This window comes from Panthera onca, chromosome B3 (genome assembly GCF_046562875.1).
Source record: "Panthera onca isolate mPanOnc1 chromosome B3, mPanOnc1 haplotype 2, whole genome shotgun sequence".
In the NCBI taxonomy this organism is placed as follows: domain Eukaryota; kingdom Metazoa; phylum Chordata; class Mammalia; order Carnivora; family Felidae; genus Panthera; species Panthera onca.
Window position 1 is genome coordinate 24,973,033 of NC_138344.1, and position 144,179 is coordinate 25,117,211.

The window sequence follows — 144,179 nt, forward strand, 5'->3', positions numbered from 1 at the left end:
CTCCCACTATTTTTTATTTTATTAAATCCAATGGATCTTATTAAACATGTTGCTTTTTTATATCTAAGTCTGATCGTGAAAGAGGCTTTTATGTGATTACCCATCACTATTATGTATAGAGACAGCAAGGATGTTCAATTTAATCAAATGACACAAGCATAACTAAGTGGGTGTAAGTGGCATACCATAGACAAGGAAAATTAAGTTGTGTTACTTTGTTGGAGCCACCAAGGAGGCGATACATAATGCAAGTAACCAGAAAAAAAAAAAACCCATCCTACTCACAAATGGAAAAACCAGTGGTGTCCGTATACATGACTGGCTGGATTGAACACACAAATGAAGAAAGTCAGACAAACTTCTAATCAGTTTTGAGACACTCAGTGGCAGTACCTTGTTTCCATTTTATTTTCTGGAATAAAGTTGGCTTGCCTGGAGAGAGAGCAAGCAGCAGTGAGCAATGGGATTCAGGGGTTTTTGGACTCCATGTCTGGGTTGAACATGACTACGTGTTACCTCCCGATGTCTGTTGCATAGAAAACTTAGTAGTGTGAGATGCTCAGTGAAAAATAAAATCCTGGGGTTGAATAAATGTGAGAGATGTTTCATGTTCCATTTTTCTCTTGCAGATTTCCAATGTTTGGTAATATGTTAAAGACTGAGAATTCCTCAGCAAAGGGACCTACTAAGGTATTCACAAAGCAGTTTGTTTTTTTATAAAAGTTTATTTGTTTATTTTGAGAGAGAGAGAGGGAGAGAGTGAACAGGGGAGAGGCAGAGAGAGAGAGAGGGAGAGAGAATCTCAAGCAGGCTCTGTGTTGTTAGTGCAGAGCCCAACTGGGGGGCTCCATACACGGCACAAACCCACCAACCCTGAATCATGACCTGAGCTGAAATAAAGAGTCGGTTGCTCAATTGACCAAGCCACCCAGGCACCTCCTCCAAAGCAGTTTATTTAGATCAGTTTCAAGTTCTATTTAGACCATTTCAAGTTTTATTTAGACCATTTATCAAGTTCTACTCAAAGTCTGGTAACTGTTATTTCCAAGTGAGGATATAAGCATAGAAATGGAATATATATATTTAGAAATTTTTATGGAAACGTGACACTATGTTTCCCAACAACCTTATGTGTATTCAGGGGATTGTCTCAGTGAGTAGGTATTGATCAGTTCAGGAGTTGGGGATAAGTTGCTTACAGTGTGAGCTTCAGACTAGCCATGTACATAGGGATCACATTACAGTGTGCGAACTTTAATGGTGATTTTTCAACTACAATGCATGCTTATGCATCTGAGAAAATGGAAACATTTTGTCCATAACATTTGTTTTTTTTTACTGTCATTGTAGTTTATTTTTTCAAGAAATAGAAAATATTTTTATTATGCTTTACATTTACAGTTTATTAACTAATCAACATCAACATGCAAAAATAAGTGCTAAATACAAACCTCTACCGTATGGTTTTTTGTAAACTACAGTAGATCATTTGATTTGAAAAGTCACAGGTGTTTACTTCAATTGAACTACAAGTTACTGTAAGGATCAGCATTAGATCTACAGTTAGGGAACCATAGGCAGGAAAGTTCTCTGCAGAACTTGGCCCAGTGGATTTCCATGTGAACACATTCTCAAGGAGGAGATAAGGTGGCACGAATGACCTGACATTGAACCTGGAACACCCAAAGCCAGGTCCCAAGGACGCAACTCTGCTGGATGCCTCTACAGGGCATGCTTGTTGGGCATGGCTGCGACCCTTCCTGGCATGTTGGTTGGTGATGGGAAGGAGGGGCCGACAGAAGGAGGACACAAGGGTCAGGGGTGCAGGAAATAACCGACTTTTGTTTCTGGAGTGGTGGAAGCTCCCGGGCAGGAAAGTCTCTCTCTGAAAGGGAAGGCATCAAGTAGCTCACGCGTGCTTCAGAATTCTACCAGTGGAAACATACCTCCAAGCACAGATGTGCTCTTGATCTGACTCCTCTCTTTCTAGGAGTAGTTACCATCGCTCACTGATCTTGGGTCACAAGAAACAGAAACACAGGTTGGCAGGCCAGGCTGGAGTACGAAGGCATGGGGCACACAGGTGTGTGTGGGGTGCCTACATGATGTACACTTTCTTGGATTGTGAGAAGTGCAACACTTCTTTGGTTCTTGGTGGACAGACAGCAAAGGGTTGTAGCTATAGCTGTTGGGCAGCCTCGGGGGCCGGTTGTTCTCCATCATTGAGATGTCTGAGGTCTGCAGAGCAGGTGGGAGTTGGTGCAGTGGGCCAAGGGCAGGGGCTATGCCTGCTTGTTCAGAAAGTGGCTGCACATGGGCCAGTAGGGGCTCTTGAAGCTGCTGTCCCCCTTGGAATATTGTGGTGTCCTTATGGCTGAGAGGTTGGTGTGATGGTGAACACAGAATTGTCCCCCAGCTGGTGCAGGTGGTAGTTGTACTGGAACTTCTGGCTCAGCATCAGCCACCTTGGCTGGGTCCAACCAGCTCTCTATGCCACTCTGGTGTGCTAATTCACTGAGATGTAGCCACAGCAAAACAGGTGCCCCGCCATTGTATGGTCCATGTGCTTTCTCTTCCTCATGCTGGCTGCCAGGGTCTGGTTGCTGCTATGCTCCTTAAGGTGCTAGATTCTGTGCTTGCACAGCTTGGTACTCTCCTCCTTCACTTGGATGGACTCCACCACCTGCCTTGGGGATGCTCAGTTTTTCCACTGTGCCATCCAGAAGGCTGACCACGGATTCCTCACCTGGGCAGCTGCTTAAGATCTTCTCCAGCTCAGCCACAACCATGGTGACATGGCTTGTGTCTCAGTCAGTGTTTTTTGGAGAAGTCTGAAGGCATTCATTTAGTGTTGCCTAAATGGGACACCTTGAAGGTCAGGTACTCCTTCCTGCATCTTCAGGGTCATGGAGACCTGAGCAGCTGATACCTATACTTACCTCTTGAATCTGCCAAAACATTAACCACAATCATTGTAATTTAAAATCAAGCTAGCGTTAACATAACTAAGTGAAATTCATATTACTTATTTTTAATCCTAATTTACTGAAAGTGGAACAAATTTTATTGGATTATTTCTTAAGAAAAGACACACATTGTGGGTGCCTGCGTGGCTCAGTCAGTTAAGCATCCAACTTTGGCTCAGGTCATGATCTCACGGTTTCAAGCCCCATGTCTGGCTCTATGCTGACAGCTCAAGAGTCTGGAGCCTGCTTCGGATTCTGTATCTCCCTCACTCTCTCTCTCTCTCTCTCTGCCCCTCCCTGACTCACACTCTTTCTCTCTCTCTCAAAAATAAACATTAAAGTTTTTTTTAAATAAAAAAAAGAAAAGACACACATTGTAAACCAACTGGTGACAATGGCAGTGATCTGAGAAAATGAAGACCAAATAGGTTTGCCCTCAAATTACTCAGAAGTACTATTTATCTTGTACTGAATTTGTGATTTTTTAAAAGTTTTTTTTTTTAAAAATTGAGGTGAAATTCACCTAACATAAAAGCAACCATTTTACAGAGTACAATTCACTTCATAATGTTGTGCAATCTGAATTTGCTTTTATGGCTGTGGTTGAAAGTGAGAGAGGAAACCCCTGGTGTCTTATTTGTAGAGATACACTGACTAGTGAAGCTAAGACACATTCAAAATGTAAGTGGTTTCTATCCCATTTATAATTGCACCAAGAACCATAAGATACCTAAGAATAAACCTAACCAGAGATGTAAAAGATCTGTATTATGAAAACTATAGGAAACTTATGGAAGAAATTGAAGAAGACACAAAGAAATGGAAAAACATTCCATGTTCATGGATTGGAAGAATAAATATTGTAAAAATGCCAATACTACCCAAAGCAATCTACATGAAATCCTAATAAAAATTGCACTGATATTCTTCTCAGAGATAGAACAAACAACCCTGAAATTTGTATGGAAACACAAAAGATCCCAAATAGCCAAAGTAATGTTGAAAAAGAAAACCAAAACAGGAGGCATCACAGTCCTAGAGTAGAGGACTTTAGCCTTTACTAAAAAGCTGTAATCACCAAGAAAGTATGGTTTTGGCACAAGGACAGACACATAGACCAGTGGAATAGAATAGAGAACCCAGAATTGGACCCACAAATGTATGGTCAACTAATCTTTGACAAAGCAGGAGAGAGTATCCAATGGAAAAAATTCACTCTCTTTAGCAAATGGTGCTGGGAGAATTGGACAGCAGCATGCAGAAGAATGAAACTAGACCACTTTATTACACCATACACAAAAATAAACTCAAAATGATGAAAAGCCTAAATGTGAGACAGGAAACCATCAAAAGCCTAGAGGAAAAAACAGGCAACAACCTCTTTGACCACAGCAGCAACAATTTCTTGCTCGACACATCTCTGAAGGCAAGGGAAATAAAAGTAAAAATGAACTATTGGGACCTCATCAAGATAAAAAGCTTCTGAACTGAAAAAGAAACCATCAAGAAAACCAAAAGGTAATGTACAGAATGGGAGAAGATATTTGCAAATGACATATTGGATAAAGGGTTAGTATCCAAAATCTATAAAGAACTCACCAAACTCCACACCCAAAAAACAAATAATACAGTGAGGAAATGGGCAGAAGACATGAATAGACATTTTTCCAAAGAAGATATCTAGATGGCCAACAGGCACAAGAAATGATGCTCAACATCACTCATCATCAGGGAAATACAAATCAAAACCACATTGTGATACCACCTCACACCAGTCAGAATGGCTAAAATTAACAACTTAGGAAACATCAGATGTTGACTAGCATGTGGAGAAACAGGGACCCTCTTTCAGTGTTGGTAGGAATGCAAACTTGTGCAGCCACTCTGGAAACCAGTGCGGAGGTTCCTCAAAAAAACTAAAAATAGAATTACCTGACAACTCAGCAATAGCATTACTAGGGATTTATCCAAAGGATACAGGAGTGCTGATTCATAGGTGCACATGTACCCCAATGTTTATAGCAGCACTTTCAACAAGAGCCAAATTATGGAAAGAGCCCAATGTCCATCAACAGATGAATGAATAAAGAAGATGTGGTTTATATAAACAATGGAATACTACTTGGCAATGAGAAAGAATGAAATCTTGCCATTTGCAGCAACATGGATGAAACTGGAGGGTATTATGCTAAGTGAAATAAGCCAGTCAGAGAAAGATAGATATCATATGTTTCACTCAATGTGTAATTTGAGAAACTTAACAGCAGACCATGGGGGAATGGAAGGGGAAAAATAGTTTCAAACATAGAGGGAGAGAAACCATAAGATGTTCTTAAATACAAAGAACAAACTGAGGGTTGATGGGCAGGAGGGAGGGGGAGAAGGGAAATGGGTGATGGGCATTGAGTAGGGCACTTGTTGGGATGAGCACTGGGTGTTGTATGTAAGTAATGAATCATGGAAATCTACTGAAGCCAAGAACACACTGTATACACTGTATGTTGGCTAACTTGACAATAAATTACATTGAAATTTTGAGGGGAAAAAATAAACAAAAAAATAAACAAAAAGAAAGAAAATGTGTAAATATGAAAAAAACACAACATTTAGGTGGTTTCACACAGGAAATGAAGAATTTGTCAAAAAACAAAAAAATTAGAGAAAATCTGGAATTTAAAGACAATAGTATCAGATGTTTAATATTACACATCTAAACATTAGTACTTTGCTGTCTTCTAATAAAGCTGAACTTTAGGAGGTTAGACTACAAGGTGATACTTGTGAAAAATAGTATTGATATAGTCCTTGGAAATGCTGGGTGAATATGAAGCAAGAAGTATACAGAAGTACCACCAATATGACAAGTACAGCTAGTGACATAGTTCTCTATTTTTCCTGATGAAAGCACAGATAATGTAAACATAATAGTAGCCCTTTTGGTAAATGTCCAACTGAATATGGTGGTGGTGTGAAGGAAGAAGTTAATCTTTCAGCTTTATTATTAATAAACACAACAAGCTCTGAATTGCATGAAGCCATGAAGGATAACCTACTTAACAAAGGTGGTTTAGAACTTTTTAGTTTTGCATAAGAGGTTGTTCAGATGTTGATGTGACAGTGACAGGTAACTATTCTGGACCAGGTACCAGAATAAGAAACTTGTGGCAGGATATAAGTCAATCCATGGTTTTTTTCACTGAGAAAGCTCTTTTCTCCCCCATAAAATGTCTGCATGTTCATCATTGTATTTAAAGATGGGGAGATTGATTAGAAATATAAATCCAGTTCTCTAGCCCTTCCATTATCCATGTCTTTTGCAGCTCTTCCCAGCAGAAAATTAAATCCATTTTCCCCTCTGTCTGGTTTTTACATGTGTTGGCTAATAAAATGCAGAAGAAGAAAAGGTAATTTTGACTCTATGCCTCACAGAGCCTTGGCTGAGTCTCTCTTGGACCCCTGACAATTCTGAGCTAGTCTAATGGGTGACAGGAGACAGAAGTCTCCATTACTTCCACTCTCCCAACAGCCTACCTGCTCCCAGACAAGTGACACTTCCTAGCACAACCACTCCCTCCCTGAACAGCCTGCTGATAGCAGCTGCCCAGAGAAGTGCAGCCAAGCTTCACTGAGTCTGGCCTGGGTACCAGAACTGACCAGATGACACAAAGACATAAGAGCAGTCATCAACAATTATTCTAAGTCCTAGCACTTTGGGATAATGTAGTAAAAATTGTGCATTATGTAAAGGTTGAGGTGTTAGCATTTGAGATGATTCATTTTATGATATACCATGAGAGCAGATCAGAAAAACCCTGGTATTGTATATCTGTGTGTGTGATGGTTATTCAAAAGAAAAGTTCTGCCAAGAATGTTTAAACTTCTGAACAAACTTTAGTGTTAAGATGAGAAGACAGTTTGGTTCCAACTTTTCTATCATATAAATGGTAAAACCAGATGTGCCCCCTTGTCTGTTATCTTCAGTATTTTCTGTGATCCTAATACTTCTCTTCAAGCAGGAAAGGCAACATGGATTTCAATGACAGATAAAACTGAAGGGCAGAAGTAAAAGTAAGAAATGTGGAAGAATTATGTCTACTGATTATATATAGTAGGTGTATCAGAGTTTGCAAAACAAACAAATACAAGATGTCCAGTAAATTTGAATTAATATTAATAAAAAATAAGTGAATTTTAGTGTATGTCTCAAATATTGCATAGGGCATACTTACACTAATATATATATATATATATATATATATATATATATATATATATATAATGTATAGTTATATATATAATATAGATATATATAGTTGATATACAAGTGTATATATGTGTGTGTGTGTGTGTGTGTGTGTGTGTGTGTGTGTGTAGTTGATCTGAAAGTTAAATTTAACTGGGCCTGTTGTATTTAATGTAGTAATCTTATTACATCATTTAAATTACATTTGTAATTCATCATTCATCATCTATGATTCTGGTTGTCCTTGCATTATTGTCATAACTTCCATGGACAGTACTGGCAAAAGCTAGGGGTGTCTATTTCAGGACAGTGATGTCTGCTGAGTGATACATTGTGCACATGCTCCTGTTGACTCAAATAGAAATTGGGGTCTAGAATGATGATGGGGGAAAAGAAGTGAGCAAGAAACAAGTGAAATTTGTTTCATGTAACAAAAGCTGGAATTTAACAGGGGTTCCATAAAGAAACACTATTTTTCATCAGGGAAAAATTGAAACACACACACACAGACACATATACAGGCACACAGACTTTAATAGGCATGTACATGTAATGCATAGACTTCTTTTTCTGGGCTTAAACATATAAAAAATTCTTGTGCTGAATGTAAGATCATCAGTTTTCATTCTCTATGTTGAGATTGCTCTGAAAAAAAATCTGAGTTCTTAAAAATAATATATACATTTCTGAGGCAAAGTACTCCATAAAAAAATCTTATCTTCAGCTTATATTTCAGTTAATGATTCTAGAAACTTGAATCTGAACCCCACTGACTAAAAGAGAGGCTGGGTACCCAGGAAAAATGACCCTATGTCACCATGGGAAGGATATGTGATAATGACATGCCTGGTCCTTCCCCAAAGAGACCCATCACCATTTACTCAGATAAAAAAAAAAAAACAAAACACTGGGGAATTGACATGTCTAGATCATACCTGCTCCCTGGAAGCCACTTGCACCCAGTGACTCGTCCATAGGTGAATACAAAGCCCCAGCTCTCTTGCCTCAAAGATGAGCTGGACTGAGGTATCATGGTGCACTCACTCCCTCTGCCCTTTCTTGCTTTCCTCCCTCTCACAGTGTGGTTCCTGAGAGCACTCCCAATGAACCTCCTACACACAGTTCTCAGAGTCTGTTTCCCAGGAAACCTAACCCTTAAGAGCACGTAATTCTATAATCATTAAATGATTCTCACTTGGACCAATCAAAAATAGGAGGTTTAGTTTTATTTTCTCAGCAACTGGTAATTGGAATGGAATTGTTTAAGGATTTTTTTTTTTTTGTCATGCTGTTGACTCAGAGGAGTCCTTGTGGGGTCTATCTCCATGATAAGCTGAAATCATCAAACACCCTGCCTTGCCTGCTGATTTCTTCACAATCAGTGTCTAACCATCCTTGAGATAGAGCCCTGGCTAATAGGAGCTGCAAACGCATCTGTAAACACTGGTTTACTTAATCTATAAAGGGATTTCTGGGGCAGGAATAAAAGGAGAAATAGTGAAAAAGTCTACCCCCTCTCTCCTTCCCAGATGGTGACAGACAGTTCTCTGCTGCTCAAATTTAACATTGGCCTACTCTGGATACTAACACACTGGATCCCCTTCTGTGGGCAGAAAGAATGGAGTGGGGCTGGCTCTTGGTGGGGGGACATGTTGGGGGTGAGATGGTGGTGCTAAATATCTTCTTCTGATATTTAAGCAATGTCCAACATTTAGCACTGCCTAGAGTTCCCAACTTCTTTGTGTGTTAAATTTCAATGGGACACTTAAAACTGGCTATAATGCAGATTTTCCAAACTCAACATATTCGTAAATAAACTCAATCCCTTTGCTCCTGATTGCCATCCTTGCTCACCTTGTATTCCCTGTATTGGTTGTTAGTAACTGTACTCATCCTGTCCCCCAAATTGGAAATCTGGAAATTATTATTGACCCTATCCTCTTCCTATCCTTCTGCCTACCTCCATGTAATCAGTGGTCCAGTTCTGCTGAGTCTCTCTCCTAAATATCTCTGAAATACATCCCCTCTAAGTTATCCTCAGAGCCATTGTGAATTTCAGGACCCCATTCTCTCACGCTCTGACTATTGAAAGAATCTCTTATTAGGTCAATTTACCTATAGTGACCCCCTTCTCACTCTTCTGTTACTCCTCCACTAGATCTGATCCTGTTTTCTCTTGGTTTGGCATTGAGAGGTGACATAGCCCTTCAAGACTGGCAACTTATTCAGGTGATTTTAAAATGTGATCTATGGAGTCTGGAATAAGTCTGCTTTCATCAGTTTTAGATCCTGACCTTGAATAAAGGTATTCTCAGCTTGGGAGGATTTGGAAACTATTGTGATGCAGTACTGACTATTTGTATTTCCTCCAAGTTGCTTCACAAGTATTTTCTCTTGTCCATGGATCTTCTCTGTTTGGAACAGTCTTCATTGTTTTTACAACTTGGTAGATCACTGATTATATTTCAAAATGAAGCTTGAAGGTCGCCTCATCTTGGAAGCCTCCCTAAACTGAGGGGCAGAACTCTTAAGAGGCCATTCAGTTTTATCTTTTACCATTTGGAATGGAGAAAAAGTTCCCACTTCCAACTCTGCAAATTCATGACTTTTTAGACTCTATTTTCTTTTATTCCTACTGCCATTTCATTTCTGCACTCATTTTATTTTTTCATAAAAATGTACTAACTGCAACCTGTCACAACTAGTGTAGACTAGTTCCATTTTCCAACCTCTTCCCCTTGAGCTATAAATTCATTAGGCTTATGATCTGACTCCTGAGTCATTACAAATAATGGCTTTACTAGGTATTTTGCTACTGTATTACATAGATTGTGATCCTTTTGGCCTTCAATAACAATTTCTCACTAGTATGCTGCCTGGCACCTAAGTTAATGTCACATATTCTAAATTTTTCATGATGCCCCCAATCCTGATACTAATTTTTGTGTGTGTGTGATAGATTAGATTTTGCTGTGGTAATAACTCCAAAATGTCTTGGTTTAAAGAAGTAGAGATTTTTTCTTCTTCATGGTACATGTCTACAATTGGTTGGGTTTCTACATTGTGGTCATTTTGGTCCCCAGACTGTCAGGAATGTGCCATCTGGAGTGTGGATGGTTTCTGTGGCAGGGAGCAAGAGCCCATTGTAAATCCCACATCAATCCTTAAAGCTTCTGCCCAGCAATGATACACATCACTTCTGCTCACACTTTGGTGGTCAAAGAATTCTGTGTGGCCACATCTCACTGCAAGGAGGTGGGAATAAAGTCCTATCTCTGGAATGGGGAATATTTGATGCACTGAACTCATGGCCACCATGTTTCAGTTCATTGATACTTGGAAATATGCAAGAATTTAGTAATTTTATACTTTTATTTCTTTTTAAAAAATATTTTATTTTTAAGTAATCTCTATGCCCAACATGGGACTCGAAATCATATCCCAAGGTCAAGAGTTGCATGCTGTACTCACTGAACCAGCTGGGCACCCCTTGTATATTTTCTTTTCATTTTTTTAATTTACTATTATTATTTTCTAAATGTTTATTTTTGAAGGAGAGAGAGAAAGAGAGCAAGTAGGGGAGGGGAGAGAGAGAGAGGGAGACACAGAATCTGAAGCTCCAGGCTCTGAACTGTCAGCACAGAGCCTGATGTGGAGTCTGAACCCACGAACTGTGAGATCATGACCTGAGCTGAAGTTGGTCACTCAACCAACTGAGCCACCCAGATGCCCCTATTTTCTTTTTAAAGATCTTTAATTGTTAGATTTTTCTTTGTTCACTTTAAATTATGATTTGGAACTCATTTATCCTGTGTCTAGTTTGTCTAGCTTTGTCATTAATCTTTTAGCAAACATGTTTACACATATTTTTCTATCAACGTTAAGAAGTATTGAGAACTCTCATACATCGCCAGAGGGAATGTTTAGGGAATGTTTAGAAAACATTTTGGCAATTTCTCAAAATGATAAACAGAGTTACCACATGACCCAGCAATTCCACTCCTAGGTATTTGACTAAGATTTGAATATATCTGTCCACAAAAAATGTGCATACCAATATTTACGGCAGCATTATTAATAATGCCCAAAAAGTGGAAACAGTCTGAATGTCCATGAAATGATGGAAGAATAAAAATGTGGTGTATCTATACAATGGAATATTACTCAGCTTTAGAAAGAAAGGAATGAAATACTGATATGTGCTACAATATGCTGAACTTCAAAGCATTAACCACAAATAATGAACATATTGAAATATATTGAACATAATGAAATAACCAGTCATGAGGGACCACATTTTTATATGATTCCATTTATAATAAATGTGTAGAGTAGGCAGGCTGCCTGGGTGGCTCAGTGGGTTAAGTGTCCAACTCTGGATTTTGGCTCAGGTGGTGATCTAAGAGTTTGTGGGATCAAGACCCATGTCTCACTCTTCACAGATGGTGTGGAGCCTGCTTGGGATTCTCTCTCTCCCTCCCTCTCTATCTGTAGGATTTGAAGTCTGCTCCATAGCCAATGATACCCACAAGTTTCAAGATATTGTTCATGAGAACATATCAAGAAACCAAAGCAAAAATGATAATTGTAGAATAATTTCTGTGACTATATTCCCTAAAGCCAGGATTCACTTGGGCAAATGCCAAACTTTAACCTTGTAGTTGTGTACACATATTACAAAAGAGAAAAAACATCATCCTCTGTGATTCTCAACAGAGTCGAAGGGAAATACGGATAGAAGATTTTGTTTTTTGAAAAATCATATTTCCACTTACTATTGCTTTCATTTGTTTCCAGTCATAGTATTCATTTAGATGTCCCAGATAAATTAAAGGAGGGTATGGGTTATTTCTGTTTGTCCAAAGAGCTCATGGGTCAAACTGAATTTAACAATTGCATTTGATCTATTGTGTGTGTACCTACAAGTGCATATAACATATAAATGTTCTGCACTCATGCTAGATCACAGCTCCCATAAACAAGGGGTCATGTCTTCTGTGTCTTTCACATGGAGTCCAGGAAAGCATAGTATATATTTATGACACAACCTTGGTTTCTTCAATTGTAAATGCTGGATAATGGCTATTTCTCTCACAATGACTGTCAATGTGGGTAAATTTAAGTAATAATATTCAAGACGATGTATACAAAAACTGAGTTTAGCCCTGATATTTTCAGTGGTGAATCTTCACTGAGAAGAAAACAAGTGAGGAGGAGAGATTGGGGATTTGGATGTAGGGGTTCCTGCTGTGAGCCATTCAGTGCATGGAGCTCCTGGGGGTGTGACAAGGCCTACAGGCTTATGGAGGAACAGAGGTCACTGAGCAAGTGAATAGCCAGGTCCATGATGAGCGGTAACATCTCCATATCCCTCACAGGTTAGCTGGCTGAGTAACATGAGCTCAGCCCTCTGCTGTGGTGACAGCCACATATATTATGGCCATGTGGTCCCTGAGTGCTGTGGGTCTTACTCCTTATCCTGGGATTCTCTGCACTTCCCCATCTTTAATTTTTTTTTAATTTACATTTATTTATTTTTGAGAGACAGAGATAGACAGAGTGCTAGCAGGGGAGGGGCAGAAAGAGAATGAGACACAGAATCAGAAGCACGGAGCTCGAACTCACAAACCTGAGATCATGACCTAAACCAAAGTCAGACACTTAACCGACTGAGCCACTCAGGCACCTCTGCACTGTCCCATCTTGAGGGAAGCTGTGGCTGGGCCCACAGTAGCCAATTCAGGTAAAAGCTCAGGATTATGAGGATAAAGGTGAATTTGGGCTCATGTTAAGAGCTTTCTTGCTGTTCAGTTCATTGACTATAGGACTGCCTGACAGATTTGTCAATTAAAATATAGCACACCTATTACTTATGAATTTCAGATAGATGACAAGTAGTGTTTTAGTATTAGTATATCCCAAATATTTCACATTTAGCTTGGAGTCCTGTATTTTATCTGGCAATGGTAAGTTGTGAGATATGTGAGATATTTCAATCTCACATATAGCACAGAATCATAGATTTAAGTGGAACCTTTAGGGTTTACTTATTCACTGCACTGCATTAGTTAAAACATATCTGAACTGCCCTAATCAAGATTAGATCCTACCTTTATTTTTTTTTTTATTATTTTTTAACGTTTATTTATTTTTGAGAAACAGAGAGAGACAGAACATGAGCAGGGGAGGGACAGAGAGAGAGAGAGAGACACAGAATCTGAAGCAGGCTCCAGGCTCTGAGCTGTTAGCACAGAGGCTGACACAGGACTTGAACCCATGAACCATAAGATCATGACCTGAGCTGAAGTCAGACACTTAACTGACTGAGCCACCCAGACACCCCTAGATCCTACCTCTCTTAAAGAACTCCTTTACTTCAAGGAAATTCTACAATCTATTCTAAATCTATTTTTGAGGCATCTTTAACCCATGTGTATGTGTGGTGAATGTGTGTGTGTGTGTTTGTGTGTGTGTGTGCAAGTATATGTGTGTGTATGTGTGTGCTCATGCACCTCTGTGCATATGCATCTGAGGGCATGAATATTAATATGTGTGTTCACATCCATGCAGCAGGTAGAAAGAAAGAGCGTCTGAGCTCCATCCTTCTGTAGAACAAAGAAGTGTGTACTTGAAGACCTGGATTAGGTCCTGTGTCAGACTTGTCTTCTGTCATTTGTGAGCACTGGAATTCTTAGTGAGTCATAGGGCCTGGCAGAATAGGACACTTTGTAACAGTCTCAGAAAATAGAAGATGATCTTAACAAAGACCTATTTATTCCACACTCTAGGCAAGATCTCTTTAAAAAAATGAAAGGCAGGATGAATAAAATATGCCAAATGATACTTTCAAAGGCAGGAGAATCGTGTTTCTTGTGCCTTAGCATATAATTTACAAAATTGAGATGTCAGTCACTATAAATGCATGTGATCACTTTTTTTTTGAGGTGTATAAACTTTCTAAAATGAGAAATGAAGGAAGCACTCAACAACTCATGTCAGGAGTCTGTTTATAAAGAAATTTTTTACATGTTGGAAGTATGGCTAGTAGCAAATTTGATGTTATTCCTACATATGGAGAAAGAAATGCATATTTTGACCTTTAAAGGAGAAAAAGGCACTTTGTGGCCTTATCCAATTTCACAGCAGACATCTATGTAAATTATGCAACTTGCTCTTGAGAACAGCAAGGTGGTCTCTCAATATTTTCTTTTTCTTGGTTTAGTTTCAAGATTAAGAAGTTGATGCAGCTGAATGGAATTAACTTTTTCGTTATTACCTTCTTCAAATTTTTATCCATGTAAATTGTTTTCCCCAAAGAATAGAAAAGAATGATATAAATCATTGGCGGGTTGCCATCAACTCTGCAGCTATTTCTAAAACTTTCAGTGCAGTATGAGGTATGCATGTTTATGGATGTGTGTGTCTCCTTCCCCACCATTTCTAGTTAAGTTGTATTTAAAATAAGTGAGGATCTTTCTTCCAATTCAAAGATAATGTTTCTGTGAAAGCAATTCCCCATTCTCCCTGCACAGAATCCAGCTTCAGTGATTGATCTCCTCCAGTGTAGCCCCTGGCTGGCATTCTGGAACCCCTTTCCTAAGCTGGACACCATGCTTCAAATGCCAGCAGAAGGGAAGAGGGTACTTGGTTGTGTTAAATAACAAAAATTCAACTGAGTAAATTTAAAGATCTAATTGTTTTTTTTTTTTTGTTAAATTTTTTTTAATGTTTATTTTTGAGACAGAGAGAGACAGAGCATGAATGGGGGAGGGGCAGAGAGAGAGGGAGACACAGAATGGGAAGCAGGCTCCAGGCTCTGAGCCATCAGCCCAGAGCCTGACGCGGGGCTCGAACTCACGAGCCCCGAGATCGTGACCTGAGCCGAAGTCAGACGCTCAACCGACTGAGCCACCCAGGTGCCCCAAAGATCTAATTGGTTTTATTCAACACTTTATGAATCAGGCAGCATCCTATCTAGTAATAGAAGGGAGCTTTCAAAGGCTATACAAATGGTAGGGGGATTACTAAAAATTTTTTTAATGTTTATTTACTTTTGAGAGAGACAGAGACAGAGTGTGAGCAGGGAAGGGGCAAAATGACAGAGAGACCCAGAATCTGAAGCACAGGCTCCTGGCTCTGAGCTGTCAGCACAGAGTTCAACGTGGGACTCGAGATCATGACCAGAGCGAGTTGGATGCTTAACCAACTGAGCCACTCAAGTGCCTCAATGGCAGTTTTTCTAAAGGCAGAAAGGAGGCTGGAAAAATAAATTATTAGAAGAGAATACATTGTCTCAGGCAAAGTCACCCTCCTAAGGAAAGTGGAAAGGGTCCACCAAGCAGATTATTTCACTAGTGCTACCCAGGTAATTCTATGTTGACTGGCTAAAAGTTATATTCTGGGAAGGTGAAACTGTAGTTTTGGTTCTGTATAAGTCTTGGTTTGCTGATGTGAGGCTTATCACAAGTGATACCATTTTTATCCTGTTTTCTGTTTTTTAACAGCTATCCCCTAATCCTCTTTATTTCAGTATTTAATAATCTTTTATTCTGCAAATATTTGTTCAAGACCAGACATCCCACTAAGCTCTGAGATATAATAGTGAGAGGATAAAACAAAGACCTGACTTTGCCCTCATAGAACTTACAGTCATGCAGAAATAGACATGAATCCAGTAATCACACAAACATTTTTTGTTCTTTAGCAGGTGAACCTCCCTCAAAGGTACATGATAGACACATTAGGGAGCACAGAGACAGCTTCCCTGAGAAAAGTATAATTAGCTGGGAGGCAATTTAGTTTGGCAAAGGCAGGTGGGGGTGGGAGAACAGTACAGACAGTTTCAAAGTGTATGCAAAGACCATCTAGTGGGAGAGAACAGTGCATTGTTCAAGAAATCAGAAGAAACAGCATAACCAGAGCAAAGAATGAAAGGAGCATGGGACAAGGTGAGGCTGGAGCCATTGGTTGGGGCCGTTATGCAGGATTCTGGGGCACATAAAGGATTTTGATTTGTGGTGAGGATTGGTTTATAACCTCAGTTTGTTTTTGAGAACCACATTAGGTAGATTGCTGTAGCCTTCTAGCTGCCTGTACATCTTGGTCACCTATGACATCAGAATAGATGGCCTAATATGGTTTGTCTTTGTGGTGATAATCCAACCTTCATAATTGCCTGAGTGGAGTCAAGAGAAAGCACAGGGAGACCAGTTAGAAAGATGTTTTCAGATAAAAGATAACAATGACTTCACTTTTCCAGCAAGCTTCCCATTTTTCCTGTAATTGAATTCTTCTCTGGTATCATTTCCCTTCAGCTCAAATAACCTCTTTAACAATTCTTGAAATAGTGGCAACTTTGCTGCACTTTGTTTAAAAATGTCTCCCTTTGTTTTAAAAACTTATTTTTGAAGTTTATTTGTTTATTTGAGGGAAACAGAGGCAGAGCAAGTGAGGGAGGGGCAGAGTGAGGGGAGAGAAGAGAGAGAATATCAAGCAGGCTTCATGCTGCCAGCACAGAGCCTGATGCAGGGCTCAAACTCACAAAACACAAGATCATGACCTGAACCAAAACCAAGAGTTGGATACTTAACTGACTGAGCCATCCAGGAATCCCTTAAAAAAACTTGTTTTTGAAGAGTATTTTCTCTAGACATAAAATTCTGGGTTGACAGTTTTTTCTTTTAGCACTTTAAAGATATCATTACATTGTCTTCTGGACCATATTGTTTCTGATAAGATGTCATTAGTGATTGTTACTGCTTATCCTTTGTAGGTAATGTGTCTTTGTTCTGTTTCTTATATTCTACATATGAGTGAATCATATGGTATTTGTCTTTTTATGACTTATTTCACTTAATATTGTACCCTCTAGGGGCACCTGGGTGGCTCAGTCAGTTAAGCATCTGACTTTGGCTCAGGTCATGATCTCACATTCGTGGGTTCAAGCCCCATATCAGTCTCTGTGCTGACAGCTCAAGAGCCTGGAGCCTGCTTCAGATTCTGTGCTCCCTCTCTTTCTGCCCCACCCCTTCTCACTCTCTCTCTCTCAAAAATAAATAAACATTAAAAAAATAAAAACAAAACATTGTACCCTCTAGATACATCTATGTTGTTGCAAATGGCAAGGTTTTTTTCTTTTTTTATGGCTGAATAATATCCCATTGTACATATATACCACATCTTCTTTATTCATCTATGCATGGACCTTAAATTGCTTTCATATCTTGTCTGTTATAAATAATGCCACAATATGGGGCGCCTGGGTGGCTCAGTCGGTTAAGTGTCCGACTTCGGCTCAGGTCATGATCTCATGGTTCGTGAGTTCGAGCCCCACGTCGGGCTCTGGGCTGATGGCTCAGAGCCTGGAGCCTGTTTCAGATTCTGTGTCTCCCTCTCTCTCTGACCCTCCCCCGTTCATGCTCTGTCTCTCTCTGTCTCAAAAATAAATAAACATTAAAAAAATAATAAATAAATAATGCCACAATAATCATAAGTACATATATTTTTTTAAAAAATTCATGTTTTTATTTTTTGGGGGGTGAGCACTAAGTAGTGGAATTATTGGTAATTCTATATATTACCAATTCTATAAATTACTGATTCCAGTAATGGAATTGTATGGTAATTCTATTTGTATTTTTATTTTTTAAATTATATTCTTTTTTATTTTAGAGAGAGAGAAAAAGAGCGTGAGCATGGAAAGGGGGCAGAAAGAGAGAGAGAGAATCCTAATCAGGCTTCATGCTCAGTGCAGAGCCTGGCATGGGGCTTGAGCTCACAACCCTCGGATCATGACCTAAGCTGAAATCAAGAATCAGATGCTCAACCGACTGAGCACCAGGTGACCCAGTAACTCTATTTTTAGTTTTTTGAGAAACTTCCACACTGTTTTCCAGAGTGGCTGCACCAATTTACTTTTCCCCCAACAGTGTACAAAGGTTCTTTTTTCTCTACATTTTTGCTAACACTTGTTATTCTTGTGTTTTAATTTTAGCCAGTCCGACAGGTATGAAGTGATATCTCATTGTGGTTTTGATTTGCCTTTCCCTGATGATTAGTGATATTGAGCATCTCTTCATGCACCATCTGCATGTCTTCCTTAGAAAAATGTCTATTCATGTCCACTCATTTTTTAGTTGAATTATTTGTGGTTTTGGGTGTGTTGAGTTATATAAGCTCTTTATATATTTTGGATATTAACCTCTTATTGGACACATCATTTGTAAATATCTTCTCCCTTTCAGTAAGTTGTCTTTTTTTTGTTATTGTTGATGGTTTATTTCCTTTTTATTTTGATGTAGTCTCAATAGTTAACTTTTGCTTTTGTTTCCTTTGCCTCAGAAGACATATCTAAAAAAATGTAACCAATGTCAGAGAAATTACTACCTGTGTTATTTTCTAGAATTTTTATGGTTTCAGGTCTCACATTTATGACTTTAATCCACTTTGAGTTTATTTTTGTGTATGGTGTAAGAAGGTGGTCCCGTTTCATTATTTTGAATGTAGCTGTCCAATTTTACCAACACCATTTGTTGAAGAGACTGTCTTTTTCTCATTGTATAGTCTTGCATCTTTATCATAGATTAATTGACCATAAAAACATGGGTTTATTTCTGGATTCTGTTCTATTTCACTGATCTATGTGTCTATGTTTGGACCAGTACTGTACTGTTTTGATTCAGTGCTTTTTTTTTCTGCATGCTTTAATTAGGATAACTTTTATTGACTTGTCTTCAAGTTCACTAAAATTTTCTTTTTAAATTTTTTTTTAAAAAATGTTTATTTTTGAGGGGGGGGGGCAGAGAGAGAGAGGGAGACAGAGAATCCCAATCAGGCTCTGTACTTACAGCACTGTGCTGTAAGTACAGAGCCTGATGCAGGGCTCAAACTCAGGAACTGTGAGATCATACATGACCTGAGCTGAAATTAAGGGTCAGATGCTTAACTGACTGAGCCACCCAGGCTCCCAAGTTCACTAAAATTTTCTTATGCAGTGTTCAATCTTCTTTTAAGCCCAGATGGTTAATTTTTATTTCAGACATTGAATTTTTCCATTCTAGAATTTCCAACTTTAGTTTTATAAATTTCCAATTTGTACTTTCTATTTCTTTGCTGAGATAGCCCATCTGTTTACTTATTCTGTCCACCTTTTCCTCTACATTCTTGAGCATATTTTTAACATGTGTCTGAAGATCTTTATTTGCAAAACTCAATATCCATCATCTTTGGGTCTATTTATATTGACTACTTCCCCACATTTCTGGTTTTGGATGATATTTTATTGCTTCTTTGTATGTCTAATCATTTTTTATTATATGCTGGATTTGTGTACCCTCTCTTGTGAGTCTGAATTATCCTGATTTACTTTAAAAAATATTGAGTTTTGTTCTGATAGGCAGTTAATTTAGTAGTAGTTAGGCAGCAGCCATTGAGGTTTGTTTTTGAGCTTTTTTGGGGTAGGTCAAGAGTATCACTTACTAGCAGGCCTGGAATAGCAGGACTAGATCAGTGTTTCTCAACAGCAGCACTATTGAATTGTAGACTAGATGATTCTTTGCTGAGGAAGGGTGAGGGATATCTTGTGTATTATAGGATGTTTAACAACCTCCCTAGCCTTTATGTAGTAGATACAAATAGCATCCTTACAGGTGTGACAACCAAAATAGCTCTCAACATTGCTAAATTTCCCCTGGGGAATAAAATTACTCCAAATTTAGAACCATTAGGCTAGAATAACACTACACCATTCTAGCCATTACTTCTTGGTAGATTTTTTGGAATCTCAGTGGAATGCTTGGGATATGTAGCAGGGTCTCACTACTCTGGATGTTTGGAACTTTGAAATCTCCATTCAGCTTACAACCCCCAGCAGTTGTTCTCTGAGAGGACTTATGGAACCTCATTATATGCATGAGTAGCTTAAAAATTGGTCAAAAAGTCAAGGGACTCTTTATGTAGATACATAGAGCTTTCTTTCTGTGATGCTTCCTTGTCTTCTGTATCCTGCTTTGCAAATTCCATCCTCCTTAGTGGCTTAGAACTCAGTTTTCCTTTTGAGTTCTCTTCTTGTTTTTGAAAAAAAAATTAATATAATCTATTGTCAAATTGGCTAACATACAGTGTGTACAGGGTGCTCTTGGTTTTGGGGGTAGATTCCTGTGGTTCATCACTTATTCTTGTTTTTGAAATTTGAAAAGTATTTCCAAGCAGAAATTTGAGATAAATACAGAGTTCACCATGTGGATTTCTTAAAGATTACAGCTCTATGTTGTCTGCTTTTCAGTGCCCCAAAACATTGAGAGATATTCTGTCATGGCAGTAACTTGGCTATATTTTCACTCTAATGCCATATTTTTCAATTGATTGTATATATATATATATATATATATATATATATATATGTATACGTATATATATTATAATTATTATTATATTTTTAATTAGTCTTCACACCCATCACGGAGCCCAACATGGGTGGGGCTTGAACTCATGACCCAGAGATCAAGACCTGAGCTGAGATCAAGAGTCAGACACTTAACCTACTGAGCCACCCAGGTGACCCTGATTATTAATTATTTAAATGGAAACAATTATTATCATACATGAAGAGGAAAAGATGTTAGTAGTACAAAGCAAAATAACACTAACCCAGCAATAAAATAATCCTATATTTCATATGTGTGGGGCACTTTCAATGAACAATTCTGATATTTAAACCTCTTTAGATTTCATTTGACTAAATCAGGAACTGGAATGCATGGTGCTATATTAGAATAATATGATTGTTATTTGTATGCCCTGGAATTAATATTTCTATTCAGTTGTTTATCAGATGCTTATCACTATAAGAAAACAGCTCACTGGATAATTCAGACTTCTTTAAATGAAGAAATTGCAGCCAAATGAAGGCAAATGATTTGTTCAGCACCACACAGATAGTGAATCTTAGAGTTATATCTTGAAGTCAAGTTTCTTTTTCATCTGTTCCTTTTCTAAGTTTACCATGCTCAAACTCTGGACCTAGAAGCTCTTCCTTTCTGTACTAACAAATACACTCTGGATATAAAAAGTGAGGGATGAGCCTGGTGTCTCCTCTTGTTACCTATCTATCATAACCACTAACTCAGGAAACAAATGGGTAAGCCCTGGCCTGCTGCCTTGGCCAACTGCTCTGTCCCAAGGAATCATGAGGAGACTGGAAAGATTGAAAGTGTAGCTCCTGTCTGGGTTTGCTGACACAGTTGCCAAACAAACTTGAATAACTAATTGCTAGAGAAACCAATAAATGAAGAGACAAGGGTTTGAAAGAGAAAGGGAGAAATTTATATTGGGTGCCAGGCAAGCAGGGGAGGTGGCAGGCTCAAGCCTTAACAACCAACCTCTCTGCCTACAAGATGAACACCTAGAGTATTATATGGAGAAGTCCAGGGGGTATCTGTAAGACAGTAGGCAGAGAGCATGTGATCACCAGTGGGGGGTCTGTAGTGTTTAGCACATGATCATATGCAAGGGATACGATGTGTAGGATGTGGTCTTTTAGGCATTCCTTGGCTACTAGGGCTTTCTGGTCTGGTCATTGGAATGTTCCAGTCATTGTAAAACATCTTCATCAATGTGCAATAACAAATAAGAACAATGGGTTTGAGTTAGAGCATGAGTTAGAACATGAGTTAAATGGTCTTATCTACTTCTGGTTTTAACTATTGGGATATATAGTTGAACAAAAGGGCTTGTTAACACTCTCTGTTCATTTTTAGTTTCTTTCAATAAACTTCCTGTAATAAACAGATAATTTGCTATAATGGAAAGAATTTTGGCTTGGAAGATAATGATATGGATTCTACTCTTAGTGAAATCATTGATGGTTCCATGATCTAACAAGTGATTGATTCACTGTTCTGAATTTGTTTCCTCACATTTAAATTATATCATTTCTTCTTTTTTTTAATGTTTATTTATTTTTGAAAGAGACAGAGACAGAGTGTGAGCGGGAGAGGAACAGAGATTGAGGGAGACACAGATTCCAGACACAGGTTCCAGGCTCTGAGTTGACAGCACAGAGCCTGACATAGGGCTTGAACTCATAAACTCACAAACCACGAGATTATGACCTGAGTGAAAGTTGGAGACTTAACCAACTGACCCATGCAGGCATGCCTAAATTATATCATTTCTAATGTTCCTACCAGTTATAACATTCAACAGAATATTGGAACATGGCATATGCTTACCTCTCTGAAGAAAGTAGTAAAAATGGAAAGGAATCAGCATTGTGTTTCTTATAGGGTTTGGGACCCAATTTCAATGTTGAGGGATGGGGAACCAAACAATTCCTAGACACCAGCAGGGTGATTGAGAATTCAATTCAATTCTGACAATATCTACCTAGATATCTGACAATATCTACCTATCTATCTATCTGACCCTTACCTCCCACTTCAGATACCAGTCAAAAGTCCCAGGTTCCAACAACATCTTCCTTTGGTTCCATTAATTTGCTAGAATGACTCACAGAACTCAGGGAAACACTTACTGTTATTAGTTCATTAGTTGATAGGGTAAAGGATACCAATTAACAGCTAGATGAAGTGATAGAAGATGAAGTCCTGAACAAAGGAGCTTCTGTCCTTGTGGAGGTTGGGTCCAGCTTTGGGGCACACAGAAGCATTCTGGTTCTTCAAATGTGGAAGTTCTTCAAAAAAAGGACCAAAAACCTGTCCTCTGGGGTTTTTATGGTTTTATGTAGTTATGATTAACTAAGTCATTGGCCATTGTGATTAAAATTCCAGATCCCCTTTCTTTCTTCTCCCTACAAGTGGAGGTAATGGGGGTTGTTGGGAATGAAAATTCCAACCCTCTAATCACCTGGTTGATCTCCCTGGCAATTGGCCTCAGTCTTAGGTGGGGTCTAAAAACCATCTCATTAACATAACAAAAGACATGTTACCACTCTCAACACTTAGGAAGTTCCTAGGGTTATGAGAGCTGTGAGCCAGGAACCATGGATGAAGAGCAAATATATTTGAGATATATATTTTAGTTATCTGAATGAGCAAATACATATTTCTTATAAATCACAATATCACAGTGTTTTATCCCTGTGAGTATGTGATTATGGGAGAATTGTCTGTTACTGGTGTTTGTGTGTGCATCTATGTGTATTTGGGGAGAATAAGCAGCATTGTGGAATTTTAAAGAGTAGTAAGAGATGTGTGTAATAAAGATGACAATATATAATGTTTGATGAGATTATTAGGATAGTAAATCAACATGACCACTGTGCTATTTTCCAATTTCAAATCTTTACAATTTACTAAAGTGTTTTTGTGTTAAAACTATGGCTTTCTGTATTTTCCTTCTTTTCAGGAAGGAAACACATTTTAAAAACTTTAAGTTCTTATGGAAGTGAACTGTGTAGTGGTATATAGGGTTTAAAAATACACTTAAAGCCCTTTTAGTCATCATCTTCTTTTTCTTTTTTTTCTTTTTGCTTTATGGGTTACTTTTGCCATAAAAATGGTAGATCATGTTGACAATAATTTATAAGTGCTATGAGTGAGGTCGGAGGGAAAAGCAGAAGCAGTGCAACTGGAATAGAACACTGGAAGATAAAATATAAAAGAAATGTTCCCTTGGTATCTTAGTATTTCATTTATGAGTTATTTCCCCAAGTACTTCACTAGATGCATCTCTCTGTAACTTTCATATGCAGCCCAGCAGTTAATATAAGCTTATCTTCTTCAGTGTATAGGGATAGATTTATTGAGCTGATAATATTTGCTCACTCTTTTTTTCAGTGATGATTTATTTAAATTCTCCAACTAATTTAAATTTAATAAGAAAGGGACTTTGCACATTGCTTTATTGAAACTAGATTCATCATCTCTAAAAACACTGCAGTATTCAAGATTAGTGCAAAAGTGGCAATGACTGTTACTGGATTTAATTAAAAACAACAAATCATTTGGTCAGTGGTAATGGATGCTCCACACAACCAATTGGATACATGGCTGTTTAAGGAGCCAATATTTTAATCTTAAAACATTTGATTAGACAAGATCATTGAGCTGATGGATATTTGATAAAACAATGGCTTTCCTTTGATGTGGAGACCATAAGGGCTGACTGGCCAGGGGAAAGTTCCAGTTGTTTCATGCGGCCCTTTAATTTGCAGTGTTAGAGAAAAAAAAATAAATAAATAAAGCCAGGATACATTTTCTGGATGAAGGTCAATAACATAGAGGGGATTTTCTGGGGAAGCCATTTACTGCTAATTATAGAATGTGCCTAAAGCTCTCTGTGGTGCTATGAGGTTTTTACTCAGCTCTTTCATTCAGGGCAAGCAATGGACTAAAAAGTGTTGAGATTTATGTGTAGCTATTCATAGCATGGTCATCATTCATCTCTTGCTTGGAATTTTCAGAAGGCATTCTTCTCTTTCCCTTTTCTCTCTCCTCCCAGTTGGCTTAGGAGCAGTTTATGACCTGATTATCTCAAGAATTAGCAGGAGAAGGGCATGGTGAATGAGGGTGCTTGCTCATCCACACAAAATGGCCATAAAGGGCACATTTTCTTTGAAATAAACAAATGAGATCTTTAGACTATTTGAATTAATAGGTGTTTCTATAAATCTGCAAGAAAAAATTATATAACATCCACAGAAATGTCTTAGAAATATGTGCATTATCTATCTCTATATATTAGACATGAAGGTAAACTGATTATTTTACTTACATTGGATCTTACAGAGATGTTTTGGTAATGAAGCTCAGACAAACCAGCCAATGCACATGGATAAGATCATTCTTTGCAGCAACCTTTGGCAAGGTCCATCTAGGTTATGTACTTCTGACAAGATGTCTTAGAAGAGTTGGTTTAGAGGAACATAGGCGATACTTGTCTCTGATATCCCAGACACCCTTTGTTGATGCCATCTTTCATGTTACCTCCTTACCTTCAAATGTCCTGTGACAGTCTGTTTTTTCCTGTTTCCATTTTTTATTTTTTATTTTTATTTATTTATTTTTTTAAAGTTTATTTATTTTGAGAGAGACAGAGAAACAAGTGGGAAGGGGTAGAAAGAGAGGGAGACAGAGAATTCCAAGCACTGACAGTGTGGAGCCTGATGTGGGGCTTGAACTCATGAAACCATGAGATCATGACCTGAACCAAAACCAAGAGTCAGACGCTTAACCAGCTGAGCCACCCAGGCAACCCCATCTGTTTTTTAATGTTTCTCTATTTATTTTAAGAGAGAAATAGAGAGAAGGAGAGGGAGAGAGAGAGAGAATTGCAAGCTGACTCCACACTGTCAGTGTGGAGCCTGATGCGGGGCTGCATCTTACAAACCTAAGATCATGACCTGAGCTGAAATCAGGAGTGAAGTACTCAACCAACTGAGCCACCCAGGCACACCTCTTATTTCCATATTTTTGACAAAAGCTTATTTATGAATATTTTTGCATCCATTGGCTTGTAACCTCTCTTAGGGATATTCACTTTATTTTTATTTTTATTTTTTTGGATATTCACTTTTAGACTGATATATAATTGTAGAATCAATGGTGCCATGTCTTTAAGATACTGCAGGCATTTTCCTTCAATTAGAGATATGGTAGGAGAGTAGGAGGAACAGAAATCAGTTTCTCATGAGCCAGAGAGTATATGTCTCCTCCCAGATCAAAGCTGATTTCAAAATCAAAATTCCTTTCTAAGACATAAACTGGAGGTGTTTGTACCTCAAGTGTTTTTCTTTATACAAAGATATATATCTTTGTGAATGAGCATCACTTACCTATAAAAGCTAATGACTGAAATGTATGATTTTTGCTGGCCTACCTATTTGCTCTATGAGAGTGACAATAGGCCACTTAATATTAGGACACAAATAGCAGTGTTAATCTGAAAGAAAAATGGGGGCTTGGCTTTTGCAGGAAGCTTTTTGTTAAGGGTGAGAGTTTATAAGAAAAGCACAGTTCTCTTTTTGCTCAGGCTGTATAATTAGAGGAAGGGAATTACAGCAGATTTCCTGAGCAAGACTAAAATTTATGATGGGGATTCAGAGGGCAGCATTTGAGATTCACAGGTTTCTAAATGTGCAGACTGCATTCAGCATCTCATATTGCTCAAAACCAGTATGTTTTATTATCTTTTGTACCTCATGGTCTGTAATTTTGTTTATACCTTTTGCCAAATGTGATATTACAAGAGTAGAACATCACATGCTCAATGTTTGGAAAGGCCAAAGAGTATGGAACATGAATATGAACTCTTGATAACACTAAAATGAAAGAAATACAGGGCATCAGAAAAATTGCCTTCATTGTGAAGGATGGGCCTTGGACAGTAAGCCGAGTTTTACTCATCTCCATCTGCCTCAGAAGGAATTGTTTCTTTTTAATCTGAGAAAGCTGGCAGTCTGGAGAGCTGCATGTAAAGTGGCTGTGAGTGGAAGAGCAGAGGCGAGCACAAAGCTCCTGGGCCTGGGTAAGGGTAGGAGAGGCTCTGGGCTGGAGGAGCCCCTGTTTGCTTTCACTGAGGGTATTTCAGGCTCTGAGAGGTTGTTAGGCTTGTTGACACTCATCAGAATCCTTCCTGTGTAAAAGCTAAGGTGCTTAGATAATAGGCTTCTCTGCTTGGTCCCCTACTTTTTCTTTCTTTCCAAAATTCGGGGAGGGTTTGCCCATCTTGGACAGAAGGCATTTCACACATTTCATTCAATTGGTGAGATGGGCAGCTGGCATGTGGGTATGAGAAAAGTCCTTAGAGGTCAAAAAGGTCACCTCAAAATACCAAAGGTAGTAAAAATTCAGTATGTTTGTGTAGTGGAGTGGGGGTCTCACCCTCCACCTCATATGCCTGCCTCTCAGCACTGTGCCAAGCAGTGCCCTTGGCATCTGCTCCAGTTCAACAGACCCGTAACTGGGAGCTCATGACTTCCCACAGTGATTGTAACAATATAGAGACAGATGCCACAGAGCATCTTAAGAACAAATAGATTCAAATATATATGAAAAAAGTGAAAAGACAGAAAATCTATGGAAGGACCAGGATTGACTGGATGCTATTTTAAAAGACATTTTGCAGATGACATGATATTATACATGGAAAACCTGATAGATTCCACCAAAAGTCTGCTAGAACTGATACATGAATTCATCAAAGTCGCAAAATCAATGTACAGAAATCAGTTGCATTCTTGTACACTAATAATGAAGTAACAGAAAGACAAAGAAACTGACCCCATTCAAAATTGCACCAAGAATCATAAAATACCTGGGAATAAGCCTAACCAAAGATGTAAAAGATCCATATGCTGAAAACCACAGAAAGCTTATGAAGGAAATTGAAGAAGATACAAAGAAATGGAAACACATTCCGTACTCATGGATTGGAAGAATAAATTTTGTTAAAATGTCAATCCCACCCAAAGCTATCTACACATTCAATGCAATCCCAATCAAAATTGCACCAGCATTCTTCTAGAAGCTAGAACAAGCAATCCTAAAATTTGTATGGAACCACAAAAGAACCTGAATAGTCAAAATAATATTGGAGAAGAAGACCAAAGAGGGAGGCACCACAATCCCAGACTTTAGCCTCTACTACAAAGCTGTGATTATCAAGACAGAATGGTATGGCACAAAAACAGACACATAGACCAATGGAATAGAATAGAGACTCCAGAATTGGACCCACAAAAGTTTGGGCAACTAATCTATGACAAAGCAGGAAAGAATGTCCAATGGAAAAAAGGCAGTCTTTTTAACAAATGGTGCTGGGAGAACTGGACAGCAACATGCAGAAGGATGAAACTAGACCACTGTCTTACACCATTCACAAAAACAAACTCAAAGTGGATGAAGAACCTGAATGTGAGACAGGAAACCATCAAAACCCTAGAGGAGAAAGCAGGAAAAAACCTCTGTGACCTCAGCTGCAGCAATTTCTTACATGACGCATCTCCAAAGGCAAGGAAATTAAGAGCAAAAATGAACTATTGGGACCTCATCAAGATAAAAAGCTTCTGCACTGCAAAGGAAACAATCAAAAAAACTAAAAGGCAACTGATGGAATGGGAAAAGATATTTGCAAATGACATATCAGACAAATGGCTAGTATCCAAAATCTATAAAGAACTCACCAAACTCCGGTCCTGAAAAACAAATAATCCAGTGAAGAAATGGGCAGAAAACATGAATAGACTCTTTTCTAAAGAAGACATCCAGATGGCTAACAGGCACATGAAAAGATGCTCAACATCACTCCTCATCAGGGAAATACAAATCAAAACCACACTGAGATATCACCTCACACCAGTCAGAGTGGCTAAAATGAACAAATCAGGAGACTATAGATGCTGGAGAGGATGTGGAGAAACAGGAATCCTCTTGCACTGTTGGTGGGAATGCAAACTGGTGCAGCCACTCTGGAAAGCAGTGTGGAGGTTCCTCAAAAAATTAAAAATTAAAAATAGAACTACCCTATGACCCAGCAATAGCACTGCTAGGAATTTACCCAAGGGATACAGGAGTACTGATGCATAGGGGCACCTGTACCCCAACGTTTAGAGCAGCACTCTCAACAATAGCCAAATTATGGAAAGAGCCTAAATGTCCATCAACTGATGAATGGATAAAGAAATTGTGGTTTATATGCACAATAGAATACTACTTGGCAATCAGAAAGAATGAAATATGGCCTTTTGTAGCAATGTGGATGGAACTGGAGAGTGTCATGCTAAGTGAAATAAGTCATACAGAGAAAGACAGATGCCATATGTTTTCACTCTTATGTGGATCCTGAGAAACTTAACAGAAGACCATGGGGGAGGGGAAGGAAAAAAAAAGTTCTAGAAGGAGGGAGCCAAACCATAAGAGACTCTTAAAAACAGAATAAACTGAGGGTTGATGGGGGTGGGAGGGAGGGGACGGTGGGTGATGGGCACTGAGGAGGGCGCCTGTTGGGATGAGCACTGGGTGTTGCATGGAAACCAATTTGACAATAAATTTCATATAAAAAATTTGACAATAAATTTCATATTAAAAAAAGAAAAGACATTTTGTTTTCTTTTGTAACATTTTCATTAATTTTTTTTCTTATTTCCTTTTCCTCTTCATCCTTCTCCTCCTGCCCTCTCTCTACTCTTTCCTTCCATAATTCCCCCATCTTCTGGAGATTAGAATCACAGGTGATTAACTAGGAAAACTTAGAGAGGCTAAGCACATGGACCAAGATTGAAAGTTTGTAAACGTCCAAATATTGAAATAAAATGTCATTTTCCTGGAGGTGTGGTGAGTTTGAGGACCCAGCCTGCTTGATGAGGAACAGCTTTCTCTTCCTCCCTCTTTCTCTCTTCCCCTCCTCCTCTCCCTCTATTACTCCCTTTGCACCTTTTGTTTATTTACTCAACAATCAGTTCTGGAGCATCTGTTATCTGTCATAGGTAAACACAATGTGCTGGAATACAAGAGAGGGTTTACAAACCCATTTCACCACAAGGGAAACTAAAGCATCTATGAGTTTAGTCAGTCAGTATTTTCTGACTATCTGCTATGTGAAAGTGCCATGTGGAGATTAAAAAAAAAAAAAGAAGAAAATGCAAGTGATAAAGATCCCTACAGTGACATCAAGCTCTCATGTTCCTTTTTAGCTCTAGGAGAAGATGCATGCAGATGTCAAGAGGTCATGGCAAAGTCTGAGACTGAAGACAGTATGGGTTAAGGTGGTTTCACAAGAATACTACCAGGGGAAGTAAACTAAAAATTGAGTTAATCTAAAACACATCATTCCCAGTGATTTGCAAATACGCTGAGCAATGTATTTACTTTTAATTGCCTTTCACTGTCCTGCATTCCCGAAGTCCTGTTGGACCCTAAAAATAGAAGCACTGAAATGCAAACAAGACCTTCTTCTAAACAACCCATTTGAAGCCACATAAAAATATTCTTTTAGGACATATCTAGCCTGATTTCTTTTCATGAATGAGATGAAGAATTCAAAGTTATTGTCTTCTAGAAAAATCTTCTTGGTGTATGCTGTATCAACAGAAATGACAGCTGTGGCATCTCAGGGTGGTGCTGGTGGTTGTGTTCAGCAGATTTGGTCATCTTGGGAAAGTCTCTTAACGGGAATAGTCTTAAAGGTAAAGATATCTGTCCCAATTAGTGACTGAACATTTGATACCATTTACCCAGATTTTTCTGCTTTCAATGCACAAAGATAAGTCAGTTGAATACTTTCCCTGTATAAGAGTATACTGTGAGAAGTCTCAGTCCTGTTTTGGTTTTTAAATAGCTCTGACAGAAAGATCCAAAGTAATTAAGCTTATCACTGAAAGTGTTAGTTTGTGACATGCAAAAATATGAGTCCATGTTTTGAAGAAATAAGGAAATACTTGATAAATACAACACAGAAACTAGAAATCTGTCCCATTATTTTTTAACCTCCAAAGCAGTAACTGATGGGCTAACTTATTCAAGCTCAAAAGAAGAGAAAGTAAAGAGAAGTGTTCTGAGAAAAACAAAATAAAACAAAACAAAATATTAGCTTCAGGTTTTTATTACAATTGTGATAAATCTGCTTTGTCAAGATTTGAGAACTTTGGGGAAATATTGGGTGCTAGTTCCAACATATAATTTAATCTATTTAAGTTTCCAAACTTAATTTCAGTTTATATTGGGGAGTTACTTATATCTTTGATACAAAGTTAGATTTGTCTGTGATTTCATTAATGTACAGATTTGAGATTTTTTTTAAACTGAAAATTAAAATAAAATGCAAAAGTATGGATGGGTGTGAGGGGAAAAATAGTTCCTTATTTAGGATCGATCAAGTTGAAATGTATTTAATTTCAAATGGCCCATAGCTCCCATGAAAAGCATATTCAAGATTCTATTACTTCATACCAAAACCAAAAATTCTGCATCAAAATGTATTGCCACAATAATGCTGTATAATAAATTACTACAAAAATCTTAGTAGTGCATAATAATATGTATCTGTACCTGCTGTGCCTGAGATTAACTTTTCATGTTGGCAAGGTGGTTTCACTGTCTTGGTTGGATTTATTAACAATTGAGGAGTCAGCCGATGATTCGTAAATCTAGGCTTGCCTTGGCTGGTCAACTGAAGTAACTAAGCTCATTCCTCATGACTCTGACACTTCATAAGACTAGGTTGGGTGTGTTTTTATGGAAATGCTATTGGCAAAAGAGAGTAAGTGGAAACATGCAAAGATTCTTGAGTACTAGGATCAAAACTGAGATATCACCACTTTCTTTCTATAGACTAAACACTTCAGCCCTTGCTTCCTTAGTAAGAGGAGCTGCAAAGTCACATGACAGAATGTGAATGAAAAGAGAAGTGAATAATTGCCATTAATGCAATTGATTGACACAGCCTGTTATTAAAGAGTTAGGGTCAGTTCTGTGATCTGAGGGTGGACTCCCTCCATTGTGAGGCACTGGAGGGAGCAAGATGGCAGTGGAGAAAAGGGACATCTTTTGTCAGGGCCCCAAGCTCATGGTGGGCTTAAAAAATGACATGGCATTTATTTGGTATTAGAACAGTCTCCTCATTGATTCATATCAATTTTGATATTGGGTAAAAAATAGATTACTCAGGGATAAAATTTTCCTCAATAGCTTTTGCGTTTCTAGAGGGAAAAAAGTCCACAATGGCAGTTGTTTGCTGCTTTATTTTGTTTCCACACATTTTAATTTTGGTATCATGGTTAGTGGTTTTAATACCTGACAGTGATATGGGCCCTTCAGTCCCTCTAAATGTGCCTGACTAAGGCAGACCTGTAGAGAACCAATGGATCCTACTGATACAGCCTGTGCTAAAGGGGAAGCATGTACAATGACAAGCATGATCATTGCTTGGCACAGATTTCTGCATTAGCAAAAATGAACCATGGGGGACAGGCATATTGGGAGCCAGGATAACTTGACTATTAAAGCCTCTTCTGGAGTCAGAATGCCTTCTTTGAAAGGCTCTAATACTTAACTAGCTGGGGTGATCTTGGCTAAGTTACTGAATCTCTTTGCCTCAGTTTCCTCATCTTTCAAATAAAAACAGCTTTTACCTTATAAGATTGGTTGGAAATTAATGCAGTAATAATAGTAAAGCATTCAACTTAAGCTTGGTACATAACAAGCAAGGCTTTCATTATTTAATTATTGGTTGTTCTTTAGGGAGGAGCCTGTGGGCTGTCTAAGCAGTGGGTATAAATGCAGAAGCACTGTACACAGTATAGGTGGGTGGAAGGCATGTCCTGATGAGAAGCAGAAGGCAGGGAAGATAAACTCTGCCAACCATTAGCGCCTCCCAGAGTTGTCCCTGTTTGTACATGACCACTGCTTCATAGCAAAATTGTGTCCTCTTCTTTTTCTAGTAATTATTTTAAATTGAAAACCAGACCTTCCCATAAATAAGAGTTCGAGCAATCATAGAAACTATATTAAATAAAGAACAAATAACCAATTTACAAGTATTCCTCAGACAGTAATTAGTTGCAACCATTTGCCATAATGTAAAATGTATTACTTTTCAAGAGAACCAAAATTAATTGTATTCCAAATTAGTTTCTATCTTAGGTTGTCAATTCACTTTTCTTCCTACAAATCTTTTGTGGCAAAAGACGTCTTAATGCTGTTAGGAAATAGCAGGAGCACCATTCCATTATTCTTACATTAATAATCATAATTTTTAATTACTTAGATTCTCTCCCTAAGGAAGAGACTGATTGTTCTCAAATTATGAATGCCTACAACAATAATTTCCCCCATGCACAAGTCTGTTACAGAGAAGCATTTTCCACTCAATTCTTGAATACAAATTTATCCCAAGGGCAATAGCAGAGATGAACTGTGATGAGAACCAAATAATTTTTAGAAAAGTGGGTTTAAAGGCTAAGCAAGATGGGATGGATTTTTGTTTTTCAAATTTTATAATGCTAGGTAAAGCAAGTGGGAAATGATTCCTTCTCACTTTTGCCACCATCAGGTACATTTGGGTGTGTGGAGAAATGCATTAACTGCATTAACCATGTTTGTAGCTTCTGTAAACTTTATGCTTTAACATTTGCTCTACCTGGATGCTGAACTTGCCTTGTTTGTTCTGACACATGATGACATGCCTGAATCTCCTGATATTGGCCTCCTGCCTCCCTCATCACCCCTCACTCTTATATTTGGGAAGATTCTTCTTCCTAAGAGTTCACTTTTCAAAAACATACCAACTGATTGGAATTCTACACCCCCACCACCTCCTCCTTGGGCTCTCACACTCCAGGCCACTATCCTCTGCCTTAACTTCCCCAGGACTAGGGACAAGCCCTATGCCCCACAGCTCACTGAAATTATTCAAACTAGCCAATTCTGCCTTGCCTGTTTCTTCACATGGGAATCACAATAAAATCTCTTGCATATTATTATTTGTCCCCCTTGCTCTCTCTGCCTCCTGACCAAACCCGGTATTTCTTTTTGTAACTCTCCATGGTGAGGTGTATTTCTTGGGATCTCGAGCTTAATAACTATCTTTTTATTTTAATTTTTAAATGTTTACTTATTAATTTTGAGACAGAGAGAGAGAGAGAGAGAGAGAGAGAGAGAGAGAGAGAATCCTAAGCAGGCTCAATGCTGTCACTGCAGAACTCAATGTGGGGCTTGAGCTCATGAACCATGAGATCATGACCTGATTGGAAATCAGGAGCTGGATACTTAACCCTGAGACACTCAGGTGCCCCAACAACTATCTTTTTAGTGTCAGTCATACCCTGATCTGCTGGACTTGCCATACTTAAATAATAAGACAACTAAGTTTAAAAAAAAAAAAAAAGAGTAAATTTTGTGAGTGCCCTGGAGCCTCGGGGAGAATGGGTTGGCAAGAGTGACCTGCTTTGTAGATTACCCACAGGCCACATTGTAAATTCTAGAAATTGTCCTAAAACATCAGAAGATGGAGCAAGTGACAAAATCTCTGTGTGTCCTGGGAAAGTGATAGTAGGGCCTAAGACTCCATATATACCAAGACACTTATTTGATTATATGTTTTCTGTCATCTAGGTTTATATTTTGTAGATATGTTTAAAATTATTTATGGACATTTGGTGTCACTTCTAACATGTAAAGAGCTTAGAAGTCATCACTCTCATTCTCACAAAAAGAAAAAAGCTGAAGAAACTGAAATCAAAGACTTTTCTTAGACCCATCAGAGGATTGAGACTGATGAGGTAGCATAAGTCATGTTGAGGGGAAAAGCACAAGCTAGCATTACCACCTCTCTCACCCCAGGTGGGATATGTGTGACATTCCTCAGGCACTCCTGGCTACCCAGGAACAAAGGAAAGGACAGAAAACAAATGGTTAAACTGATAGAATCTCCATCAGTTTATAAATATCTTGGTACAATTATAAGAAAAGGACAATCTTATCAAAAGCCTAATGTCCAGAAACTCTCCACTGTTTAATGTTAGTGCTTTCCTAGAGGGAAAAACAATCTTAGCTTGACAATAGCTAGGCTCCAGTAATCTGTTAGTTGTTAGCATATGGAAAATCCTTTTAAGAAACTTCCTTTTGACTTTACTTCCCCCAGTCCTGTGGTATATAAACAGTCAATTTTCACAACCCCAATATAGCTCTTTCTGCCCACAGGTTCTGTCCCCATGCTTTAATAAAATCATCTTATTGTCCCAAAGACATCTTTAAGAATTCTTTTTGGCCATCAGGTCTGAACTCCCCCATCATCCTAAAACCTCATCAAGATCATAGGGCAAACTGCCATCCCCCAAGCTGGAAAGATGGACAGATATAGAGCATTGCAACTGTGTTCATCTAACCTGGAGCCAAAGTCACTGGAGCAAATAACTGGTAGAAATTGACAAATTGCTGAAGGATGAGTGTAGACCAGGTTGAAAGCTAAAAACTTCTTGGGGACCCCCACAGTTTCATCAGTTTTACCCACAGGAGCTTCAGCAGATTTTCACAGAGAAAACCAGAGAAAAATGCCCTCATGCTTCAGGCAAGGGCAGGGAAAAAGTAGTCATTTGAAAGAAACACAGAGCATTTTCCATAACGAAGGAATGCTCTCAAGGGAAGCTACTTTGCCAGAGCCTTATCTTATCTGAGGGAAGGAGAATTAGGTAAGAAGCGACTGTCTGTGGTCCTGTCTCACCTAAAGGAATGGGGCAGGAGGGGGGTGGGGGATGAGATTAAGGAATGTTTCTGGAGGTCAGAGCCCAGGGACCAAGACCACTAAAAACAGGAAATTCAATCATGTATTGAAAAATGCCTCCCCTAACCAATACCTTACCATCACATCAACAGGGCTCCAGGATAACAGCAAATCACAACTAAGAGAGTGCAAGATAAAACTAAGAAAGAATTCTTGGGAAAACCAAGAACAAGATGGGAAGAAAAAGAAAAAAAGCACCAAGGAAACCAGGGGAAACTAAAATCTCTGGTATCACCAGCTACAACAAACCTTAAACAACCCAATTCCTAACTAAATTACCATGAAACTTCACAATGAAACCTGATTACTTCAGATCCCATTACCAGTCACATCATGTCAGCTTTCAACAACAGCAAAGGAAAAACTACAAGGTATGCTAACAGGCAAGAGTAAACACAGTCTGGGGTGTCTGGATGACTCAGTCCATTAAGCATCTGACTCTTGACTTTGGCTTAGGTCGTGATCTCATGGTTAAGAGATTGAGCCCTGCATTGGGCTCCACTCTCAGCTTGGGACTCTCTCTTTCTTTCTATTTCTGTCCCTCCCCCACTAGTGCTGAAGACACAAAGCATTCATGAAAACCAGACCATATACCATATATGACAGCAATTTGGGGATTATCAGATAGGGAATTTTAAATAAATATGATTAACATATTAAGGATGTAAACTGGAAAAGTAGATGGAGAAAGACATAATGGTAAAATCAATCAAAAGAAAGCTGGAGTATCTTTATTAATTTCAGACAAAGCAGACTTTAGAACGAGACAAAATAGCAAAGATAAAGAGGGGCATTGTATAATAGTAAAAAAATAAACTCTCCAAGAAGACATAACAATTTTTAACATATATCCACATAAAGACAGAGCGCCAAAGTACATGAAACAAAAACTAATAGAACTGCAAGGGAAAATAGACAAATCCCTTTTTATAGTTGGAGACACCAACTCCCTTCTATTAGCAATTGACAGAACTGGTGGGTAGAAAATCAGCAAGCATATAGTTGAAATAAATGAACAGCATCATAATTTAACTGGATTTAATTGATACTTATATAATATTTTATCAAAAAATAGAAGAATACATATTGTCTTTAAATTCATAAAAAATTTTCACTAACATAGACCACATTCCGGCTTGTAAAACACACCTTATCAAATTTCAAAGAATAAAAATCATACAAAGTATGCTTCCAACCCACAATAAAATTAAATTAAAATCAATAACAAAAGGATAGCTGGAAAATTCTAAAATTCTAATCTGGAGATTAAACAGCACATACCTATATGTGACATGGGTCAAAGAAGAAGCCTGGAAAGAATTTTCACCTTAAAAAAGTAAGAAAGCTGAGCAATGTAAACCTAAATCAAGTAGAAGAATAGAAATCATAAAAACAGGAAAACGAAGAGTAAGGAAAAGTCAACAAAAGTGAACAAAAGTAAATGCTGATTCTTTAAAAAGATCAATAAAATTTCTAAATCTCTAACACAATAACTAAGAAAAAAGTAGAGAAGACACAAATTGCTCATATCAGAAAAGGAGAGATGATCAATACTGATTCTATGGACATCTACCCAAGTGAATTTAGTTAATGAATCTTTGACAAAGGAGAAGAGATAATTAAATGGAGAATAGTCTTTTCAAAAAACTCTGCTGGGGGGCACCTGCGTGGCTCAGTTGTTTAAGCGTCTGACTCTTGATCTCAGGTCAGGTCTTGATCTCAGGGTCATGAGTTCAAGCCCTGAATTGGGCTCTGCGCTGGGCATGGAGCCTACTTAAAAAAAAAAAAAATGCTGCTGGAACAATTGGACATCCATATGCAAAAAATAATAATAATAATAATGAAGACAAAGACCTTATATCTTCTGCAAAAAGTAATTTAAATGGATCATAGACCTAACTATAAAAATGCAAAATTAGAAAAGTTCTTGAAAATAACATAAAATGTAGATGACCTTGGCTTTGGTGATGGATTTTTATTTATTTTTTTTAAATGTTTATTTATTTATTTATTTATTTATTTATTTAATATATGAAATTTACTGTCAAATTGGTTTCCATACAACACCCAGTGCTCATCCCAAAAGGTGCCCTCCTCAATACCCATCACCCACCCTACTCTCCCTCCCACCCCCCATCAACCCTCAGTTTGTTCTCAGTTTTTAACAGTCTCTTATGCTTTGGCTCTCTCCCACTCTAATCTCTTTTTTTTTTTTTTTTCCTTCCCCTCCCCCATGGGTTTCTGTTACGTTTCTCAGGATCCACATAAGAGTGAAACCATATGGTATCTGTCTTTCTCTGTATGGCTTATTTCACTTAGCATCACACTCTCCAGTTCCATCCACGTTGCTACAAAAGGCCATATTTCATTTTTTCTCATTGCCACGTAGTATTCCATTGTGTATATAAACCACAATTTTTTTATCCATTCATCAGTTGATGGACATTTAGGCTCTTTCCATAATTTGGCTATTGTTGAGAGTGCTGCTATAAACATTGGGGTACAAGCGCCCCTATGCATCAGTACTCCTGTATCCCTTGGATAAATTCCTAGCAGTGCTATTGCTGGGTCATAGGGTAGGTCTATTTTTAATTTTCTGAGGAACCTCCACACTGCTTTCCAGAGTGGCTGCACCAATTTGCATTCCCACCAACAGTGCAAGAGGGTTCCCGTTTCTCCACATCCTCTCCAGCATCTATAGTCTCCTGATTTGTTCATTTTGGCCACTCTGACTGGCGTGAGGTGATATCTGAGTGTGATTTTGATTTGTATTTCCCTGATAAGGAGTGACGTGAACATCTTTTCATGTGCCTGTTGGCCATCCGGATGTCTTCTTTAGAGAAGTGTCTATTCATGTTTTCTGCCCATTTCTTCACTGGGTTATTTGTTTTTCGGGTGTGGAGTTTGGTGAGCTCTTTATAGATTTTGGATACTAGCCCTTTGTCTGATATGTCATTTGCAAATATCTTTTCCCATTCCGTTGGTTGCCTTTTAGTTTTGTTGGTTGTTTCCTTTGCTGTGCAGAAGCTTTTTATCTTCATAAGGTCCCAGTAATTCACTTTTGCTTTTAATTCCCTTGCCTTTGGGGATGTGTCGAGTAAGAGATTTCTACGGCTGAGGTCAGAGAGGTCTTTTCCTGCTTTCTCCTCTAAGGTTTTGATGGTTTCCTGTCTCACATTCAGGTCCTTTATCCATTTTGAGTTTATTTTTGTGAATGGTGTGAGAAAGTGGTCTAGTTTCAACCTTCTTGCATGTTGCTGTCCAGTTCCCCCAGCACCATTTGTTAAAGAGACTGTCTTTTTTCCATTGGATGTTCTTTCCTGCTTTGTCAAAGATGAGTTGGCCATACATTTGTGGGTCTAGTTCTGGGGTTTCTATTCTATTCCATTGGTCTATGTGTCTGTTTTTATGCCAATACCATGCTGTCTTGATGATTACAGCTTTGTAGTAGAGGCTAAAGTCTGGGATTGTGATGCCTCCTGCTTTGGTCTTCTTCTTCAAAATTACTTTGGCTATTCGGGATCTTTTGTGGTTCCATATGAATTTTAGGATTGCTTGTTCTAGTTTCGAGAAGAATGCTGGTGCAATTTTGATTGGGATTGCATTGAATGTGTAGATAGCTTTGGGTAGTATTGACATTTTGACAATATTTATTCTTCCAATCCATGAGCAGGGAATGTCTTTCCATTTCTTTATATCTTCTTCAATTACCTTCATAAGCTTTCTATAGTTTTCAGCATACAGATCTTTTACATCTTTGGTTAGGTTTATTCCTAGGTATTTTATGCTTCTTGGTGCAATTGTGAATGGGATCAGTTTCTTTATTTGTCTTTCTGTTGCTTCATTGTTAGTGTATAAGAATGCAACTGATTTCTGTACATTGATTTTGTATCCTGCAACTTTGCTGAATTCATGTATCAGTTCTAGCAGACTTTTGGTGGAGTCTATCGGATTTTCCATGTATACTATCATGTCATCTGCAAAAAGCGAAAGCTTGACTTCATCTTTGCCAATTTTGATGCCTTTGATTTCCTTTTGTTGTCTGATTGCTGAAGCTAGAACTTCCAGCACTATGTTAAACAACAGCGGTGAGAGTGGGCATCCCTGTCGTGTTCCTGATCTCAGGGAAAAAGCTCTCAGTTTTTCCCCGTTGAGGATGATGTTAGCTGTGGGCTTTTCATAAATGGCTTTTATGATCTTTAAGTATGTTCCTTCTATCCCGACTTTCTCAAGGGTTTTTATTAAGAAAGGGTGCTGGATTTTTTCAAAGGCCTTTTCTGCATCGATTGACAGGATCATATGGTTCTTATCTTTTTTTTTTATTAATGTGATGTATCACGTTGATTGATTTGCGAATGTTGAACCAGCCCTGCATCCCAGGAATGAATCCCACTTGATCATGGTGAATAATTCTTTTTATATGCTGTTGAATTCGATTTGCTAGTATCTTATTGAGAATTTTTGCATCCATATTCATCAGGGATATTGGCCTGTAGTTCTCTTTTTTTACTGGGTCTCTGTCTGGTTTAGGAATCAAAGTAATACTGGCTTCATAGAATGAGTCTGGAAGTTTTCCTTCCCTTTCTATTTCTTGGAATAGCTTGAGAAGGATAGGTATTATCTCTGCTTTAAACGTCTGGTAGAACTCCCCTGGGAAGCCATCTGGTCCTGGACTCTTATTTGTTGGGAGATTTTTGATAACCGATTCAATTTCGTCGCTGGTTATGGGTCTGTTCAAGCTTTCTATTTCCTCCTGATTGAGTTTTGGAAGAGTGTGGGTGTTTAGGAATTTGTCCATTTCTTCCAGGTTGTCCAATTTGTTGGCCTATAATTTTTCATAGTATTCCCTGATAATTGTTTGTATCTCTGAGGGATTGGTTGTAATAATTCCATTTTCATTCATGATTTTATCTATTTGGGTCATCTCCCTTTTCTTTTTGAGAAGCCTGGCTAGAGGTTTGTCAATTTTGTTTATTTTTTCAAAAAACCAACTCTTGGTTTCGTTGATCTGCTCTACAGTTTTTTTAGGGTCTATATTGTTTATTTCTGCTCTGATCTTTATTATTTCTCTTCTTCTGCTGGGTTTAGGCTGCCTTTGCTGTTCTGCTTCTATTTCCTTTAGGTGTGCTTTTAGATTTTGTATTTGGGATTTTTCTTGTTTCTTGAGATAGGCCTGGATTGCAATGTATTTTCCTCTCAGGACTGCCTTCGCTGCATCCCAAAGCGTTTGGATTGTTGCCTGGTTGACCCACTCATTCGTTAGTAGGGTGATCTTTAACCTCCATGCTTTTGGAGGTTTTCCAGACTTTTTCCTGTGGTTGATTTCAAGCTTCATAGCATTGTGGTCTGAAAGTATGCATGGTATAATTTCAATTCTTGTAAACTTATGAAGGGCTGTTTTGTGACCCAGTATATGATCTATCTTGGAGAATGTTCCATGTGCACTCAAGAAGAAAGTATATTCTGTTGCTTTGGGATGCAGAGTTCTAAATATATCTGTCAAGTCCATCTGATCCAGTGTATCATTCAGGGCCCTTGTTTCTTTATTGACCGTGTGTCTAGATGATCTACCCATTTCTGTAAGTGGGGTGTTAAAGTCCCCTGCAATTACCACATTCTTATCAATAAGGTTGCTTATGTTTATGAGTAATTGTTTTATATATTTGGGGGCTCCAGAATTCGGCGCATAGACATTTATAATTGTGAGCTCTTCCTGATGGATAGACCCTGTAATTATTATATAATGCCCTTCTTCATATCTTGTTACAGCCTTTAATTGAAAGTCTAGTTTGTCTGATATAAGTATGGCTACTCCAGCTTTCTTTTGGCTGCCAGTAGCATGATAAATAGTTCTCCATCCCCTCACTCTCAATCTAAAGGTGTCTTCAGGTCTAAAATGAGTCTCTTGTAGACAGCAAATAGATGGGTCTTGTTTTTTTATCCATTCTGATAGCCTATGTCTTTTGGTTGGTGCATTTAATCCATTTACATTCAGTGTTATTATAGAAAGATACGGGTTTAGAGTCATTGTGATGTCTGTATGTTTTATGCTTGTAGTGATGTCTCTGGTACTTTGTCTCACAGGGTCCCCCTTAGGATCTCTTGTAGAGCTGGTTTAGTGGTGACAAATTCCTTCAGTTTTTGTTTGTTTGGGAAGACCTTTATCTCTCCTTCTATTCTAAATGACAGACTTGCTGGATAAAGGATTCTCGGCTGCATATTTTTTCTGTTTAGCACACTGAAGATATCGTGCCAATCCTTTCTGGCCTGCCAAGTTTCAAAAGAGAGATCAGTCACGAGTCTTATAGGTCTCCCTTTATATGTGAGGGCACGTTTATCCCTTGCTGCTTTCAGAATTTTCTCTTTATCCTTGTACTTTGCCAGTTTCACTATGATATGTCGTGCAGAAGATCGATTCAAGTCACGTCTGAAGGGAGTTCTCTATGCCTCTTGGATTTCAATGCCTTTTTCCTTCCCCAGTTCAGGGAAGTTCTCAGCTATAATTTCTTCAAGTACCCCTTCAGCACCTTTCCCTCTCTCTTCCTCCTCTGGGATACCAATTATGCATATATTATTTCTTTTTAGTGTATCACTTAGTTCTCTAATTTTTCCCTCATACTCCTGGATTTTTTTATCTCTCTTTCTCTCAGCTTCCTCTTTTTCCATAACTTTATCTTCTAGTTCACCTATTCTCTCCTCTGCCTCTTCAATCTGAGCCGTTGTCGTTTCCATTTTGTTTTGCATTTCGTTTAAAGCACTTTTCAGCTCCTCGTGACTGTTCCTTAGTCCCTTGATCTCTGTGGCAAGAGATTCTCTGCTGTCCTGTATACTGTTTTCAAGCCCAGCGATTAATTTTATGACTATTATTCTAAATTCACTTTCTGTTATATTATTTAAATCCTTTTTGATCAGTTCATTCGCTGTTGTTATTTCCTGGAGATTCTTCTGAGGGGAATTCTTCCATTTGGTCATTTTGGATAGTCCCTGGAGTGGTGAGGACCTGCAGGGCACTTCCCCTGTGCTGTGGTGTATAACTGGAGTTGGTGGGCGGGGCCGCAGTCCGACCTGATGTTTGCCCCCAGCCCACTGCTGGGGCCACAGTCAGACTGGTGTGTGCCTTCTCTTCCCCTCTCCTAGGGGCAGGATTCACTGTGGGGTGGTGTGGCTCGTCTGGGCTACTTGCACACTGCCAGGCTTGTGGTGCTGGGGATCTGGCGTATTAGCTGGGGTGGGTAGGCAAGGTGCACAGGGGCATGAGGGGCAGGCTTAGCTCGCTTCTCCTTAGGTGATCCACTTCAGGAGGGGCCCTGTGGCAGCAGGAGGGAGTCAGATCCGCTGCCGGAGGTTTGGCTCCACAGAAGCATAGAGTTGGGTGTTTGCACGGAGCGAGCAAGTTCCCTGGCAGGAACTGGTTCCCTTTGGGATTTTGGCTGGGGGATGGGCGGGGGAGATGGCGCTGGCGAGCGCCTTTGTTCCCCACCAAACTGAGCTCTGTCGTCCGGGGGCTCAGCAGCTCTCCCTCCCTTTGTCCTCCAGCCTTCCCGCTTTCTGAGCAGAGCTGTTCACTTATGACCTCCCAGACGCTAAGTCGCGCTTGCTGTCGGAACACAGTCCGTCAGGCCCCTCCGCTTTTGCCAGCCAGACTTGGGGGCTCTGCTGGGATGGCAGGCCGCCCCTCCGCCCCGGCTCCCTCCCGCCAGTCCGTGGAGCGCGCACCGCCTCACCGCCCTTCCTACCCTCTTCCGTGGGCCACTCGTCTGCGCTGGCTCCGGAGACTCTGTTCTGCTAATCCTCTGGTGGTTTTCTGGGTTATTTAGGCAGGTGTAGGTGGAATCTAAGTGATCGGCAGGACGTGCGGTGAGCCCAGCGTCCTCCTACGCCGCCATCTTCCCTCCCTCTGGTGATGGATTTTTAGATACAACACAAAAAGCACAATCTGTGAGTGAAAAAAATATATAAGTACAAGTATATTAAAATTAAAATCTTCTGGTCTGTAAAAGGCTCTGTTAAGAGAATAATAAGGCGAGGCACAGACTTGGAGAAAATATTTACAAAATACATATCAGATAAAGATCTTATATCAAAAATACACAAAATCATATTAAAAATAGGCAAAAGATCTGAACGGATACCTCACCAAAGCAGTTGAATTATGAATGAGCTGAATTATGTTCCTTAAAATGTGTGTATTTAAGCCCTAACTATCAGTACCTCAGAATATAACCTGATTTGGAGATAAAGTCTTAAATTTTTTTTTATGTTTATTTACTTTTGAGAGAGAGAGAGAGGGACAGAGCACGAGTGGGGGAGGGGCAGAGAGAGAGGGAGACACAGAATCCAAAGCAGGTTCCACAATCTGAACTGTCAGCACAGAGCCTGATTCAGGGCTTGAACTCACAAACTGAGATTCTGACCTGTGCTGAAGTTGGAGGCTTAATGACTGAGCCTCCCAGGCACCCCTGGGAGTTACCCAGGCACCCCTGGAGACAAGGTCTTTAAGAGGTAATTAAGTTAAGTTAAAGTTTTTAGGGTGAGCCCTAACCAAGGTGACTGGTGCCCTTATAAGAAAAGGAGATTTGGATGTAATGTGTACGTGCACAGAGAAAAGACCATGGGAACACGGTGAGAAGGTGGCCTGCAAGCCAAGGAAAGAGGCCTCAGAAGAAATTAAACCTGCCAATACCTTGATTTCAGACTTGTAAGCCTCTAGAACTGTGGAAAATAATTTCTGTTGTCAAAGCCAACCCGTCTGTGATATTTTGTTACGGCAGCCCTGGCAAAGTAATACAATATACAGATGGTAAATAAGCATATGAAAAAGTGCTCAACATTGTATGTCATTAAGGAATTGCCAATTAAAACATTAAAAGATAAGTTAAAATTAAGAGATACATCTACAAAACCATTAGAATGGTAAAATCCAAAACACTGATAGAATCTAATGTTGGCAAGGATGCAGAGAAGCAGGAATTGTCACTGGTAGTGGGAATATAAAGTACAACAACTCAGGAAGACAGTTGGATAGTTTGTCACCAATCAAAACAATCTTATATGATATAGCAATCATGCTCCTAAGTATCTACTCAGCTGAGTTGAAAACGTATGTCCACATAAAAACGTGTACAAAAACGTCTATAGCAGCTTTACTCATAATTGCCCCAAACTGGAAGAAACTGAAATCTTTTTTAAATTAATTTTTGTTTTATTTTTCCAGCTTTTTTGAGATATAATTGACATATGACATTTTGTAAGTTTAGGGCATACAATGTGATTTGATACATTTATATATTTCAAAATGATTGCCACCATAGAATTAGCTAACACCTTCACCATGTCACATAGTTACCATTTCTTTTTGTGGTGAGAACAGTTAAGATTTACTTTCAAATTTCAAGCATATAATACAGTATTATTAACTATAGTAACTTTGCATTACATCTTCAGAACTAATTCATCTTATAACTGGAAGTTTGTGCTTTTTGACTAACACCTCTCCACCCTCTTCCCCACCACACGCTCCTTTTCCTCTACACACTCACACAGTTCCTGGTAACCATGACTCTATACCCTCTGTTCTTATGAGTTTGGCTTTTTAAGATTCCACATATAAGTGACATTATGCATCATTTGTCTTTCTCTGTATGACTTATTTCACTTAGCATAATGCCTTTAAGCTTCATCCATGTTGCCGCAAATGGCAGGATTTCATTTCTCTTGGCTGAATAATGTCCCATTGTATAGAAACGTCTTTAAATAGATGAATGGATTAAAAAAAACTGTAGTATATCCATACAATGAAATATTATTCAGCTCTAAGAAGAAACAAGCTATCAAGTCACAAAAAGACATGGGGCACATTAAATGCATATTGCTAAATGAAACAGGCCAATCTAGATAGAAGCCAACTAGTGATTCCAGCTACATGACATTCAAGAAATAGGCAGGACTACAGATCAGTGATTGCCAGGTTGCAGGAAGGGTGGGGAAGAACAGGTGAATTAGAGATGATTGTGTGTGTGTGTGTGTGTGTGTACATAAGTTATTTATTTATTTATTTATTTATTTATTTATTTATTTAAAAATTTATGTCCAAGTTAGTTACCATATAATGTAATAACAATTTCAGGAATAGAATCCAGTGATTCATCCCCTACATAAACACCCAGTGTTTATCCGAACAAGTGTCCTCCTTAATGCCCCTTGCCCATTTAGCTCATCTCCCTTCCCCAAACCCCTCCAGCAACTCTCAGTTTCTTCTCTATATTTAAGAGTCTCTTGTGTTTTTTCTCCCTCTCTGTTTTTATATTATTTTTGCTTCCCTTCCCCTATGTTTTTATGTTTTGTATCTTAAGTTCCACATATGAATGAAGTCATATGATATTTGTCTTCCTCTGACTGATTAAGGTTGAAATCATATGCTATGTGGCTTTTTCAGATTGGCCTATTTCACTTAGTAATATGCCTTTAAGCTTCCTCAATGTCTTTTTGTGACTTCATAACTAATTTCTTTTTAGTCTTGAATAATATTTTACTGCTTAGATATACTGTAGCTTATTTACCTCTTCACCTACTAAAGAACATGTTGCTTTAAAGTTTCTGCAATTATGAATAAAGTTGTTCTAAACATCCATGTGCTGGTTTTTATGTGAACATAAGGTTCCAACTCATTTGGGTGAAAACCAAGGAGTGTGGTTGTTGGAACACATGGAAAGAGTATGTTTGGTTTTGTAAGAAGCTGCCAAACTGTCTTATAAAGTAGTTATGCCATTCTGCATTCTCACCAGTGAAGAATGAGAGTTCCTGTGCTCCACATCTTTGCCAGCATTTGGTGTTGTCAGTGTTTTGGATTTTATCCATTTTAATGGGGGTGTAGTGGTATCTTGTTTTAATTTGAAATTCCATACTGACATATGATGTTGAGCATCTTTTCATATGCTTTTTTGCCATATGTATATCTTCCTTGGTGTCTGGTCAGATTTTTTGCCCATTTTTAAATCAGGTTGTTCATTTTCTTATTATTGAGTTTTAAATTTTCTTAGTACATTTGAAATAACAATTCTTTATCAGATTTGTGTTTTCCAATTATTTTCTCACGGTCTATGGCTAGCCTGCCCATTCTTTTGTCAGTATCTTCCATAGAGCAGAAGTTTTAAATTTTATTTAAGTACAACTTTTGAATTATTTTTGTTTTCATAGATTGTACCTTTGGTGTAGTACCTAAAATGTTATCAGCCAAGGTCATCTAAATAGTCTCCAATATTATCTTTTAGGAGATGTATACTTTTGCATTACATTTAGATATACAATCCATTTTGAAATTAATTTTGTGAGGTGTGTATTGTCAGTGTACCAACAAGGATAGGTGTGTGAGAGTCATTCATGTGCATGAGATCCTAGGAGGACATATTTTAAAAGATTCAGAGACAAAAGAGACAAAAATCTCATGGCAGGAATTTCCCAGGAAGAGGAGAACAATCCACATTTGAATTTTCATTCAACAACAAGGAGAAACTAGAAGGACACCTAAGGAAACAAGTATATGATACTGAGTTCCACAGTGAAATGAGTTTATTTTTACTTTTTTTTTTTTTTAATAAAAAAAGATTAGTTTCTTGGACTAGTAACTACCAGAGTGTATGAAATACACAACTGAGCTTTTTGTAAAGTATTTCCAAGTATTCTGTTGACGAAGTTGAGATAAAGGGCAATTGGAAGCTGGGCTAAATGACATGTATTGACCACTAGAAAATGATGATTCCTCAGGCTGCTGGTTACTGGATCAGGATCTGTTTTGGGAAGTCCCACTGGAGGGCTTCAGAGCTCAGCTGTTGGCCTTGTCCTGTTCTACATTTTCATGAATAATTTAGAAACCCTCATTTTAAATGCCTCAAATTTGTGAATGATATGATGGAAAAAAAGTTCTGCTTCAGCAGATTAAATTATGGATTGACTAGTCTGGGACAGAGATGAGCATAAGTGAACCAAAGGAAACAATGGAGGGAGAAATGACTCTGTGTTAGCAGAGATTTAAAAAATAAATGACAGTAGAATTTGAAAACAAATAGTATGGATGTTTAAGGATATGTTTTCTCAAAAACAGGTCAGCTGCTAGTGGATAAAAGATCCCCAAAAGCTGCTTTATCAGTGAGTCCCCCACATGCAGGGCTTGGCCTCAACCTTGTCAGAGCCAATTGTGTGGAGAAATCTGCTATCAGGAATTAGAGTCATTCAGTCATAATCACAAAGCTCTCCAGAAATGAATACAAAATGTTCAAGATCAATTTCCATTTATTTATTTATTTATTTATTTATTTAAAGCCAGGGAGGCAGAGAAAGAGGGAGAGAGAAATCTGATGCAAGCTCTGTTCTGTCAGTGTGGACCCCAGTTCAGGGCTCCATCTAATGAACTATGAGATCATGACCTGAGCCAAAACCAAGAGTCCAATGCTTAACTGACTGAGCCACCTAGGTGCCCCTCAATCTCCTTATTTTAGAAGAGAAATTTAGTTGCAAGGGGAGTGGATGCTTTGTTTCTTCTTGCCAGCTTCAAAACTACCTCAGTACCTCAATGGGCAAACTGAAAAAGCTGCTGGTGTTCCCACCTAAACCCTTGAGGGGTTCTGTCCAGGTTCTTGACTTCCACATTAAGCAAATTTCATTTTATGAGGGCCTCATTTACAATCCATTTTATCAGTCTCTGGCTCTACCTCATGACTAAGAATCTTCAATGTGATGTTTTAGGAGTTGAGTTGTATGGGCCTTGGGATTTGGACAGGGCCCTTTTTAAGTCTCTCTTTCTTTCCCAATTCTCTTTCTTAGCTATGTTTCAGAAGAGTAAGTCTCCCTATTTATTCAAGAAGTGGTTAAACAATGTCTGATTCCAGACAATCACCCAGGAAGCCACACTGTAGAGAAGACTCAGGTATCAGATGGAAGATAAAGTGAGAGGCCTGTAAGTCATGCAGTTCAATGAGTCAGGATCTCTATTTCTGTTAACAAGCTACCTGAAAGGAGAAGGCCATCAAACCTATCACCAATTATCAGGGAATATAGAGGATAGACATAGATGAATAATTGCATGACCTTACAGAGAAACCACTTCTCCAATGGATTGGGGGAAGGGGTGGGTACTTCAGAGACCAGGTTCACCCACAGATCCAAGGAAGGTCTGGAGGAAAAGGGATGGAGGACTCATGTGATAAAAGAATAGTTGTATTTAAAAAACAATAAGTAGATCTATTTATGTCCTGATTCAAAACATCCAAACTTCATACAAAGATAGAGGGACATCTTTGACACAACTGGGAAAATTTAAATATGGACTAGGTGTTAGATGAGGTTAAGGACATACTGTTAATTCTGTTAAATGTAATTATGTCATGGTGGTAATATTAAAAAGAAGCCATTATCAGAGACATATTGAGTTCAGTGAAGTTATGGCATGATATGGCATATCTCTAAAATTCTCTAGCAAGCAATCTAGCACAAAATTAAACAAATAAAAATGAGGGTGGGTGTTGTTGATGAACTGAGATTAACAAAATACTGATAATTGTTGAAGCTGGAACATGGGTTTATGAGAAATTCATTATACTATTCTATGCTTTTGCTTATTTGAAAGAATAAAATTTTAAAATCTGTCTAGAAAGAAAAGGATTGCTACTGTATTCTATTAACAGACTTCTATGTTTTCAAATATTATATAAATGCTGCTTGTATTTCTTATCTGTGGAATTGAATTCCTACACGATTTCATATTAGAATCAGGCTTGAGAGAACAAGTAAGGAAACCAATAAGGACTGATAGTTTGGAAAAGTCTGTGATAGGGAGAGCCAAGAACTAGTATCTCCTCTGAGGATGGAAATGTTCTCTTTCTTTCCAAAGGCACACAATTGGGTGAGGCTATTAATACACTACTGGGTTAAATTTACTTCACAGAGAAATAGGACATTCTAGAATATCCTCAAATAAATACTGAAGGTCTTAATTGCAACAGTGACCAACAGCAAATCATAAGAAGCATATGGCTGAAAGGAAGTCACAAACAGTTAAATGGGTAGGAAAACACATTTGCTTAAATGGCAATGCAATTTGGAGTTATGTCTTAAGTATTGTACTGTGAAATTTCAATTAGGAGCTAAGTGCTGTGAAATGGGCTGTGCTCAAGGACTTTGGCCAGCCATTAGGTGTGCACTAAACTACACTTTTCCAAGTATGATATAGACAGACAGAAATCAGGGTGAAAATTGGTATTTTGTCTGGAGTCTAACATTTTGATGTCTCTTGAAGGTCTGTGTTTTCCATCATGGAGGATGGGATCGGTGCACCTATTTATAAATGTGCTATATGCAATGCACTAGATGCTTTGTAAAGTGTTGGTCTGGGAGTAAAACAAAAAGTAGGAAAGCTCCCAGAGACTGGGTGCACTTGAGTTCCTTTAATGAAAGAAAAGAAAAAAAGACTTCATTATGGTCCCTTCAGGCAGGTTTATCATTTGAAACACAAACACTGGAAGTGCACAGCTAAGGCATGTGGGTAAAGCACACTGTTTTACTGTAGACAGCAGCAGTCCTAAGGGCAGCCATTCCAGAACTGATTATGATTTTAGATATAGCACCATTAAATGCGTCTTTGGCTCTATCTCTTGGAGTGCTAGAGGGGAAAGTGGTTTGGTTTCAAAAATGTTCTTAGAGTTGGTGAATTTAGTTAAGATTATGGATCCATCTCTCTATTTTGGGATCCCAGATCTGATTTCAGGAAAGGATCTAACTTTGCCAGATAATGTTAAGACCATCACAGTCATCTTGCTAGAAAAATCATGAAAGTGTTGTCAAATACCTCCAAGACAATTTTCCATCGATATGCTTCAGCATAAATTTGCCCTCAGTTTCCATGCAGACAACAATAGCAGCCAGTATCTTTTGCCAGGCATTAGAGAGTGTTGGTAAAACAAAGATTAACATATTTGCAGTCTTGTAAGGAAAGAGCACCATGTAGAGGGAAATGTGGGATTTGGAATCTGTTATTTATTTATTTATTTAATGATGATTTACACACTTGCCCAGAGAGTGATACAGCTTTTTTTTAAATATATGAAATTTATTGTCAAATTGGTTTCCATACAACACCCAGTGCTCATCCCAAAAGATACCCTCTTCAATACCCATCACCCACCCTCCCCTCCCTCCCACCCCCCATCAGTCCTCAGTTTGTTCTCATTTTTTAAGAGTCTCTTATGCTTTGGCTCTCTTCCACTGTAACCTCTCTTTTTTTTTTTTTTTTTTCCTTCTCCTCCCCCATGGGTTCCTCTTAAGTTTCTCAGGATCCACATAAGAGTGAAAATGTATGGTATCTGTCTTTCTCTGTATGGCTTATTTCACTTAGTATAACATTCTCCAGTTCTGTCCACGTTGTTACAAAGGGCCATATTCCATTCTTTCTCATTGCCACATAGTACTCCATTGTGTATATAAACCACAATTTCTTTATCCATTCATCAGTTGATGGACATTTAGGCTCTTTCCACAATTTGGCTATTGTTGAGAGTGCTGCTATAAACACTGGAATCTGTTATTTAAACTCAGATCCAATTCTGAGGCTCAAGAGCTGTGTGACCTTATGCTGACTTAAATGTGTCAGAGTAGCTTGGGCTGCTATATTAAAATGCCACAGATTAGGTGGTTTAAACAACAGATATTTATTTTCCACAATTCTGGAGGTTGGGAAGTCTGAGATCAAGGTGCTAGCTGATTAGGTTCCTGGTGAAGATTATATTGTTGTATGTATCCTCATTTGGTGGAACGATAAAGGGCTCTGGTCTCTTCCTCTGCTTATAAGGACTCTAATCCATCATGGGGACTCCACTCCCATGATCTCACTACCTCCTAAATTTTCCACCTCCAAATCTTATCATATTGAGAGGTAGGGTTTCTACATATGAATTTTGGGTGGACACAAACTTTCAGTCCATTTCAGTCACTCTTATCTTCAATTTTTTAATGGGAGAATTAAGAACTACTTTATTACATTTGGTGAAAATTAAATTCAATAATAAATACTAGGCTCTTTCTAAGGGAATACTTAATGCGAAGACAGATATTATATCATCAGGAAACCACAATACCATGTACTACATAGTAGCAACTTAAATATGGTACAATGAGAAGGAGGGTAGCAGCAATTTTCTGCTCCAATGGGGACCAAGGCATGGGTAGAGTGAGGCAGTGTGTAGCAGCTCTGTAGGAGTTCATCTGGGGAAGCCAGCTGAAGCTGCATATCTCATCATGCCTGTCAATGAGCGGTGTGGCCTCAGAGATTGACTTCACTTCTTGGATCTGTAGCTTCCTCATCTGTACCTACTCATACAATATGAATTTAGATTTTAAAAGTGCTTTACTTAAGATTTAATAGTAGTTCATTAACATGATTCATGTGTCAAAAATATGGAAAGGGTGTCTGAGAGTCTCCCCTTGGTTGTTCCCATTTCCTCACTCCACTAGTTGTTCATTTCAGAGATGCTTGTTTTATTTTGTTTTCCTTGTTTGTGTTTGTTTTTGTATTTATAAGCCACGTACTTTTTTTTATTCCTCTTTCTAATTTAAACAAAATGGTTGCATAGAACTTATGCTGTTTTACAACTTGCTTTCTTCACTTAATATACTTTGTGAGAATATTTTAAATTGTTGAAAGCTGGTCTCAGATCTCCCTCTTTAGAGACTGAATTATGAAGTTTTCTAAAAGTTCTGATCATAAGCTGGTTTCATGTCACAAAACCCAGGATGAATCCCATTGTGGCACTCTTCACCATGCACACTGGCAGTCACCACCTGTTTGCTGTGGGTTGTCATTCATATGCCATAGATGGTTCTCTGATGCCCGTTGTCTGTCCCTCATACATCTCTTGTGCTCCAGCCCAGGGAACTTTCACTGCTTCAGTGTGGCTTGGGTGTGACATGCCTGGCAGTTCCCCATGCAACCCCACACTTTGAAGAACACAGTCACATGTGCATGGCATGTACCATGCTGGGGCCTTCTAGTCAGACTATTTGAGAACAACTACATCCCAGAGTGACCTAAAACAGATCACCACAACAATGTGTTGATGTTTTCTCAGGTCTCCCCAAACAGAATTCCCCATAGTACTCTGTATTGATCTTTAAGGCAGCATGGCCGGAGGTAGTCATTGTGACTTGTCATGACTGCATTTGTAAAGTTCATGTAGGTGGTTCTTCCCTATCTTGGCTCTGGGAAGGTGATGACAGTGGGAAGCAAACCCATCTTCCAAAGGTCTTCTTGGGATCAGGTGACATGCTGCCAGAAAACAAGCTCTCAAACTCCTCTGAGGGATGCTCTGCAGAGACAGACCTCAAAGTACTTTTGGCTCCTTGGAGGTCTCATTCAGGACCCTCAGAAGACTCACACAACATAAGGTGTGTGATGATGGCAAAACAACACAAAAATCAGTCAACATCTTCTAACAACAAATACAATATCTTATTGAAATGTGACTAAAGAGACGTAGTAATGTTTAGCCTGCCCTAAATACTGCCTGGTCATGTGAAAGAATCTTCCACTCTTCTGTAACCACTAAGTTAAGGAGATCTTCAATATGGCCAGAGATAGGCATTATTTTTCATATTTCTGAGTTACTGCATATACTTCTTAGTCATCTGTAGGAAAACTACTGTAGTATAAGCCATTTAAAACTATATTATGTATCCAAACCTATCCCCAGATTTGGATTACTCTTTCTGCAAGAACATATGTGAAACAACACAATGTTGAGTTAATCTTGTGTCCACTTCATGGTCTGTCAGGGGCTTTACACATGCCGGATGCTCAATAATTGCTTTTTGAATGAATTAATGAGTGAATGAATAAATGAACAAATAAGTACCTGCACCCTGTCCACCCTGCCAGTCACCATGGAAGCAGAAGTTTTTAGAGAAAGTGAGGGCAGTCCCTGTCTGATTTGGGCAGTCTCCCAAGATTTCCTCCCATTTACTGCATCCAGGGATTCTACTTCTCAGGGACCTAGCTTAGACTTAAATATCCCAGGGGGAGGGCAAGGGCTAAAAGGACATTCTTCCTATACCTATTGAACATGAAGAAATGATGCTTTATTTTTCTACAATTTGGTTTTATAAAACAGACAACATTCCTTACTGAAGATGGTGTGCAGTGTTTATAATGTTCTAGGAGATTAATTTGTTTTTACAAAGTGGAAGACAGACAAAAGAAAGGAAAATCTAACTGCAAGCAAATGCTAAAGATCACACAAAGCATGCTGTAATCTTTGATACAAATAAATAGTCACACAGACCATAAACACATCCCTAGCCTTGAAAATCCATTAGGGAGACATTGCCTATGGCAACCAGAAGACCCTACTCCTTAATAACTGGACCTTTTATCATGTGTTTCTATGGTGACAGAAGCTCTCCCATCTAAACACACCGTTGTTCCCAGGAGGAGCTGATGAACAAAAGCTGCAAAGAGATTATTGGAGGAAAACAAAAGTTCCTTCCTCCTCTTTCCTTCTTTTCTCTCAAACCTCAATTTACTCAGAGTGGAGATGGGAATAAGTTGAAATGGAAACACCCCTTGAATTGCAAATCATAGTTTACTAAGATTTTTGTTAATCTTTTAATTTGAAATTCTGTCTTTATAATGTCAGTCATCACTATTTCATGACAGGTTTCTAAGGGAAACAATGGCTGCTTAGGAAAACAAATTTGGGTTTTGCTTGTGGCTATAGGAGGAGGTTCTGAGCAAGGGTGACTGTGCTGGTTCATTCTTTCTGTTCAACCTAGGGCAGGCATGCCACATTATTGCTGAAACCTGCCATTCAGGAGACTGCATTCTGCTTTTGCATCCTGAGGGAAATAAATCCCTGTTTTAATATTACATGGATGTGCTTAAATTGGAACTGAATTAAAAAAAAAATGTTTATTTATTTTTTGAGAGAGAGTATGAGGAGGGGAGGGGCAGAGAGAGAGGGAGACACAGAATCCGAAGCAGGCTCCAGGCTCTGAGCTGTCAGCACAGAGCCTGACGCAGGCTCAAACTCATGGTCCGCAAGATCATTACCTGAGCTGAAGTCAGACGCTTGACCGACTAAGCCACTCAGGCACCCTGGAACTGAATTTTTAAACCATATACTTGTGTGATCAACAAGAAATGTTTTCTGCTTAATAAATAATGATGACTATCAAGGATATTGGCTGGGAGGCATTGTCTTAGACATTTACTTACGTTATGCCTCACTTAATCCTTACAAAAATCTTGAGAAAGCCCTATGATAAATGTAGGGTTATCCCTGATGAATAGATGTGGCGTTAAGTTTAGGGAACATGGTAAGATCACTGGGAAAGACTCTGGTCCCTTCCCCTAAAATGATGCTCTCTCCTGAGACATACGACCTTCCCCATCATCACACTTTGAAATACCCTCTTGCAGATGTCAGAAAAGAATGCATAGCATGGAAAATGTGTTTAAGGGCCCTAAGTCCCAAGGAAACCTCTTTTACCAACCAAAAAGTGGCTTTTATAATCCCCAGGTAGAATGGATGCTTCTTTGTTAGCATGCCACATAAGAAAATAGCATTATCAAAGTCTGTCTTGGACCTTAATGCCTGGGTTATAAAGATTGTAAGGATCACCTGTGGTGATAAAACAGTTTCACAGTCACAGGGCAAAGCTGCCAAAGTAGATATTGTTGGTCCCAAGGCCCAAGTGTCTTCTTCCAGCTTCTGAGACTCTTAGAGACTGATGGAAAGTCAAATGCACAGGGTAAGTTTGGAAGCATGGACTCAGGAAGCCATCAATCATTTCAGCTCTCCTTTCATATTAGACCTTAGAATCCCATGGCCTGGGGACAGCTGGGTCACTGGGCAAGGATATACAGACTGTGGAGCCACTTAATGCAGAGAGAATCCAATAGTGGGCAGCCCCTTGGAAAACTCTGCTTCCAGAATCTCTATCACTGAAGCATAGTGAGCTTCACCCACTTAGTCCCTGAACACTCACCATTTGTTTCATTTGCATATATTTTGTCTTCCCAACCATACTGGAAGGTCAGCCACACAGAACCCCTCCTCTCACCCCCTGCTGCCAAGGCCTGGCCCAAGATGAGCATGCTTTGGCTCTATACCTGTTTTGGTTGCTTGAGAGTGAAAATTTTCACAATGGACGTTTTGAACATCCTTGAAACATCCCAGTGAGAAATGCACTCCCTCCACTCAGTGAAGTGCAATGCTTGAAGGCCTGCCTTAGACATGGCCCATTTGTAAAAAGAAAGAGACATTTTGTGTTATAACTATAGAAACATAACATTTGGAAGCTAGAAGTGTCTTTTGAAATCATTTGGTCAAACTTTGTAATTTTCAGATAAATTCACAAAACCGGAAAGCTTAGTGTGTACTTGTACATAGTTGCACGGTTAGCTCATGGTATATGGGTATATTAAAAACAGTGTGTTGGTCTAATAGTAATGGACACAACAAATGGGCTATGTGACTACTTCTGCTGATACCCTTCTGCAGTGGCAACATCAACCAGTTTACTGGCTCTCCTGCACCCATGTCCAATGACCCCTAAGTTGCATAAAGTTCCTTGGGTTTTCAAGTGTGTTTCAGTTCTGTCCTTTATAAGATCTGTACGTGTAAGTAGTTTAAAGAATATACAGTTAATTCTCATTGTTTGAGGCATTTTTAAGTTCTATAAAATCACCATCAACATGGAATTAGTAACTACTAAACATTATTGCTCCCAGGTGGAAATACAGGGCTAGGTTCCTACAAACTTCTGGCCACAATTTTTATCAACTGATCATTACATAACCTTGTTCTTTGTGTGTTTCTATTTAAAGACACCTTATTTAACCTTTGTTGTTGATTCATTAACATTGAACTCACAGCCAACAGCACCGTAACTCATGACTGAATGAAGCTTAGCTGACAAGCTGAATGAAGCTTGTACCTTTCTTTGTAAGGCACATCACAGCCTTCTTGCACTTAGGAACACTAGACAGTAGTGTGCAGACAGAACTATGTGTTCTAAACAGTGAACTCACCAACAAAAAGCACAAAAATGTGAAAAACATGGCACTAAGCTGTTCACAAAAAGGACACTTGTTTTTTTATGAGAACTGAAATAAGAAGGCAGAACATTACCTTGTCCTATGTCAGCTTCGAAGGTGTGCATTGGGTGACACAAACTTTCTGCTGCTCTGCACATGTCTGCAAATGACTGGGAATTGATTTTTGGTTGACAAATATACTTTGGTAAGTGAATTTGCAAATACAGAATCTGTGAAAAATGAAGATTGACTGTATAGGCATAATATTTATTGGTATGGTAGGACTTCTTATTTAATAAAATTTTGAAATAATAAAAACACCCTCTTGATTGACTTGTTAATTAGTGAAGTAGAACTGGCATATGTTAATCAATTAAAATTAATTAACAATGTATTCTAAAATAAATTGGGTGTTTAGTTTGTGCCCAATGCTTTGTTGGGAATAGAGGGAATAGAGACCCAGTATACAATATCTGTTCTGAAGGAGTTTACACTGTCTTTGGGGAAACATATGCTGGGCACTGTGACAAATGTTAGCATAGGAGAAAGCCAATTATGGGTCAGGGCAAAGTAAGGCGTAAATCTGGGAGAAAATCGCTCCTGATTTGAGTCTTGAAAAACATAGGTACACTCAAAGTGGGAGAGAATATTCCTAGCACAAGCCTGAAATGCTAGTGAAGTGTCCAGGTATGCAGAGCCCTAAGAAATGAGGCTGGTCTGGAAGCCATGAGAAAGTCAGGAAAAGCCTTGTGTTGAATTCTAACCTCAGACTGTTACACAGGAAACACAGGAGTTATTACTTAAACAATTTTCTTCTGTAGATGAAGCAATCTGTTTTGAATTCCAAACAGGTCCTTGTGATTGCTGGTTGGAAAAGGGATTATAAGTAGAAAGGAGTAAAAAGGAAGACAGCCTAAATTAGGAGGACGTTTATTCATTAGTTTATAGTTCATTCCTTTGTTCTTCAGTCATTTGTTCATTCAACTAATGCATATTTTTTAAGGGTGTTAGTAAAGTTACAGGCTTTGGGGATTCAGCAACAAAATAGCCAGAATGCACTGGCTTTAAGGAGTTTATATGCTAGACAGATATGCTAGATAGCAGGGCTGGTAAAACAATGCAGTCCTGACATAGTTAGTATCTTTGGGTGGTCCTAACATCTATGGAGAAGAATGGAGGGGTAGTGGGGGCAGGCCAAGAACAGTTGCCCTAATAGCCATTACACTCATTGGAGGTGACTTGAGAGTCCTGGCCTCATGGGGACCACTATGTATAGATGAAAAGATGGGTCTCATTGATCTCAACATCATTGCAAGGGAGAGAGCAGCTCTTGCAAATTGTGACTTTGTGGGGGAAGGTGCAATCTTATGAGGAGCCCCTGGTCTGGGGCTGCCCTTGATTCAGCAGGAGAGAGTACAGGAACCAGGGCAGGGCCAGTGGAGAGGAAAGAGGTAGGATTTGAGAGGAGTTAGGGCATTAAGAGGGACAGGGCTTGAAGCAATGGAATATGGAGAGCAGGGGGCATCTCTGATTATAGAGCTGGACTGTAGAAGTCAGTTGGGGGACTTCTGCTTGGACTTGCTGAGCTTGGTTTCCTGTGGGTCATCTGACCAATCAGCTGAGTTTAACACAAATCTCTGTATGGAATTCTAACCGCTTCATGTGGTACCTTGGCATCCTTGAAAGAATCCTTCAGATTGGAATAGTATGGTTCCTACCTCTCATAGGAAAGCCATGGTGCAGGGAGATCAAAGTGGTAAAACTGGATTAGAACCTGTGATTTCTGGATTAGAAACTAAGACTTTGGGGTGGCACTGATGCAGGACAGCTTGCAGTAACACCCCAAAGGAGGAAAGGAGTCTCACAGGCAGCTTGGCGAGCTGGTGGTAGTATCAGAGTTATTGGAGAATGTGGAGGAGAAGGGGGACAGTGGAAATGAGCACCCATGATGCCCCAGCCCTGCCCTCTCTCCCACCATGCCCTCTGTGGCTGGGTCCCTCACACCCCCAACCTGGAGACCAAATGCTTGGGAGATTCCAGGTGTCCCCATGGAGGCTGATGTCTTTGGTCTGAAGAGGAAGGGGCAGAGAGTTTTAAAAGCTCCCCAGGTAATTCTAAGGGGAAGCCAGGATTGAATGAGAAATCAGGTCCTCAGAGTTTCTGGACCCCAATGCCTAGAGCCAGCTCAGAGCAGAAGACCTGGAACAGACAGGGAGATGATGAGCTGTGTTCCTGAATGCACTTTGGTATACCATCTATATGCTATTACAAATGGAAATGCAATCACTGGATGTTCCCTAGATTTGATGGTGCCCTGGATTTTGCAAAGAGAATTTCCCTGAGAAAATGGCAATGTGTGTCTTTTTACACCACAAACACCTCACTGGTTCATGACTTAAACCCCCTCCTTTAGGGCACTCTTGGGCTCTAAGGTGACAGGTCAGCCTGTCCTACCACTCCCAATTATCACTGCACCTTCCTCCCTCTATCCTTGTTGGGAAGCTGTTGCTAGCTTCGTGTCTGCTCCATAAGTCACTGTGTTATGCAAATTGAAAAATCTGCCTGTGGCTCCGTGAGGAGAAATCACCCACAAATGTGGATTTCCATGGAAACCAAACGCAAAATGCAATAGGAAGGAAAGAAAGGGGAAATTAGACCTGCAGCTTCATTTTCATCAGCATCACTGTTTCTCATTATCACCCCTGCCCCATTTCTTTTAATGTGTGAACTTTTAGACCAGAATGATTTCTCTTTTTTTTTTTTTTTTCTTTTTTCCTGGTGGGGCTCTAGAGTTCACTTTATTCAGTCTAGAAAAGGATGATTTATTTAAAGAACTTATCTTTGTGAAAAGCTATTATATGGAGAATGGTGGCATTTTCTCATTATTATTAAAGAAAAGCAAGAAAAGTAACCTTCAACCCAGTAGAAGAGATATAGAGAAGCTTTAAAGGAGAACTTTCCAATTGGTAGGAGTATAAAATACTAGATAGGGATTGTAGAGAGGACTGAGAATGTTGTTTCTGGGAACTCCTTTAATTGTCAGATAGTGTGCTAGTCTGTTAGGGCTATGTAACAAAGTACTATACAGACTGGGAGACTTAAACAACAGAAATTTAGGTATTCACAATCCTGGAGGCTGGTTTTGTGAGATCAAGGTGTTGACAGGTTAGTTTCTTCTGAGGTATCTCTACTTGGCTTGCAGACACCTATTTTCTCCCTGTGTCCTCACATGTGGTCTTTGTGCATGTACATCTTATGTTCAAGTCTCCATGGCCATCCCTTGGTCTGTGTTGTGTGCATATAAATTTCCTCTTCTTATAAGGATGCCTGTCAGTTTTGGGGGACTTAGGTGGCTCATTTGGTTGAGCACCTGACTCTTGATTTCAGCGAGGTCATGGTTTGGGTTTGTGTGCTCAAGACCCACATTGGGCTCCATGCTGACAGTGCAGAACCTGTTTGGAATTCTCTCTCTCCTCTCTCTGCCCCTCCCCCCTCTCACACACACACTCCATCTCAAAATAAATAAATAAAATAAACAAACAGAAAAAAAAAGGACACCTGTCAGTTTGGATTAAGGCCTACCCACCCTCATTTTAGCTTAATCCTCTCTTAAAAGGCCCAACCTCCAAACACAGTCACATACCGAGGCATTGAGAGTTAGGGCTTCAATATTTGAATTTTTAGGGAACATAATTCAATCCATAACAGACAGATTTCATTTTGAGAACATGATTTAGAATCTAGTGTGAGAGCTGGAGGAAATCTTTCTTAGAAATATGGCCTCAAAGCTTGATTTTAAAGACAGATCATTGAAGCCCAGGGCAAGTGACTCAGTGTAGCCCACCCAATGGGGAGGGGTGAGTGAGAGCTCTGCAGACCCCATCTCCCAGCTCTGTTATATGATGTTTTAGATTACATGGAACTCTCTAGAAGAACATGCTTACATCAGTGCAAGACAATATTTTTCTGCCTCTGACACAGGCTACATGTGACTACTTGGCAAATAAATGCTTTTGTGAGTGAGTGATCATGTAGTCCTCTCAGAACAAGGATAGGAGGCATGATTCTATGTGGATCAATGGCCCTACACAGGATGCACAGGATGTGATTCTTCAGATCAACTTTGGAACATCATCCCCCAAATCCTGCTGCCTGTGATCTGGTAAATGCCATTCCTGGGGCCTCCTTGCCTCAGCTCACCCTCTAAGGGCTTTGATAAAATAGATGATAAAGGAGAGAACCAGAACTTCTTTCAGTATGGAACCAGCTGCAAAAGCCTGCACTCACTAAGTCACTGGAAATTGGGATGGTAGCTCCCTAGCACTAAAATGCAAAAGGATTCCTGCAAGGCTTTTTAAAAATGCAGTCCTGTTCAAGAGCTTCTGACGCATTCTGGGTTATGGCTCAGGACTAACTCTAACAAGCACCCAGGGTTGAATCTGAATTAGATTATCCTGTGGTCACACCTGAAATAACAATGATTTAGACCCTCACTGTTCAGAGTGTGGTCCATGGGCAAGCAAGTGCAGCATAATCTGGAAGCTGTGAGAAACTCAGAATCTTAGCCCCACCCTAGAGTGACTGAATGAGAATCTGAATTTTCATTCAAGTTTAAGAAGCTCTGCTTTAGCAGACATATCCATGTGGTCTGATGGTCTACTTTAGTGATGGTGGGATTGTTCAAATCATTGCATAACAGGATGTTTCAAAGATGCCGAAATGCTTTAGAAATTATCATTAGATACCCTGAGAAAGTTACTATCAAGAACTGCGAAGGATAAGAGATTTTATATTAGTTTTAGGTTAATAAATTAGCCTTCCACCATGTCCTATTTCCTGGCAAAAGATGATTCCTGGGTCAGAAACAATTACAGTAGGCAGCCTGAGCTTCTGGTGCATGTGTGTTCCACTTGCCCCTGTGGACAGTGCGGACAGTGAGTTCGTATCATAGTTGAGGAAACCTGAGCTTACAAAGGAGACATCATCTTTATTATCCTGGTCAGAAAATAAATCTACCCTCTGCCTCAAAGAGAGACAATATCTCTATCTTCTGAAGTTGTTTGCTATAAAAATACCCTTGACATGAGAGTATGGAACAAAAACTAACTTAAGAGGTGCAGAAAAACCATTAAGAATTCTCTCCCAATAGGTACTGTCTTGAAAGTCCCCTGTTCATCTAGTATCTCTTTCAATATCCTTGCTTACAGAGAAGCTCAGATATGCTAAGGTTTATAGTAAACAAATAGAAAATTAGTTAATAGGACTTAAATCAGACCTATTTTGAGTCTTTTAAAAAAAATTAACGTTTATTTATTTTTGAGACAGAGAGAGAGAGAGCATGAACGGGGGAGGGTCAGAGTGAGGGAGACAGAATCTGAAACAGGCTCCAGGCTCTGAGCTGTCAGCACAGAGCCTGACGCAGGACTCGAACTCACGGACTGGGAGATCATGACCTGAGCCGAAGTCGGCAGCTTAATGACTGAGCCACCCAAGCGCCCAAGACCTGTTTGGAGTCTTAAGGAAACTTTGGAGGTAAGCAATGCATATATTTGAAGGTTGTAATTTCCATCTTGCACATTCTACAATACAGATCTGTTAGAATTTGTTTTTACAGAAAGGTAGTGGGTGGGTCAAAACCTGTTCAGATTCCTTTGTCAGCTTAATCATGAGATTAGTTACTTAAAATAATAGAAATTAAAATATTAATAATAGATAATATGATTCTATTTTTAGCACTTTACAGTTATTAATGCGTTTCGCATTCATTATTTACTTTAATTCTTAAAACCTGGTAGCTTTTTTTTTTTTTTTTTTTGTGAAGAAGACACTCAGAGACACTAAGTAACTTGTTGGAAGTCATAGCTACTTCAGTATAGCCAGATCTCACATCCAGGGGTTGAGACTTTCTAGTAGGGAAATTGTAGCTAACACATTTATTCAGCTAAGGAAAAAAAAAATGGAACTAGATTTATGCTTACAAATAAAAATCAATACGACTAATCTTACCAGGAAAGAGAATAACCAAAAAGTACATATGAATTAATTGTTTCCCTTCTACAGCCATTTTTGTGACAACTTAACACTTTCCAGGGAACATATTTTTTTCAACATGCAGAATCATTAACAAGATTTAGTTCTCATGGCATCTGTTCCCCTGGAATCAGGAATCTTGACGGAAAGGGAATCCAGGTGAGTGTTGTTATATTAGAAACCTATCTCTAAATCTATTAAAGAATGCTTCTGAAATACTATAAAAGAGCCTATTTTGGTATGACTTTAACTGCTATAAAGCTCATATACAGGAAGCCTTTATCTAATCAACCACACTGCATAATCACAGGCTTAGTAAATCATATTTAGGAGCAGACTTAAAGCAATTTTTTAATGTGTCTACACATTATTCTGTCATCATTAATGCTGTCTTCCTTCCATTGTCATTTATCATAGCATAGGGATGGGCTTTTCTACCTACGTAGACATTTTTCTATCATCTATCTATCTATCTATCTATCATCTATTTATTGTACCACACTTTCTCTACCCTCTTTATTCTTCCCTTCCCTTCCTACCTCTCTTCCCCTCCTTTCCTCTCCCTCTTTTCTCTTTCCTTCTTATCCCTTGACAGGCATCACAGTAGGTGATAACAAAACAGTGCCTGCTTTCTAGGGTCTTCTAGTCATTAGATTCACACACAGATTCTTGGTACAGTTTCTGGACCATGGCATGTCCCATCTTTAATGTTAAAATAATTTGGGAAGGACAACAAATGATACTTTTTATTCAGAACTTCTTGTTTGTAGTCACTAGATTTGCTTTTGCCCTGATGTCTTGTTCTTAACATCTTTTCAACGATGTGTTCAAATAATAAAACTCCTTGGAAACCGAAGAATATAGAATCAGTATTGCTCGCTTGAGATTTAGACCTACATCAGAAAGAGGCCTGCCCCAGTGAAGGTGCCTTTGTTATTCAGTAAAAGAGGAAAGACTAAACAGATAGGCAGTAGTTTGTGACTAGCACAACTGAGTCAACATTTTGGTGGTGACTATCATTTTAGAGGTACCTTTGATAGTTGTGTCACTGCCACAAAGCTGCAACATGTGTGGGGAGGAGATAGCAAATAGGAGAAAGGACACAGGAAGGCCAGCACTGTGTAAATGGTGCTTAGGTCTAACCAATTTTCTGAGAGGGTATTGACCCCTTTCTGTGGTTCAGCTCATATGCAACACAGTAGGCCCCAGGTTGGAGCTATTTTAATGTGTACAGCTTCCTTCAATCCCAGCTCCTCACCTCCCCACTCTTCCAAGCTCTGCTGGCTGCCAGAGCTTTTGAAAAGAGGAGCATGAAGCTAATGAGACAGCTTCCTGCATTGTGGGGTGGAAGGGCATACATTGACCCCTGTTTCTCCAACAGGGAAAGAAAGAAGCACAGCAGCATATCCCACACCCTCATGGACAGGACTTCCCTGAGACACACTTTATCTGGAGCAGCATTTCTACAGTTTTGATATGTGCCTGAAAGGATGGGGACCTGGTGAAAATGCAAATTCTGTTTCACTAGGTCTGGATGGTGCTTGAGAATCTGAATTTATTACAGGCTTCCAGGTGATGCTGATGCTGTCAGTACATGGACTGCACTTTAATAGTGAGGGCTAGAGAAACTTTACTTTTAATACTCAAGATTTGTATTTTTAATTTACTTTAATTATTTATTATTATTTTTTAATGTTTATTTATTTATTTTGAAAGAAAGAGAGAGAGAGAGAGAGAGATCACACATGAGCAGTGATAGAGGCAGAGAGTGAGGAGAGAGAATCTCAAGCAGGCTCAGTGCTGTCAGCACAGAGCCTGACATGGGCTTGATATCATGAACCTTGAGATCATGACCTGAGCTGAAATCAAGAGTCAGATGCATAACTGACTGAGCCACCCAGGTGCCCTGTAATTATTTATTTATTTTGACAGAGGGAGAGCATGAGTTGGGGGGAGGGGCATGAAGAAAAGGAGAGGGAGAGGGAGAGGGAGAGGGAGAGAGAATGTTAAGCAAGCTCCACAGCCAGTGTGGAGCCTGATTCCAGGCCTATCTCATGACCTTGAGATCATGACCTAAGTGAAAATCAAGAGTTTGATGCTTAACCAACTGAGCCACCCAGGTGGCCCTGTATTTTTAATTTTAAAAAGAGCTTTATTGAGTTATAATTGACATGCAACAAACCACATATTCAAGGAATACAATTTCATAAATTTTGACATCTGTGTATACCTGTGAAGCCATCTCCACAATTAAGATAGCAACAGTATCTCCAAATTTCTTTATACTCCATTGCACTCCTTCCCATTTGTCTCCAATCTGCCCTGACAGTCATCATCTGCCCTGTCACTATAATACATTTTTAATTTCTAGAATTTTATATAAATGGAACCAGATTATATCCTCTTTTTTTTTTCTTTTGGTTTGACCTCTTTCATTGACTATAATTATTTTGACATTCATTTATGTCATGGCATGAATAAATAGTTCATTCATCTTTTCTGCTGATGGACATTTGGGTTGTTTGCAGCATTTGGTTAAAACCACTTCGAAACTTCATGTACACGTTTATGTGGATGTACACTCTCAGTCCTCTTAGGTAAATACCACCTAGGAGTACAAAGGAATTGTATGGTAGATGAGTTTTTAACTTTTTAATGAACTACTGAACAGTTTTCCAAAAATAATTTCGTATCTCTCAGCACTGTATGAGAGTTTTAGTTCCTCTTAATCCTTACTAGCATTTGTTATGGTCACTGTTTTTAAGTTTCCTCTTTCTAGTAAGTGTGTGAGATGGTGTTTCATGGTGGCTTTTAAAATTAAATTTGCATTAATTTTCATGTCCTAATTTACCAGGCATTTGTGTTCCTTCGTACAGTGCATGTTCAAATATTTGGCACATTTAAGAAAATTGGGTTGTTTTTTTCTTATTTAGTTTTGATAATTCTTTATATATTCTAGATACAAGTCCTTTATCAGATATATGATCTCTGCAGATATTTTTTCTCAGTCTGTGACTTGTCTTTTGATGGGCACAATTGCTAATTTTGATAGAGTCCAATTTATTCATTTTAAAAAAATGGATTGTCCTTTTGGTACCACACATGTGACTACAAAGATTTTTCTTGTATATATCCTTCTAGAAGTTTATAATAGTAGGTTTTACATTATGACTGATTTTGAGTTATTTTTTATATAGAAGATACATCTTTGTAAAAATACTGTCCTTTCTGTGCTGATTACCTTTGTACCTGTCAAAAATCAGTTATGTGTGGGTATATAATTGGATTCTTTATTCTGTTCCTTTGATTCAATTTTCTCTCTTTATGATAATATCATACTATCTTGACTACTGTGGTTTGGTAATAAGTCTTCAAATCAAGTTTAGTCCCCCACCTTGTTTCTCTTTCAAAGTACTGTTGCATTTATCAAAAGTTATACATGGATTTTTTTGACTGCATAGAGAGGATAAGAGTGTTGGCATCCCTAATCCCCTTGTTGTTCAAGGGTCAACTGTAGTTTAGGCAGTCCCAGGTCCTCTGCATTTCCATGTGCATATTAGAATCAGTTTGCCAGTGTCTATGAAAAAAATCTGCTGAAATTCTGAATGGAAGTGCATTGGATCTGTAGATCAATTTAGGGACAGTAGGGATACTAATAGTACTGAATCTTCTAACCCACAAGTAAGACACATCTCTCCATATATTTAGGTCTCTCATTGTCCTCAGAAAAGATTCAGATAAACTTTAATCTCTTGAAGTTTGTAACTTTTAATTTTTGTTGCTGTTTCATAAAGGAAAAGGACAGAAATAAACTCACATACCATTATACCTGGAGCCAAAAGCCTGACCCTCCTTCTTCAAAGTCATCTCCTTGGCTTCCTTGGAAAAAATAATTTCAATCCTTCTTTCAGTTACTATTTACCCATCAGAGAAGTAGGTTTTTTCTTTAGTCCACAGAAATGTCATAGGTTCGATTATTTTTCATAATTATTCTAAAAATCCAAGGTGTCATTGTCTTTGCTTTTATCTGTGAATTGTAATTTTAGTATTTGGAATATTACTCTTTATTTTATTTTATCATTAAGTTGGCAATAATGGTAGCTGATTATACAAATGCTCTATAATTAAAGAACAAAACAAAAGCATCAGTTTAAAGGAATACATTCTGTATCATCAGCAGCCCATTAAAATCCGCTGAGTATTTTAAGACATAATAACACTTTTAATTAAGTTACAATGGACTTTTCTACTATAATGAATTTGAACTCTTAGATATACATTAAAGTCTTGCTGAGCAAATCAATTAAAACTACAGAAGTCAGGAAATGATACCCTGGCATTAATAACACTTTATATTACAAAATGACTAGGTTGAGGAGAAGTAGAATTTTTCATTCTATTTCACAGTGAATGTAACTAGCTGCATTTTGCAGTAAAGGGACCAGTTCAGGTATCAAAAGACCTGGGCTTGGAACCCACCTCTGCTTCCTGCAAGCTATTTACCAGGCTAGGACTGACATTTAGTGGATAGAGTGCTGCCTGGCCCTTTTCCTAGACAGAATCTGGCCGACAGCACAGGTTCAGAGTCAATCTCATCCTCAGATATTTATTTTCTGTGTAGCCTTGGGTAAGTTGCATACATGTATAATCTTTGGTTTGTTCATCTATAAAATAAGGGTAAAAATAACAGCTATTACACAGGGTTATTGTAAAGATTGGAATACAGAATGCAAGTAATATGTTTAATATAGTACCTGGACAAAAATAATTTTCTTTCTTTCCCTTTCTTTCTTTCTTTCTTCTTCTTCTTCTTCTTCTTCTTCTTCTTCTTCTTCTTCTTCACATACTTTCCTCTTAGAACATTGTTATGGAGAACCAGGATTCTTCTCTTTTTTCCCCCCTATAAATTATGATATTTTGGGGAAAGTGTGTGAGAAATTCTCTGTAGACTCTAAAAGTTGACTTTCTGGTACAACTATGATTTTTTTTATTGTTAGAATCCCTTAAACTTCTGTACTAATTCTTTACATAAGTTGTTTTCAGATTATATTCCATTTTCCAGAATTTAGCAGGGAATGGGCAAGGAAGCCAAACTCAGAGATCATTTATTCAGCGTCAAATGAGTCCTACTATAATTTTATTTAAAAAAAGATAGTGGATAAAATATTTTCAAAGTATTTATGATTTTATTTATTAGTGCTAATCTATGCTACTATGGGCAAATAAGATTTGTCTCTGCTGTGCATTATGTTCTTAGTTCAACTAAAAGTTCAAGTAAACAATTCAAGTATAATTGTGGGTACTATCAGGTGTGGTCAAGAAAAGATACTTGAGTGTTCCTCCTTCCCCATTTAGATAGCATAATAAACCAAAGAAATACCAGAAGGGACAGACAGATATTCTTTTATTAATAAGATAATTATTAATGAGTATAATAGCAGTCATTAATTTTCAAAGATGTGTCAAAACATGTTTTAATTCCTCATCATTTAGTATGTGCAACACAAGAATTCATCTATCTAATGTAAAGAACAGCTTTTCTTTCTGGAAGATGTTTGGGTCCTGTTGATGCACATTTGGCCCAACCAAATGGCACCTCCAAGCCATGGATTTACCTAGTCACAGGCCATAGGCTCTTCAAGGTCACTATTCACATATTCCTGCTTTGTCCCAGATCCCTGCCTGTATCCTTCCCTGACCAATGTCACAGAGTATCCCAGGATGGAAAGCTCTTTATAAACAATAACAGGTGGAACTAGCAAATGCCAATCAGATTTTCCCTCTTTGAATTGGACAGAAAAATATGGAGGGAGGGTTCCGTCAGTTTCAGGAGAAGGTGCTGAAATGAAGGAGCAAGAGTAGCCATGGAAGACCATGGGATCTGGGAATATGAGTCAGCAGAAATTGCATGAAAACAAAAGCTGTTTAGGGAACAGGTGAGGTGTGCAGTTGGGAGAAATAGGAGTGTTATAGAGATGGGGAAGTTGAGTGATCATAGAGACTGAAGATGGCCACATCCTACTGCTGCCTTGAGTCCTTAGCGACCTACAGCCAAGATTTCTGGCACAATTGTGGCTTTTAGCTTTGTGCAAGGCCCATCTACACACTGTTCCTGAGTTCCTATGAGATTCTGCCTTCCTTCTTTCCACACATCCTGATCATCAAGGCCCCATTATTGGAAATAGACTGAAAACAATTTCCTTCTCTGCTACCCAAATGGCCTAAATAATATAACAGCCATACTTCCATACAAGAGTCAGAATTGTCAAAGGGAAGACCCCCCCACACTCCAGTGTAGCTCAAATGGCTTCATTGGATACTAGGATGTTCTTTCATGTTGTGTTTTGGGTTGAGTTCAATCTGGTTCCCTGGGGGGAAACTGCTGGTTTTGGCTCCTGAAGCTTTTCTGGGAAGAAACTACACATTTGCCTAAGTCTAAAATTGCAAATTTTCACACGACTCTTTTTTTTTTTTTAACCAGAACATTTATTGTGTGACTAATCATTGAAATCTTTAAGATGAACTGGATGCTGCAACAGCTACCCTCTTGGGTTTAGGTGTTGTTCCTTCACAGAATCCATGCACTTTCTCTCCTGCTTGACAGGATAACCACATTTGCCACAGGTCAACTTCTGAAGGTGGTAGGTCTTAGAGCCACAGCAGTGGCCCAACATGTGTGTCTTATTGCAATGCTTTCCAAATGATGTCATCCGTTTCGTCATCTTATTTCCATGGCAGAAATTAAAGAGCCAGAGACTCATCTTCATAGCCTTCCTTTCATGGGCAGTAAGTAGTGTAGGTATAAAAACTGTTTTACAGTGGACACAACATAGGCAGTTCTTGCTCTGCATGAGATAGTACAGGACTGTAAAAATGGCCATGCAAGCTGAAACTATGCAAATTGGAACACTCAAAGGGACTTTTCTGAAACCTTATAAAATCTTTTTGAAGGGTGCCTGGGTGGCTCAGTCGGTTGAGCATCTAACTTATGATTTTGGCTCAGGTCATGATCTCAGGGTTGTGGGATGGAACCCTGTGTCAAGCTTCACGCTGAGCAGGGAGCCGGCTGAAGATTCTCTCATGATCCCTCTGCCTTTCTCCCCTACTCTCTCTCTCTCTAAAACAAAACAAAAAAAATTCTTAGGGGTTCCTGGATGGTTCAGTCAGTTAAGTGTCCAATTTCAGCTCAGGTCATGATCTCATGGTTTGTGAGTTTGAGCCCCACGTGGGGCTGTGTTGACAGCTCAGAGCCTGGAGCCTGCTTCAGATTATGTGTCTCACCCTCTCTCTGCCCCTCCCCTGCTAGCACTCTCTCTCAAAAATAAACATTAAAAAATTATTAAAAAATTCTTCTTAAACATCAAAATTTGTTGAAACATTAAAATATTACACATTTAAACATTATGATTGTAAGTGTAATCCAAATGTAAAAATTTAATTTAATGTAATTAAATGTTGCATTTTTAATTTCTTAATTAAAAATTGTAATATAAATTAAATATTGACATTAATTTTTTAATTAAAAATTAACATTCATTGAAACATTCAATTTTGTTGAAACATTAAATGGATAGAGATATACCTGTACAATAAATAAAAAGTATACTGTAATAGTTTTTTGTAAATTAATTTTATTATAATTTCAAATTTACAGAAAAAAATGCAAGAATGGTATAAGGTACTTTATCCCATTATTTCCATTTTGTCCCATTTGCTTTATTATTATTGCTTGTTCTCTTTCTCTTCCCTCCCACACCTTTTTTAAATCATCTGAGAGGATGTTTGGGGCCACTAACTGTCTCCAGAGTGTATTTCCTAAGGACAAAGAATCCTCTTAGGCTACCCTTGTAGAATGATCAAAACAGGAAATGCATACATTCATCTTTCTAACTTTGTTATTTGCCTGGGACTGACGACTTTAGATTTTTAAATTAAAAAAAAAAAACCTGTGGGTATTTAGGAAGACGCCAATACAATATATTTTATAAAAGAAATAATAAGTTTGAAATGGTCATGAATTTTACTTTGCTAATTATATTGTTCCAATCATTTATGCCATAATGCTATATTTTATGATGTATACATGACAGTTTGAAGAATTGCTGTTGGGAGATTCTAGGGGAAGGATCCACAGTTAGGAGTAGCAGTAGCAGGCTGAGTGCCCGTGACCATGGATTTGTTGCAGTAGGAATCTTCAGGAGGGAGGAAGCCACTTGCAAATCGTGAAGGAACACAAAGCAATGGAACTACACTGGAATTGACTGCCCCAGTAGGAGATCTATTCAGTGCCTGGCACAGAGGAACTGCTCAAATATATTTCCTCTATGAAAGAATGGGTTTTCTTCCCAGATGATTAGGTTGAAAATGGGCAATGTGGAAGGCAGTAAAGTTAGGTGGGGAGGCAGACTGGATAAGAATGGTCTGAGGGACCATCTTGAACTCCTGGTGAGTTGCTGTATGGTCCAGGGAGAGATGATGTAACCTGAGCTCTTCAAACATGTTTTTTATTCCTTAAGGATCTAAAAGGTGGAATGGGTTTTCATTTTTAAGAAATTATTCTGTGAAGACTGGTGTATATTGGGCAAAGAGCATGAAGAACCAGGAGCAACACTGCCTGGCTCCCTGTCCCTCTGGCTCCCCACCTCAGAGAGCCCCAGCCACTTTCAGCTGCGGGTGTTTGCAGCCTTCTGGGCGAGAGCTTTCTCCAGGTCCCCTGGGGCTCCTATGTTCTTTATCTGCTGCCCTCCCTTCCCTGTCTCACTGCCCCACTCCCCTGCTGGTGTTCGCCAGCCACACATTCCAAGTTCACTCCTTGCACTTGAAAACTTGTCTTCTGGGAATACCGAAATTAAGACAAATGGTAATTTTTATGATTCGTTTAGCCTCATCAGTCTTTGTAAACAAGCATTGCTGGGGGAAGAAGGTGAGGAATGTACAAGCTGAGAAGTCATATTTGGATGGTTCCATCAGTATTTGAAGATGTCATATAAGTAATTTATCACATTCTGCTTGATCAGGCCATAGAAATGTGTTTCAGCAAATCTGTGGAGCATGGAGGGGATACTGCACAGTTCAAAAGCCCTGACTGTATAGTCAACTGGATGTACTGAGACCAATGAATGATCTTCCAGTCACTAATTGCCACAAATAATATTAAATTCCAACTCCTCCTGCAGGTATAACTTGGAGATCCACCATTTGGGCTAACTGGTTGAGAAGACAGGTTCCCTGGCGGCAACCTGTCACGGGTCCCCGCCATGAGCGTAAAGTTGTGTTTGTTACAATGACAATCATGTTTTCCGTCAGAGAGGTGGAGGCTAGATTTATAAGTAATAATACTAGTAATAGTAACAATTATCCAGAGATAATTGTGTTTCCAACAAAGATCACACATTTCCTCCAGGAAACATTTACTTCAAGTAAAGCCCTATCTAGGCTTTGTGCTTTTCTTCTTGGATCCCACACTGCCTTATATTTGCCATATCATTGTTCTTAATCCTTTAAATTGTAAAGGATATTTTATTTATCTATCCTCAAAGATACTCCTTTACACTCCTTGAAAGCAATCATGTTATCTTTCCGTGTTGTATCATTGGCACAGAGCTGGTCTCTTAAAAGGTATAAACAAATAATTATAGAACTGTGACAGGTGAAATCAATGGGGAAAGACCTGCTCTTGGACAAAAACTGGCAAACATTTGAACTATAATGAAGCAAAGCTCCTTTAAACCTCACGATAAAAAACAAAGTCATATTATCAACAAGGGTTAAAGTTTGTAAATGCCACATTTTATGTTCAGAGAAGTTGTCATTCATGTGGGAAAGAAGAAAAAGCCAATTTTAGACTTTGAGAGGTTCAGAAATCACACTGGTCAGAAATCCTTAAAAAATTGCTTCCAGTTGTATGCCAAATAACAGAAAGACGACACAAATTTAACCACAATAAAAGAATGTAATGCCATAAAAAGATGAGTAATAAAAATCTAAAAAAAAAAAAAACAGAAATGTAACATTGATTCTGTTATCTAATCTACAGACTATATTCAAATTTCCTCACCTGTCCCAATAATATTCTCTATAGATATTTACCCCAGTGCAGGATCCAGTCCAAGATCATGCATTGTTTTCAAGGGTCACATCCCTTTAGTTTTTTTTTTATCTGGAACAGTTCTGTAGTCTTTTCCTTGTTTTTTTTTCTTCCTTCAATTTAATTTTTCCAACTTTATTGGGGGTATACTGACATATAACATTGTGTAAGTTTAAGGTGTACATTGTAATTTAAAATATTAGAAATATTAAGAACTAAAGTGTTTGTTTCACTGTAGAAAGCTTTCCAAGGATCAGTTTGAACAGCACTTGCCTTCTCCTCGTGGTATAGTTTATAATACAGAATGAGCATCTTTTCTATGCCTTGGCAAACTGTCACAGTCCTTTCTGTTTGGATAACTTCTACATTTCATTCTTTGTATTTTCAATGCTGTGCAATATCTCCTGTCATAGAAATTTTTTTGCACACCTTACTTTTTCTGAGATACTTTTCCTCCTCTTTGTCACAGATACTTTCCTAATATATGCCAATAAGTTCTCCTTCACTAGGATTATCTGGCTGCACATCTAGAGTTCCACAAATAACAGTCATCCCCAACATTCCCCTGGTCAGCTATTTCCTCTATAACTGTATTCACTTTCAATTCTAATTCCCCTTCCACCTTACCACTTTTCATTTATTTTGAACTTTCATCTTTGCACATTAATTTTTGTTGGCAAATTCCCTCTTTCAATGACCCATTTTTGTAAAATGTCCAAGGTGGGTTTATCACTGGGAGATAAAGAAGCAGTACAGTTATATCCTTTGCTGTTTGAGTGTGACCTGCTAACAAATGCTCAGTGACCCATTACCAGCAGACTTCATCATGCTGCACAGCTATTATTTATGGGGTGGTTTGCAGACTGTAGAGCTAGCAGCAGAATTTGCCTTTTATGCAATTATTAACAGTCAATAAACCAGGTAACTAAAATTCACACAAGAATGTGTGCATGTGAACCGTGCAATGTATAGACTGACTGTGTCTGACCCCAATTTCCTTAATCTCACAACTACTGACAACTTTTTTCAAAGATGAAAGTGCTCTGAGACAGTGGTATACAATATTTCACACCAAGGATGACCCAGAAATTGCATAACATGTGGCTGATGAAGCAGTATATGCCAAAGAATCAGCGCTATCCAGGAGATCAATTTGAGCTCTATATTGTTAGCTTCTTTCTGCTGGTTTTCTATGAACCATGTTAATGTTATGATTGTCATCTCTATTAGGTTGTGTCTGTTGGGGTGGAGACAGTGAACCCAGAAATCACTGCTCAGAGGGGACACCTTCTATGTGGGAGACAAACTATCACATGCTTAACCAAGCCAGTTCTGTAACTCTCTCTCAAAACATGTAATTGTCAGACCAATTCACTAAAAAAATCATAAAATTGCTCAGTGATACTAAATTTTTACAAACTTCATTTTATATTTCATTCTACAAAGAAGGCCTCAGGAATTCCTTCAGAGATTAATTTAGAAGAGACTTTCTTCTTCATGCTAGATTTGAAGTTCCATGTGCATGACAGCTGCTTTTAAACCAATCTAATGGGAAATAATCATAGATAGAGTATTATTTTCAGCTACACAATACCTAAGTGGACATTACTCAATCTACAGCATCAGTAGTAAATTGCTTTCTTGCTGTTCCCATTAAAAAAAACTAAAAAAATAAAGCCAACATCCCTTGGTTCATTTGTTCCCCATCCATTTGGTTTAATCAAGAGATATTTTTGAACCAGGATTATATACGTCTAGCTATTGAGGGGCACCTGGGTGGCTTGGTTGGTTGAGGGTCCGATTTCAGCTCAGGTCATGATTTCATGGTTCGTGAGTTTGAGCCTGAGCCCCCATAGGGCTCTGTGCTGACAGCTCAGTGCCTGCTGCAGATTCTGTGTCCCTCTCCTCCGCCCCTCCCTTACTCACTCTCTTTCTCTCTCAAGAAAATAAATAAACATTATATATATACCTATATATATGCACATATACATATATATACACATATACATATATATATGTACATATACATACATACATATATATACACATATATATAATATGTTTAGTTATAGAGAATTGAAGGTCTTAGAATATTTCTGGGAAAATTATGACTCCTTCATAAAAAGTGTCTTGTTGTCAGGGCACCTGGGTGGCTCAGTCAGTTGAACATCCAACTCTTGATTTCAGCTCAGGTCATGATCCCAGGGTTATGAGATCAAGCCCCATGTCAGGGCTGAGTGTGGAGCCTGCTTAGGATTCTCTCTCTCTACCTCTGCCTCTCTCCCCCATTCTCTCTCTCTCTCTCTCTCTCAAATGAAAAAAAAAAACTGTTTTATTGTCTTTAAATTGTATATAAAATAGATACAAAAGAGTATCATAAAATCTATGTAAAATAAAATAATTATATGTGATAAACATTCTGTGCAGGCAACTTAATTTAGGAAAAAGAATGTGACAGTTACATGTAACATTTCCTAAGATTTTTCTCCTTGCTCCCAATTCATTCCCATCCCTGCCCTCCAGCGTCAAAGGAAACTACTGTGCAGAATTCTGTGATTATTATTATTTTACCTTTCTTTATAATATTAACACATATATTTGTGCCTCCATATAGTGCATTGTGTAGCTTTGCCTATATTTTCTCCAGGGTTGTTGAGGTATGGTTGACGTACATTGTGTAAGCTTGTTAATTGTTGTTATACATCAATTGTTAATTGACATATAACATTGTGATGATTTGATATACTTATGTATTGTGAAATGTTTAACACAATAAAGTTAGTTAACAACACCATCATCTCACATAATTACCATTTCTTTTTTTGTGGTGAGAGCATTTAAGATCTGTTCTGATAGTAACTGTCAAGTATATAACACAGTATGAAGTGTAGTTATATACTGTACATTAGGTCTCCAGAATTCATTGGTCTTATAACTGAAACATTTGTAACCTTTGTCCAACATCTCCCATTTCACCTACTCCCAGCCTATGGAAACCACCATTTTACTCTCTTTTTCTATGAATTTAGCTTTTTGAGATTATACATGTGAGATCATACAGTGTTTTTCTTTCTCTGATTTATTTCACTTTGCCTAATGTCCTCAAGATCTATTCATGTTATTGCAAATTAAAGATATCCTTTTTTTCCTTATGGCTGAAGGACATTCCAGTGTGTGTGTGTGTGTGTGTGTGTGTGTGTGTGTACCACATCTTCATCACCCATTCATCTATAGAAGGACATTTAGGTTGTTTCTGTATCTTGGCTATTGTGAATAATGCTACACTGAACATGAGAGTACATATACCTTTCTGAGATCCTGGTTTCATTTTCTTCAGATATATACCCAGAAGTAGGATTGCTGAATCATATAATAGTTCTATTTTTAATTTTTTGAGGAACTTCAGTACTGTTTCCAAAGCGGTTGTACCAATTTACATTCCCATCAATAGTGTACACATCCTCACCAACACTTGTCTTTTTGATAGTAACCATTCCAACAGATGTGAAGTGTTTTATTGTGGTTTTGATTTGTGTTTTCCTGATGACTAGTGGTAATCTTTGCATTTACCTATTTGTATGTTTTTTTTGGAAGAATGTGTTTTCAGTTCCTTTGCTCATTTTTTAATTGAATTTTTTAGGGTTTGTTTTGCTATTGAATTTATGAGTTCCTTATAATTTTGGATATTAAACCCTTATCAGATACATGGTTTGCAAATATTTTTCCAATTCCATAGGTTATCTGTTCATTTTTTGATTGTTTATTTTGCAGTGCAGAGCTTTTTAGTTTGATATAGTCCCATTTGTTTATTTTTTCTTTTGTTGCTTGTGCTTTTGGTGTTATATCAAAAAAATTATTGCAAAAACCAAAGTCAAGGAGTTTTTTTCCCCTGTTTTCTTCCAGGACTATTGTGATTTCAGGTCTTATAGGTAAGTCTTTTACTCATTTTGAATTACTTTTTGTAAATGGTGTAAGTTATCGGTTCAATTTCATTCTTTTGCATGTAGTTCTCTAGTTTTCCCAGCACCATTTGTTGAAGAGACTAACATTTCCCTAGTGAGTATTCTTGGCTCCATTGTCTTTAGTTGACTTTATATGTAGGGTTATTTCTGGGCTGTTGATTCTGTTTGTTTGGTCTATGGGTCTATTTTTATCCCCGTATCATTATGTTTTGATTATTATAGCTTGGTATTACAGTTTGAAAGTGTGATGTGTCCAGCTTTGTGGTTTCTCAGAATTGTTTTGGCTATTCACAGCCTTTTCTCATTCTGTACAAATTTTAGCATTGTTTTTCCTATTTCTGTGAAAAATGCCATTAGAATTTTGATAGGAATTACGTTGAATTTATAGATGGCTTTGGGTAGCATGGAGATTTTTAACAATATTAATTATTCTGAACACTGAACATGGTATATCTTTCCATTTATTTGTGTCTTCCATTTCTTTCATCCAAGTCTTATAGTTTCCAATGTACAGATTTTTTACCTCCTTAGTTAAATTTATTCTTACATATTTTATTGTTTGTATTGCTGTTGTGAATAGATGTTTTCTTTATTTCTTTTACAGATATTTCACTGTTATTGTACAGAAACACAACTGATTTCTGTGTCTTGAGTTTGAATACTGCTACTTTACTGAATTCATTGATTAGTTTTAAAAGTATTTTGTCTTTAGGATTTTCTCCATATAAGAATATATCATATGCAAAAAAGAAAATTTTATTTCTTTTTTTATGATTTGGATGCCTTTATTGTTTTTTTCTTTCCTTGATTTCCCTGACTAGGATGTCTAGTACTATGTTGGATAGGAGTGGTTAAAATAGGCACCCTTGTCTTTTCCTGATCTTAGGGGAAAACCTTTCAACCTTTCATTGTTGAATGCATAATTTATAGTAGTCATATGTTCTATATACGTTCCTTAAGTCAAACTTTTAAATTTTGCTTTTCAAATGTTCTATTTCCTACTTATATATTTTTGTCTCTTTGATATATCTCTGAAAGAGATATGTTAACATCCTCTATTAGTATGGCTTGGTATATTTTGAGATTATGTTATTAGGTATATACAATTTTTGAGCTGTTATATATCCCTGGTCTATTGGATGTCTTTGCATTATTTAATACCCTTTTTTCTCTTATAAATGCTTTTTGCATTAAAATATATTCAGTCTGATATTAATATAACTACATCAGCCTGAATGGCTCTGTTAATTTCTAGTAGTGGGACCTTGTGTTACTTAATTACTCTCTGTACTCCAATTTCCTTACCTACAAAATGGGTAGAACAATAAGACCAACATCACAATCTCATTTATTCATTCTTTTCTTCATTTGTTTACTGCATATTTATTAAACATCTATCATGTGTTAGGGCTTGTTCTGTGCTTGGGAGAAATAGCTGCAAATAAAAATTCCAGTCCTTGTGGAACTTAGATTTTAGTATAGATTATTGTTAGAACTAAATGGGTTAATATATGTAAACTGTATACAACACTGACCTAGCACATGGTGAGTAATCACTATATGCTACTTATTATTATTATTATTACTCCTTTTTCTTGTTTTTTTTTCCCCCTAATATGTAGGTGTCCTATTTTGGATGTGTCCCTTAAACAGTATACAGTTGGATTTGGTTATTTATCCAGTCTGATGTTTATTTTTCTTTATCATTTTTGGTATTTATTCCATTTTCATTTATTGTTATTACTAGTATATTTGGACTTATTTTTCCTAATTTTCCCCAGTCCTTCTCTCCTCTTTTGATTATTTATTATCTTAAAGTTGGGAAAAAGTTCAAGAGACCTTAAACCAGTTTGGGGGATATTTTCTTTGTAAATTGTCCATATGGTGATTTGGTTTTAGAATAGAACATTTATTGTGACTTGGGGTCTTTATAGAAACTTCCATTTTAACATATTATTACACAAGAAGGTTCTTAAGTGATCCTTCATATCTAGTTGATTAAGGGTGTTGGTTAGTTCAATTGTGTCCTTACCAATTTTCTGCCTGCTGGATTTGTCCTTTTATGATAGAGGGGTGTTGAAGTCTCCAACTATAAAAGTGGATTCATCTATGTCTCCTCACAATTCTATCAGTTTTTGTCTCATGAATTTGATGCTCTGTTTTTGGGATATACATGTTAAAAATTGTTGTCTTGGAGAATTGACCAGTTTATCATTGTATGCTGACTCTCTTTATTCCTGATAACTTTCTGTGGGAGGAGCCAATATGGCAGAACAGCATGGAAGTTTTTTTGTGTGTCTTACATCCATGAAATACAGTTAGACCAACACTAAACCATCCTACACACCTAGAAAACTGATTGGAGGATTAACACAACAATCTGCACAATCTGAACCACAGAATTCAGCAGATACTCGGTGTGGAGAGGTGAATTTGGGGAACAAGAAGCTGTGAAAGGTAGGGAACCACTTTTACAGGGAGAGAGAGGATGGAGACTGAGGAGGGGAGCAGAATATGGGAAAAGCACCCCTTCGCCAAAAGCGCTGGAGAGAAAGTGGAAAATTGGAAACAGTCTCAGGGACTAAACTAAAAAGGGAGAATGGAGAAAGAAGAAAGGAGAAGGTTTAAATTCCATTAAAACTGTAAACAAGGGGACCACAAAGGCTGCAACTCTGCAGCTTGGTAACTGGTGGCGGTGTTCTGGTGGGAAGGGCGAATCCCCAAGAACAGAGTGGGGTCCAGGAGGTTCTTGGGCCACATGGGGAAAAGCGGTTCCATTGCTGGAAGGACATTTGGTAGAGACTGTTGAAGCCAGCTGGTCTCAGCAGACCCCAGAAAATGGCCACATTCTCTGGTGCTGGAACAAGGTCATTAAGGGTGAAGCCTGGTGCCAGATATGTGTTGTGATTTTCCATAATCCCTGAAATGCTGCTGCTACACTGCCTTGCAAACTTTTTATAGGATGGGCTGGTACCTGGACGTAGTCTTGGGGCACTGGCAGCAGCAGGGTCCAGCAAGCATTCCTGGGTGCAGCAGACATCTGGCCATTGCTCACTTGGCCATTGCTCAGTGAGACCCTCCTGCACAGGGGCAGAATGGGTCCCTTCAGAAGTAAGGGGCCAGGGAAAACAGCTGCATCTGAGACAAAACTTGGGAGAGAGGTACTGCCTAGGGTGTGGTTGCAGAGAGTGAAAACGCGGGGAGTGGACAAAAGCTGAAGACAGAGTTAGGGTGTGCGATTGCTGATCTGGGAGAACAGACTGGGTAGCTGAGTGGCGCCATTTTCACTGCTCCCATGCATGAGCATAGGCAGTTATAAGCATCACAAAAATCCACCCCAGTAGACTAGCTGTGCCATCTAGTGGAGAGCAGAGCTGTTACACTGAGCCCCACCCAACTGGGCCAACTTGGCTCTTCAAGAATACAAGTCTCACCACTGGCTTAATTTATGGACTATAAAACGCTACATAGACTGACTTCTAGGGGAAAACAAAGTAATCTCAGTCCTACTTCAATCTGTTAGCAGGTTCATCTATTCAATTTTCTTTCTTTCTTTCTTTCTTTCTTTCTTTCATCTTTTTTCTTTTTCTCTTAAAATTCATTTTGAATTTCAATTTTTATTAAAAATATTTTTCTTTAATTTTTATTACTATATTTTTTACTTTTGTGTAAATTTTTTTCAAATTCTATTTTACCTCCATTTTATTTTAGTCTCCTTCAGTGTATTCACCTTTTCAAATTTTCAAATAATTTCATTTTTATTTTTCTTTTTCTTTTTTCTCTTTTTCATTTCTCTTCTTTTTCTTGAATGCCAAAAGAGAAAAACTTCATTTTTACTTTAAATTTCCACTAAAAATATTTTCTTTAATTTTTGTCTACTACATTCTTAACTTTTGTGTATATTTTTTCAAGTTCTATTTTACCCACATCATCTCATTTTAGTCTACTTCAGTGTATTCATTTTTTCAAATTCTCAAACTATTTAATTTTTTTTCTCTCCCTCCCTTTTTTTTCTTTAATCTGTCAAACCACTTTCAACACCCAGACAAAAACATACCTAGGATCTAGCATCATCTATTTGATTTGTGTGTGTGTGTGTGTGTGTGTGTGTGTGTTTAATTTTAACTTTAATATTTTTTTAATTTTAATGTTTTTAATTTCAATTTTTCTACCTTATTAATTCCTTTTCTCCCTTCAAAATGACAAAACGAAAGAATTAACCCCAAAAGAAAGAGAACAAAGAAACGACATCCAGGGATTTAACCAACAGAGATACAAACAAGATGTCTGAACCAGAATTTAGAATCACAATAATAAGAATACCAGCTGGAATCAAAAATAGATTAGAATCCCTTTCTGCAAGAGATAAAAGTAGTAAAAAATAGCCAGAATGAAATTAAAAATGCTATAACTGAGCTGCAATCACAGATGGATGCAGCGGCGGCAAGGATGGATGAGGCAGAACAGAGAATCAGTGATATAGAGGACAAACTTATAGAGAATAATGGAGCAGAAAAAAAGAGGTAGATTAAGGCAAAAGAGCATGATTTAAGAATTAGAGAAATCAGGGACTCATTAAAAGGGAACAATATCAGAATCATAGAGGTCCCAGAAGAGGAAGAGAGAGAAATAGGGACAGAAGGATTATGTGAGCAAATCATAGCGGAAAACTTTCCTAATGTGCAGAAAGACACAGACATCAAAATCCAGGAAGCACAGAGGACCTCCATTAGATTCAACAAAAACCGGCCATCAACAAGGCATATCATAGTCAAATTCACAGAATACTCAGGCAAGGAGAGAATCATGAAAGCAGCAAGGGAAAAAAGACCCTAACCTACATGGGAAGACAGATCAGGTTTGCAGCAGACCTATCCACAGAAACTTGGCGGGACAGAAAGGAGTGGCAGGATATATTCAGTGTGCTGAATCAGAAAAATATGCAGCCAAGAATTTTTTATCCAGCAAGGCTGTCATTCAAAATAGAGAGATTAATATAAAGGGAGACCTATAAGACTCGTGACTGATCTCTCCTTTGAAACTTGGCAGGCCAGAAAGGCTTGGCACGATATCTACAGTGTGCTAAACAGAAAAAATATGCAGCCGAGAATCCTTTATCCAGCAAGTCTGTCATTTAGAATAGAAGGAGAGATAAAGGTCTTCCCAAACAAACAAAAACTGAAGGAATTTGTCACCACGAAACCAGCCCTACAAGAGATCCTAAGGGGGATCCTGTGAGACAAAGTACCAGAGACATCACTACAAGCATAAAACATACAGACATCACAATGACTCTAAACCCATATCTTTCTATAATAACACTGAATGTAAATGGATTAAATGCGCCAACTAAAAGACATAGGGTATCAGAATGGATAAAGAAACAAGACCCATCTATTTGCTGTCTACAAGAGACTCATTTTAGATCTGAGGACACCTTTAGATTGAGAGTGAGGGGATGGAGAACTATTTATCATGCTCCTGGAAGCCAAAAGAAAGCTGGAGTAGCCATACTTATATCAGACAAACTAGACTTTCAATTAAAGGCTGTAACAAGAGATGAAGAAGGGCATTATATAATAATTACAGGGTCTATCCACCAGGAAGAGCTAACTATTATAAATGTCTATGCGCCAAATACCCGAGCCCCCAGATATATAAAACAATTACTCATAAACATAAGCAACCTTATTGATAAGAATGTGGTCATTGCAGGGGACTTTAACACCCCACTTACAGAAATGGATAGATCATCTAGACACACAGTCAATAAAGAAACAAGGGCCCTGAATGATACATTGGATCAGATGGACTTGACAGATATATTTAGAACTCTGCATCCCAAAGCAACAGAATATACTTTCTTCTCGAGTGCACATGGAACATTCTCCAAGATAGATCATATACTGGGTCACAAAACAGCCCTTCATAAGTTTACAAGAATTGAAATTATACCATGCATACTTTCAGACCACAATGCTATGAAGCTTGAAATCAACCACAGGAAAAAGTCTGGAAAACCTCCAAAAGCATGGAGGTTAAAGAACACCCTACTAACGAATGAGTGGGTCAACCAGGCAATTAGAGAAGAAATTAAAACATATATGGAAACAAACGAAAATGAAAATACAACAATCCAAACGCTTTGGGATGCAGCGAAGGCAGTCCTGAGAGGAAAATACATTGCAATCCAGGCCTATCTCAAGAAACAAGAAAAATCCCAAATACAAAATCTAACAGCACACCTAAAGGAAATAGAAGCAGAACAGCAAAGGCAGCCTAAACCCAGCAGAAGAAGAGAAATAATAAAGATCAGAGCAGAAATAAACAATATAGAATCTAAAAAAACTGTAGAGCAGATCAACGAAACCAAGAGTTGGTTTTTTGAAAAAATAAACAAAATTGACAAACCTCTAGCCAGGCTTCTCAAAAAGAAAAGGGAGATGACCCAAATAGATAAAATCATGAGTGAAAATGGAATTATTACAACCAATCCCTCAGAGATACAAACAATTATCAGGGAATACTATGAAAAATTATATGCCAGCAAATTGGACAACCTGGAAGAAATGGACAAATTTCTAAACACCCACACTCTTCCAAAACTCAATCAGGAGGAAATAGAAAGCTTGAACAGACCCATAACCAGCGAAGAAATTGAATCGGTTATCAAAAATCTCCCAACAAATAAGAGTCCAGGACCAGATGGCTTCCCAGGGGAGTTCTACCAGACGTTTAAAGCAGAGATAATACCTATCCTCCTCAAGCTATTCCAAGAAATAGAAAGGGAAGGAAAACTTCCAGACTCATTCTATGAAGCCAGTATTACTTTGATTCCTAAACCAGACAGAGACCCAGTAAAAAAAGAGAACTACAGGCCAATATCCCTGATGAATATGGATGCAAAAATTCTTAATAAGATACTAGCAAATCGAATTCAACAGCATATAAAAAGAATTATTCACCATGATCAAGTGGGATTCATTCCTGGGATGCAGGGCTGGTTCAACATTCGCAAATCGATCAACGGGATACATCACATTAACAAAAAAAAAGAGAAGAACCATATGATCCTGTCAATCGATGCAGAAAAGGCCTTTGACAAAATCCAGCACCCTTTCTTAATAAAAACCCTTGAGAAAGTCGGGATAGAAGGAACATACTTAAAGATCATAAAGGCCATTTATGAAAAGCCCACAGCTAACATCATCCTCAACGGGGAAAAACTGAGAGCTTTTTCCCTGAGATCAGGAACACGACAGGGATGCCCACTGTCACCGCTGCTGTTTAATATAGTGCTGGAAGTTCTAGCATCAGCAATCAGACAACAAAAGGAAATCAAAGGCATCAAAATTGGCAAAGATGAAGTCAAGCTTTCGCTTTTTGCAGATGACATGATATTATACATGGAAAATCCGATAGACTCCACCAAAAGTCTGCTAGAACTGATACATGAATTCAGCAAAGTTGCAGGATACAAAATCAATGTGCAGAAATCAGTTGCATTCTTATACACTAACAATGAAGCAACAGAAAGACAAATGAAGAAACTGATCCCATTCACAATTGCACCAAGAAGCATAAAATACCTAGGAATAAATCTAACCAAAGATGTAAAAGATCTGTATGCTGAAAACTATAGAAAGCTTATGCAGGTAATTGAAGAAGATATAAAGAGATGGAAAGACATTCCCTGCTCATGGATTGGAAGAATAAATATTGTCAAAATGTCAATACTACCCAAAGCTATCTACACATTCAATGCAATCCCAATCAAAATTGCACCAGCATTCTTCTCGAAACTAGAACAAGCAATCCTAAAATTCATATGGAACCACAAAAGGCCCCGAATAGCCAAAGTAATTTTGAAGAAGAAGACCAAAGCAGGAGGCATCACAATCCCAGACTTTAGCCTCTACTACAAAGCTGTCATCATCAAGACAGCATGGTATTGGCATAAAAACAGACACATAGACCAATGGAATAGAATAGAAACCCCAGAACTAGACCCACAAACGTATGGCCAACTCATCTTTGACAAAGCAGGAAAGAACATCCAATGGAAAAAAGACAGTCTCTTTAACAAATGGTGCTGGGAGAACTGGACAGCAACATGCAGAAGGTTGAAACTAGACCACTTTCTCACACCATTCACAAAAATAAACTCAAAATGGATAAAGGACCTGAATGTGAGACAGGAAACCATCAAAACCTTAGAGGAGAAAGCAGGAAAAGACCTCTCTGACCTCAGCCGTAGCAATCTCTTACTCGGCACATCCCCAAAGGCAAGGGAATTAAAAGCAAAAGTGAATTACTGGGACCTTATGAAGGTAAAAAGCTTCTGCACAGCAAAGGAAACCACCAACAAAACTAAAAGGCAACCAACGGAATGGGAAAAGATATTTGCAAATGACACATCGGACAAAGGGCTAGTATCCAAAATCTATAAAGAGCTCATCAAACTCCACACCCGAAAAACAAATAACCCAGTGAAGAAATGGGCAGAAAACATGAATAGACACTTCTCTAAAGAAGACATCCGGATGGCCAACAGGCACATGAAAAGATGTTCAACGTCGCTCCTTATCAGGGAAATACAAATCAAAACCACACTCAGATACCACCTCACGCCAGTCAGAGTGGCCAAAATGAAGAAATCAGGAGACTATAGATGCTGGAGAGGATGTGGAGAAACAGGAACCCTCTTGCACTGTTGGTGGGAATGCAAATTGGTGCAGCCGCTCTGGAAAGCAGTGTGGAGGTTCCTCAGAAAATTAAAAATAGACCTACCCTATGACCCAGCAATAGCACTGCTAGGAATTTATCCAAGGGATACAGGATTACTGATGCATAGGGGCACCTGTACCCCAATGTTTATAGCGGCACTCTCAACAATAGCCAAATTATGGAAAGAGCCTAAATGTCCATCAACTGATGAATGGATAAAGAAATTGTGGTTTATATACACAATGGAATACTACGTGGCAATGAGAAAAAATGAAATATGGCCTTTTGTAGCAACATGGATGGAACTGGAGAGTGTGATGCTAAGTGAAATAAGCCATACAGAGAAAGACAGATACCATATGGTTTCACTCTTATGTGGATCCTGAGAAACATAACAGAAACCCATGGGGGAGGGGAAGGAAAAAAAAAAAAAAAAAAAAAAAAAAGAGGTTAGAGTGGGAGAGAGCCAAAGCATTAGAGACTGTTAAAAACTGAGAACAAACTGAGGGTTGATGGGGGGTGGGAGGGAGGGCAGGGTGGGAGGGAGGGCAGGGTGGGTGATGGGTATTGATGAGGGCACTTTTTGGGATGAGCACTGGGTGTTGTATGGAAACCAATTTGACAGTAAATTTCATATATTAAAAAATAAAAAAAAATTAAAAAAAAAAAACAAAATAGAGAGATTAACATTTTCCCAGACAAACAAAAATTAAAGGAGTTTGTGACCACTAAACCAGTCCTGCAAGAAATTTTAAGGGAGACTCTCTGAGGGGAGAAAAGACAAATATATATGTATATATATGTGTATATATATATATATATATATATATGTGTATATATATATATATGTATGTATATATATATAAAGCAACAAAGATTAGAAAGGACCCGAGAACACCACCAGAAACTCCAACTCCACAAGCATCATAATGGCAATAAATTCATATTTTTCAGTACTCACTCAAAACGTCAATGGACTCAATGCTCCAATCAAAAGACATAGGGTAACAGAATGGATAAGAAAACAATATCCACCTATATGCTGTTTACAGGAGACCCACTTTAGACCTAAAGACACCTTCATATTGAAAGTAAGGGGATGGAGAACCATCTATCATGCTAATGGTCAACAAAAGAAAACCAGAGTAGCCATACTTATATCAGACAATCTAGACTTTAATAAAGACTGTATCAAGAGATGCAGAAGGGAATTATATCGTAATCAAGGGGTCTATCCACCAAGAAGACCTAACAATTGTAAACATTTATGTGCCAAATGTGGGAGTACCCAAATATATAAATCACTTAAACACAAACACAAAGAAACTCATAGATAGTAATGCCATAATAGTAGGAGACTTCAACACCCCACTCACAACAATGGACGATTCATCTAATCAAAAAATCAACAAGGAAACAATGGCTTTGAATGACACACTGGACCAGATGGACTTAACAGATATATTCAGAACATTTCATCCTAAAGCAGCAGAATATACATTTTTCTCTAGTGCACATGGAATGCTCTCCAGAATAGACCATATACTGGGACACAAATCAGCCCTAAGTAAGTACAAAAAGATCGAGATCATACCATGCATATTTTCAGACCACAACACTATGAAACTCGAAATCAACCACAAGAAAAAATTGAAAGGTAACAAATGCTTGGAGACTGAAGAACATCCTACTAAAGAATGAATGGGCTAACCAAGCAGTTAAAGAGGAAACTAAAAAGTATATGGAAGTCAGTGAAAATGATAACACCACAACCTGATAACTTTCTGTGCTCTACAGTCTGTTTTGTCCAAACTTAATATTTTCACTTTCTTTTGATTAGTGTTGGCACAGTATATCTTTCTCCATCCATTTATTTTTAATCTATGTGTGTATTTATATTTAATGTGGGTTTCTTTTAGGCAGAATATAGTTGAGTTCTGCTTTCTTGACTCTTTCTGACAATCTGTCTTTTAATTGGTTCAAGCTATTGACAAAGTAATTACTGATATAGTTGTATTAATAGCAACCATATATGTTACTGTTTTTGATTTGTTGCCCTTGTTCTTTGTTCTTATTTTTGTTATTCACTTTTTCTGCGTTTTATGGTTTAATTGAACATTTTAAATTACTCCATTTTCTTTCTTTACTTAACATATCAGTTGTACTTTGTTTTTACTTTTTTAGTGTTTACCACAGAGTTTGCAATATACATTTACAATTTATCCAAGTCTACTTTCAAATAACACTATGCTGCACAATGGGTAGTGCAGATATCTTATATAAGAAAATAATTTTAATTTTTCCCTCTCATACCTTGTGTCATTCATTTTACATATACAGATATATTTTACCTATAATATAAATACTGTTATTAATTTGAGTTGTTATGTGTTAGATCAATTAAGAATAAGAATAATGAAAGTTTTTATTTTACCTATACTTATTCCTTCTCCAATGTCTTCCCTTTATGTAGATCTGAGTTTCTGAACTATATAATTTTCCTTTTTTTTTTTTTTTTGTATTTTACTGGAGCCACTATTTTACTTGGCAAACACTGAGCCAGTTCAGATGTAATGTTGCCTTACAACAAGCTGTAGTTCATTTATACAGGTCTCTTGTACATTTGTTGTTGTTGTTGTTATATAAAATTTAAGTAATTGCTGGTAGGAATGTAAAATGGTGCAGCAGATAAGTGGTTGCTTAGGGCTGGGGGCTGGTCAGGGAGGATGGGGAGTGATTACTACAGGGCACAGAGTTTCTTTTTGGGGTGATGAGATGTCGTAAAATTGATTTCGTGATGGCTGCACAACTGTGAATATACTAAAGCCTCTGAATTGTATATTTTATTTATTTCATTTTAATACTTGTTCAGGGAAAATAATTTTCCTTCTTTCTGAAGAATTTCTTTTAACATTTCTAGAAGGCAGATCTACTAGTAACAAAGTCCTTCAATTTTTGTCTGACACAAGCTTTATTTCTCCTTCCCTTTTGGAAGATAAGTACAGAATTCTAGGTGGGTTTTTTTTCCCCCTCTAATGAATATTTCACTTCATCTCTTCTAGCTTGTGTAGTTTCTGAGAAGTCAGATATAATTCTTATCTTTGCTTCTCTATTGGTAAGGTGTTTTTTCCTCTGCCTTCTCTTGAGATTTTTCTTTATCCTTGACTTTCTGTAGTTTTAAAATGATACAACTAGGTATAGCTGTATTTTTTTTTTTTTCATTTTCTGCTTGGTGTTCCCTGAGATTCCTTATTCTGTGGTTTGGTATCTGATATTAATTTGGGGAAATCCTCTGTCATTATTGTCAGATATTTTTCTGTTCCTTTCTCTCTTTCTTCTCCCCCTAGAGTTCCCATTACACATAAGTTACACTTTTTGTGATAGTCTCACAATAATTAGATATTCTGTTCTCTCTCTTTTTCTATTTTCTTTTCAGTTTTGGACGTTTCTATTGAGATATCCTCATGCTCAGAGATTCTGTCCTCAACCATGTTTATATTACTAAGTCCATCAAGGAAATTCTTCATTTCTGTTGCTATGATTTTGACTTCTAGCATTTTTTTTTCTAAGAAGTTCTATTTCTGTGCATACATTACTCATCTGTTCTTGCTTTCTGTTTCTTTTTCTATTAGAGCCCTTTGCATAATAATAATAATAATAATTGTTTTAAATTCTTGGTGTGATGATTCCAACATTCCTGCCTTATTTGAGTCTGGTTATGATGTTTCCTCTGTCTCTTCAAACTGTGTGTGTGTGTGTGTGTGTGTGTGTGTGTGTGTTTGATTTGCTTTTGTTATGCTTTATAATCTTTTATTGATAGCAGGACATGGTGTACTGTTTAAAGGAACTACTGTACGTCTTTTACTAATAGGCTTTTTTTTTTTAATAATGTTGTGGTGAGATGGGGTAAGGGAAAGTGCTTTATAATCTTATGATTAAGTCTCAATCTTTTAGTGGACCTATGCCTCTGGAGTGTGAACTTTATCCATGCTTGTCAGTCTTCTCCCTGTCTCTGAAGTAGTACAGGAAGGTTAGAGTGGGCTGTAGTTGGGTATTTCCCTTACTCATGTCATTAGACTTTAATAAAACCCCAGGAGGTTAAGCTCTGGTTAACTAATTCTCCTGAGGGCAAGTCTTGTTAAGAAGAACAGAGTGCAACCTGTGAAGATTTCTGACTTATGTGCTATGATTGCTTTGTTGCCTATTTTAAATTTTACCTTTTATCTTTGAGTTTTTAAATTTCACAAGACATTATTATTATTTTGAAAATTGATGCTTATTCATATTTAAAGATATTTTATGGTTAAAAACATTTTTTGTTTATTTATTTATTTTGAGAGAGAGAGAAGGTGCAAGTCAGGGAGGGGCAGAGAGAGAGGGAGAGAGTGAGAATCCCAAGCAGGCTTGGCAATGTCAGCAGAGAGCCTGATATGGGGCTTGAACCCATGAGCCGTGAGATTGTGACCTGCGCTGAAGTCAGATGCTTAACTGAATGAACCACCCAGCCGCCCCTAAAGACGTTTAAAAATGTTTTAAAATTTATTTTGAGACAGAGATTGAGAGACAATGTGAGTGGGGAGAGGCAGAGAGAGGAGAGAGAGAATCCCAAGCAAGCTCCATGCTGTCAGCACAGAGCCTGATGTGAGGCTTAATCCCAGGAAGCAGAAAATAATTACCTGAGCGAAGATTAAGAGTTGGTGCCCAACCAACTGAGCCACCCAGGTGCCCTATATTTAATGACATATTTAAAACTTCTTTTGCTTTTTCATATGTATGTCTGAGACCATTTTTAGAAATTGCTTACTCTAAGGGTGCCTGGGAGGCTCAGTCAGGTAAACATCTGACTTTGGTTCAGGTCATGATCTCAAGGTTTGTGAGTTTGAGTTCTGCGTTGGGTCTGTGCTGCCAGCTCAGAGCCTGGAGCCTGTTTCAGATTCTGTGTCTCCCTCTCTTTCTGCCTCTCCCCCACTCACTATCTGTCTTTTTCTCTTTCTCTCAAAATAAAACATTAAAAAGGAAGAAAGAAATTGCTTACTCTCACCATGTTATTCAACATAGTGTTGGAAGTCCTAGCCTCAGCAACGACACAATGCAAAGAAATAAGAGGCATCCAAATTGGCAAAGAAGAAGCCAAACTTTCACTCTTCACAGATGACATGATACTCTATATGGAAAACCAAAAAGATTCTACCAAAAAACTGCTATAACTGATTCTTGAATTCAGCAAAGTCGCAGGTTATAAAATCAATGCACAGAAATTGTTGTATTTCTATATACCAATAATAAAGCAGCAGAAAGAGAAATCAAGGAATAGATCCAATTTACAATTGCACCAAAAACCTTAAAATACCTAGGAATAAACTTAACCAAAGAGGTGGAAAATTTATACACTGAAAAGTATAGAAAGTTTATAAAAGAAATTGAAGAAGACACACAAAAAAAATGGAAAAAAATCCATGCTCATGGATTGGAAGAAAAAATATTGGTTAAATATCAATACTACGCAAAGCAATCTACACATTCAACGCAATCCCTATCAAAATAACACCGGCATTCTTCTTAGAGCTGGAACAAACAATCCTAAAATATGTACGCAACCAGAAAAGGCCATGAATAGCCAAAGCAATCCTGAAAAAGAAAACCAAAGCTGAAGGCATCATAATTCCAGACTTCAAGAGGTATTCGAAAGATGTAATCATAAAAACAGTATAGTACTGGCACAAAAACAGACACATAGAACAATGGAACTGAATAGAGAACACAGAAATGGACCCACAAACGTATCACCAACTAATGTTTGACAAAGCAAGAAAAAATATCCAGTGGAATAAAGACAATCTCTTCAGCAAATGGTGATGGGAAAACTGGAGAGCAACATCTAGAAGAATGAACCTGTACCACTTTCTTACACCATACACAAAAATAAACTCAAAATGGATGAAAGACCTCAATGTAAGACAGGAAGCCATCAAAATTCTCGAGGAGAAAGCAGGCTAAAAACTCTTTGAATTTGGCCACAGAAACTTCTTACTCAACACGTCTCTGGAGGCTAGGGAAACAAAAGCAAAAATGAACTACTGGGATCTCATCAAGATAAAAACTTCTGCACAGCAAAGGGAACAGCCAGAAAAACTTAAAGGCAACTAATGGAATGGGAGAAGACTTTTGAAAATGACATATCAGATAAAGGATTAAGTATCCAAAATCCATAAAGAACTTATCAAACTCAACACCCAAAAAACAAATAATCCAGTGAAGAAATGGGCAGAAGACATGAATAGAAACATTTCCAAAGGAGACATCCAGATGGCTAACAGACACATGAAAAAATGCTCAACATCACTCATCATCAGGGAAATACAAAATAAAAACCACAATGAGATACTGCCTCACATCTGTCAGAATGGCTAGCATTAACAACTCAGGCAACAACAGATGTTGGCGAGGATGTGGAGAAAGAGGATCTCTTTTGCATTGCTGGTGGGAATGCAAGCTGGTACAGCCACTCTGGAAAACAGTATGGAGGTTCCTTAAAAAAATTAAAAATAGAACTACCCTACGACCCAGCAATTGCACTACTAGGTATTTATCCAAGGGATACAGGTATGCTGTTTCAAAGGGACACATGCACCCCAATGTTTATAGCAGCACTATCAACAATAGCCAAAGTATGGAAAGAGCCCAAATGTCCATCTCTGGATGAATGTATAAAGATGTGGTATATATATACAGCGGAGTATTACTCGGCAATACAAAAGAATGGAATCTTGCCATTTGCAAGTACGTGGATGGAACTAGAGGGTATTATTCTAAGTGAAATTAGTCAGAGAAAGACAAAAATCATATGAATTCATTCATACGAGGATTTTAAGACACAGAATAGATGAACATGACAGAAGCAAAAATAATATAAAAACAGGGAGGGGGACAAAACAGAAGAGACTCAAATATGGAGAACAAACAGGGTTACTGGAGAGGTTGTGGGAAGGGGGATAGGCTAAATGGGTAAGGAATCTACTCCTGAAATCATTGTTGCACTATATGCTAACTAATTTGGATGTAAATTAAAAAAATAAATTAAAAAAATAAAATTAATAATAATAAAAGTGAAAAAAAAAAGAATTCACAATCATCCTGTCTGTCGTAATCATTCACTAACTTAAAATATTAAATGAAAAGATACAAAATAATGTTCAAATTATAAGATTATTTAACTAATTAATATTATAAAATAATCAATTGTCAACTTTTGAGAACTCTTAACATTATTCATCAGAGCAACTGAATATAAAACACCTTGAAAAATCCATAGCTTTCTGAATACATAGGATGACCCTAAAATGTCCTCAGATATTCTTTTTACCCTCAGCTTTATTGAGATATAATTGATATATAACATTGTATAAGTTAAAGATGTGGTTTGATATATTTATATAGTACAAAATTATTACCACTGTAGTATTATCTAACATCTCCATCCCATGACATAAATACCACTTCCTTCCCCCAGATGGTTTTGCTGGGGTCCTGATACCTGTCTATTTTTTATTTACTACATTGATCTATCTTTTTCTCATTCTCTGGATATTGATTGGCTGTGGTCAATCAGGACTATGCATAAAGCTGAATGCTGAGCTTGTGGGCCACACAGTGTGGCCTCCTACACAAATTAGGATCTCTGTGGAAATCAATTCCTGGGATTACCATAACCCTTTAGGTCTTAGACATCATCAGGTCATCTGCCTAATGGCGACAAGTCCAACAATTTCCCCATTACCAGGCCCACACCTCTCTCTTTATTAAATCTGAGTTCTAGCTTCTGCTTGTTGGGCTTAGTTCAGCCTGCCCTCCTTTTACCATTTCATCTTTAGGAATCTGCATCTACCTCCATCATTGAGAAGCTGCACAACCACTTGCCACAAACTTAATGACTTAAAACAACACAGACTTTTATCTCATAGCTGTGTAGGCTGGAAGTCTGGGTAGGTTTGGCCAAGTTCTCTGCTTAGGATCTCAAAGGCCAAATAAACATATCAGTTAACATGGGTTCTTATCTGGAGGCTTTCAACTTATTGGTCAGACATCTGTTTTTTATGACTTTCCTTTCTGGCTCTCAGCTGAGGTCTCTCTCAGATTTTCAAGGCTGCCCTAATTCCTTCTCATTGGCTTCCTCCATCTTTAAACATGCAATGGCATATCAAGTCCTTCTCATGCTTTGACACTCTCTGACCTCTTCCATTGCCAGCTGAATAAAACTCTGACTTTAAAGGGATTATATAATTATATTATAGTCCCATCTCCGTAATCTCTTTTTTGCAATATAGCACTATAATCTCAGGAGTGTGACCAAGGAGCAAAGGTCCTGGGAAGCATCTTAAAATTCTGCCTATAGGGGCACCTGGGTGGCTCAGTCGGTTAAGCGTCCGACTTCAGCCCGGGTCACGATCTCACGGTCTGTGAGTTCGAGCCCCGCGTCGGGCTCTGGGCTGATGGCTCAGAGCCTGGAGCCTGCTTCCGATTCTGTGTCTCCCTCTCTCTCTGCCCCTCCCCCGTTCATGCTGTGTCTCTCTCTGTCTCAAAAATAAATAAACGTTAAAAAAATTAAAAAAAAAATTCTGCCTATAATAGGAGGGAATTATGTATTTAGAGAGCGGTTTTCCTATGGGAATACTCCAAATGTTCAAAATTTAGGCTTGTCAAATTAAGATTTTTTGTCCCTCTCCCCCAAAAAATCTTGTCACATATTAGCAATGTGGGATTTATGACAGTAATGTTGTAAAACATTATTGGTCTTTCTCTTTGTTTTTCAGACTTCCCCCCTCTATTTTGAACTCCCTTAACTCTATATAATTATCTGTGTTATCCTTGATAACAGAGTGAGATTCATTTCCTTTGATCATAGCTTTTCCTTTTTCTATACCCTATCACTTTCTATTTTCAAAATAAACAAAGTTGCACCCAGGTGTTATCAACTAACACTTCTAATTAAGTACCCTCTGAGGAATTAATATGATGATATATAGAGAATTTCATGATTGTCTCTTTTACTAGTCCCCATCTTTACAGCAGATCATGATTAAAACAGGCATCAAATAGCTGGAAACAGTATTGCATTAGTCAGGGACAAGGAACAGTTGCTATAAGGAAAAGAACCAATAATGACTTAATGCCTTACGCACACAGATGTTTATATTTACTCATCTAAAAAAACAGAAATATATGTATATATAAGCTCTTGATTCCATGTGGCCATTCAAGGAGCAAAGTTGCTTCTCTCTTGCTTTCATGATGTCTAGAACTTTACCTTTCTTTGTTTGATTCCAGCTCTTGGGAATGGGATAAAGTATGGATGAGGATGCTATAGAGTTTTAAGACTAATCTGTGAGGTGCACAGGATCACTTCCACTCATATTCCATCAGCAAAAAGTTAACTTCTGGTTACCTTTGGCTGCAAGGGAATGGGCTGGAGAATGTGCTCATAGCTGGATGACCAAGCACTCAGCTACAATCCTATCATGAGAGAATACATGAATGGATTCTGTAACAGCCTGCAGTCTCTGTCACCTGTATATATTTTTGTAACACATTTACTGAGATATAATTCACCTATTTAAAATCTACCATCCAATGGCTATTAATATATTCAGAATTGTATAACTATCTTCACAATTAATTTTAGAACACCTTCATTACATCAGAAAGAAACACCGTATTCAGTAGCAGTCAGTTCTTCCAAGTTTCCCACTGCTAGCCTCTGGAAAGTACTAATCTATATTTTAGCTTTATATATTTGCCTATTTTGGACATTTCATATAAATGGAATCATACCATATGTGCTCTTTTGTGTTTAGTTCTTTCATTTAGCATAATGTATTTGAGGTTCATTCATTTGGTAGCATGTATCAATACTTAACTCTTTTTTACTGCTGAATTTTACTCATTGTATAGCTACACCACAATTTTTACCCATTCATGAGTGTATAGACATCTGAGTTGCTTTCACTTTTTTGGCTGTTATGAATAACAATCATGTTACAAACACTTATGAGCAAAATATTGTATAGAAAAATGTTTTCATTTCTCTTGTTTATACACTATCCTGGGTTGAATAGTTTCCTGTAAAATTAATATCTATCCAGAACCTCATAATGTGATCCTATTTGGAAGCAAGATCTTTGAAAATGTAGTTTGTTAAGATGAGGTCATACTGGATTGGGATGAGTACTAAATTCAATGACTGGGTCCTTTAAGAGGGCCATGGGAACAAATAGAGACATTGAGACATAGGAGAGTATAATGCCATGTGAAGATGGAAGCAGAGAATGAAGTGATGTAGATACAAACCAAAGAATGCCAGATTGCTGTCAGTCACTGGATGCTAAGAAAGAGGCATGGAACAGGTTCATCCTCAGAGCCCCCAGAATGAACAAATCCTGTCAATGTCTTTGTTTTGGACTTCTAGCTTCCATAACTGCAAGATAATACATTTCTGTATTTTCTGTATTATCTGTATTAACATATATATAAACATATAAAAACAGCTATATATACTAGCATCATATTATTTGTAACTAATATACATATATTTATATATCTATATAATTTTATGTATATCCATAGATATTTATCTATCTCATATTTCATATATATATATGTATATACAGACACATACATGTATTGCTGGGTCATATGATAACTCTGTGTTCTGAGGTCATTTGCTTTCAGTCTAAAGCATTTTCTTTATTATTTTTTATAGGGTGGGTCTGCTAACAACAAATTGTCAGTTTTTATTCATAAGGAAATTTCCCATTTCTCTTTATTTTTCTTTTTTTTTTAATTTTTTTTAACGTTTATTTATTTTTGAGACAGAGAGAGACAGAACATGAACAGGGGAGGGGCAGAGAGAGAGGGAGACACAGAATCTGAAACAGGCTCCAGGCTCTGAGCGGTCAGCACAGAGCCCGACGCGGGGCTCAAACTCACGGACCGTGAGATCGTGACCTGAGCTGAGGTCGGACGCTTAACCGACCGAGCCACCCAGGCACCCCTCTCTTTATTTTTCTTAAGACAGTTTTACTGGATATAAGAATCTTGGTTGACAGCACTTTTCTTTTATTACTTTGGATTTGTCACCCTACTGCCTTCTGGTTTACATCATTTCTGATGAGAAATCAGCTGTTAATCTTATTGAGGTTCCTTTATATGAGACTAGTTGTTTTTTTTGTTTTTTGTTTTTTGTTTTTTGTTTTGTTTTTTTTTTTTTGCTGCTGCTCTCAATACTTTCTCTTTGTCTTTATCATTTTTACTGTGGTATGTCTGTGTTGGATCTTGTTGAAGTTATCACAGTTGGAGTTTGTTGAGCTTCTTGGATATATAGATTAATGTTTTAAAATCAAATTTGGGAATGTTTCATCTGTTATTTCTTTAAATATTTTTTCCTGCTTCTTTCTTTCTCTCTTCTCCTTCTATTACTCCATTGAAGTTATGTTAATGTATTTTACAGTGTCTCAAATTTCAGGATTTGTTCATTTTCCTCATTCCTTTTTATTCTGCTCTTTGGATTGTGTAAGCTCTATCGATCTATCTGAAATTTCTCAGCTTTTCTGCCAACTCGTATTCATTTTTCTAATTATGTAGCTATTGCTAATAAGAGCAAATTTATATTCCTTATATAATCAACAAATCACAGTTTTTAATTGTATTGCACGACTGATGATTTGTAGGTTTGTTTAATATGAAAAACAAAAGCATACAGAACCTTCCCCCCGCATACAACACAATTCTCTCATGTCATATTACTTTATTAAGTGGATCAGGTTTATTACTGTTACTATAAGGCATGCTTGTGGTTCTTTTCTGGGATATTTTTACTTTGGCTCCTAATATTTGTTTGAACAACTCCTATAATAACTTTATTGAAGCATATAAAACTACTTAATGGGAGGTATTAAACACACCAAAAGGGAGAATAATGTAATAAATTCACATGAATCATTCACCTATCCAGCAATTACCAACATTTTGTCAATCTTACTTGGTAAAACTCTTTCCTCCTTTTTTATTTCTTGGTATATTTTAAGGGAAATCTCAGACTTCAAACATCAGTCTATTATGATTTAGTCTCTAATAAAGATTTCTTTTTGTATAATGTCATTATCATACCTATCAAAATTAACAATATAATATACAACATCCAATCTATATTAGCATATTTCTGTTTGTCTCAAAATAACTTTTAAAAACAAAGTTAGTTTATTTACATTCTAAATAAGGTACATAAGATGAATTTGATTAATACATCCAGATGTATCACTCGATTTTTAAGGTGGCTATGCAAATGTGCCATTGAAATTGGCTCTAGGGACCACAATGGACTGTCAATCCCAGCTGCTACCCTTTGAATTCTCCAGTGCATTTGAGCTGAGATCATGATATCCATGGGTTCTTCCCAGTCTATTATGGAACATGGCTGGGATATGAATGTACCCCCACTCATATAGGCAAATAACTCTTTCAATAGCCGATTTTGGCTCAAGGTCTCCCTTCTCCCTAAGCCTTCTTATAAGTGTGCTGCAGTTGTGACCCTTCCTACTCAACCCCCCTTTCTTAATTCTCTCCTTCAGAGGGATGCATTGTAATCTGAAGTCTCTCCCCATTTATTCTTTTTCTCCCTCTCTCTTTCTCTCTCTGCATATTTCTACCATTTTCTTCACCTTTATAATTAGACTTCCTCCATAAAGATAGCCTTGTGATATTAACAGTTTGGTTGCCCCCAAAGCATAAGAAGGTAAGATAAGTGGTTAGTTACTTTCCTTTATATATTGGTTTTCTGAATATTGGGTTATACACACTACTACAATGATGTCTGGAGGATTTTTTCTTCCTTTTATTTTAGTGTCATTTTGGACTCCAGGATTTTTATATATTTGTTGAATTTTAATTGATTGTAGTCTTAATTCTTTTAATGTTCAAATTATTTAATATTTCATCAATAGGAGCCCCTTTGGGTTAGTTCCTGTGTTATTTTGATATAATCTCATCAATCTACTATAAATATTTTTTGTTCAATGTTTTTGTGAACATATTTATACATTTCTCTTGGGTAAATATCTAAGAATGGAGCTGCCAGGTCATAGGGTAAGTATATGTTTAACTGCATTAAAAACTGTTATTTTCTAAACTCACTGCATCATTAAACATATTTGAGATTTCCATTTGTTCCAATCTCAATACACTTGATATTGAAACTCTTTTTGATTTTATACATTCTAGTGTATCTGAATATCTCATATGATTTTAATTTCATATCCCTGATGACTAAAGATATGCACCCTGCTTGTGTTTCTTGATATATCTATATCTATATCTATATATATATATACACACTTATATATGTATATACATACATATATATACATACACACATATGTATGTATGTATATGTAGACACATACATACATATATGTATATATACACATATACATACATACATATATATACATATATATATATGAGTTTCTGATTAAATATTTTGCTTATTGTGTAGTTTTTTCTTATTGATACAATAGTATCATATTTTTCACTGTCAACTATATGTATTGCAAATATTTTCTCCCAGTATATGGCTTGTCTTTTAATTTTTTTAATGGTGTCTTTGGATGAACAGAAGTTTTAAATTGTGATGACATTCAATTTATCATTTATTTAAATGGTTAGTGCATTTTTGTTCTGTTTTAGAAATCTTCCCCAAGGTTATGCAGATATTCTGTTTTCCTTAAGACTTTATAGTTTTAAGGGTGCCTGGGTGGTTTAGTCAGTTAAGTTACAACTCTTGAATTCTGCTCAGGTAATGTCATGGTTTGTGGGATCAAGCCCTACATTGGGCTCTGTGTGACAGCACAACACCATGGAGCCTACTTAGGATTCTCTTTCCATCCCTCTCTCTCTGCCCCTTCCCCATTCATGCTTTCTTCTCTTGCTCAAAACAAATAGATAAACTAAAAAAAAAAAAGACTTTTTAGTTTTATCTTTTATTTAAACCTACAATTTACCCTAAACTTCTTTTCTCATGTGGATATTCAAATGTTCTAGCACTATTTGTAAAAAAAAAAAAAAACAAAAAACTCTTTTTCCCATTGAATTGCCTTGGACTATGGTAAAACTGTGGTAACATGAAATTCTTTCAGTTCCCTGATACACTACAGAATCAATAATTACAATCCCCCTGCCTGGGAAACATCTCCTACCTCTCCCCTTACTTGTATGAACGCTATTCACACATAGTATCTGATTATATTTCCATATTCTGGGTTAGTTACCCTCTAATTTATGTATGTGTCAGTATTCCTCATTAAACTGTAAGTTCCTTTGGTGCAGGAACTGTGTTCTCTTGACACTTCTATTTCCAGCTCCATGCTCCCTATTGGTCATTCAACAAGACAACAAGGACAACATTGGAAAGGCAACAAGAAAAGCTACAAAGGCTTTTTGGAGGGAGGAAATTCTGACATTAGAAGAATAAGTTTATTGTATAAAGAAATTAATTAAAAAAATCATATATACACTCCAAAATTTAGGCCTATAAAAAGCAATGTCTTAATGGCTCAGAAATGAATGGATAAATCAGTGGAATAGAATATATAGTCCTGACTCTCTCATTAAGTTCTGAGAGCTTCAGAAACCAATATGAGAAAAATTTAAAATCAACAAATAATATTGGGCAAATGGACTATTTGGAACAAAAATAAAAATAGTAATTTTATTTGATTAAGACAGTTTTGGTATACAATAAATGTATTTTCAGGAAAAGATAAAATGAGTGTTGATTCATTTTCTGAAGAGTTATATGCATATTTCACAACAGCTCTCAAATAAATATACAAAAACTACATAAAGTAACATTTTTTTCACTCTTCTTAGAATTGGAACTAGTATGTATACATTGTATAAATGTATACAGGTATTTTTTATATAAAACTAAATTTGGGAGTGGGGGTGGAAATATCTTGAATATCACTTTATTTTTAAAGCTGCAAGATAATGCCTTGTACAGTGTATTTTTGTAAAAGATTTTCAAAATATTTGTCTTTGGTGGGCTTCTTTGGCTGCAACCAAGGTGCTACTGATGAGGTGCTACTGAAATTTTTAACTAAAGAATACTTAGGGGCACCTGGGTGACAGTTGGTTAAGGGTCTTACTCTTGATTTTGGCTCAGGTCATGATCTCATGGTTCGTGGGTTTGAGCCCTGCATTCAGTTCTGTGCTGATAGCTCAGAGCCTGGAGCCTGCTTGAGATTCTGTGTCTCCCTCTCTCTCTGCTCCTGCCCTGCTAGCTCTCTCTCTTTCTCTCTCTCTCTCTCAAAAATAAATATTAAATTTTTTTTAAAAATTAAAAATAAAAAGACAAATCATATTAAAAACATAGAAAGCAGTATTGCCTAATGATTAACCAATTCTTAAATTAAAAAGTGCTTTTTAAACCTAAAATACTGGACAAAGTTCTAAAGAAGAAAAAAATGACCTATTTTACTGCATAAAAAGATAAACTTTCTGAAGTTAGAAAAAAGAAAACAGAAAAATGCTAATAATAACATAGTGTGGAAATGTTTACATACTTTTTCTCTTCCATATATACCAGGGGTTGGCAACTTGCTCTGTAAAGGATACCATACTTAGGCTTTGCAAGACAGAGGGTCTCTGTCTCAATTTCTCTACTATTCTAACACAAAAGCAGCCATAGACAATATGTAAATGTGTTCCAATAAACATGTTTTATGAATACTGATATTTAAATTTCATTGGATTTTCACAAGCCATAAGATATTCTTCTAGTTTTTGGAAAAATTTCAACTATTTAACAGTGTAAAAACCATTATTAAGCTTGTGGTATGTACAAAAATAGGCAGGTGGCTGGATTTGGCACATGGGTTTTAGATTGCTGCATCCTGATATACAATGGGTTCTTAAAAATTAATATACATTATAATATGAAACTGACTAAGTGTCAGCATAAGAAGTAAAAATGACAAGACTTAATGCAAAAATTTTCAGCCTCATTGATAACGAAGTGCAAAATAAAATGAAATAGTCTTTTTTTGGCTTAATAACTTGGCAATGATTAGGAAAAAAATGATAACCTTCAGTATAAAACTTTCTGAAAAGCAACATTGCATCATATTTTCCAAGTTTGTTTTTAAAAAGTTTATTTATTTATTTTGAGAAAGAAAGAGTGTATAAGCACACATGTGCAGGGTAGGGGCAGAGATAATCCCAGGGAAACTCTGTGGTATCATACAGAGCCCAACATGGGTCCTGATGCTGGACTCCATGGAGGGCTCAATTCCAGAAACTGTGAGATCATGACCTGGGCCGAATTAGAGTTGGTCGCTTAACTGACTTAGCTACCTAGGGGCTCCCATATTTTAAAAGTCTTGAGGGACTCATAACCTTTGCACAGGATTTCCACTTCTAGTAATCTATTTAAAAGAAGTAACCATGGGTGTGCCTCGGTGACTTGGTTAAGCTTTGGACTCTTGATTTTGGCTCAGGTCAGCATCTCACAGTTCCTGAGATGGAGCCTCACAATAGGTTCTGTGCTGTTAGTGGGGAGCTTGTTTAGGATTCTCTTTTTCTCTCTCTCTCTGCCCCTCCCCTGATTGCTCTTTGTCTCAAAATAAATAAACTTAAAAAAAAAATAGTAGTAACCACAATCATAGGCAATTATTATGAAAAATCATGTTCATGTAAAATATTTATGAAAGCTAAAACTGGAAGCAATTGTGTATCCACCATTAGAGGAAATATATATAAATTAAAGTGTGTTCATAAGGAGAATGCTACATGAATCTTGAAAATCATATTTTCAATAATAATATGAAGAGAACACATCAAAATATTATCAGTGGTTATTTCTAAATAGTAGGGTTATGGAAATTTTTAGTTTTGTTTATATTTTCTACATTTTCTACATTTTCTTCAAATAAAATAATGTACATTTAAAATAAAAATTAAAATGTAACAACATGAGTTGGGTGTGCTGTAATTAGGTTGCAGAGAGAATGAACAATAGGAACAATGGATCTGGAACAAACAGAGCTCTGTTGGCAGAAAAGAGACAATTCTTCAATATGGGATGCATCAGCCAGGAAATGGAAACAATAGGCATTAATGCAAAAGTGAAGGTTACCTTTGGACCACAGCCAGATTTGTTTAGGGAAGTAACGTCAGCCTTCTTAGTAAGGGTTTTCTCCATTAGAGCTCGGATTGAAGATGGGTGGTCAACCTGCACTGGGGAACAGGGGTTGTAGGAGCAGAAACTGGAGTATGGAGTCAAGCCATCAGGCAGTTCTGATTGTCTTGTTGAAGGGAAAAGATGGTCTGCATGAGTGAGGACAGGCATGAGAGGAGGAGACACACAGAAAAGAAATGCCACAGAATTAAATGTACCTGACCGCTCAACGTCTTAGACTAGGTATGAGAAAAAAGGAATCTGAAATTTTGAGCCTGAGAAATTAATGGGTGATGGCATTGGCTGACTTGGGGTATACAAAAAAGACACATATGGAACCAAATAGTAAGGTGGATTTTATAGGACATTAAAGTGGAAATTACTGGGAAGCAGAACTTATTAATGATTTTAGAGCTTAGGGGTAAATGGATTAGAGATTTGTGGGCTACCCTTTGAAGAAGTTATGTGGCGTTCCAGCTTCGCTAGAAACAGCTCAGCCTCCTGGGTGTTCAAAGAATGTAGAACTGAGTCATGACTTCTGCACAGCATTGCCCCATTTGAATGCCCAGACCTTACATTTTCTTTTTCTTGTTTTTAACTTTCTCTTTATAAAAGTCATACATGCTCGTCCTAGCAAATTTGGAAAGAACAGAAGTTTAGAAATATAAAAAAAGAAAATCTCCCTGAATTCCACCATTTAAAATGCTGGCATATTTCCTTCTCTCTCTCTCTTTCTCTTGAATTTAAAAACAGTTGACAAGGGGGGGTGCCTGTGTGGCTCAGTTGGTTGAGCGACCAACTTCGGCTCAGGTCATGATGTCGCAGTTTGTGAGTTCCAGCTCCGCATCGGGCTCTGTGCTGACAGCTCAGAGCCTGGAGCCTGCCTCGGATTCTGTGTCTCCCCCTCTCTCTGCCCCTCCCCTGCTCATGCTCTGTGTCTCTCTCTCTCTTTCTCTCTCTCAATAATAAATAAACGTTAAAAAAATTAAAAAAAAAATAAAAACAGTTGGCAAGGGTGAAGATGGTAAAATGGAGGAAGAAGAATATATCTTGAAAGTTATCACAAGAAAAATAATTTGTAACTATATGTAGTGATGGGTGTTAACCAAACTTATTAGGTAATATTTTACAATGTATACATATTTAAAATCATTATGTTGTATATATTAAACTAATATAATACTTTTTAATTATATCTCAATAAAAAAATAAATAAAACCTGAAACACACACACATGCAGCTGAGATGTCTATTACTGCATATACAATTTTTGTAATAACTTTTCCACTTAATCATCTAGCATAAGCAACATCAGTGTTATTTAAAGCTCTTTGTATAAAAGGAAAAGATGACTAAGTAAAGAAAGAAAAGAGGAAGAAAGAAAAAAAAGGGAAGGGGAAATAACAATGAATCTGTTTTTACTTGTTGCATAATAACTAATTTTGTCCTAGTTTTTGTCACAGGGCTTCTAAAACCTTTGGGATTTCTCAAGTGATAGAAGAGTCTTTGTTAATCATGAGCCCATTGGACTGCCATGCTTTCACTCTCATTATGTTAATGATGAAGTAAGTCAGGGTTGGCCCCTAGGTAACTTCAGGATTAGGGGTTTGGTCACCAGGAAAACTATTCACATAATTAGAAGATTGGAACTTTGAGACAACCCAACTTCTAAGGAAATGAATGGAGGTGGGGGTTAATTCAGTCAAGTGACCAATCAATCATGTCTCTGTAACAAATCTCCAATAAAAACCATGAACACGAAGCTCATTAGAGCTTGCTGGTTGGTGAACACACTGATGTGATGGGAGAGTGACATGGGCTGATTTTAATTAGAAGGCATGGGAGCTCTGCATCCCTCCTCAATCTTGTCCCATGAATCCCTTCATTTGGTTTGTCTTCCTGATTTGCATCCTTTAGGAATAAAATTATAATCATGACTGTAGCATTTTCCTGAATTTTGTGAATTGTTCTAGCAAATTATGAAACCTGAGGGGACTATAGTAATGCCAAAATTTAGTCAGTCATCCAGAAGCATGGGTGGCCTGGGAACATCTAAAGTGACCTCTGAAGTAAGGGCAGTCTTGTTGGGCACCATGCCCTTTAACATGTGGGGTCTGTGCTCACTCTGGGTGGTTAGTCCCCGAATTGAATAGTACAGCCAGTTGGTTTCTACCAGATTAGCTTATTTTAGGAAGGACCCAGGAGAAGGAAGTCAGGTTAACATATGAGGTATGTAAGGTTTTGAAATAAACTCACAAAAAGACAGTTCTTATTTATTTCAATAGTTTCTACCTTGCTTCAAAATATTCAATTTCTAAATACCATAGAAGTACATATCCTCAGGGCAAAAATGCCTTCAGAAGTTACATATTTAGGTATACTGCCTTCAAAATGCTAGTTTCCACAATGAATCCTTATGTTCACTTACTGCAGCTTGAATTGGAGAGCAGATGACTATCTGAAGAACTGACACATTTCCATTCTACATTAACATATGGGCTTTTCTTTTTCATTGTTAAAAATAATCTTATAAACCAGAAAATCCAGCAGGGGGGTGTAGAATTCCAGTTTCTAGGATATTACACATTTCTTTGAAAAACAACTTCTTTCCTTATTGCTACAACTCAGTAATCCTGCTAAATATTGATCACGGAATAAAACAAGCTTCTTAAATGCCATTGTGTCTCAGCAGTGATTGAAAGGCTCATCTCTCTAAAAGGGCTCATTTCCTTTTTTGAGTTACTATTAACAGATGTGTTCTTGTAGGTGCTCTGCTAACAAATATTGGTCAGGCTGAAATTTCCCATGCCATGTATGTGGGTAACCAATATTATTACTAATATTTATAAAAATAATTGAGAGCAATACAATTTTTTATAAAAGCAGAATCTCTTTTCAGAGAGGAAATCCTGTTCTCTCTGTGTTACTTAAAAAGTACCATAGTATGGACACACACTATATTCTTAATAAGAAACATCGTGTATATATATCTGATGTGTATATGTACATTTATCAAATAAATATACATAGGTAAAATTAATTATTTCCCACAAAATATCTACAAAGTAAATAATAAAATATCCTTCAGAAATAAATAATATTTTCATAAGTGTAAGTTAGAAAATTGAGAGAAAATGTGGTCATATTCCTGGAAAACAGAACTACCCATTTTTAAGAATGTTTTTCCTCTGGACCATTAGAGCTGTTAATACTCCTTTCTAACATTTTACCCTTCTGGACCAACAAAGTTTAACTATATGGACTATCAATACAAGCTAGAAAAATAATACTGGAAGGCTGAACCAAGGCAAAGTTAAGGACATTCCTGAAGCACATGCCCATAATCATCAGATGAATCTATGGTTGTACTATGTTTTTGCTTCAAACGTCTGTCCCTCTTACCCCCTAAACATAGGCATTTATAAGGGTGCTACTGTAAGTGATAAATTTGAAGGAAGAATCAATTAATTCCATATCTTTGGAATCAAAAAGCCCCAAACAGGCTACAAGGCCACTTTCCTGCTCTTGTAACCACATCCAACTGGGTGTCCTGCCCTTTTTTCACATCTCTGCCATCTGCCTACCTCAGTGATAGGATTATACCTGGCCTCAAATGGGAAGAATTAGGGGAATCTGCAGAGGGGAGGAACTTGCTGGGTCTTAGTGAGCAGACCTGGTTTATGTGGGAGAATTGGCAGACATGGACAATCCTATCCCCATGCCCATCATGTTTCAAGCAAACAGTTGTTCAAAACCTACTGCTTCCATGAGGTAGGGTCAGAAGGGACTCTGATTCTTTGGATATGGGTAGGTTTTAATTTCTTGTCCTTAGGAGAAATGTGTTGTTTTATATTATATTAGAGGAAATGTATCTTTATCTGTCTCTAATTTCTGTGACAGATTTAAAGCATTTTAAATTACTATATCACACTTCAGTTGTTTTTCCTTTTGGTCATTTGTCTGGGACCAGGAAGTTTCCTGACCCTGTCTGTCATTCTGCCTCTTGTGTATTCCACTACCTCCTTATAAGTCTTCTGAAGGTTTGATAACTTCCCAGCACCTAATTTTTCTTCACCTATAAATAACATCTTCTCATCTCCTGGGGTTGATGAGAATTCAATGAGTTGATCTTGAATTTGAAACACTTAGCACAAGGACAGACATGGAGTAATTGTTCAACGAGGTGAGTTTCCCTCCTCCAAATGGAAACTCCTTGTGGAAGGGATATATCTGTTATAAAGGAAGTACTTATTTTGGAGCCCAGTGTGTGGTGGTGGGAAAAACATGGAAATTAAAATCACACAGACTTGTCCAAATTCTGCCTTACCACCTCTGCACAAGAGAAATGTAATTTTAAGCCTTCTGGGTCTTGACATCCTCACCTTTAAAATGGGTATAATATTCTTTATCTCAGATGGTTGTAAACTTTAGTGAATTTGTAATATGTCAACTTGGCTAAGATCAGCTATGGTGCCCAAATTCTCTTCATGTTTCCAGTTGGAGTTTGTCTTGAGGGACATTTTGCATAGACTTGGAGAGCAGAACTGATACTGTAGTTGTGTACATATGTACAAACTATTATACTTCCAAGCTATTATTCTTGGAAGGTTGGAGCAGAGGCACACATGATGTCACTTACCTGCTAGCTTCCTTGTTGGTGTGCAGAAGCAGCCAACCCTGCAGCTGATTTTCCATACAACTCCTGGGTCAGGTATATGTTTACCTACACAGTGAAGAATGTCAGCTTATCCTACATCACCTATGTCATGAAAATTGGAGTCAATGAGAAACTGATGCACAGAGATGTATTAAGCATTGTTTTAAAATCAACTCTCTTGAAAAAAAGACAAAAACAAAACCAGTGATTTGCTGTATTTTCCAGTTTTCATGGTGTAAATACTCTCTTCTTGGATGATTTCAAGCTATCAATGTGGTATGACGGAGTGTGAAGTTGGGAAGAGATATGTACAGTGGACTCTTGTGAGCTGGAATGAGAGGGCTCCAGCACACCACCGCTGGCATGGGTGTAGACCATTTTCATCAGATACAATTTATGCCTTTGAGTTACAGCTTGCCCTTATCCTTCTTCTCTTTACAAGCATTTTCTTTTCCCAACAGCCCACTCGGGAAACTTAAAGTTGAAGATTTAGATGAGAGGACACAAGCCTTTCAGAGACTATTTAACCAGTTCTCATAGTTGCATAAGATCAATCTCTAGAATAATCCCTTTATTTGATTTTTATACATGTGTATTTCCTAATGGTTTCATTTCTTGAACAGTAATTCTTGTTTGATATGGGAAGCTTGAGATTCTATATATGAAATACCAACAGTATTTGGCACACAGTAGACATTAAAAAATGTTGACTTCATCCATGAGCAATTGCCAACTGTTTTAAATTTAGTGGTATGCACATTTCTTTTCCTGATATCACAGAACTAAGAGATATTAATAATATATGGAATAATTTTCCTTTTGTATTTTTTCAAAGGAGATGGGTCATAAAGACTAGCAATATTGAATAGAAATATAGGGCAAGTCACATATGTAATATAAAATTTTCTAGTGCTAGATTAGAAAAAGGAAAAAAAATAACAGGTAACTTTAATTAATATATTTAATTTAACTCAATATATTCAAAATATTATTTTAGCATGTAACAAATATAAAATACTATTGAGATATTTTGACCTTTTTTTGGTACTAACTCTGAAATCTGTGCATTTTACACTCGTAGCACACTTCAGTTTCAGGTAGTCACATTCAAGAACTACACTGTCATGAGTGACCATCATATTGGACAGTGTAGATATAGAACCATATCAAATGCAAATTGCATGTAATACATTTTTATCATGTTTTTATCTGTGTATTTAAAATGTATGTATTTGATCTCAGCATAGGCTGCAAAAGTGGCAGTGCCATTCACTTGTGGGGTTTCTAGGGTTATTAGTAACTAGTACCAGGTTATTCTAGCTTCAGAATGGCTGTCTTCTACAGCATTCATGTGTCATGGGTGTGAAGAATTAGAGAAATGGGGTGTCTGATTGCTTCAGTTGGTAGAGCATGTGACTATTCAACTAGGGGTCATGCGTTCAAGCCCCACATTGGACGTAAAGCTTAAATAAGTGAATAAATAGATAAATAAATAAATAAATAAATAATAAAAAAAAAAGGAATTAGAAGGCATAAAGCTCTCTTGTCCCACCAAATACCTTGCACTTAATGTGTTCAGTAATTTGGAAAGCACATCAGGTTCTCCTGTCTAGCTGGACAAAGCTGTGGACACCAAAGTTGTGGCAAACTGGCCTGAATTCCTGTTAACCTTAATCATCCTCTGAAAATTGCTTGAGAAAAACAACAAAAACTAAAATTTACATGTTACTTTAGTAAAAGTAGAATACAGTAATTTGTATTTGGTTTTACCACAATAAACAATGGCATATGTAAGTTTTGACTGCCAATAAGATTTGGAATACAGCTATAGTAAATCAAGCATCATGTTATAATCTCTCCAGCCCTTCTTCCATGTTATCTCTTTCATATTTGGTTATGTTAATATAAAAATCTCACAGTGAATAATGACTATGCAATGTCTTTATTATCCCAAGCCATCTGCAGAGCTTGCTTACTTGCCATAGAGTCCCCTGTGGTGGGCATAAGGCTTTATGTTACAAACTTGGGTGTGAAAAGAAAAATGTGGGTTGTTTTACTATAGCTCAGCTTAATCTCTATTTCAAATCCTTGTTTTATTTTATGAATCCCCCTTCAAAAAAAGGAATATAACAATTTTGGGTTTTCAAGATTTCCTCTCCCTTTCTTCTTTGGAGGATAGATTTAATTGGTGGTGGCTTCCTGTGGCTTGAGGGGCAGGGGTGAGGCTCTCTTCCACATGGTGTCTGCTTTGGGTACCATAATTGGTGCTTTCACCATGAGAACTCTTCCAACTCCTCCTGAGTATTCATGGAATGCATCTTCTGTAGGACATGGTCAAGGTCACTCTCTGGGCAGTGTCTCCTGGTCTTGGATGGAAAGCCTTCCAGGATCTTGGCCCTCAGCCCCACACTTGAGTTCCTCCAGGTGATGCAGGAAAATATTTGCTATTTCCCCACACCCTTACAGAGAGCTGAGAAACACCACAGGTTTACACTCTGATACTGGTGTGAGTAGGAGAACTGTAGGTGCCTTAGTGTAGAAGAACCCCTCCACAGCTAATCCCTATTCAACTCTCTTGTTTCTTCCTAAATGTTTTCTGTCTCTTTTTCCAGCTTATAAGATCTTTTGCAAGTATATTTCTAAAACTTTTCTGTTTTCATATGCCTTTGAGATTTCTTATTATTTCTAAAAGTTAAAAGTCAGAAATTTGAAATTCTTATGTTTTGAGCTGGCTAACCTGGTTCCCCTAGGACCATGGCAGCCTCATGTCCAAACGCCTGGTCATGGGAAAGTTGGCTTCAGACTACTGCCAACTAAGGCAATGAAGCTATGGGGTGGGGTATGCCAGTTAATCATCGTAAGTACAATTCAGGGGTACAAAATCAGGTGATTCAGTCATTTTCATAAAATGCGTGCTGTGTAAATGACATTATGATGGCATTGTACTATTTCAAAACTATGTGAGGCATGTTAACAATTTTATTATGATCAAAATGTGAAGAACAGTTTCAGAAAATCATGGTAAGATCTACAGTGAGTTGACTTATGCAACTCCAGCAAAAAGATTATTGGAATGTTTCTGCCTAATCGAAATAAACTTGGATTTGAAATTAAAGATGTTTCACTCAGTTTTTCACGTGAGCAAGAGATTCACTTGAACAAGTTTGTACCAGACATCATTCGAAGGAAGTTTTAAGTTCTCTGAGCATTTTATACTTCCTTGAAACAGTAATGGCTGCATGAGATATTTAATTTGAGTTTGGCCTGAGCCAGTGTACAATTGTGTCCTTGATGTTTCTTTGGTTTTGTGAATCTCATAGATCTTGAACTTTAGAAATACTAGAAGTTCTGTGGATGATCTCTGGTGCCATTTTTACAGCCCAAGTCCAGCAGAATTTGTTATCAGCCTAGACAAAATAAAATAATTTTTGACTTACAGAAATGTTATTGATTTGATCCCACAACTGTCTTCAGAAATGATGTCACTTTATATGCAATGTCCTAATGGCACTTCAACCTGTATGAGGGTATGTGGGCTGTCATTTGAAGGAAGAATTGAAAAACAGACATTCCTATTAGAGCCACTTTGTATGCCCATTGATCTGTGCCAGTTCTAGAATTTGGAATCATGGCTATTTTTTTTTTCTGAGAGACAATGAGAGAGAGGGCACAAGTGAGCGAAGGGCAGAGAGAGAGAATTCCAGGAGGGGCAGAGGGAAACAGAGAGAGAGAGAGGGAGAGAGAAAGAGAGAAAGAGAGAAGCAGGGCTCACCCAAAGTGGGGCTGAAGTTTTTACCTGAAGCCAGGCTTGTGTTTTTACCTGAAGCAGGGCTTGAGCTTGCCCAAAGTGGGGCTCAAGCTCACTTGTTGTGGGACTCTATGTCATGAACTATGTGACTGTGACCTGAGCTGAATTCAGATGCTTAATGATTGAGCCAACCAGGTTTCCCCAATCGTGGCTGTTTTTTTTTTTCTTTTTAAAGTAGGGATCAAAATTATTTTATTATTACTTATTAAAAATACCGTTTCCCACCCCCCCCCCCCCGGTGAATTGCAGTGGTATATTTGCCATTAGGTGACCTTATATGAATGGTTCTGTGTCTAGATTCAGTATTTTCTTCCATTGGTTTGTCTATCACTGTACCAATACCTGTGTGATTATTTTTTTAAATTTTTTAACTTGTTTTATTTTTTATTTTTTTTAACTTACATCCAAATTAGTTAGCATATAGTGCAACAATAATTTCAGGAGTAGATTCCTTAGTGCCTCTTACCCATTTAGCCCATCCCCCCTGCCACAACCCCTCCTGTAACCCTTAGTTTGTTCTCCATATTTATGAGTCTCTTCTGTTTTTTCTGTTTTGTCCCCCTCCCTGTTTTTATATTATTTTTGTTGCTCTTCCCTTATGTTCATCTGTTTTGTCTCTTAAAGTCCTTATATGAGTGAAGTCATATGATATTTGTCTTTCTCTGACTGACTAATTTCACTTAGAATGATACCCTCCAGTTCTACCCACGTAGTTGCAAATTGCAAGATTTTATTCTTTTTTATTGCTGAGTAATACTCCATTGTATATATATACCCCATCTTTATCCATTCATCCAGAGATGGGAATTTGGGCTCTTTCCATACTTTGGCTATTGTTGATAGTGCTGCTATAAACATGGGGGTGCAAGTGTCCCTTCTAAACAGCATACCTTTGGATATCCCTTGGGTATCCTTTGCAGCATCCCTTGGATAAATGCCTAGTAGAGCAATTGCTGGGTCGTAGGGTAGTTCTATTTTTAATTTTTTGAGGAACCTCCATACTGTTTTCCAGAGTGGCTGCACCAACTTGCATTCCCACCAGCAATGAAAACGAGATCCTCCTTCTCCGCATCCTTGCCAACATCTGTTGTTGCCTGAGTTGTTAATGTTAGCCATTCTGACAGGTGTAAGGTGGTATCTCATGGTGATTTTGATCTGTATTTCCCAGATGGTGAGTGATGTGGAGCATTTTTTCATGTGTCGGTTGGCCATCTGGATGTCTTCTTTGGAGAAGTGTCTATTCATGTCTTTTGCCCATTTCTTCGCTGGATTTTTTGTTTTTTGGGTGTTGAGTTTGATAAGTTCTTTATAGATTTTGGGTACTAACCCTTTATCTGATATGTCATTTGCAAATATCTTCTCCCAGTCTGTCGGTTGCCTTTTAGTTTTGCTGATTGTTTCCTTCACTGTGCAGAAGATTTTTGTTTTGATGAGGTCCCAGTAGTTCATTTTTGCTTTTGTTTCCCTTGCCTCCAGAGACGTGTTGAGTAAGAAGTTGCTGCAGCCAAGACCAAAGAGTTTTTTCCTGCTTTCTCCTCAAGGATTTTAACGGCTTCCTGTCTTACATTGAGGTCTTTCATCCATTTTGAGTTTATTTTTGTGTATGGTGTAAGAAAGCGGTCCAGATTCATCCTTCTGCATGTCGCTGTCCAGTTTTCCCAGCACCACTTGCTGAAGAGACTGTCTTTATTCCATTGGATATTCTTTCCTGTTTTGTCAAAGATTCGTTGGCAATACCTTTGTGGGTCCATTTCTGGGTTCTCTATTCTGTTCCATTGATCTGAATGTCTGTTCTTGAGCCAGTACCATACTGTCTTGATGATTACAGCTTTGTAGTATAGCTTGAAGTCTGGGATTGTGATGCCTCCTGCTTTGGTTTTCTTATTCAAAATCGCTTTTGCTATTCAGGGTCTTTTCTGGTTCCATACAAATTTTAGGATTATTTGTTCTATCCCTGTGAAGAATGCTGGTGTTCTTTGTGTCGTCTGATTGCAGAGGCTAAGACTTCCAATACTATGTTGAATAACAGTGATGAGAGTGGACATCCCTGTCTTGTTCCTGACCTTAGGGGGAAAGCTCTCAGTTTTTCCCCATTGAGGATGATATTAGCGCTTGGTCATTCCTATATGGCTTTTATGATCTCGAGGTATGCTCCTTCTATCCCTACTTTCTTGAGGGTTTTTATCAAGAAAGGATGCTGTATTTTGTCAAATGCTTTCTCTGCATCTATTGAGAGGATCATGTGGTTCTTGTCCTTTCTTTTATTAATGTGATGAATCACATTAATTGTTTGGCAGATATTGAACCAGTCCTGCATCCCAGGTATAAATCCCACTTGGTCGTCGTGAATAATATTTTTAATGTATTGTTGGACCCGGTTGGCTAATATCTTGTTGAGGATTTTTGCATCCATGTTCATCAGGGAAATTGGTCTATAGTTCTCCTTTTTAGTGAGGTCTCTGTCTAGTTTTGGAATCAAGGTAATGCTGGCTTCATAGAAAGAGTTTGGAAGTTTTCCTTCCATTTCTATTTTTTGGAACACCTTCAAGAGAATAGGTGTTAACTCGTCCTTAAATGTTTGGTAGAATTCCCCTGGAAAGCCATCTGGCCCTGGACTCTTGTTTTTTGGCAATCGTGGCTGTTTTTTAAAGTGAGATTGCAAAGGAACATAGTGAGGAGGCTGGAAGAAAGGGGTCCATTTCTTCCACCTGGAGAATGACATTATCTTGAAGTGGTTTCTGTACCTCTGCAAAGCTAATGTACTGTTACATATACTTCATCCTTTATAGATTTGGTTTTGTCCTACAGGAACCTATTACTGTGTTCTCTAAGTTATTTTCTGTCCTTAGAATTCTACAGATGCACCACATATAATCAACTTCCTCTTGAAAAAAGATGTAGCCATTGGTGTCCCTATCCTCTTGATAATATGGTTGAGAAATCTAATGCTGAAATGCAATTCTTCTCATCCTTCATCCTTGGCCTCTAGTCATGGGTTTGCCCCTTAGATAATGAAGGAGGGGAACTGCTGCAGATTTGGACTCTCTGGACTCATGTCAGAATGTCCTGCTGTTGGAGGTTGGGAGTGGGAGAACACTTTTCCCTGGTGCTTGGAGAGAGGCCACTGTGGCCCAATTGTTGACATGTACAACCCACCTCTTAATTTGGGCTTCAAAGCATCATGTTGCCATTGCTTCTTTTTGCCATATATTCTTTTTCCCTTCAGCTTGCTTTATGATAGCTTGAACACTCTCCAGTCAGCTAGCATATTCATGAGCTGTAAGACCTCAGTTGAAGTCCTGCCTTTGTGTTGATAGTCTGTGGAGTGCTCTAGCCCCCACTCTTTCTCTCCTCAGTCTATATTCTTCAAGGACTGCCAGAGGGCCTTTAAAGGCAGATCTGATTTTGTCCCCTTTCCTGCCATTGCATCTTGGGCACTTCTGCTTGGCCTCCTGTTCACCACTATTTCTCCTTCTGAGCTCCAGACACACTGGCCTACTTTGATGTTCTGATGACTCTGTTCCCTCCTTAACCTGCTGTTCCTTCTGGACCAAAACTTCCCTTAGGTAGTTATGTATTATCGGTTGTATTTTAACTCAGTTTTGAGCAATTAGGCCAAATCAGATCCCTCCATCACTCATTCCCCTAAGTTTCATTGGTTGTTTGGATGACATCTAAGAAACCAGTGTGATAATTTCTCATGAGCTGCCAGCTTCTCCTTCACTAGCCTGAAGCCTCTTTGAGGGTAAGGACCACATCTGTCTTTGCTCATGATTGAGTCATTTGTGCCTGGCATTGAGTAGGCCCACAATAAATGTTCAGTGTGTTAGATGGAAGGATGAGTAAATTGTACATTCTATCCTCTCACAGCCTCTACCTAACTTTGCTCCATTCCTAGAGTGCTTGGAATATCTTGGTTGCTCATGAATCAATTGTACCAGGGTGATGAATACACGAGAAAATATTTAAAGAATCACCTATGGCACCATAAGATATTCCAAAGTCATTTGTAGTAAATGTTATGTTATTTGGTGTTCTATTATCATAACTTTTAAAAATCCCCTTCTCCTATCAACATGTAATAGTTGCTATCAGAAGCCTCATGAACCCAGTTGATAACTAATGTGTGTTTATTGATGACCATGATGACAGCATCTTTAGTACAGAGGTGATTGATTTTCATAGTGACAAGACTGAGGCTCTGTGATGAATGAGCAGAGGAGGCACTGAAGATGTTGAAATATACTTTCCAAATAAAAACAATTGTTTCCCTGTGGTTTTACTTAGTGCTTTCATTGGATTTCAAATTAAAAAAAAAAGATTTTTCATTTTATTTATTTTAGAGAGAGAGAGAGCACAAGTGGGGGGAGAGGGGCAGAGGGAGAGAGAGAGAGAATGTTAAGCAGGCCCCACACTCAGGGCAGAGCCCAATGTGGGGCTGGATCCCATGACCCAGGGATCATGACCTGAGCCAAAATCAAGAGTTGGACACTCAACTGACTAAACCACCCAGATGCCCCTCATTTTTTTTTGTTAGTAATTCCTGTGGGGCACACACAACTGTACTCAGTAGAATATTTGGTTGATGTAGTGACTAAGTCTCAGCTGTGCCAGCTCATGGCACTGGTGCCAAGTGCTGGACACACTCACACATTCACACTTGGACTTTGCCCTGGAGCTCAAGGTTCAAGTTCTAACACCTCCCCTCAGTTCTCTGATGTAAACACTGGCTTTTCTGAACATTTTTGTGTTTTTAAAAATAATCACTGTAAGACTGGACTGTGTTCGACAAATCTATGATTTAATTAACAGATGCCTGGTTTACACTTTCCTTTTATGATGGTTATCTTAACAAAATGGAGCTTTTTGTGGACAATTCCCAACTGAATAGGACCAGGTAGAGTGGCTCAGATTCAGATTCAACTCCCCCTGCCTCATGGGTGTTTCCTCAAATGCACTGTTGCACTCAATCCTCATACACCTTGGTGGCCAAGAATCCCTGTACACATTTTTCATGTGTGGAGTGGAAGCTGAGAATTGAAGGCCAGAGAACTTCCCAAGGTTAGGTCTGGCAATTCTGTCTTCTGACTGGGAGACTGCCACTGCTCAGCTAACTCTTACAATTTTTTTTATAGAATCCTAAGAGTTGCAAGAGTGGCCTTAGCTTTTAGTAATGATGAGAGAGAAAGCCACCACACACAGGTAAATCTTGACTTCTCAAACATGTAGTGGAGGTGGTACAAACTAAGTCAATAAAATTCCAAACCAACTACAAGAGTGCAGTTGGGTAAATCCTTGTAGCATCTTAATTGTTCATGCAGTAATTGGTGGCTCTTATCTGATATAATTTGTCAATTGAAAAAGCAAACCATTTGAATTCAATTGCAGAAAACTGCATTCAAGAAAGAGTAACAGAATAATTATGAGGCAAAATGTTATTGGAAACTACTAAGAAAGAATTTATAAGAAGAGGAAAGACAAGCTGTCCCCTAATCCTGAGCTGTTGAGTGTTCCCTGGAAACGGCCAGCTGCCAATGAAAAATCAAATTGGAATGCAAAGTCAGCCAATCAAATAGCTTAGCAGTAAGGAAATGTAGGCAATATAGAGGTATTCTGTCTGAAGGGAACAGGGAGGGGAGATGCCTGGGGGCTCAAGTTGCATGGTGTGCTGAATCTTAAACAGCTGAAGGGGAGAGAATGTCCTAGCTAGTGAGCAAACAGCAGTTCTATTTCATCTGAAAATTAGGACAGAGTACAGGGCAAATCCAATTATAAAACACTTCCTTCTGCAAAACATATTTTACAATAAAAGGTAATCAACCCCAGTGACATCTGCCACATGTTTTGTGAAATGGAGAGACTTATAACATTTCTCCCTCTGTTCTTCCCTCCCCCTCTCTCTTTCTCCCTCTGTTCCTCCTTCCATCCATTTTGCATAATTCTCTCTTTCCCATTCCTTCACTTACTCTGTCCCTCCATCATTTCTTCATCCATCCACACACACACCCACCCACCCACTTGCATACATTCAACAAATATCTTTTCATTGTCTGTGATGTTCTAGGTACTAGGTTTTAAGAATACAGTTTACAAGAGCATCATGGTCCCTGGTTTTCTTGGAGTTTATGGTTTTGGGTGGCTACACACACATGGCCATGCACTAGAGTTCTTCCTGATATGTGCAAGATGGACCTCCTTTGCAGGGATTTTGCAGTACTAAGTATAGAATCCCGGGCTACTGCAGTATTGATGCTAAAGGCTGCACTTACATAAAGCCTGTTCTAAAGACTTCATATGGAATTATTTATTTAATCCTATAATAACCCTATGTAGTTCATTCTGTTTTATGTCTTAACCAATAGGAAACAGAACTGCAGAGAGATTGAGTGATTTGCTGAGGTGCCCTATCTCATGGTAGAGGGCCAACACACTGTATGCAGGTGGCCCACCTCTCCCTTCTACTTTTAGTGCTTTGTGCTACATCCCTTCCCCAAAGGAATTTGGGCCATGTGTACTCACTGCAGTAAAATACTGTTTACATCAAGGAGCTTGAGCTAGGTTGATAAGTACAATAAAATAACACCAAAGTTGTGGTTCCTTGTGTGTGAGAAATAAGCCCATTAACCCAATCAAAAGAGGCATGCGGAGAGTTGGAGTACAGTGAAGGGAGGCTTTAATCCACATTCTTGCAAGAGCAGCTGTCTGATGGACAGGCACATTTGGGGCAGCTATATCAGACAATTTATTTCCTAGCATACAAGTTCCTCCCCTGGTTCCTCATTGGCTGAGTACTACAGAGGTTATAGCCTTACCCAAACATTACCTATGCCCATGTTAGGCAAAAAGTAGTCTGATTAGAACAAATGTACATTCCCTGAGGTGACACAGAGACTTTCAGTCCCTATTCCCTTTGTGCTTTGGCGGATGTTCATTGCAAAGCCTGTGAAAATAAGCCCATGAAACAGAGAGTGGAAGAGGAATCAGGAAGTGAATTGTCTAAAGGTTTGGGACTCCATTGTGGGGGTAGAGCGTTGGCACATATTTCCAACAGGTTGTAAACATGTTAATTAGACAGCACAGCTTTTATTTGGTGTTTCTGAAAATGAATCATCTTTCTTACTTCTCACATTGTGTAAAAAGTAATAAAAGGGAACTGTATTCAAAATGGAGTCAGGAGGCCAGAAGGGGGTACTCTCATGACCTACCACTCCTAGTGAATTGCAGACTAAACAGGAAGAGAGGTATTTTGGATAACCAACAGAAAGAGCCTATATTTTACTATCCTGGCAGGGGGAAGAAATATTTTCTCCTGGAGCACAATAGCCCAGCCAATGAGAAACTGTCACAACTTAGCCAATAAGATGTCACTACACTTTGAACTCCCAGTTTATTCCAGTGGATTTTTGTTTATAACAGCCCCTTCAAATACATCCTTTTCTCTACAGAGGAGCATTCCCCTCCTTTGTTCTGTGGACTTGCCTATGGCTTTGCTATAGATTGCTTGTCCCAGATTGCAGTTCTCTATTCCTAAATAAACTCATTTTTGCTGGTACAATAACTGTTAGCTTTATTTTTAAGGTAATTACCCACACCTCATTTTGTTTCCTTATCCTTGTAAATCCCTCCTCTGTAGACAGTGGAAGGGGCTGGAGAAGTGATATATGCAAGTCGTGAAGCAAAAGCCTTTCGAGAACTGATGAATCCTCCCCACATGAATGTCTTTTCCTGATCAGCACTTGCCAATAGCAACACATGGGAAAAATAACCAAGAAGCCCTGGGATCAAGAGCTGGGCAGAAGTTGTTATCACCACATCGATGCACTAAAATGTAAAAGGACTGCCCACATCCTACTGTCACAGGTCACAAAGCTAGGAGGAGATTCTCAGCTCATAATTCTAGATAAATCTTTTGCACAAGTCTGCTCACAATGTCTCCATCCCATGGTGATCTGCTTATTCTCGCATCATCTTACCTTCTTCTGTCATGAGGACAGAGTTTTCTCTTCTCTCTGTGCTTCCACATGATTCTCCATTTCTACTGAGTCCTCATCACTCCTGGCATTCAAGTTGTTGCTCTGCTCCAGCATGGGTTTCATGCTCTCTGCTACCAAAGTAGGATGTTTTTGCTTTCCTGACAAACCTTGGTGCACCCTCTAGCTTGGCTTGTTCATCTCTTTTTTTAGGGAGATTCTCCAATGACTGCTCTCCATATTTATCATCCTCTGATCTGCATCCCACACCTATAGAAACTATACTTTCTCAGATCATCTATGACACACATTATCAAATACTATGAACTTTTCTGTGTTATTTTTCTTGTTTTCAGCATTCAATCTTATCTTAGAAATGTTTTCCATTCTTGGCTTGAAATTATGTTACCCTGATGGTCCCATTAGTATTTTAAGGGTCCTTATTTGTCCCCCTTTTCCTCCCACTTCCGAATTATAGTCATTCCTAATGAATCTCTTTTATTGGTTGGTCCTTTCTGTGTGTGTGTGTGTGTGTGTGTGTGTGTGTGTGTGTGCCTTCCCTCAGAAACAGTCTCATAGCTTAAGCTATTATTTCCATGAACATGATTCCAAAATTGCTATTTCCAGCATGTCTTCTGTTTAAAGCACAAGCCCTGCACTTCCTTTCTGTTGTGTTTTTGCATTAGACTCAAAATAACTACAAACCAAACTTCCCCTCTCCATTTCAGCCTGGCTTCCTCTCCAGAATTCTGCTTCTGATGGTTGTGTAACTCTTTTTCTATGGGCTCATGTTTTATTTCTCTAGCCTGTTTGCCCCCATGATCATACAGCCCACTGATTTATTATTTTCCCTTGCTTACTCCTCTTGCTGCTTTTGCTTCTTCCTTTCCATTTACTGACACCACCACTAGTCTGAGATAGAGCCTTCAAGTCTTTTTACAATAAACTTTGCATTAGTATCTCTGCTTTTAGGCCTGTCTTCACATATGGTTATCTGATTAACACTTTAAAATGACCTAGATTTAATGCCTTCATCACATATATTGCTCTTTCTTAAACACCATTAATTACACTTCTTGCCATTGCAGGCTCTAGGAAATATGGTCCCAATTCACAATTCCAACCATATTTCCATCAGTTACCTCTACATCAGCCAAATTCGTGAACTCTCTCTGTCCCCTTCATACCCAGTGGTTATTGTTACTATTATGATTTCACAAACAAGTTCATCTTATCTGAAGTGCTTTCTCCACCCTCCAAATACCAACCATTCTTCAGAAACCACTTTAGGTCTTCCTTCTTCCATGAGTACTTTTCTCATTGCTCCATCTATCAGTCATCTAAAATATTTCTAAGCAGGTAATGCACTGGTTTTCAAATATTGGTCTGTGGAACAGGGATTAATTAGTATACAAGTATACCTGGGAGCTTGTTAACAATATAGTGTTTGTGGATCTGCTGTGGGGTCTGGGAATTTTATTTTTTATGAATCTAACCACAGAATTCTGATGTGCACTACGTGGAAACCTATTTGACAATTACTCTCAATCTAATTTATGTTTAACTTTTTATGTATTAGATGTCATTTACACACCTAAGGTGTGAAGATGCTTCAGTTTAGGGCCCATGGTTCATCCACCACAGTAATGGCATGAACATAGAAAGCACTAGGGAGATAGGTTGGGAGTTAGTTACATTTACAAATGGCCCCTAAATTGGCTTTCCCCTTACAATTCTTATTTTCTAAGATAATACTATACATTCATTCATTTGTTTTTCCATTAATTCCATTCATTCACTTAACAAACATTTACTGCCCATTGCCATACTCCTTTTGAGAGTGACAAGAGACTCCCCATTCCATGAGATAAAGGTCTCCTGACACTATGGACAGAATGCTATAGAAGTCAGAAAAGAAAGCAATTAATTTTTTCCTTGGTGAGCCCATGAATTCTTCAAACAAGAGGAGACATAGTTGACATTTGAGCTTGGAAGTCAAGGTTGAAATGGAATTGGAGGGCATTCTAAGATGAGAGAAAAGTATGATAGAAAGGAGCAAGGTCAAAAGGTGACACTACTTGGAGAGAAGAATGAACGGTTTCAAGTGGCTAGAAGGAGGGTAAATAAAGGGATGGTACATGAAGAGATGATTCAAGAAGAGGTGGCAGTAGGAGAGGGGGATGCTGACAGGAAAAAGGAGAGAGTCAGACTATAGCCTTAATCTTGGAGGAGGGGTCATCTAAAGGCTCTTAGGAAGGATAATTACTCCATTAGATCTGTGTTTGGTGATCATAAATTTGGCCACAGTATAGAGTGTTTATTAGAGGAGAACCTATAGAACGTGACCATGAAGGTGTCACAAGCAAACAAAGGAAGGCAGATGAGGCCTTGGTCTTCTGAAATGACAGTGAAGATCCAGAGTAGAAAGAAGGTAGTGGTTGGATGGACTTAGCTTTGTCCTTACTTTCTTCCACCCAACTCTCTCCTGCCTCTCCATCTGTCAGTGATCCCCAAAGACCTCTCAAGTTGTCAACTTAAGCTGCTGGGTGAATAGTGATGTAATTAACCAAGACAGGTGCCAAAAAGAAGTACAGATTTGTGGGGGAGAAATATGAGCATAGCTTTTGAAGCACTGAAATTGAATTGCCTGTAAGACACCATGATGAGGTGTTCAGAAAACAGGAGGGAGATGAAAAATTAATGTGTCTATTTGGAGTTATGAAAAAAGAAGAAATAGTTGGAGCCTTGAGAATTAGTGAGATTTGAACATGATTTTGAGATGATTTGAGTTTAATTTTTTTAAATTTTTTATTTACTTTTGAGACAGAGAGAGACAGAGCATGAGCAGGGGAGGGGCAGAGAGAGAGGGCGACACAGAATCTGAAGCAGACTCCAGGCTCTGAGCTGTCAGCACAGAGGTGGATGCGGGGCTCAAACTCACAGACAGTGAGATCATGACCTGAGCTGAAGTTGGACGCTTAACCGGCTGAGCCACCCAGGTACCCCTAGAGTTTAGAAAATTTTATCTGCATTGAACAAGAAGAAAATGGATGAGCTTGAGTGTTATTTTAGTTTGTTTCCTCTGTTTCTTCTGTTTGGAATGCTAATGAATAAATGAGCCCCATGAAGAAAGGATAGATTAAGTTTATTAAGAAATTATGAGTTAAGTAATCAGTACCAACAAACAAAACAAACAAACAAACAAAGCAGCAGTGGACTAAATGGAGGTGTTGGATGATATGTTATGGAAATATTAAAACTTCACTGCTCCAGCCTGTATACAGGCCTTCTGAATCAAGACTTTTGTGTAAGAAGCATTATCCATTATCCAGTATTGAAGCAGAAAAGAGACAGATTTATTGGAACTACCAGGATGATATTACATATAAGAAAGAAACTATTATTTATAATGCTCTCTAATAATTATACATCCAGAATTTATCATTAAAAGAATTTCATTATCATTTTAATTGTTATAATTTCTTTACCTTCTCAAGAGCTCAACAAAATTTCTCATATAAATGAAATTTTAATTAAGTTAATAGCTATACCTTATACATCATTTTTAAAGATAAGGGCTAATGTAAAGTAAAATAGAAAAAAAGAAACATGCTTGACTTGCCCCAAATTTCCAGATAGGTTAGGAAATTATAAATAGTAACACAACAATCTTGTCTTCACCAGAAAATTTCTAAACTCCTAGTTATAGACATTGTATTATATGAGTTTTTAAAAACCAATCTGAAAGTGAAAGGCTTCATATACATTTACTTCTAATGTATCTAGTATCCTCAATATTTATTTGCTATCCCAAATTTTCTTTCAAGTATGAATAAAACTTTAAGAAATCTCAGTATTACTTAAATTTAGGTGTATTTTATACAGGATTAGGGTAATTTATCTACAGATACTTATGTAATATCAAAGAACCCTTACTCTTCCTTAACTTTATGCTTCTAGGTTTTTCTGGTCTTTTGTGAGAAAACAACTAATAAAATGTAAAATTTTAAACTGACTTTGATTCTTAGCATTTCATTGTTTTATATCTGCCACAATCACAGAATAATTGAAAAGCATTAGAAGCATACATGTCTGTGGGACAAATGGGATACATGAGGCATAATCTTACAATCAGAAAATCTTTAAATTTAATTTAACAAGAATTTGTTGAGTCTCCATGATGGAAAAGGCATATACTAGTTATAACGTGGTGATACCACAAATGAGTAAGGCATAGCATCCCTCTTCAAGACGCATATGGGGGGCGCCTGGGTGGCGCAGTCGGTTAAGCGTCCGACTTCAGCCAGGTCACGATCTCGCGGTCCGTGAGTTCGAGCCCCGCGTCAGGCTCTGGGCTGATGGCTCGGAGCCTGGAGCCTGTTTCCGATTCTGTGTCTCCCTCTCTCTCTCTGCCCCTCCCCCGTTCATGCTCTGTCTCTCTCTGTCCCAAAAATAAATAAAAAAACGTTGAAAAAAAATTTAAAAAAAAAAAAAAAAAAAAAAAAAAAAAAAAAAAGACGCATATGGTCTAATGTATTAGCCACAGATCACGGTATGCTAACTCTAACACAAAGATGACTTGTGGTATGGGACAGCAGGATGTTTTTACAGACATCACCTCATGCAGTCATTTTAAGAAGACAGTGACTGAGATATATGCTCTTAGAGCTGATGGGGAGTGGAGTGGAGCTGTCACTTATGTTCTCTGCTGCCTTTAGCTTGGTTATGGTACTCACTGAGTGTTCCATAGGTGGTGTTTAGTCAACAACAGGGATCTTCAATGAGAAACAAGAATGAAAAATCAAACAGTTAATTTAGAGCAACTGTGCTTTTAATCTATTGAACATTGTGCTAATTCAAAATACAAAATGTAGTTCTCTTTGCCCCCAAATTAAGTAATTTCTAAAATTGTAATAATAATTTTTTTAATTCCATTAGAATTCCTTGATATTTTTGTATGACTTATGCTATTTTTTCATGTCTTTGTGTGCCCTCTGTTGTCTAGTTTTATGTTGGCCTTTTCCTCATTTCTCTTGTGTACTACACTGTCCTTGGATGTTTCTCATTTCTACACCAGAGCAGATGAGAGTAGGTGCCCTATCTACATTCTCATGGTACAGTGGATATAATCTAACCCAACCACCATGTACTGGAGTCTGAGAGTAACAGATCTTCATTACTTCCTAGAGTTAGTGGACTTCACAGTCATGGAATGCTCAAGGCCACTAGGCTGTGTCCAACCTCTGAGTCTTGTAAGTACTATTTCATTATATTGTACAATTATAAGCAGCATACTTGTTATTGTAATGAAATATTACACAATCCCTGGAAAAACAATCTTAAAATAGACTTGTTTTTATGAAAATTTAATATATTGCTTTTTGAAAGACTATGTTGCTATTGAATAAGCAGATATCAAATGCAAATAAAAAATTGGAAAGATTCTACACTCAAGTTACTTTGCAACTGTATTTAAATTGTTCACTTCACTGGCTGACAAACAGAGTTGCTATACTATAAGTGTGGTTAATGCAAGAAGACAAAGAGCTACAATCATGTTCAAAGAAAAGATCTTGGTCTACAGATAAGATTTGTGGATAAATACATGTTTATTATCTGTGTGTTTGAATCTGTTATTTTTTTTTTTCAAAGTATGTTTCAGTACTTTTGTTAACTTCTTGCTTTATGTTACTGTTAAAAATTAGTTAATCAGATGCTGATCCCAGTGGAGGCATCTGCCAGGTCAGGCAGTGGGGGCTCCGTAAGTCTTGGCAACCAGTTCAACAGTTACCTCTGATTCCTCCAACTTTCTATGATAAACAAAGGAGCATCCTGAAGCCCTCTGAAAATGCTGCTAAAATGTTTGCAATTTCTCAAAACCTGCATTTGCCTTCATATCTCATACTTACTTTAATAATATGCAGATTTTTTTCTTTAAAACTTTGCAATGATTATTCTGAAATAGCTTTTTCTTCATTTTTGTCTTTGTCTCCTTTATATCTTATTTATTCTTAATTTACTATTAATGTTTGTGTCAATATATGCTATGAGTTATTTTTTGTTTGTTTGTTTAAGGCTTTCCCTATCCTTATTTCTCCTAAATTCCTCCCTGAAGAAAGGCTCATCTCCATAATTTTCCATTTCTGACAACTAGCTCATTTCTCCAATGTTACATTGGGATATGGCAATGCAAATAGCTAAACTTCAATAAGGACCTGACCAGCAAGAGCAAGAGAGACATTAAAACAAAATAAATCTGTTTTGAACAAGAGGGCTCAAAATAGCATGGAAAGGAAATATTGAACTACAGATTATGATCCAGTCTTGAATGACACTTGAAAAGAAACTAGAATGACTTCTAAATGAAGTCTTAGATATTTTTTAAACAGGACTAGAGACCCCAACTTTAACACTTGCCATGAAAGCCCTGGGGTGTTAAGAGCTATATTGAAATTTGCCTCCTGGTCTGAGTATGAAATGCAAAGTGAACTGCCTCAGAAATGATTTTGCCACAGGGAATTTTCACGTACTACACATATCTTTCCAGCTGGGGCAGGGTTCAGATTTTCAAGCAATTAGGACAGGAATTTTTTTTTTAATAGAAAAATGTAGAATGGGCTGTGAGCTTTATTGGAGAAGAAATATTTATGGAATTTTCTGCATATTTTGTGGGTAGAAAAAAATAATCCTATTTGCTTTTGGGACTTATCAACTCTCCTGGTATGATTTTACAAATACCAATTATACTCACAGAAGAATAAGCCAGTCATTGAGAAGACATACATTTCAAGGCTATGACAGAAACAGAACCAAAGTTACCTTATTCAACCACCTCCTGTCTTATTGTATCTATCCATCCTACCCCCACTAGAAGCTATGTAATTAATATATCGGTGAATGGTAGTCGAAAAAAGTGAGCTTTATATTGTTACTTTATATTGTGCATGTGGGTAACTTTGTCTGGAAAGAAATGTGCTACCCTATACCTGGAATTCCAGATGAAGTTGGAAGAAGTTGCAAGAATTAAATAAGAGAGGATGACAGACTTAGGCTTAAAAAGCAAAGGATTGACTTTATGTATCTCATGCCCAATGAACTTATTTAAATTCTTGAAGATTCTTTACTCTGGTGACCAGTTCATTTTACCACAATTTGGCAGCACCTAGTAGGTGAAAATAATATTACTTACTATAGGGGATGCTAAGCTGGTGGAAATGGAAACTCTTTTCAGTGTTGCACCTCAGAGAGTCCTGAGCTACATATGGAAGATTAGCTGGCATGATACTGGATTTATGCACTTACAAGTAAGTGTTTAGGGCTGGAATTTCTGCTTTGTGTCTTTGGCCACTGGACACATTACTAAAAGAACACGTGAATGGAGTAGAACAAATCCCTTACTATATGAGGCATCTAAACAGGTAGCATTAGCATTCTAGACCTTCAAGGAAAACTCTTTTAGGTCTTCCAAATTCAATGTCTTATGAATCTGTGATTTTCTGGGATCCTCTATTTCTATTGACCTTCCATTCTTCCATGCATACTTCCATGAACACACACACACACACAAGCACACACACACACACACACACACAAGCACACACACACACAGAAATAAACTATGTGACTTTGTTTTTGACTTCCTGTTTACTTTTACCTCTACATTCCTCATTAACAACAGGTAGTGAGGGAACTAAGACTGCTTTTACAGATTTCATTGTGTTGTCTTAGAAAATAATAGTCACTGAGGGAACACATCAGTTATAAATCAGTTATAGTTTTTTCCTGAACAGACTTAGGCATATACATAGTAGCATCATTTCCATGATTAAGAAACACCTTCAATACAAGTTTAAATTCAACTGTGTACTCAGATTTTAAAAAATTTTCAATTAAAAATGGAGTACTACATGGCAATGAGAAAGAACGAAATATGGCCCTTTGTAGCAACGTGGATGGAACTGGAGAGTGTGATGCTAAGTGAAGTAAGCCATACAGAGAAAGACAGATACCATATTTTTTCACTCTTATGTGGATCCTGAGAAACTTAACAGAAACCCATGGGGGAGGGGAAGGAAAAAAAAAAAAAAAGAAGAGGTTAGAGTGGGAGAGAGCCAAAGCATAAGAGACTCTTAAAAACTGAGAACAAACTGAGGGTTGATTGGGGGTGGGAGGGAGGAGCGGGTGGGTGATGGGTATTGAGGAGGGCACCTTTTGGGATGAGCACTGGGTGTTGTATGGAAACCAATTTGAAAATAAATTTCATATGTTGAAAAAAAAATGGACTCAGGTATAAGCAATAAAATCAGGTGTCAGTGAATCCCATTCATTCACTCTCTAGTTTACATTTTGGTGCTTTCTTTCCATGCCTATACTATCAGTCTTTTGACAGATGTATTAATGTAAACTTTAGTTTTTCATCTTCCAAACCTTAAAAAATGAACTGAAGATTTTGTATATATAATTTACGGGGAAGACCTGTACCAACACAGCTTTCCCCTGATTATATATTTGTCAAAGCCTTGGGAGAGAAAAATTAATGGAGTTGCTTTCTTTATTATACAGAAGGATCTATACTCCAAAGAACAAATTGTGTCTTGGATTTTTTTTAATATTACAAAGACAAATAAAATGTGAGGAATTTTTATGAAATACATCTTTTTAGTTCTCTGTAACTACACTGTTAACATTTGCAAATGAATACAGAAAATAAAAAATATATTTTAATGATGAAATGAAATGAAAAATTGTACCTGTTAAATAAAAACTTCAATGAATGTGTGACTATTTATAAATGCAGACAAAGATATACTTAATGAAGTGAATAAATTAAAACCCAGATTTTATAATCTGGAGTTTTCTTTTTTTTAAACACTTTTTCTTAATTTAAATCCAATTTAGTTAACATATAGTGTAATAATGATTTCAGGAATAGAATTCAGTGATTCATCACTTACATATAACACCCAATGCTCATCCCAAGTGCCCTCCTTAATGTCCATTGGCCAGTTAGCCCATCTCCCCACCCAACACTTCACCAGCAACCCTCAGTTTGCTGTCTGTATTTAAGAGTCTCTTAAGGTTTGTGGAGGGTTTTTTTTTACATAACTCTTTTTTGAAATAAAATTATTCTCCATTTTGTCAAGATTTTGTCGCTTTTTACCCATAAGTCAACCATAAGATGTCTGGCAGCCATCTTCTGCCTTCTACCTAGATTTTTAGGGGCTTGTATGCAGGGACAAAGAGCTGTTCCTTTTGTTTTTTAAGCACACTTTATTTTTCTGGTAATATTAATCAACAAATATAATAATAGCATCAACATAATCATTTCTTGGTATTAATTTCCTTAATTAAGCCTCTTAGAATTAATGCTTCTCATGAATGCTTAACAAATTATGATTAAATAATTTTTATAGTTAAATCATACATGGTCTTTGGTTTCTCATCTGCATAAGAAAAGTGTATAGGTTGCAAGACACAAATGTCCATTCAAATAACTTACATGGAAAAATTATAATTAAGGGGAGTTACAGGGTCTGTCATGTAATCCAAATTCTGGGGAACAACCAGATCTCAGGAAAGAACTGCTCCAAGGAATGATCCTCTTTGTAAAACTAATTTGTCTTTCTTTCTTCATAAGCTTTCTCTACTCAGGACTCCTGATAAAACATAGTGGAATATATCATCTGCAGCCTCGGTCTACATTTCTTCAATTGAAGAAGTCAGCCAGAATGAAACTGAAATGTCCTAGTTCAGATTTCAAATTTTAAGATGAACAACACCTCTGGTTGACCTGTCTGGATCATGTGCTCATTTCAAGATTTTTGACTTTTGATGGGAGAGGATGAGTGGTGTTGTTGTCCAATTGTGTAAGCCCAAATGTTCCCATTGGAACCATGGGAATGGGGATTAGGTGAAAAGAAGCAAAGTAGAAAGTAAATTCTCAGAAATGTGTAAAGATAGCTAACCAATTACTCAAAAATACCTTCTGCAAGAGGCTTGGACCAGAAGCTTCTAGAGTTGCTTTTGAATCTAAAATTGTATAATTCTTTTTTCATATTAGATGTGTCTTTAGAATTTTTAATTTCTTTTTTATTGGAGTGAAATCCACATAACATTAAAATTAACCATTTTAAACATTTTATTTATTTAATTTTTTAAATGTTTGTTTTTGAGAGAGAGAGAGAGACAGAGCATGAGCAGGGGAGGGACAGAGAGAGAGACACACACAGAATCTGAAGCAAGCTCCAGGCTCCACACTGTCAGCACAGAGCCCAAAGTGGGGCTTGAACTTGTGAACCACGAGATCATGACCTGAGCTGAAGTCTGATGCTTAACCAACCGAGTCACCCAGGTGCTCCTAAAATTAACCTTTTTAAAGTCTAAAATTCAGTGTCATTTTGTACAATGGCATTTGTACAACTATCAATCACCTTGTCAAATTTCAACATATATTCACCATCCCAAAAGAAAGCATACCATGCCCATTAGCAGTTACTCCTTATTCCTCCCTGTCCTTGGTGTCTGGTAAACCTTAATCTGTGTTCTGTTTCTATGAATTTATCTATCCAGAATGTTTAATATAAATAGAATCATACAGTATGTGACCTTTTGAGTCTGGCTTCTTTCTCCTAGCATAATGTTTTTAAAGATGTATTCATATTGTAACATTCTTTTTTTGTGGTTTAATAATTTTCTATTATATGTGTATACTACAATTTATTTACCTATTCATCCACTGATTGACTTTTGGGCTGTTACCACCATTTAGTTATTGTGCATAGAGCTATTATTAACATGTGTGTACACTAATTTTTTAAGGACCTTTTTTTTTTTTCAATTCTTCTGGGTGTACATCTAAGAATGGAATTGATGAATCATGTGGTAATTCTATATTTAACTTTTTGGCAACCACCAAACTGTTTTCCAGATAACTGAAAATTTTACATTCCCACTAGCAATGTATGAGGATTAAAATTTCTCCCTATGCTTGCCAGACTTGTTACTTTCCTTTTTTAAATAAAAAAAATTATGCTAGTCATCCTAGCGAGTTTGAAGTGGTATTTCACAGTGGTTTTAATTTGCATTTTACTGGTGACTGATGGTTTTGAACATCTTTTCATGTGTTAGTTGGCCATTTGTAAATTTTTGGAGAAATGTTTGTTCAAACCCTTTGTCCATTTAATAAGATGAATGGTCTTGGCAGCTTTGTTAAAAATCAATTTCCCATAGATATATGGCTTCATTTCTGGACTCTCAACTCTATTTCATTGGTCTCTAAATCTACCTTTGTGCTACTACCACAAGATTCAGATTTCTGTAGACTTGTAGTTATTTTGAAATCAGGAAATGTGAGTCTTACAACTTTTTTTTTCAATATTGTTTTGGCTAGTTGGTGTTTCTTGTAATTCCGTATAAATTTAAGTATTATATTTTCCATTTCTGTAAAAAAGGCCACTGGAGTTTTGATAGAGATTGCATTATTTTTATAGATTGTTTTGGGTGGTTTTGTTAACAATACTGAATCTTCCAGTCTATGAATACAGTATGTCTTTCTATTCATTTATTTAAATTTCTTCCAATATTATTTTGGAATTTTTAATGTGGCTACAGCATTACTTGGTTAAATATATTCCTAGATACTATATTATTTTAGATTCTATTGTGAAGGGAATTGATTTTTAATTTTCTTTTCAGATCATTTATTACTATTATATAGGTCTTATATCTACAACATTGGTGAATTTTTATTAGCTTTAATAGTTTTTTTTTTTTTAATTCTTTAGGATTTCCCCAAAATGTGATTACATCATCTATAAATAAGGACACTTTTATTTCTGCCTTTTCTACTTGAATATCCTTTTTTAAAAGTTTTAAAATTTGTTTATTTTGAGCAGGGGAGGGACAGAGAGAGAGAAGGAGAGAAAGAATCTCAATCAGGCTCAATGCTGTCAGCACAGAGCCCAATGCGGAGCTCAATCCCACAAACCGGGAGATTGTGACCTGAGCCAAAACCAAGAGTCAGACACCTAACTGACTAAGCCACCCAGGTGCCCCTGAGTATCTTTTATTTCTTTTTCTTGCCTAATTGTTTTGGCTAGAACTACTGGTACAATATTAAATACAAATGTCAAAAGCATGCAGCCTTTTCTTATTCCTGACCTTAGGGGGAAAGTTTTCAGATTTTCATCATTGAATATGATGTTAATTGTGTTTTTCTTGTTTGTTTTGTTGTTGTTGTTGTTGTTTTGTTTTGTTTTGTTTTTTGTTTTGATAAATAGCCTTTATCAGGTTGAGGAAGTTCCTATCTACCTAGATAAGTAGATGATTATATCATGAGGAGGTGCTAGATTTTGTCAATTGCTTCTTCTGCATCTATTGAAACTAGTCCTTTTCCTTCATTCTATTAATGTGATGCATTACTTTGCTTTATTTTCATATGGTGATCCAGTCTTAAATTCTTGGGATTTTGTTGATTTTTACTTCAATATTCATAAGATATTTTTGCCTGTAGTTTTCATATGATGTTTTTGTCTGGCTTTAATATCAGGGTTTATGTTAGTCTTATCAAAGAAGTTAGATAGTATTCCCTCCTCTTCTAATTTTGAAAAAGTTTGAGAAAGATTGGTGTTAACTCTTTTTTAAATGTTTGGTAGAATTCACAGGTGAAGTTATCTGGTCTTGGGTTTTTCTTTGTTGAGAGTTTATTGATTATTGATTCAATCCTTTACTTGCTTTAGGTCTTCTCAGATTTTCTATTTTTTCTTGAGTCACTTTTGGTAGTTTGTGCATTTCTAGGAATTTGTCCATTTCATCCAGTGCGGGGAATGCCCAGCAAATCTTGCGCCAACTGGATGAAAGATTACTCCACACTTTGCTAAGAAAGAGAGAAGGCATGGGGGTCAACGTTCCTAGCTGAAGACCCCGTTCGCCTCACTCAGATTCTCATTTATTGCAGTGTCAAGCCAATCACGAATCTCAGTTGGCTTGTTGTGTATAGAAGGCGTATAACATTTTAAGCATGCAAAAACAAAGGGTGCATGACTTAAAGACAAACAATCACAAGAGACTAATCAAATTATAGATATACTGCAAGGTTCTATGTGTCCTACTGTTTTGCTAAACTTTGCATACAATGTATAGATAACTGAGTTCCCCAAGGACTGCAGAAACACATGAGACCACCCCTCCCCCCGCGCCTTGCATTCCACAATCAGGGCAGTTAAGCAGGCCTCTGGCATTCCAACAGACCCATGCACCTCTCAAGTTTAACTGCAGCCCACCGGAAATATCCACGTTACATTTTAGCTAGCTAAGCATTGTGTATAACATCGTCATCCTCAGTAATAACCCCAACAATCTAGGTTATCTAATTTGTTGGTATAAAATAGTTCAGTGTTCTCTTATATTCCTTTTTTTTTTTTTTTCCCCCTGTAAGGTCAGTAGTAATGTCCTCTTTTTAATGTCTGATTTTAATATTTGAGTCTTCTCTCTCTTTTAAGTTAATATAGTTAGAAGTTTGCCAATTTTTTTTTCAAAGAATCAACTTTAGGTTTTGCTGATTTTATCAATTGTTTTTCTATTATCTATTTCAATGATCTCTGCTCCAATCCTCATTATTTCCTTCTGTTGGCTTTGGGTTTAGTTCTTTTTTTCCTATTGCCTTAAGATATAAATTTAAGTCATTGATTTGAGATTTTTCTTTTTTAATGAAAGTATTTACAACTATAAGTTTCCTTATGAGTACTGTTTTTCACTTATCCCCAAAGTTTTAGTCAATCCATATTAGACGTTTTTGATGATAGGTTGCTTTTAATCATACCTTCACATCTAGGGTTTTTCTGTACACTACTCTTGTGGCTATCTCAATAAGTCACAGAAAATGAGGCAGAGTGGTTCTTAGCAAGTTCATATATTTCTAGAGTTCTTGTCTTTATATATTTTAAATTGTGGGATATATAAAAAATTAAAAAGTAAATTATGTTTTCAAATACCACCTAATCGGGGCGCCTGGGTGGCTCAGTTGGTTAAGCGGTCCGACTTCAGCTCAGGTCATGATCTCGCGGTCTGTGAGTTCAGGCCCCACGTTGGGCTCTGTGCTGCCAGCTCAGAGCCTGGACCCTGCTTCAGATTCTGTGTCTCCCCCTCTCTCTGCCCCTCCCCTGCTCATGCTCTGTCTCTCTCTCTCTGTCTCAAAAATAAATAAAAGCATTAAAAATAATAATAATAATAATAATAATAATAAAAACAAATACCTCCTAATCAAAGCATTACAAATTGCCCATATACCAGGAAACATTGAGGGACCTACGGTTGTACAACATCCTAAGCTAAAAAAAAAAAAAAAAAAAATCAAACATGTCATACCCAAGCCAAAACCCTTTAATGGCTCTTTCTTATTTTCTAAGTGAATCCCAAGTTCCTTTTCAAGACAAGCAAAGATCTTTAATACATGGTTGCTATTCACATCTCCAACTCCCCATCTCTCCTTTTTCTAGCAATACCTGTGGTGTTTTCCTGTATAGCCTCCAATGTTCCATGCCTGCAGGTCTTTGTCCATACTCTTCCTTTGCCTGGAGAGCCCTCATACCCTTTCTTTTCTTTGTTACATATTCCTCACTTTTAAAGATTCATTTCTGGCATTTTTTTTCTCTAAGAAACCCCAGATATTCTTAAAGATAGTTTGCACTTCTGCTTGATGTGTGAACATCTCTTTTTCACTGAATTATACTGAAATTACCTCTTTTTGTATTGATTTTCCCCCAACTAGTTGAAAGCTCTTAAGCCTAAATTTTGAATTTATTTATCTTTCTCTCCAAGTGCCTCTTTAAGGCTTGGCACATAGTAAATGCTCAATGAATATATGGAGAACTAAATGAAAGGAGGCCATATATTTAATTGCTAAGTGGTACAGAGATTAAAAAGCAAAGAGGTTGCTAAGAACTAAGGTGTTAGTCAACAAGGAAACAGGACTTGGATGGGAGAAAAAACAGGTAAGTCCAGGCCAGGAGCTTACAATTAGAAAGTGAAGTCAGATTCATATGGGAAACAAAGGCAGAAGGAAATAGCAGATAAAATTAAATTTTCTTATAAACTGCAGCCCACTGACAAATACTTGAGGCTGGCAGAGTAAAACATTTCTCCAGGAAACTCTACCTTCTTAATGTTAATGCTTTGCTAGAGCGAAAAATAACCTTAGCTTGACAGTAGCTCCAGTACCTTGTGAGTCTTCTTTAGCATATGAAAATCTCATTGGAAACTTCCCCTGGACTTTACCTCCTCCAACTCCATAGTATATAACCAGTCTCTCCTCAGGGTCCAGGGGCAGCTCTTTCTGCGTCCTGTGCTTTAATGAGATCACCTTTTTTTGCACCAAAGACGTCTTTAAGAATTCTTTCTTGGCCATCAGCTCTGAACCCCATGAGCCCCACTATTACCCCAAAACTTCAACAAAATGAGAAGAGACCTGGATTATCTTGGAAATAAAGAGACTGAACAGATTAGAAGGTACAAGGGCATAGGGAGAATTGAGAACTACCTGTGGATGTAGTAGGGTGGGCTGGCTATGGAAACTGGTTCGATACTGCAATCAGACACAGTACCCTCTTGTGGTGTATCTTTCCCATCTCTCCCTGATGGTAGGTAGTTAGGAATCTTCATGAATGTCATCTGTACCTTGCAGAAGCCTACTTTTCCCCAACTTTCTGTCCTGAAAAGCTTTGTCCTCATTGAATATTGGAGTTGGTTCTAAGGAAGTGGTGGGTGGAAGCACTGAGAATTCCAGCAGTGACCTGGGCTGGGTCAGTGAGCCCCACAACTCCTGAGTGGATGGGGCCAGCTTAAGGCTGAATATTGCTTGTTATGCACACCTGAATTTCCCTTAAACCCACAGTTGTTTTGTTTATCTGCTACTTTATGGGATACTAATTACATCCTAGGGCTATAGACTTCTAATGAGCCAGCACCTGGGAGATTAAACCTGGACTTGCTTCTTTGTAGAGATTTTATTTTTTAAACAGAGCATTTTAATATACAGCTGAAAGATAATAATTTTTCATTTAACATGTAATATTCGTTTGTGAATCAACCTATCATTATGCCTGATTATTCTAACACATTATGAGCTTTGTTAAAAGAAGAAAAAAAGAAAAAAAACCAGCTTGTCTTCCTGATGGTAAAAAAAAAAAGGAAATAAAATAAACCAACTGAATATAAGTGATGCTATATATAAAAGGGGCCATAGGTTGCCATGGTAACCAAAGTTCTAAAAATGACAGAAAGAAAGGAACATCAGGTTGTTGTGACAAATGACACTTGAAGTGACAGGTTTCTTGTGGTGCTTGCTTTTAATTAACGCAGCTCTGTAAGGAATGTTATTATTGAATAATAGATTAATGTGGAAATCAGGAACCTGGCTGGAAGATTTGTTTTTCCAGTACTGGGATAACTAATAAGAGAATGCAGAAAACAACTGGAGAGTGAAACTCTACTGTGAGAGAAGATGCCTGATGGCGGTTATCCATGATCACATGATGAATGTATGCACCATACGTTCTTGTAGATTGTGGGAACAGCTGTCTCCAGCAGCAGTAATCAAAGTGAAGCTAAAAATACAACAGTCACCACAAAGGAGAGCAGTTGTGTGACATCAAAAATCACTAGCTTAAAAAAGTTTTTTTTTTACATCGTTTATATTGTTTGTGCTTTTTAGTAAGTGTTTTAATGTCTGATATGTAAAATGAAAACATATATGTATATGGTATGGATGGATACATTCATATCCATGCAAAAGGTGTATATATGTAACCTATTTCTTTCAGCTGAATGAGAAATCCTATGAAATCTTAGATAATAGTGCATTCTACATCAGGAGGCTGAGAATTTGAGAATTTACAGATACTCAAATGTATAGGCAATGTCTAGACAAAACAGTTTTATGATATACATGGAAAAGAAGATATACAGACTTTTTCTATATTTGCAAAAATTGAAGAAAATAGAGATGAGATAACGTGCCCACAGGACACAAAGCTGAGATGAAAACCCAAGTCTTCACACTCCCAACACCCCATATTCATACTTACCTGTTCTAAGCCTGACCATGGCCAGGCTTCTTGATCTGGGCCAAGGGAATTATTGGTGTATTTATTCATTTATTAGAGCCTCAATGCAGCTCCATAAGGACATAGACACAAAGAAAAACAGCAAAAAAAAAAAAAATCAAATGGCATGGGTGCTGGACTCTTTTCTTATATGTCCTTCAAGCTACAGAGTGCTGAGCTGGTAAGGGTTTTTTCAAATCCTGGTTACTTGTTTTGTTTGCTTCTAACTCCCACCTCCAGAACAGCCCTATATTGCTATGTCTGTATACACTTGCCACATTCTCTGGTAATTGTTAATAGTTCATCTTACCTTGTAGATTGTGAGCTCCTTGAAGCAAAGTAAATGTCTTCTTCCAAGCTCATTTCTTGGCACATAAAAGGCATTCAGTACATTTTTTAAAAGAAACAATGAATAAATGAAACAAAACCTGCATGTTTAGGTTTACCTCAGTGGAGTTTCATAATTATAATCATGTTGGTTCATTCATCCACCAAACTCTTTTATGGACAGAACTTATTTCAATGATTGGGTGTAAAGACAATGAGATCTAGTACCTGCTTTTGTCTTGGCATCTAGAGAGCCCCATGAACAATCAAAGCAATCATTAGGGCAGCAGGGTAAACACTACAATGGGAGTATATGCATAGTTGAATATGGCAGGGCTAGGAATGAATTGTGTCTGAAATGCAGGAGTCTGTGGAGAAGTGGGGAGGATGATGTGGTGAGGCTGTGAGCATGCAATTCCTGGAGGGCCCTGCTCAACATACTTTGACAGGAGGATCTGTCTAAAGCTAATGGATAACCTCTGAGACTTTTACATGTATATTTCATATTATGAAATTAATACCAGTTAAGTATGAAAATTGGAAAGTATGACTAGTAAAGTTGGGATAAAAAGTACCGCTTGTCTCATTACTAGGAATACCCATTGTTAACTCACTTTAATATATATATTTTTACAGCCATGTAGGTACGTGTATACTTCTTTACATATAAAAATGGTAAAATCCAATACTTAATTTTTTTTATTTTAAAACAATTACAACTTAATAAAAATTTGGAAGTATAGTACAAGGAATTTTTCACCCTTAATCATTTGTGAGTACTATACTTCATGAAATTAACATAATGTATAATCCTCAGACTCTCAGAGTTAATTTTTTTTCAGTTTCTCCCAAATATCCTTTTAAGAAAGGGGGTCAGGTTCAGAATCACATGTTGCATTTGGCTGTAATGTCTATTAAGTCTCCTTCAGTCTGTAATAGTTCTTTAGTCTTTCCAGTACTTTGATGACTGACACTTTAGAAAGTCTTAGGGAAGTACTGGGATAGAATGTCCCTCCATCTGGGTTTGTACAAAGTGTCCTCATGATTAGAATCTGATTATGGGTATTTGGCAGGCATAATGCAGAAGAGATATGCATTCTTCCTATTCTATCAGATGGATGCATAATTTTGATTTGCACCTTTACTGATGACGTTCATACTAGTTGTTCGATTAAGTTGTCAGCTAGAATTCTCCACTGAGAGGTGACTTCTTCAGTCTTGTAATTGATAAGTATTTTTTGTGGAAATGCTTTTGTTGGAAGACAGTTCTCTTGCATTTCTGCACCTCTGAGAGGCACTGGCTACCTTTTTAAGGCCTGTTCTGGCCTGGTTTTAGAACATGCTTTTATGGCAAACAGCCTTGTTAGACAGAGGTAATGTCTCCCTCTGGAGCACAGAGTAGCTTTGTTTGCCATCCAGAGTAATAAAGATAATGTTTCACTCAGGGACAAATGTTGGGCAAATTGTTTGGAAGCCATTGTAAAAGTTTGGAGTTTTCTAAGCTCAGGGCTCTTCAGTTGTGATGGGTAGCATCCACCTGGGCCACATCATGTTGTTTCTATGGAGTTTGGGAGAAAAAGGGAACCAAAAAAAAAAACCATGAAGCTCATTCTGCCTGCTGTCCTTTGTCTTCTTCCAGCCTCCATGAAACTATCAGCAATTAGCCTATAACATCGCAAGAGTAAAACCTCAGAGTTCTTTAGAACTTTGAAATTATGTAAATACCTCTTCCTCATCAAACTTTAAATTTACTTTTTTATTTATATCTATATGGGTGCATGCCTTCCTATTTTTACAACAGGTTATATTCCACCACTATTGTTATTTCTTTTGATACACAGATCAAATCCCCTGATTTGGCCAATGGGAGCCCCTTCAAGTTGATTTCTGTATCTTTTTGACATATTCTCATCCTTCTTTGAGGATTTTTTCTGGCACACAAAGAATTCTTAAACTCATCTTGTACTTTTCCTGCCCCTGCCCCTGTGTCTGCCCTTGATTCAGCTTTTTATTTAAGCAGCTCTGGTTCCATTTGGTGCAGCATGGTATTTAGAAGCTATCTTGTGGGCCTTGAGATATGGCCAACTGCAAAGTTAGAAAGCATGGTCCCCCAAAATAATCCTAACCTCTGATACCAACTAAAAATTCAGGTCTTTCTTAAATAACTTCAGATTTGATGATTCACTAGAAGGACTCACCCAACTCACTGAAAACTATTATGCTCATGGTTATAGCATATTATAGAGAAAAGGTATAGATTAAAATCAGCCAAGAGAAGAAGCAGAGACTAGGAGAGTTACCAGATACAGAGTTTCCATTGTCCTCCATCCATGGAGACAGAATGAGTTATTAACCTGGCATTCTATGTATGAGAGTACACATGGGTATTGTCAATAAGAGAAGCCCACCCACGCTTTGGTGTCCAGAGTTTTTACTGAGGTTTTATCACATAGGCATGATTGATTGATTGCCCACATGGTTAATCTCAGTCTTCAGATATACTGATACTATGTGACCCAAAGTCTTCACCCTAAGTCACATTGTTAGTCTTTCTGGCATGGCCCCTACCTTAAGTCTATATGGATGTGGCCAACTCCTCCCCTAACTCACATTGTTAGGCCATCTGCTATGATTCAAGACTCTCCAGCAAACAAAAACAATTCTATTAGGCATAATATTTCAAGCATCTAAAGATTACCTCCTAGAAACTGAGGGACAAAGCACAGACTTTTCTTTGGACAAGGTAAAAATCTTTACTACACAAGGGTACTAGTTGTGCTCATTGGTACTGTGGTGCTAATGCTCCCAGGCTCTTTCAGGGAACAGAGCTAGGGAACAAATGTATGTATACACACACAAACTTACATTTTTACTTGTTTCTGTGTTTATTATCTAACTATCTATATACCCAATATACTATCTATCTATATTGAAAACCATGTTTACACTAATACCTTTAATACCAATATAACAGCACAAAGTTTATAAAAGTTTTCTGCCTTTTCCATATTTGTAACTCTTTTCCCCAATAGTAAGAAACTCATCTCCCTTTATCCTTGATATATTTACTTATGGGACCAACTCTCTATATTAATTAATCTCCCATCCCGGCCACCATGCTCTCCCTTCCAGGTATAGTTGTCTTCCTAACACTGCTTGTTCTCTGATATTCCATGCTGGGCCACTCCTCCAGGAGGAAACCTTCTCACCATGCTTACATTCCAAAACCCTATGATGGACCACCATTCTGTGAAGGTGTCATTCTCACCCTACTCATGATCTGAGACTCCATAGGAAGGGAAAGGAAGGAAGAGAGGAAGAGCTCCATATTAACTGATTAGCATAGCTTTTTCTGACTATAAAAAATAATATTTGTTCATTGAACTGCATTTACAATATACAGAGGAGTATAGAGAAAAAATTAAAAGTCATCCACAATTCTACTGTTGAGAAATTTCACTTAACATTTATGTTTTCCATTTTGTCCCTTTCCTAAGAACATTTTAAAATAATTGATAACATAATATGTATAATTTTTAAAAAGGCCAACAGGAAACTTCAAACTTGTTCAAGATAGTAGTGGATTATAAAGAGGGCAAGCATTGAAACAGAACAACACTAATAATTTTAATTCATTATGAAACATGGTGGGAATCACATCTGAACTGTAGAGAAAGGATAAGGAAGAGTTGAGAGGTGTATTTTCTTGTACTAAATAAAGCTAATATGTGGAAGCAATACATGGAGAAAAGAAATATTTATTGCAATGTTGCTGTGAAAGAAAACATTCCTGTAGTGTCAATCCTCTGCTCCACTCTAGCACTTCTGACACCAAATGGGGGAGAGTTCCCCATACTGAGCAATTCTAGGGTAGCAGTTGGGTATCTTATAATTTAACCCAATTATGACACTACCTGGAGATGGCATCAAATTCCATAGGTTGAGTGCTTAGTGTCACAGGATTGCTTCCTCTTGCCTTTAGACATCAAAAGCAAGTCCAGGTTGTCACCTATGCTTCTGACCAACTGACTGTAAATTGGAAGCTCCCCTCCTTGTGTCCAGTTAATTTGCTAGAGCAGCTCACAGGACTTAGAAAACCAGTTTACTCACTAGATGACCAGTTCATTACAAAGGATTTAAAGGATACAGATAAACAGGCGGATGAAGAGATACACAGGGTTCTGAGCAGAGGAGTGTCTGTCCCTGTGGAGTTTAGGTTTCCCATCCTTCCAGAATGTGAATATGTTCTTGACTACCAACCCGGAAGCTCTCCAAATTATTTTGGATTTTTATGGAACTTCATTAAGTATGCAGGGTTGCTTTAATCATTGGCAGTTGGTGATTAAAACAGCCTCCAGCCCCTCTACCCTTCCTGTAGGTCAGAGGGAATGGGACTAAAAGTTCCATCCCTCTAATCACATGATTTGGTCTCATGGCAACCAGCTCCCATCTCCTAGTTATCTAGATGTTTTCCAAAATCATCTCATTAACATAAACTTAGGTATGGCTGAAAGGGGTTTGTTATGAATAACAAAAGACACTTTGTTCACCTTGATCACTCTGACTGTTTTAGGAACCGGGAACAAAACTAAATATTATAACAAAATGTGCTCTAATGGCTCATATATAAGAAATTACAAGGGTTTTCAGGAGTTAGGCACCAGGAGCAATGGAAACCAAATATATATTTCTTATAAATCAGAATATCACAGTTGCAGAATCCAGTGATAAGATATTTGACTGACTAATTTCTTAAGTTTAAGATCCAAACTGTTTTAGACTCTTAATTGTGATCGACCTTTGTTGGCTTGAGAATGCTTTAGACACCCCACATGGGTGGGGTGTCAGTAGAGTCCAGTTTTGTAAACCTTGCCCAGTTGTTCTCTGATGTGGAGAGAAGTCAGAGGCTGGTCTGATTTTACTTGGTTATATTTTTGTATGTGAACTGTTTGGGTGTTTTGTTTTGTTTTGATAGCTGAATTTCTTATGTCTCCTCTGTACTAAACACAGAGAATGGGATAATGAGAGAGAAGTCAGGGATAAAGGTAATTTGTATACTGAGACCCACAAAATGGAGGGTGCCCCAGTGCCCTGCCCCATGTCACAAATCTAAACCTAAATCAGCCTACACTCCTGGGAAATGTCTTCCTGTCAAGGAAACCTAACATATACCAATCACAATCTTCCAACTCAGCTTTAACTAGCTTAGTTTACGCTAGACTATGACTTGTTAGCCTTAAAAAGAAATCCCCAATCTGGCCAGTCATACCCCGTTTCTACCCTGCCTCTCTTAATGCTCTGTAAAACTCAATCTTGTCCAAAATCCCTTGGGAAGAGCGTTCCATTGCTCCATTAAGCACTGTACTCCCCAAGTCCATGGATTGTTTTCCCTTGAGAAAAAGATATCAAACTCATTACTAAATTGCATTATTTTTGTCACATGATACCAGGAATTACACTTGCAGACTCCCTTTTGCTAAATGATTCTGGGTTGGAATATCCCAGCATGAGGAAAGGTGAGATCTGGAAGGAAGAGGAAAAGAAATGCTTATTCTTGGTTGGTCATGACAGATCACTGTGGTGTGGTGACTTCTCTGTGAGGTTCAGTTTCTCAGCTCACACAGAACCTGATGCCAAAGTTATTGGTGACTGTTTTGCAATTTCCTGGTGGCAACTCCTCAGACCTTCAACTCCTCAACATTTACACAAGCCCAAATTCCTATATTAAACCTTTTTATTCCCTTAATTTTTTGCAGTGGTTCTGTTTTGTAAACCCATACTAGACTGATATGTTGGATAATATAATTTTTCCATGTAGAAGTTGTTAAAATAATTTTCTAGGACCAATATGGAGCTGCCTTACCTAGGTGCATATTAGGGAGTCAAAACTTAACTTTTGGGGCGCCTGAATGGCTCAGCTAGTTAAGCATCTGACTTTGGCTCAGGTCACAATCTCCTGGTTCATGAATTCAAGCCCTGCATCGGGCTCTGATGCTGACAACTCAGACCCTGGAGCCTGCTTCAGATTCTGTGTCTCCCTCTCTCTCTGCCTCTCCTCTGCTCACACTCTGTCTCTCTCTTTAAAAACAACAACAACAACAACAACAACAACAACTTAAATTTCATGTCCATGTAAATGCTCCACTTGACCAGAAATGCAGTGTATACATGCAGCCAATCTCCATTTGGCAAACCACCTCCCGGCTCTATATTTTCTTGTTCCTCTTACTCCAAACAAAGTTGACTATGTGGCCACAAACAACCAAATATTTTATATTTTTCTTTTCCTTGTTCTTTATTCTTTGTCATATAAAAACATCCTGATTTCAGCCCCATTTGGCAGTTCTCTACACCCTTGAGAACAGAGACTCCCTGCTTCATGAAGTTTTCAACCAAGTTTGTATCACCTAAACTATCTTTTAAAATGATTTTAACAAAGTTTATGAATTTTTAAGCCAATAACATGATGATAAGTTTGAAAAAATGTGAAAGTGTCTTTTTATCTGCTTTTCCTGGAATTCAGTGAGTCCTGCCCAGCTGTGTGCTCCTTGTTTGTCTTTAATTATTTGTATAGTTTTTGCTTCTCTTCCACTTTCTATAGTTTCTGCTTCATGAAAAACTTGTTAATTCTTACCTCCAAGTTCTCCTTTCTGTCCTTTGTAACTAATAGCACTGCCTTCAGTGTTTTCCTGTCTACACATTGGCTATTTCAAAGACAGCCTTCAATTTGCCCTCTTTATGGTGAATTCAGTTTTCTGCAACATTGGTTCTGTTTTTCTTTTCTCATTCTAAGAAGATTTTCATTGTCCATTTGGCACTGTTTCCTTTACAACACCTTCTTTTCTCCTATGATTTTCATCTCAGCCTCTTCTCTCCTCCTGGATTACTGTTGTTTCATAAACATCATGTAGTTTTACAAAGAGTTTAGGGCAGCAAATGGTTGCTTAGGTGAGTTTGTCATTTACAAAATTAATTTTCAGGGGTCTGCCCTATCTCTCAGCCTTCAGATTATGTTATTATTCCCCTTTCATAGTGTTTTGTTATAGGCCACATGTTGATGCTTTTGCCTTCACTCATCCTCAATAATGAAAGACTTATTAACTAATAGGCACAAGGTACTTTTGCCATTCTTTTTTTTCTCCAGCTGGACCACAGCCTGGCATGTGGAACTCCTGGCTCAGTTTTTAGGGGTGGCAGAGTTTTATACAGCCTAAATGGCTTACAGTGGTATTTTCTCCTTTTTAGGGTGTCAGCTGAACTGGAGAGAGTTGGAACTTCCACATGTCAGAATAGGTGGTTAAGATAAGTCACAAGGAAAGCAATGTTCAAGACTTTAATAAGCTACCATGACTGTGCGAGCATGAGGCTAAGCCAGAGAAAGTGCTCATCTTTCTATTCCTCATCTTCCATCATCTATTCCTCATCTATTCCTCATCTAGTTTCCTCATCTTCTATTTTCGTTCATGGATGAACATTCTGGCTAAGGGTCAGGTGGTTCACCATAGACATAATATGGTAGGTGGTGATCATCTCACTGCTGGGGGAACCCCGAAAAAATAGCTACTGCTATTTTACGGATCCAGGAAGGAGTATGGAGAAGGGAGAGCAGGATGGGCCAGGGAAATTACTTAAACCAGAATTGGAGAAAAGTATTTCTAGTCTCCCCTCTGCCCCCTCTCCCATAAAAAGATCTAGCAGAGGCACCATGCCATGTCCTGACACACAATTCTGAAACCCTTATAACATCTTATATTAGGAAAA

At 37.7% G+C, this 144,179-nt stretch overlaps 2 pseudogenes; both read right to left on the reverse strand.

The window, feature by feature from the left end:
* Positions 1-2,219: 2,219 nt before the first annotated feature.
* LOC132669616 (E3 ubiquitin-protein transferase MAEA pseudogene) lies at positions 2,220-55,723 on the reverse strand (annotated as a pseudogene).
* A 13,293-nt stretch (positions 55,724-69,016) lies between these two features.
* Positions 69,017-69,276, reverse strand: LOC132668342 (large ribosomal subunit protein eL37-like; annotated as a pseudogene).
* Between the last annotated feature and the right edge of the window lie 74,903 nt (positions 69,277-144,179).